The sequence below is a fragment of the Hoplias malabaricus genome, chromosome 6 (assembly GCF_029633855.1).
Source record: "Hoplias malabaricus isolate fHopMal1 chromosome 6, fHopMal1.hap1, whole genome shotgun sequence".
Taxonomy (NCBI): Eukaryota; Metazoa; Chordata; class Actinopteri; order Characiformes; family Erythrinidae; genus Hoplias; species Hoplias malabaricus.
In genome coordinates this window covers 17963841-18106949 of record NC_089805.1, presented here as the reverse complement: position 1 = coordinate 18106949, position 143109 = coordinate 17963841, and the positions used below count along the sequence as shown (strand labels likewise).

Below are 143109 nucleotides of genomic sequence, written 5' to 3'. Positions count from 1 at the left end.
TTTCCTTAGCTCCCTGCCTTTTGTTTCTGGGCTTATGTTATATGGCTAAATCAGAAACTCTTTCTACGTAGTGTTTTCTTTCTTTCTTTCTCACTCACTGTCTATCTCTATGCAGTGTTTTGTTTATCTCTCTATCTTTTTCGGTCTGTATGCCTCACTTTCTCTCGTGTGGTAGTAGCCGTTTCTCCACACGAGGACCACGTGCGAGAAGCAACGCTTGCAAACACATGTCACGGACCAATCAGAGCCCAGCTGGCTGTTAATTGGTCGGGATGGCGTCCAAGGAACGCTCTCCTTTGGGCGCAGCGGCCAATTGAGCGCCGAGCGTGGCGTGCACGCCAACGGAGCACGTGCAGAGACGCACATGCCGACCCTCGCTGGAAACTGAAACGCTGAAGAAAGAGCGAGAGAGAGGAAGAAGGACTGGAAGCGGTGAAAGGAGGAACGAAGGAGTACGAAGAAAAGGCGCAGCTGGGCTTTACACTTACAGCGGTCAACTTTCTGACCTGGACCAGCCACCAAACTGAGAACCGACTACAGAGGTTCATCCGTTTGGTAGTCTACAGTATTTACAGGACTGTGGTATAGTCCATGAAAATGAGACCACAACAAGGTAAGAGAAAGGGGTTTAAATCCACATTGTCGTTTCTTTAAAAAAATCTTTAATTTCCCCTTCATTTTCTTCATAATTTAAAAAACTCTGTTGTTACACACACTCTTAACGTGTAGGAAGGCTGCATAGTTGCATTGAATGTTTCTCGTTAACACACTTAAAGTTAAATGATTTCGCTTTCTCGTGTAAAGCTGCCGTTTTGGGGACACACTTCATTGGATAGCGGCGATAGCCATTTTATTCAAATGATTCATTAAGCGATTGTTTCCTCCTGACATAAACACAATGGACCTTTTGGCCACTGGTCCTCACAAGTCGCATTTACAAGATAACCATCATGGAGCTTAGCTGAGCGCCGCACAGAGCGAGCTGACAGTCCGCGGTCTACACGGTTAATATTCGGCTTTCCTGCTTATTTCTTGTCCCACTTTCAGGATGAAGCACTGTCAGTTTCGGAGGCGCTGGTATTTCTTTCGAAGCATTGAGAAGGTTAAAAACTGAACCCCCCTCGACAAACATAAACGTTAGTCACACCCATAGGACACGGGGTGGGGGCTCAACTCTGACTTGTTTACATTTTAGCCGCCTTTAGAAGTAGGCCTGTGCGCAAGGTTTCCTTAGAACTTTAAACACACGAAAGACAGTATATTTGTGATGTTAAGAAACTGTTAAGAGACACATTACTGTGTTAACCTTTAGTATAAATAACGTCTCAGACGGTTGAGGTGCCCTTTGTCTCGAGAGCCCATAGCGCAGTGTATCCTTTGGGGCTGGGCAGAGGAACAAAAATGCAAAACAATACAGATAATGTTTAACATTACACCTTCATTGGGATCTGGATCTACTACCAACCCACAGGCTGAAATAAAACAACCCAGTCAAATCTTTGGGATCTGCTTAAATCTGGAAACATGGGATAAAAGGGTTGTTCTGATTTTGTGTTACGTTACATGTAGATTGCAGGCATTTCAGACTTGTCCCTCCTCCTCCTAGTGTCTTCAGTTACATTGCTGGGCCCATGTTATGTGAAAGTGAAAATCTGATTTTAAGTAGAGCAAAACAAACAATGAGTGTAGAGAAATCAATGTACTGATTAAATATTTTGAAAATGAGATTGGAGAAGGAAGAGAACAAAACATAAATGGCCACAAACCAGCGTTTCTGCTCCCCCTGCCTCAATGCTGGGAAAAATGAGAAAGAAATGGCAGGGAAATGGCAAAGAAAATTGCAGAGAAATGGCAAAGAGCCCTCTAAATGTTGAACAACATGAAAAGAGATGAGGATATTGCTTTGTTCCTGTTCCTGGGTAATATTGACTTATTTTTGCTTTTTGTGATTATGTAGGAGCCCAGTCTAAATTTGAAAGACTGCTAACTACATGAAAGTGCTACAAAGCTAAACATCTCGATTTACAATCAAGTTTCTGTGGTAATTCATATAATGAATAACAAAAAACTACAGACAAGTTCAACTTAAGCCACATGCAGCTGTTTTTCTCCAACTGTTCCATCTTAAAAGCTGTGGAGCTGAACACAAACAAACCAGAGAGAACTTCCATTTCCCACAATTTTAGACACTGCATTTAATGAATAAATACATATTTTCCTCTTGCAATGAAGATCTATATTTGACTTGTTTTTGTAAACAGCTTTTAGGCCTATAATGACATGGTTTGAATTTCTTGTGTTTATTAGTCTGTATTTTCCATTTGCATGCATGCACATGCTGAAAAAACTGTTTATACCTAGTGCTAAGACTGGACAAGCAAGCAGTGCCAGTAAAAATTGAAATGGCTGATGTATGGTTCTTCATTGCAGAAGTGATCCAGTCATAAAGAGTTTTTCATAACAAAAAAGTATCCTAATAAACAGAACATGACTTTTTACATTATACAGAGGGCATAAAAACAATGCCATTTTAGGCCTAAGAAATGTATACAAAATTTTCCATGGTTCATGATTTTCATGGTTCTTTATTGCAAGGGCTCCAATGTAGACTGAGGTTATTTGGCTAATTGAGAAATCCTACTTTGTGTAATATTCATAGTGGTGTAGTGGTGTTTGGGTACATTTCTGGCAGCCAAATTCAAACATCCTCACAGGCCCATGGACCCATGTATTGTGCAACATTGTTTAAGAGCAACCGATTTGAAGTTTCTTCAGCTCTGGGCTTGTTTTTCCACATTTTTACTTGAAAGTGCTGGTGTAAGCAGATTCCACCCCCTCCACCCCACCTCACCTCAAGTGGGCTCTTAAATAGTTTGCTTTTACTGATTTATCTCAGTGGTGATATGATCTTTGACCTATGGTGTTCACATATACTGGGCTGCTCTTTGTAAATGGTTTGAAACATGACTTTTGTATTTGTCATTGTGTCTGAATGGAATTCTGGGCAGAGGAATAAAAATGTGTTCTGGTTGTTTTTTCCTACCTACTAATCCCAGTCTTTAAAACCTATTGTGCTCTCCCTTTGTTTTCAAAGCTATACACCAACTTCCTCTTGTTTTCTCATGCTGTTCACTATGTACTTCTTTGTCCAGTCTTTCAGAGGTAGGCTATGTAATTATGAACCCTATATCACAGCCTGGCCAATAAACCACATTCATACCCCTGTTATTTCAGATTTCTTTCTGTGTAATCTCAGGCTAGTGTTTGAATCAGTGTACTTGGGTCAACTTCTGACTAATTCCACCCCATCAACTTTTAATCTGCTGATTTTTCCTCAGTGATGAAGTTGCTTGACAGTGCCTCCAATTGGACATCGCAAGACCCCCTCTCTTCCACCACATGCTTCCTGTTCAGTGAAAATGATCAAAAACAGGATGATTTCTCATCTGAAGTCTCTTCAGAGGGAGACGTTGAGGCAGGTTTGGGCAAGCATAGCCCATCGCCTTTAACCACAGAGCTTGCAAAGAGTCCAGAGGCATATTCAGTCTGTGAAGATCAGCAGGCCTCCACAGCAGAGAGAGACCAGACAGGACACAGCCACAGGACCCCACCATATTCCACTCTGACATCCGCATCCACTGCTAGGCCTCAGACAGAAGGAGACTCTGCTTTTACTCGCAAAGTGAGTCATAAAATAATCCTCCCACCTGGACACTGATTAAATTCAGCATTACAATAGTTATAAAATGTAATGGCGGGGGATGGGTATTATTGTACATACCAATGTCATCTATTTCATATTGATTCCTGAAAAACGTGTTCACATAAATTGAGAGATTTAGTTACAGGAACTGGATACATATTTAGACAGTCATTCCCAAAAGTAGATTTTTTTTTTTTAATAAACAAGAATTTCTTATGGATGCTAATATTGACCACCGTGGTTGTTAAAATGTAATTCTGAATACCATTTAATATAATTTGATTATTAGCATAATGTTTGAAAATCGTCATATTGACATAATATTAAAGTGTATTTAATATAGATTTACATTTATATTTAATCAGCCCTTCCTTAGTACTGATACTCTGTGCTTACAATTTTACAAATCTGGCAAAGCTTGTTTGAAATGGCATTCAAAATTTCACCAAATGGTATTTTACAGAATAAATGCTAACTAGGTACAATGGCAAGTTTTCACAATGGATAATTACTGTTTATTTAGTTCTGACTTGTGAGTCAGGACAGACCATGTGAGGGCTGTCCTGAATACCATTTTTAAGGCATGCATTTATCATGTTGTATACCTTTTTTTTTATCTACATTTCAGGGTAATAATTATAGCAAGTAGTAATTATTGCAGCTTAAAAGTTTTATTTTTAATCTGTCAAAATAATGTAAAAACTAAATTGCAATATTGTGTGGACAGTGATATAGAGTAGTCAATTATAATACAGAAATAAAAAGAAAGGGTTAACATATCATTGCTGTCCAATGAAAAACATGAATCTTCACGTCTCTCTCCCCCCCCCTCTCTCTCTCTCCCACCCCCCAGTGTGTAGAGCTACAAGGTTATGTTAGGCCACTGCTGGAGCTGCTAAATGGACTGAAAACAGGGAGGTTTGACAAAGGTATGTGTCTAGGTCTATGAGGGGAATCTGTGGATGGTACTTTGTGATAGCTTAGAAGGGCTCAGTCCATTCGCTAAAATGTGCTATATCTGATTGACAGGTCTGAGCACATTCCAGCAAAGCGTTGCTATGGACAGGCTGCAAAGGATTGTTGGGCTTCTGCAAAAACCGTACATGGGGTATATTGCTTCATTAAATTATTTTTAAAGGGGCTTTAAAATAATGTAAGCATCACACTTTGCTGTATAATATCTAATAAAAAAAAAGCCCATCTCCAAACCTTTCTCTTCCCACACAGAGAGAAGTATCTGCGCACCCTTCTCCAGGTAGAGATGATGTTAAAAGCCTGGTTTCCTCGAGTCATACCTTGTGGAACTAAATCAACCCAGATGTCCCTGAACTGCACCACTAGCCCTCCACTACGCTGGCATCAGAACCAGTTACCTGTGAAGGTAGAGATCCATAAAAATCAAACCAGTGTGAATAGGCTCACTTGGAGTCAGTGATATGTCTGTTGACCTCTCTAAATCTTTAGGAGGCCTAGACTTATGTTATATCTGACAAAACTGGCCCCATAAATTGAAAATCAATACATGATTTGTTGATTTCCCTGTAAAATTCTAATTATATTATCAGATTATCACACTAGGAATTAAATTCGGAATCTTCAGTTCAGTGCCAAGCATTGGGACTGTAAACTACAGTATCTATGTAAGATGCAGAGGGGGAAAAAATAAAATCACTTCCTTAATACATCTGGAGGAATCCATGAAAGCATTTGAAGGATAAATTTAGTGCGTCTTTCTACTTCAATCTTCCTTGTATTTGTTTGTTTAGCAGTTCAAGGTGTAGGTGTAGGTATTGATGTAATTGTATCTGTGCAACATTTTGTGCAACTACCACACTAGCTTACAGCATCTGCTGCGTAGTGACCCTAGTAGGGCATGACCAAAAACTTCCTGGACACTACGTTCAGAGTAATTCTTTGTCATTTAGTAAGACACTACAGCATTACATTATGGTGTAGATTGGAAATTCTTGTGTACATAGTCTGTACACATTTGGCGACGTACTAAAGGTATTCAGGAGTGATCGATACAGGGAGTTGAGGTTTTGAACACCACTACAACATGGCTGACACACTATATACTGTGGTTTTTCTATGGTATGGATTCTGAATGCAGCTTTATTATTATTTTTTTATTACCATCACAGCATGTGGTTTATTGATTGCTTTTGGGAACTAAACTAAACAAAATGCATCTAAAATAGCATGATAGTAGTCACCTACTCAAGCTTTAAAACTATTGCTGTAAATGTCAGTAGATGATTTACGTGGACATACTTGAAATATTGTCTTGGCCCAGAGTTTGCTTTAACTTAACTAGAAGTGGAAGCAGCAAGAAGGCTGTTCTGTTCTTTTACAACAAGAATGTTAGTTTGTTCATTCATTCATTTATGCATCCATTCATTATCTTTTCGTGTTTTGACCTGCTAAACTGTAAAATTATAATTATTAGAAATGTGCTACAGTATTGAGCAAAAGTCTGAGGGTATGATTTCTATTCAATATTGAGTCAGTGCTTGTATGCATTGCTTTAGGGTGATTTGCTTTCAGATTTTAGAGTCCTCTGTTTATAAAATGTCTTTTCTCAGTAACAGTTTCTTGATCAGAAACAAGAGTGGGAGATTTATTTCCTCTGTTCCTCCAAGATGAGAGCTTTACTTTCTGTATATCTGATGATGACAGTTTTATTATCTACCATGTCTCGCAAGGTTGTTAGGGGTGTCGTTTTTTTTCTGTACCATTCAGTATTGTCTTTACGCTCCAGTTTTGGAAGCCGTTTAAAACTTTAAACTGATTATATATTTATTTGGCTATGATAAACATTGAGAATAGTTGACAATTTTTTTTTTGTATACTGCAATCTAGTTTAGCTGAAAAATGCATTCCTGCACTTAGAAGCCAGATGTTGCAAGCCTGCTTAATTTAATTATTAACAAGGTCAATGCCCCTTCCAAGTCCACAAAAATCCTCAAACCACTCCACTAGCCCCCGGCACATATGCAGTAGATAAGCCAAGACATACTTCAGTAGTGTTATGGTCTGGGATCTGTGGCTGCCGGAATATCATGCTCTAAATGCAGTATATATATATATAATATATATACTGCATTTAGAGCATGATGATTTTTTTTTTTATGGCCTTATTTTATTTTAAGATGTACATTAATTAAGTGTGTGTTAAAAGTTAGCACTCAGTGTTAATTTAACAATAGTGAATTTGCTGTGTAATTGGGTATCAAGCAGCACTATGTACCATAGGTTTAATTGTGAATATATCTATTGATTTATATAGCTACTTTGAGCAAGTGTCCAATATTTTAGAGCTGAGGGAGCAACCTTCCTCACTACAATGGACTACATTTGGGAGATAGATTTTTCTCCCTTCTCTAAGTATAGAGATAAAGATTTATTTAGCGGTGAGAGCCACTTAAATTTGCCTGAGGAAAAGCATTGCATGCATGCAGCTGAAACGGAGGGAATTCACATTTTATGTCAATGTGTGGCCCATTTCATTAATACTTTCATACATTCATACAGTTATTCAGTTTTTCCTGCACTTTAGCTTTCCGTGTGTCCATACATCACCCCCCTCCCCAAAACACAATTTCATTGGGTGGGACAGTTTTAACACACTATTTGACTCTGTCTTCAGGAAATGAATGAATTAAATACACAGTGATTATCAAGTCATCCAAGCCTGGGTGTACAAATAATCATAACTGGATTTGCTCTCTCCAGGACTCTGTTCCCGTATGTGATAAGCAGATGTTTACCTAATAGTTGAAGTGGAAATTGGCCGTAGGTGCAAGGTTTATGTAAAAATGTTGTGGCGACATAAAGTGCATGTGTTGAGCATTCTTTGTGGAATATCAATCATCTCTTTAAAAACTAACTTCAAAAAAACTAAATCCAGATTGATCTCTGTGAGACCAGAGAGTTCACAAGAAAACAATTGGTCATGTTTTCGGGGCGGTGGTGGTGGTGGTGGTGGTTAAGCACACTATTGTTGATCATATTGGTGCTGGCTAAACATGGGTGTGTAATGGCTCACATACACACAATTGGGCATTTGCCACACTTCAAATGTGGTAAGACAGCTGAACATGAGTGGGCAGCGCTTTTAGCAAGTTGTTTCCTGTATTTTTCTAGAAACAATTGCTTGCTTTGACAATGCCACTTTCTAAGTTCTGTGTATGAAAACCTATAAAAATTGACTTTCCTATGAGGTCAAAAAAGCTACTCATGTCATTCTTACATAATCTTTTTTGGAATCTGATATTAATTCTAATCCTTGGTATTGGATTCATGGTGACTTTTGGTTGCTGTCATGAAATGTAATAGTATGCACATGTGTATAAGTGATACAGTCATTTTATTTGGCAGACGAGATGTTTTCAAGGAGCACTGGATGCTTATATCTGATTACAAGCTCACAGTGGTTGAACCGATTCTAAAAGCTAACCATAAAATGTTCCTGTAACCAAGACTGTAGTGCATATGTGTGTGTCCTCGTCCGTCCGTGATGATCTTTTCGAACATATTTAAACATATAAACATTTGAGCTTCTTCTGAACAGTAATGAGAGGAGCTTACGTAACTAAACTTTGGCTGAAATGTCCTCAATTAGATGTTTCCAGTAACCATCTACCAGACTCTAACATTGACTGGAGGAGAGTTTTTCCCATTGCTCCATGCAGAATTCTTTCAGCTGTGTGATATTTGAGGGGTTTCTTGAATTCCCAGATCACCCCACAGCATCTCAGTAGGATTAAGATCTGGGCTCTGATTTGGCAATTTCAGAACGCTCAACTTGTTACTTTTGAGCCACTGGAATGTTTTGGGTCATGGTCATGTTGCATGGTCAGCTTCAGTTAGTCTCACATTTTCCTCAAGCCCCCTCAGAATCTACTATGAATTCTTCACCGTGTGGAGAGCTTGCCAGGCCCTGGTGCAGCAATCAGCCCCAAAACCATGACATTTCCACCTCTGTGTTTCACAGCTGATATGGGGTTCTTGTGCTCAAATGTTGTGTTGGTTTGTGCCAGACCTGTCTTCTGTTACTGTGCCCAAATAATTCAGCTTTGGATTTTATCTGGTCTTTGTCTATGTGCTTTCTGGCAAACTTAAGTGTTGCCCTGAACTCTAGCAAGAGTTTCCTACTTGTGCAGTCGTTTCCTGATGGTAGATATATGTACTTTGGCATCAACTGTGGCAAGAGCCACTTGTAGGTCCTGTTATGACATTTTAGGATTGTTGGAGACTTCTTTATGCATCTTGTGGTCTGAACTTGTTAGGACGCCCTGACCTGGTCTTATTGGCAGGTGGTTTAAATGTTTTCCACTTAGAAATCAGCCATTCTACTGTCTGGATGATAATTGCCAATTGTTTTGAGATCTTTTTATATCCATTCCCAGACTCATATACATCTATAAACTTCTTTCTGAAGGCCTCAGAGAGCTCTTTAGATATCGCCATGGTGATACCACTCACTTCAACAATCAAGGGCAAATCAAACTAGTGTCTGAGGTTTAAATAAGACAGCCTCCAATGGTGAATCTGATTCTAAATATAGACATTTTAAACAGTAATAAAGGTATGGGTGTCTTAACTTTATCCTCACAAAAAATGTACAATTCTGTTCATTACATTTTACAACTTGTGTTTATTTAAAAGTAATATCTTCAGTTTTATTTGTTTATATATATATATATATATATATATATATATATATATATATATATATGCTCCATCTCTCAGTTCTTTTCAAATGAAGTTCATAAGTCTATGTTTAAAAATGTTCAAAAACGACAAAGGTTTTTGTGGTGTCCTAACTTTTTCACATGACTGTATATATATTCATTATGGTTTTAAAATGTTTGACCAAATGTCATACATCTGCTGGAACCAGACTTTTTATTTATTTCTCTCCCCCCCCTTTCAGAAACGTAGATTAAGTTGGTCAGACTCTGAGTCTCTAAGCCCAGGCCCCCCAAACTGCAAGCATAGTCGAGATAAAGAACCAGAGCGGAGTCCCAAACTGACATGTTCTGTGCTCACGAATCAAGGAGCCTCCTCTGCCGGACAGCAAAATGTAGATGCATGTTCAAGAAACCAAGGACCAGTGATGTCAGAATCAGAAGGTATTCCCAACTCCTAAACAAGCAGCTACAGCCACAAGGTTTCTTTACATAACACTGAGTCACCTGTAAAAGGGAATGTATTCTCACTTGTAATACCAATTGCCTCCACAGGTGGGAGCTGTTCAGACACACAGGATTGTTCCATCTCATCCACCACCTCGACATCAGAGCTGTGTCAGACTCCTGGGGAAAAAGAGGTGGCAGCTTCCAGCCATACACACGATCAAGTTCAGAATGTACTTGGGGAGGGGCAAAAAAAGAGAGCTGGTAGGAAATCTTATGTGGCAGAAATAGAAAGCACATAGCATTTAATAGAGTTCCTTATTCCTGAATGGTTTGATCCTCTGATATTGAAAACCTGTGAAGTGAAATGACACGACAGCTTCAGGTAATTAAAAAAATCTTATATTATCCAGATATTGGAGAATAAGGTGTTTAATGAAAGTCCAATCAAGTCTGAACAGGCCTGAAAGGCTTCTGTGAGGCAACCTAAGGATTCCACATAAGGAGCAGTAGCTGAACTACAACATCATGAACAACCAAAGTTTGTTTAAGCATTATGGAGCTTCTGGAGCATTCTGCCATTAGATGATTTACCTGCTATAGACTACATCCCTTTGCTGCCATGACAGTCAGTCAACCTACGGAATGACCTTCAGCTACAGCACTGTAAGATCACAAACCACCTTAACCACCTACAGCTGGAATTGTAAACATTGAAAAGGTATGAACAGGACATTTTAATATAAGTAAATGTGGAATTTTATTGTCAGGTTTCAATTGGATAATTACTTGAAGACTCTGGACTCACTGAATGCCTTAGATCCTAAAGAGCCAGTATGTCATTGCTGTGCGTATTCCTTTACCATGACTTGATATTGTGTATTTATTCAGTGGCAAAAAAACAGGAACTCAGTTCACAAGTGGCAGTTGTGAACGGTTTTCATATAATACAACATAAGTAAGACATTTGTGTTTCATTGGCAAATACAACTTACACATATACCACACATTGTAGTGTTATTAGGAGGTTGCACTATTTATTTGCTTACTTAAAAATGTTTTCATATTTCAAATTTGAAATTGTTGGGCTGAAGTAGGTAGTCATTTTGATTACATTTATAGGCATAATTAAAGGTTTTTTTTATATAAATAATGTACAGTATATGGTTTTTATCTGATGTAATTAACTGTTAGAGCACACAGATCATTTAATTTTTTTTTTTTTTTAATTCCAATCAACTTCATGCAGGACCATGCTGGTGGACTGATATATATTTTTTTTTGTCAAATTCTTTCATACTGGACAGAGCATTTGAATTCCAAACAGTTTTACTAACTGGATTGGGGAAGAACCTTTCTCATGATGGATTCTTGTTCGGCCTCTTGAATTTATTATTTTGATCACCATAAGTTCAGATCAGGACTTTGGATCATAAACACCTTTTGGACAAGTCAGAGCCAAGCTTCTCATCAATCAAGTATAGCCTTCCACAGACCCCTCTGGTTCTTGCCATGTTACTTTGTTGTTTTTGTGATGTTTGAGGCAATCTCTAATATAACGTTGCTGTCCTATTAAAAACATGCATCTCCCAAAATAATCATTTTACATGAGATGGGGGGGGGGGAAAGCCTTCTTAACTTCAATAGTACTGAATGTAAAAGGATTATATTCCAAGTAATTTTGGATCATTTGTATTTGTCCGTTCCTTATGAAATTCACATGATGTAAAGGACAGTGGCTGTGTTCAAATGATGTAAAAAATGGACAAATATTGAGATACATGTTTTTAATTGGACAGCAAACATATATATAGGAAGTAAATTTATAAATACTAAAGAATATAAAGCAAAAATGACCACATTAACCAATACTACAGTGGGAGTGTAAAAACCCTTTCTCTGGAAAAATCTCTGGAAAAATGATTAATTAATTTTCTTGAATCTTTTTAACTGAAAAAAGACAAATGTTTTTATTGACAAATTTGATTGTATTTTGTAAAATAAACAAACTTAGAATTTGATGCCTGCAACAAATGTAAGGGGGAGTTGGGACAGGGAAAAATAGAATATTTAAGTCACACCATTTTGCAGGTGAACATGAACGGTACAAAAACCGTTCAAAAAGAATATTTAAAAATGAGATTGCTAAGCATTTGTGTCTTTCACAATATACCCTACATAATATTGTAAATATTCACAAATCCGGTGAAATCTCAGACATGTAGGACAAAGCCAGAAACAAAGAATGAGTAGTGTGACCTTCGAGCCCTCAGACTGCAATGCGTTAGGATTGAGAGTACTTCGGAAAATCGTTGTTACTTAACGTATTTGGTTGCTGCATCGAGAAAAGAAAACTGAAACTCTTACACAAGGAGAATGTCATACACTTTGTGTATGCAGAAACACTGACAATTTCTCTTAGCCCAAACTCATTGCTTATGGTCTGAAAGACTGGAAATGTGTGCTGAGATTAGATGAGTTCATGATGCAGCTTGGTCTCTGGATGTCAAGTTCTCTGCGCCAATGATAAGACACCATTCATGCTGTTATTAGCTAAAGGTAGATTTAGATTCAAGATTTTTAAATCTAAAGGTGCTTTCATGGTGTGCAGGGTGCATTAATGCACATGGCATGAGTGACTTGCATATTTGTGAATGTAACACTTACGTGGAGGCATTTATTGTGATTTTAGGGAGAATTAATCCCTTCAAAGAAATATGTTTTCAGGGGATGTCCATGTTTATTTCAGCCAAACTGTGCCAAGCCTCATTCTACACATGTTACAAGACATGGCTTTGTAGGCTGTGCTTGTTTGTTTGTTTGACTGACCTGCCGGCGGTCTAGATCTGTCTACTCTGGCATATCATGAAAAGTATTATCAGGCAACAGTGAACACAGATAGTTGAGTAGCTGAACTCTTGTATCCAATACAAGAATAAGCAAAAATTCTACTTGCAATATTTGCATACCTAGTGCTCAAAAAGTGTAATATAACGGAAAGATGATGTAACAGTGGTAAACATGCCTCTGTTCCTGTGTGGGTTTTTTATTTTAATTAATAAAAAAAACGTTTTGGCATCAAATATCAAATTTGTTTTTTACAAAATAAAATCAAATGTGTATGTCGCCTTGTAAAGGACTGGTGCCCCCCACCCCAGCGTGTGTTCCCGTCTTGCACCCAGTGAATCCAGGTAGGCTCCGGACCCACAGCGACCCTGAACTTGATAAGCGGTTACAGACAATGAAAGAATGAACAAAATAAAATCATTTTACAAAAAAAAAAAAAAAAAACACACAGTTTGGAGTATGACTTATTTAATTTTTTTTTTCTTTTTTGGTCTGAATTAAGAGAAAGTTAATTTTAATTCAGTTTTTATTTTAGAAATTTCTGTATGGTATTACTCTAAAACAGAGCAGGTCACATCAAATCAGATTAATTTTGCCTGGTTGTTGATTTATAAATGTGGGTGGGGCACCTCTGCATTGTTTACATTCAGGAACTCTGTGTCTTTTAAAGTAGAACTGTATGTTTGAGAAGAAAAATGACAGTTGATATGACTGAAGTTGTCTGTAAATGTTTATTCACTGTTTGAATTACCACACAAATGTTGTAGCACTTTTCAGTAATTCAGTTAGCCATCCCTCGAAGTAATCTGAAATGACAATCTCAGTTCATGCTTTTGAATGTTTGGAGTTCGACAGATGTCTTTTTCTCTATGAGCAGAGTGACAAAGTGTAGCATACCAGACAGACAGTTTACTAATTTACAGACACTGGACTTTGTAAACACAGTAGACTAGCTTCCAACACACACAAAGAGTGGAGAGAGAGCAAATTGTGAGGAAACAACATCTGAATTTTGTAAAAAGTGTTTTTTGGAAGCAGCAGGAACTCTATTTTGGTGGACTGTGCTTTGTGAGGGGGGGGGCCCTTAACCAAGGCCTTGTTAACTCATGGGGAAGGCCTGAATTTAAAATCCTGCATCCTGTGGATGCATAAATGATTTACATAATTTAGCATACACTCTTATGATGCCGTAATAAAAGGTGCTTAGTATGGTTTTTATGTATATCCTTAAAGAAAACGCAACAAGTTTGGAAAAGAAAACGGCATTTGGTTAGGTAGGAAGAGTTGATGCATCCCTCTCTTCATACTCTTCAGTCAATGCTGGGTTAGCATAGCTATTATCCTGGCTCACTTCCCTTTCAGTAACAGCCTTTCAGGAACTACAAGCAACCTGAGATTATCTACAATAGGGCTTTCCAGTCCTGGTCTTGGAAATCCACCAACTCTAACCAACACACCTAATCCAGATAACAAAAGCCTTCAGAAGCATTTGAATATTAGAACTGGGTGTGTTGGATGGGAGATTGCCAGGGTGGTAGATCTCCTGGACTAAGATTGAGCACCCCTGATAAACACAGTTCACGGTTGACTAAACTAATGTGACCTTCGCTAATAATAGCATGCACTTTTCTGTGGCTGATGGGAAAGACCCCCCCCCCCCCCAAATGTTTTGATGTGCAGGAAACACTAAATAAGATACACACTTAGGAAACGTGAAAATGTATTAATTTAGATGTGTGGTGTATATGTTGAAATTTGCTTTCATGTGTGCATTATTTTCTTTGTTTCAATGAAATTAACATAGCACAAATAGTGCTCAGTGTACCAATATTAATCAGAGAATGTGACATTAAAAATTAGGAGCTCCCTCGAGAGTACATCTCAGAATTTGTAATTTGTGTAGAATTAAAAAATTACAAGGAGCTTATGGGATCCATCACAAGATGTGTGTATGTGTTATTCATTAGTATGAGCTGTTGAATTGAGCAGATATTGCACCTTTTATTTTAATTTGAGACTCCTACTCACACAGTACAGCATACTGTCCTGTACAGTTCTTATTACATATTCTTATCGTAACATTTTATATCTTGTTCAAACTTCCCCTGTGAGTTATTTCTTTCAGCGTTTTGTATTTGATGGCTGTTAAAGTTTTACAAAAAAAAAAAAAAAACTTTTCATATGATTAAATGTTTACATGTTTTGGATGCCTTTGTGATCTTTTTCAAATTACATAGTTGTGTTATCGTTATTTGGGTGTAGAATACTTTTCATTTTCGCTTCCATTTCAGGGTCGTGGTGTAATGATAACACAGGTAAAATCAATTAAATGATCTCAGCTGATGCTTTTATTATTTATGTTTAAAATTTCTTAATTAATAATTAAAGAGTAATTAGTCATTGACAATTCCAGGGATTGGGCAGACTTCTCCAAGCTGTCAATGCAGGTGGCCAAACACTAGAATACTGTTCCTACTAAACCTGTGAAGCCATACCCCGCTATGTCATTGGATAGCTCAATACCCTTTGAAAAGAACACTGACTGCTTGAGAGGGAGAGAAGGGGGGGGGGACACACCAGAGAAACATCACTGTCGTTCTCCCTCAATCCATGGCTGAAGTGCCCTTGAGCAAGGCACCCAACACCCAACTGCTCTTGGGAGCTGAGGATGGCCGAACATTGTCCCTGCCCACTGAGTTCAGATGAAAGATACTCATCGTTAAGAATGTTCAAAGAATTCTAGTTTCAAAAATGTTTTAGTCCAAATGCACTTGTTCAAATCTTTATTGATGCACATATGGATTAACAATATATTTTAAAAACTACTAATAACCAGTATGATATTTGCATATTTATATTGATTAGAATCTGTTTAAACAGAATTGCAGTACAAGAAATTATACTGTGATTAAAAACATGTGATAGCCACAATGGGGAAAATTAGCTACATGGAATGCATGTTGTGTGAGTGTGCATGTGTGTAGTTTTTGAGAGGCTGTGATTTGTGGTGTGTGGGTGACTGTAGCATGGGAAAGTGTGTGTATGTGGAAAGAGAGAGAGAGAGAGAAAGAAATAGCTCTCTCAGGAAACTCTCTCTTTGACTAAGAGACAAGAGATGCATTGTTGCCACCAACAAGACTATCATGTGGAACAAGATTGTGCATCAATGATTAGATGGTCAGTATACAAAAGGGCCAGCCAAAATCAACCTGTTCCTACCTCCAAACTCTCAAAATACAATTGTTAAGGTAGGTTTAAGCTATTAAAATCCTATCCTCTAACTCTTAATTTCTGCATTAACCCATCACTTATAATACTCAGTGTTTTGATGACTGAAAATACCCTCTTAACACATCATTTCATACATCTTCAGGCATTTGGACCTTTAAGGCCTCCATGCTACTGGTTGGTATCAACATACCCTATGCTGTGGTCATGTGGCTTTTTGCTAATGGTACATTTGGGATCTGTATCTACTACATGTGTTGAAAGCAAGCAATGAGGTTCTGTTCATCAGTATTGAACAACATATTCGAAATGGATCAGCTCTGTCCTGTTTTTCCAACTACTGCTCATTCTCTATATTCCTCCTGCTCCTTTCTTCACCTCAATTCCACTGCTTTTTCCAGGGTAGGAGTGGAGCAGTAGCAAAAGACTCTGGAGTACATTAGTGTACTGCTGTACAAAGTCTGGCCCCATCAGGTTACCATGGCGAAACAGCAGTGCAAGTGATTGAAGATGCAAAAATAACCAAAATTTAACACAGCTTAAATTTTTTGCTTAAAAATATATATTTACCCTGTATGTCTGTAGCTGTGGCTGACTAAAGTCTAGTGTCCACGTCTAGTGGACGTGTTATACCACTTTTTCCACAAATTGACAGTTCTCTGGGGTCTCTGCCGTTACAGGCTTTGGTCAAATACCACGAGGATCAAATGACACAGCACTAAAGAGCCTTGTTCAGAAAGCACCTGTTGTGAATGACTTTCTGTTTTCTTCAAACAAGGGGTGACCAGAAATGCTGGCTTTTAGTTGTTTTTAATTATTTATCTGTCTTCATTCACAAATTTGCCATATTTAATTAGCAATTCATTTCTCTCTACTCATTGTGTTTTTTTCCCATATAACCTCACGTTTGCACTCTCACAAACTCAATTGGAGAGATTCAGAAGGAGGGCAGGCAGGTAAGATGAGACACAAAATGAGAATAACTGGTTTATTTCATGTTTTCAGATTTGGGAAAACCATAAAAAACATAGTGTTGTTTTTCACAGTTTATGGGTTGGTATGAACTTCACATACCCAAATACTCTAATTTGGAATTTGAATATACATGCATAGGGAGGTTCAAGTTGCAAGTTGAACAATTGTGCACAATATTTTGGTTTTGTTAGTGCAGGTGTTGGTTAAGACTGCTCTAGTTAAACACCATTTTACAGTTACATAAATTAGAGTTCAGTTCACAAATCAAAGTTATACCAGTGTTGAAATATGGTTGATATACAAATATTAAAAACTATTTCCTTACTGTTATACCACTGAGTAAGGAAATAGTGAAAAAGTCAGTTTGACTAAAGTATATGTCTATGCAGCCCCTAAGGTGACATGGCGATGTTACAAATCATAGCCACAAAATAATATATTGAAGTCAGATGATAATATATTGGGGCAAAGTAATATTATATTGTTCCCACGTAATAATGTTGCAACAAGATAATATATCTATATTCAATAATTTTGATGATGATAATATATTAAGACCACAAAATAAAATGTGGCAATATAATAATATATCATGAGTTTCATGGTGAGTGGAACAGTCCTCTGCCACATGTCAAGTAGAAGGAGAAGAACAGCAACTCTCCACTCCAAACCCACCCCAATTTGACCTCTTACTGTATAAGTAAATGTAATTATATAATGTTTACATGCTAGCAGTGTTGCTTGTTATTAGGTTCGAATCTTTCACTATTGTTTAATTTTGTTTGTAATTGTTTTATGTTATATAACTGCTATATTTATACGTTTGTAATACGTTCAACAAGAAATATTCATCTTAGTGAACGTTTTGCAAACAGACTAAACTTGGTAACCCTGTATTCACAAGAGTAATCAAGTAATGCCAACAAATCAAGTGGAAGGGAGAGAGGGCGCTCACACACTGAAGGCTTCTCTCTCTCTCAGAGCTGAAGATGGCGGCTGGGGGACAGTCGGTGAGCCGCGGCTCGGCGGTGGCTCTGGAGTCCAGTCTGGACCGCCGCTTCCAAGGAGTAACCAACACAATGGAGTCTATCCAGGGGTTGTCCTCCTGGTGCCTCGAGAACAAGAAGTATCACAGTATAATCGTACGGTCCTGGATTAAGTGGCTCAGAAAGTGTAAGTAACACCAGCAGTTCTCACTGCTAACGGCCAAAATGGCCAGCCAGCCCGGCGTGTTTAATCAGGATCATTCTGCACACAAACGTACCACATGATTTTTAAACAAGTTTGGAATCATTGGGGACGAGCGCAGTCGGAAATATCTGCGCAAGCACTGTCTGTGTATTTGGTGTAATGTTGGATAACAGTCCTCTAACCTACCGTTGAAGTTAGCTAGCGACCTAGCAGCTAATGGCTATTAGAGGCTAATAGACTTTGCAGCTTGTTTTTGGACTTTTGGAGGCAGACAGCGACGGCTAACTAGCAAATCAAATTCACTGTAGCGCATTTAAAACGAACGCTATCTCAATACAGTGTCTGAGAAAATTAAGTTGGTTTCTTGTTGGAATTTTCCGTTCCACCTTTAATGGTTATCTAGGTCCTTGTTGGTGCAATGCAACTCATGCGCCTTTTAAGGTGGAACAGAATATCCCAATAAGCAGCCAACAGCAACAATTTTGCAGCTGTAGTTAAATATTACAGAGTGTTCCTGTTAAGCCTGTCCAATAGGACAAGCGCTATTGGGGTATTCCTATTGGACAGTCCTTAAATGTCTGGCTAGCTTTGTGTAATGCCCCCAGGTCTTCTATTCTGTGTTTCTACTCTGTGTGAACTCATACGGAGACAGTTAGAAATCTGAGCGGTTTTTGTGGAAAAAATATGATTAGTTGCGTTTACTTTAGTTGTGGCGAACTCTGTTCCTCAAATATTTTGCATAGGATACTAAGCAAGTATTTTGGCTTTAAACTGGAGAGTCCTTATATGTTTCAGTAGAAAGTCTCAAAGGGATTTTGAGCTGCAGATGAATGTCAGAGGTACAGTCCTGGAACCCCCATCCTGGACATACACAAACAAGTCTTTTGATTACCAACTTTGCTGGAAATTATTTTAAACATTGTAATTCGTACAAAAGTGCAAATAAAAATAAAATAATTCATTTATTTACACATTTTCCTCTTTTCCTAATTTCTACTTGGTGTGTAAAAAAATAAACAAAATAAAAATCATGAAAAGGAACCAATAAAAAGGCTCGTGATATGTTTTCCAGTGGACAGTGATGAGATGTGAGTTGTGTTTGAATTAAATATATTTAAATATAAATTAAATAATGCATTTCAGAGGGCTTGTCAGGAAAAAATATTTACACCTGTTTATTCTCTGCCTTTTTTGATGTAGGACATTAACACTGCTTCTAAATCAACAGGCAAACTTGGTGTTAAACATGATTTCCCTTTGTTAATAGCAAGGCTTATGCTTTATGATGCCAGACAAATCAAACTGGTTTGTAACTAACTCCTTTACATTTAACAAATGCTCAATGGCTGTCAGGTTGAATCAGGGGCTCCACAAACTGTGCACTTAAGCCCATACCCATGCTTATGTGACTTAAAAGGGTCTCCATGGTGGGGATGGAGGTTTGTTTATGTTCAGAAGCTCGCCGTCCTTTTAAGGTGGAATGGTATGTTTGAGGGGAAAAAACAATGGTTGTTTGTACATGGTTGAAGGTTAACTTGCCTCCAAGTTTTTATTCACTGTTTGAATTACCACAGAAATTTGTAACTCAGGTTGTTTGTTTTTATAGCACATTGCTGTAATAATTTATGTTTGATTACAACTGCTTATGGTAGTGGGCGGCTCGGTGGTGCAGCAGGTAGTGCTGCAGTCACACAGCTCCAGGGACCTGGAGGTTGTGGGTTCAAGTTCTGCTCCGGGTGACTGTCTGTGAGGTGTTCTCCCTGTGTCTGAGTGGGTTTTCTCCGGGTGCTCTGGTTTCCTCCCACAGTCCAAAAGCACATGTTGGTAGGTGGCGCCCCCTCCAGGGTTTTAAATTGCTTTAAATTGTATCTCGCATGGTTTTATGACTGAGTGAAATCATATGTTTCCAGATATACTGTCTCACACAAGCTGTATGTAATGATAAATGGTGAATGTGTGCAGGGCTGTGTATGAAAGAGCAGGATGACAGATTATAAAAGTAAAATCAACTTTCCAGCTGCAGACAAAGATCTTAGTTAAATCATCATAAACAACCTGTATTTTAAAATATGACCCGTCTTTTTGAATAACATCTCAAATATCAGCTAATATATAAATATAATTGAATTTAGAGCTGGAATGTAAGAGAGAGTTTTTATTCTGCATGAAAACCAAAATAACTCTTACTTTTTATTTTGCAGATGTATTCAAAATATTTAACATAAGTGAATATGCTTTTACTAATTACATGAACTTACATATTATATACAAATTTCATTATAATTTCAGGTGTCTTATTTCAAGCAGCATGTATAACAAAATCAGATTGTGTAATAAGAAATAATTAGACTATACTGATGGTTAGCTTAAGTAAATTTGTTAGGCAAATTGCTAGTATGTAGATGGAGTCTGTGCCCTGTAAACTGATATCTGTGACAGTGATTCAGTTTGGAGGCTTTGATCATATGTAGTAGAGAAAAATATAAACCAAATGCTTCGATGTGTATCGTGACACACCTAACATGGACTGTGGAACCCTTATTGCAATCAGACACTTCTTTAATGCTCAACAACAGAAAGTATTTCATTATTTTGTATTAATGATCGCTTCAGTTGATTGTGAAGTGTTTTTATGTGTACGTCTCTATCTAGATGTTTTCAGGTTGTGTTCTGATAGATTTTTAGATAATTTTTTAGATAGATAATTTGAAGGCTTTAAATGTGCATTATTCCTTACCTTTTTTACTCTGGCTTGTCTGGTCTTTCAACATGAGTTACAGAATTGCAAATATGTCTTAAGAAATGCTGCATACCTTCATGGTTGAAATATGAACAGTCTTTCAAGGTGGTTTAAGTTGACTGTTGTACTGTGAGAGATAGATACTTACTCTGACAGGTCATGCAGGTGCATCACCTTTTCATTCATATATATATATATAAATACATACATTTTTTCAAATTAATGTTATGCAGAAAGATAATTTTGATTGTGCAGCTTTCTTAACTTGGCTTGACACATGGCATTGGCACAGTTAAATTTACTAAACCATTAATCTGGATTTATAAATAATCAACAGTGCTGGTTGGCTATTAGGATATTTGTTACAATGCCACAGTTCATTTTGTCAGCCTCGTACCCCCAGTCAGATTGTATCTGCTTGAGTTGTTAATGTTATGTTGAAGTACTTAGAGAAAAACAGCAAGTGTCCTCCTCTATCATTTACCAATGTATTTTTTCAGTAGTTAGATTTGGGAAAATATATTTTATACATCAGAATGATCATGTTCAGCTCTGCGTTTGAGTGATTAGTATTGTTGAACAAGAGCCTCCTCCTGCTGTAGCTGACATAAGATGCTCTTAAAGGCTAAGCACCACTTAATGAACCTCAATTAATATTTCACATTATCTTAGTTACTGACATATATTGGTATGAATTAAAATGAAAATAGCATGATTAATTTGCTTTAAAGCTGATAATTTTATTAAATTGACGGAAAAACCCGAGTTCGCTACGGAAATTCTTGAACGCAACCGTGACGCCATTGGTGGACAACAACTGCACAATGCTGCGGTAAAGCACCGTTATGACTGACTTGGACTGCAAAATTTCTAGTGCTGGTTCTTCAGATTCCGATGATATTTCTGAGTTTGATGAAGATGATGAATCTGAAGTGAGAGTGGGGGTGAGTGGGTATTTTAACAACGAAATTAAACCATTTAGTAGCATTAAATCCCTCACACCCAGCATCTTCCACTCCAGGACTATCCACAGGTACAGCAGTCTCTATACTCTCTAAAGTAGAATCTACTGCTGTGCAAACTGTGTTGGGCTGTGACTCTCTTGAAAGAGCCTGTAATGTAAGGAAATAGACCACGATATTACTTGGTCCTGAGATTTTTATCAAACCACACAAACAAAATCAGTTCATCCTACGTGTAAACGGATATCTAGCTAGCTAAATAACCAACATTATTCATGGAAATAGCCTAGCAATAAGCTAAACTAAAATTTAGAGGTACCGTTGTTGTTGTAAATGTGATCACCACACATCTGAAGTCGAACTTGAATTCATCCAACACTATAAACCTCCGTAATGGAACTACGAAGCCTAGTATAATCTGAGCCACCGAGTTTAGCAAGTCAAGTTAACGTTAACTAACACCAACTAAAAAAGTCGAAGTGTACTTACCCTGTTTACCTCCATGTATACCGACCTTTTCGTCAATTTGCATTAAATTAAGTGCGACTTCTAGAGTTGTTGTCCATTATCTACGTCACATGCAAGACGCCTATTAGAGTTTCTGAACACCGTTGGGGTGGGGGGGACCGATGGTCTTTTAAACCTTATTCCTTGAATTAGTAAGAAATAACATGTTTTCTGACTATCAATAAACACGTTAGGAACTCAAATTCCACTATATTTATTTGTTTGACACTTTCATATAGCTATTTCACATGCTATGTGTGCAGCATTGATGCCACATACACTAAATGTAGTCAATCAGCATATCTTTATCACTTCACTCATAGAAACTTTCACAGCCTGTTGACTGCAGCTCTCAACACAGGGTCTATCCAGTCTAGTAATTGACTAGTGCATTACATAAACATTTTTTATGCAGGAATCAAGTCAGAATCCTGATCATGATAATTGGAAAATTTCTAAATAAGGATTTTTGATGTTGTCTTGGCTGATAATTGCTCAATCATTTGTTGGTGCAGTGCATAACAAAACTCTCCACCTGTGAACACAACCTATGAATGATGAATGACAAATATGCCTTTTATAGGTGCTTATTTAAATTCGAATTTGCTCTGGTTATGTGTGCCAAACAGCAGATTCACAGTACTATGTGGTTGCTTAAGCGTTAATGAAGCCATAGCGCTCTGTACACGCACAAGTTTAAAACTTTAAATCTAAACCGGTTAGAGCTCTGATGATGCTAGTATTAAGCCTTTAGTAAACATCAAACATTAGTTGATTGGTTGAAGATGTTATGTCAGTATTTACAGTAACTTGGTCTGTCAGTCTTCAAGAGTTATACTTCTCATTTTATATAAAATACACGGAGTATGGTCTACATGTGGAAAGGATTAGATGTATTGGGATAATATACCCATGGTCTACTTTTTAACCTAATGTTTTATTATAATTTGTGCTTTGCTAACTTTTTAGCAAGTTGCCACTATGTCCATATTTACACTAAAGTAGACCTTAAACAAACTGCATTTCCCATGACAGTCCACAGAGAGTATTTGCATCTTCTGTCAAGGGCATTGAGAAGCATTTTGCTCTGCTGTTTTTTCATTTCACCATTGGACTTGTGCTTCTGTAGGCTGCTAGTTGTGTGAGATATAATTTTATATTATGTTTTTCTGAGTTCATTTTTATGCTTTGAATTGGTAATGAGGTGTATTCTAATGTTCTTGTACAAGAGAAGTGCTCTTGAATATACATCTAGACTTCCAAATAGTTTTGTCACGATACCAAAATTATGATTTTTTTTTATACGATACCTGCCTAAATACCGCAATACCGGTACTGAAATATTATCCACAACTTCACAAATTTGACACCATACATTTCATATGTTAAATAAGGTTATGTGATTTATTTCCAAAATTACTCATTTCAAAATAATAGGTAAAGTTGTATGTATTGTTAAAAAAAAAGTGAATAATAAAATGTTTTCATGCACTAGTATTTGGTGGCTTTACTTTTCATTGCTTTGTTTGAATCAAACCTTGAGAGCAGCCTTGCACAAATATCTCTCAATCCTTTTATGGAAATTTAGACCATGCCTCTTAAAAAACTTTAGTTTTTTGGCATACATTTTGTTGGCATAAATTTTCAATGGCATTGAGGTCAGGACTTTCCACAGGCCACTCCAGTACATTCATATTGTGGTCCTTAAGCCATTTTGATTAGAATTGCTAATAGCTCATTCTTGCTTCTCCTTAGATTCACATTAAACTCTGTCTCATGATGAACAGAGCTTGGAGATCAGAGGCTTGCAGACTCTGTGTCAACTAATAGTACAATATATGGATCTCATTACCTCAATTTTTTGCAGGTCTCAATAGTGCCCATTGTGTTTACTGATGTGCTTGTTTACATAAGAATGAATATCACAAGAATTTTAGCCAGTCCCTTAGTTCTGTTCTCTGGTTTTTTCAGATCTCCCTCTTCTGCGACTGTTTGAACTGTTGTGTGAATTGTTGTTGTATTTTATTTTAGTTTTTTTATTTAGGATGTAAATATTTAAAAGAAAATTAATTGCAAATGTCTGAATATTCTAAATGGAAAAAGTTTTTACTAAAATTCCATTGCTTTTTAAAGTGGTGTCATTACATTATTATGATATTATATTATTTTTATCAGTGGCATATCAGCGACTCATTTGCACTATATATTCCTGTAGAGTTAAGCTTCAGAGTAGTATAAATGAATAGTCAATTGTGTAAACCACAAAGGCAACGTCTTGCCAATATTGATTTAACCCTTGGGGCACTTAAAACTGGCATTTTCTTTTAGAAATTTGCATTGCTGTTTCACCAAATGCTTACAGGAAAACGACATTAAAGCTATACCCTGTGCATCTGAGAATTTGTTCAAAACTCCAGTGCTTACTGCTTAAATATTAAACTCATGTCCATGATCATCTCCTCTTTGGAGATTCGTTTTTGCAAGAGACCTGGCAAATTTGCGCTTACAGTGAAATTATTTAATATTATTTAAAGTCTTTAATACTCTGTTTTTACACCAGAGCTCATTTGGAATAAATAAATAGTCATTTTGTGAAGCAGTACTGCACAGCAAAACACCAGTCCAGTCCCATTCCTTCATTTCAAAAATAATTGTTTATTTCTTTCTGGTCAGGGAGCCTGAGGAATCGTCCTTTTGCACATGTTGCTCAGTTTAAGAGCATGATCTGGTCAGATATAGGACACATTATATAGACTCTGTAAACAGCAGAACAAAATAAAAAGGTTTGATCGCAAAATCAAATTTGAGCAACTTCTACTTGCTGTATGAACGTAGCCTTTGTGGACAGATGCTAGGCTTGTGAAATATGGCAGTTTGATCGTCTCATGATTGTGCACTGTCATGATGTCCAGTGACACCGGCTGGGATTATAATTTAGCATGTTCACATAATGTTTTGAGCAAATTAGATTCAGGTTGTGTTCAATTGGACAGGTTCACATTTGCATGTGTATTTATTTATTAAAAAAGTGTGTATATATATATATATATATATATATATGTGTGTATGTGTGTGTGTGTTTGGGCATTTAAATCATTAATCAATTTTTAAAGGTTAAATTGTGTTCAGGGAAGATGTCAGAAACAATTGTAATTTATATTTGTAGGAGCTAGTGTATTTGGATATTCCTGTTATTTTTCACATGTTCTAACCTTAACCACTAAGTAGATTTATGTGCAAAAACTTGAAGAACATTGAAATGCTCAAATGTAGTTTTGCGTTACACTTCTTGCTTTATTTGCTCCCATAGGATTTACTGTGTTTTATGGACATCAGTTTTATGTGTTGTCTCAAACTTATATTTGAACATGGACATTTGATTTTCATTTGAATGATATTGAGAGATGTTTAAAACGGAGGTTTTTATTGGGTGTCTTACATTCTCCCCATGATAGTACATTTTGTGAAAATGTGTGGACAAAAGCAAAGCTAAACAAGATGCCAGAATACTTAACATTACCTCGAGGTGTTATGAAGAGGTTTATATGCTCTTTGGGGTCGATGTAAAATACGGAAAATTTCCTGTGCAAGCCAAGCGTGCAACAAGTAAAAGTGATCGGTGAGAACTGGGGAGCGGAGCCGTGTTTAATCCAAAATACAAAAACAACATGCAGATACACAATGAGTAAACAGTGCCTAACTTTACTGCCGCTGTTGTGGGTTTCAAAGCCAACAGTTCCTTTTAGAGATGGGGTTTTGTGACATCACTGGCTCCATTTCGTGGGGAGCCCTGCCAGTGGAAAAGTGACAAGCTTTAAAGGAACACTGTGTTTGTGTGTGTGGTGATAGAACAGAATAAGGCTCTGTACATTATTTAGAATTGGAGCAATTTAAAAACTTCAAACATCAATATAAATGACATAGCCTCACTCCATATCCCACCCTGTTTTTATCCTGATATATTTTAACATATCAATATACCACCCAGTCCTACCCTGTCCAGAGGTTCCGGCTAACACGTTGTCATGCACAGCAGTTTCTGCCATTAAATTCAACCATTTTTATAGCTCTGGTCACTTAGTTGATTTCCAGTGTTCAAGTATTATTTTTCAGGCATTAACCAAGCATGTAATTAAAATCTCAGATTCAACCACCCTATGGCTCTATGCTCTATATTGCAAATTAGTGGAGAATCACAATTATTTTTAAGCAGTAATTTTAAGGTAAAATATTACATAGTGTTCTTTTAAGTTTATCTCTGGCCTTCCTAATATACTGAACTTGATTAAAGTCTTTGACAAGGTTTCGCTTTCAATTTCACACCCCAAATCTCTTTGTTAATCTCTCTGTTTTCATCAATACTTCTCACTTTTATCATTCTGTAAAACTCTGATGTTCTTTGGGTAATTTTAATTAACACAGTAAATACTGAGGTTACACTTTTATATTTGGATGTCATACAGCTCCATAATGGTATTTCCAAAAATTCCCTCTGACATTTGGACTGTTATTTTCCCCATTATTTCACCATAAGACTTGAAAGTTCCATCCTCAAATACATCTTCTATAGACTTCTATCCCTGCGATAAGCTGGTGTTTTCAATATAATGTTTTTTTTCCAATTTTAACATCTGGATTTTTCCATAAGGAAGCATATGTCTGAGTGTACTGTGACTTTTTTTGTGTATACAATCCAACAGTTCACTGGAATGAGAATTAATATAGTTAGGGGGATCTTTCTCATGTTTGTACTTTGATCTCTAAATGACTCTGCCAGCTCTCATTCAGTTGTAACCCAAGATGGCTTACACCTTTATTAAGCCAATCCGCAGCCAGATTTGGCTGTCCATCATTTAGTGCTGCTGCCAATGGAGTCACGGTCACCTATAGGGGTTTGTTTTGCGGCTACACTGAGAGAAACAGGTCAGTGCTGAAAACAGACATAGCCTAACACATTTTAGCCATGTTTTTAATCTCAATAAATTAGAATATCATCAAAAATTCATTTATTTCAGTGATTCAATTTAAAAAGTGAAACATATATTATATAGATTCATTACAAACGGTGTGATCTGTTTCAAGCTTTTATTTATTTTAATGTTGATGATTATGGCTTACAGCCAATGAAAACCTCAAAGTCATTATCTCAGATTTAGAATAATCAACACTCTATTCCTTGTGTCAAGCCACTCAGGACCCAGAGACAATACCAGAAATGTCTCACCTGGGCCAAGTATAAAAGGACTGGACTGTTGCTCAGTCCAAAGTCTTGTTCTCAGATGACAGTAATTTTTGCATTTCATTTGGAAATCAAGGACCCAGAGTCTGGAAGAAGAGTGGAGAGGCACAATCCAACCTTCTTGAGGTCTAGTGCGAAGATTTAACAATCAGTGATGGTTTGGGAGCCATGTCATCTGCTGGTGTTGCTCCACTGTGTTATATCAAATCCACAGTCAGCACAGCTGTCTACCAGGAAATTATAGAGCGCTTCATGCTTCCCTCTGCTGACGAGCTTTATGGAGATGCAGATTTAATTTTCCAGCAGGACTTGGCACCTGTCCACACTGCCAAAAAAACTAGTACCTGGTTTAATACCCACAGTATCACTGTGCTTGATTGGCCAGCAAACTTGCCTGACCTAAACCCCATAGAGAATCTATAGGGTATTGTCAAGAGGAAGATGAGACACATCAGACCCAACAATGAAGACAAAGCAACCTGGGCTTTCCGAACACCTCAGCTGTGCCACAGGCTGATTGTTTCCATCCCACACCACATTGATGCAGTAATGATGCAAAATAATCCATCCATTATCCACCGCTTATCCGGATGCGGGTCATAGGGGAAGCAGTTGGAGCAAAGAAACCCAGACCTCCCTCTCCCCAGCCACCGCCTCCAGCTCCTCCAGGGGTATACCGAGGCGTTCCCAGGCCAGACAAGACATGTAGTCTCTCCAGTGTGTTCTTGGTCTGCCCTGGGGCCTCCTCCCCATTGGACATGCCCAGAACACCTCAACAGGAAGGCATCCAGGAAGTATCTGAATCAGATGCCTGAACCACCTCAACTGGCTCCTCTCGACGTGGAGGAGCAGTGGCTCCACTCCGAGTCTCTCCCGGATGTTTGAGCTCCTAACCCTGTCTCTAAGAGAGAGTCCAGACACCCTGCGGAGAAAACTCATTTCAGCGGCTTGTACCCGCGATCTCATTCTTTCGGTCACTACCCAGAGCTCGTGACCATAGGTGAGGGTTGGGACGTAGATTGAACGGTAAATCGAGAGCTTTGCTTTTCTGCTCAGCTCTCTCTTCACCACAACAGACCGGTACAGAGCCCGTATTACTGCTGACACTGCACCGATCCGCCTGTCAATCTCATGCTCCATCTTTCCCTCACTCGTGAACAAGACCCTGAGGTGTTTAAACTCCTCCACTTGAGGCAGGATCTCACTTCCAACCTGGAGAGAGCACTCCACCCTTTTCTGACTGAGTACCATGGACTCGGACTTGGAGGTGCTGATCCTCATTCCTACCGCTTCACACTCTGCTGCAAACTGGTCCAGCAAGAGTTGAAGGTCCCGGCTCGATGAAGCCAACAAGACCACATCATCCGCAAAAAGCAGACATGGATTCCTGAGACCACCAAACCGGACACCCTCTGCCACTTGGCTACGCTGAAAAATTCCATCCATAAAAATTATGAACAGAACCGGTGACAACAGGCAGCCCTGACGGTGTCCAACTCCGAGTGGAAACCAGTCGGACTTACTGCCAGCCATACGATGCAAAATAAGCCCTAATCAAATATTGAGTGCATTTACTGAAATAAATTAACTTATTATATTTTCTTCCACGTATACATCAATAAGGAAAAAGTAAACAACTAGATATTATAGAAAAGCAAAAAATAATTCTTGATCTCATGTTTATTTATTTAAGTCTAAGGGTGACAGGCATATCAAACAAAAAAATTTCAATGTCCATTTTGTTTTTACAATTGGATAAACAAGGACACAACTCATTCCACTTTGTTTTCTTGAGTATAACAATCCCATTTCTCCCCCCCCCCTTCACGTTTTGGAGGCGTATGGAATAGGTCAGCATAAATAAATTAACTTTTTGATGATATTCTAATTTGAGATGCAACTGTACATTTCATTTCCAACTCAACACATCTGTGATGACAGTAACGCTGACTAACTTTTACAGTTAGAGTAATTATTTATACATAAAAAATTTATGAGATCAAAAATTGTAAATTATTTATATTAGCTGTTTGTGAAAACACAATGTTACTTGGTTATAAAAAAAATGTAAACAGTAGCTTGGATGCAGGCACTTTCTTAATGCGAGATATTCAGTGCCAAGGAGATACACTGCGCTGAGTGTGCACTGTGTAACAGTACTATCTAGAAAAATCTATGTATTGGATCGGGACTCATTATTGGCAGATACTCAATATTAAAAGACCTGATCAGGATCAGGGGCAAAAAAAAAATTGATCGGGACATCACTACCATTTAGGAGTACATCAGTACATAAAATCCTGCCCATATTGTCCTTGATTTCCTTTATAAAAACCCAATTCATATTTTTTATATGATATATTTAACACCCGTTCCATCCAATCCTCTTAAATTTATCTGCCTCTCCAGCTGTCAAACGTCTCCTATTTGTCCGAAAAATGTTCCTTTTCATTAAACTTCCACATCTATTGAAGTTCCAAGTCACCAGCCTAATACAACTGTTAACCATACTGCTCACTTTAATTTCCATATATTATCATATACATTTTACCCTGCTATCTTATTAGAGAATGATTTTGCCTTGTTTCACTGCTTTCAAAATTGCTCAAACCATGAAATGTCAGAAAAAAAAGTAAAATATCCCGGGAGTGGACGCTTTCCAATGTTTGACTAGCAAAAATAAAATGGCTTGTCAAAAACGGAGTTAAATATGGTCCGTGAGAGTCCACGCTGGCTAAAGGATTTAACCTCCACTTCGACAGCTATTATAAATCAAGTCTGTGCCACCTGTGGTATTCAACCACTCTTACCACATAGGGTGGGACAATAATTCAATATCAATATATATTGCAATATAAAATATTTCAATATCAAATATATGCCTTTTTTTTTTTTTTTTTTGTATAGATTTTCTATATTTCAATGTCTCATTTACAGCATCTGTCACTGACATTACAGGGCACTGCTATCAGTTCATTCCACTCAATTTTAAAGTTAGTTTAAAAGTATTAGTATTAATTGATTTTTGTTTGATGACGTCATGTTGCTTTTAGTTCTCTGCACATTTTCTGTGGCATTTGTATTGTTCATATTGATATCTGAATTATATTGTATTGACCAACATTAAAACATTTATTGTGATATAAATTTTTGCCATATCGTCCAGCTCTAATCACACATGATTTCCTCTGCCTCCGAGCTGCCAAAGTGGTTCATGAGTTCACATTTCCAGCTAAATTTTGGTGTTGCTGGATTCACTATTGCATAATTTAAAAATTAAAATTTTCTGCTGTGTTGATGGATTTTCAGGTTGTCAGTTCCCTGGAAATGTTGGGGAAGAATAATTTGCAACCTTCCCAGTCGAATGGTCCCCTCTTTCTCACAGCTCAAAATACCTTCTCCCTTGTGGTGGATCTCAAAAATCTAATTAGAATCATGGGTGGCTATTTATCCTCTCTCGGTCGCAGAGTGAACGGGCAGTATGTTCTCTCAATGTCCAGCTCACTAATAAGTTCCGTGCCCAGGCCATTTGTGAGAATGCCCTGGATGTATTTGGCCAGGTGTCCTCTGTCTCCTTTGCCTTCTTTTAAACCTACCAGCATATTTTCTAGGTCTTTCACTCGTTTACAGAATATATCAGTCAATTTGCTCTGTTTTTCCCTATTATTTTGAGCTGTACTGCTGTATCCTCCACAGTTGATATCTGTCTTTGGGTTTCTTCAGACCGTTCCTGAATGGCCTTTACTGTGTTTTTCATCTCATTTGTGGTCTCCTTGAATTTGGATACACCTGAAGCAACCCCTTGCAAAATAGAATACATTTTAAAGATCTCTGTCGTTAAGCCTTTGGTTTCTGATGAAGTTTGGCCACTTTGGTGAGAATCATCAGGTGGAGGGCTCTGTCCTAGTAGCCATAAGGGTTCTATCCTGATGAATTTCAATACAAATTTGATAAACAGAGTATGTAGTAATTTGACCAAATAGTTTTATGTGTGGTTGGAATGGTACAGTGTTAAAATCATTGGCTCCCATGTAAGAGACCTGGGTTTGATTCCAGGTCAGGGCAACCAGTCTGTGCTACACCAATAAGAGTCCTTGGGCAAGACTCCTAACACTGTGTTGGCTTACCTGTAATACCAGTAACCTTGTAATTTGCTCTGGATAAAAGCATTTGCCAAAATGCAATAAATGTGAATGTACAGGGGTTAGACAATGAAACTGAAACACCTGTCATTTTAGTGTTTCATGGGTAAATTGGACCGGCCTGGTGGCCAATCTTTATTAATTGCACATTTACTCAATGTAAGTATTGAGTAGTAGAAGCACCAGATTATATTGATTTATTGGTAGCCTGATGGAGCCTACACAAAAAGCTGCCATCTTGTTTCACGGTCTCCTGTCTACTCCCCTATTTCTGTTCTTGTTGTCGGTTTACACAGTTCATCTCCCTCTTTGAGCATTACATAAAGGACAGTCATTTCACTCTAAGTGTGATCTATACTTTTTCTTAAATGTGATGCATATAATCCAACATATAGAGTGCGAAAAGAAAGCACAAATTATTTTTGATTAATTTGCCTGTCTCAAAGTGAGAAAATATGGAAAACAAAACCCTGCAGCATATTTGGCATTTGGTATCAGACAATTTAACTTTGTTTTGCTACAGAGGCCTTATGGACCTTGACAGCATAATGCCATGTGATGTGTGTGGGCGTGAAAGTGAGTGTTGGGGCTTGACCAATAGGCTAACACTGTCAGTGTAAGAAAAGCTGTGTTGATTTAGCTGTAGCTAAGTATTCAATTCCTATAAAATGCTTTGTGAGACAACCTTTGTTTATATAATATACTGTGTATAATGATTAGCAGAGATTTAAATGTTCTTGATTGTGACAAAACTCTTGTAAGTTCTTGAAATGACTGGAATATGTTTAATTTTATTTTGTTTTGCTTTATAATCTCTAACTAAAATTATGGCCAGCAGTGTTTGTCTATGATGGGGGCCTAAGTGCCATGTAAACATCCTGTTGTTTACCTTCTTCAGTTATGGCGGAGATTTGCCAAAATGGAAAATGATATATTTTATTAACTTGTCAATATATTTTTGAAAATAGGAAAAAAAAACCCTGCATACTGAAACAATAAATGGAATGGACACAAATGCTGTGAGACTTCTATCTGAAAACAACTCTGAAATTACTTTTACATAAACTTTCACATAAATTCCATGAGTTGTTATATTCACTAACAATTTTACTGGGACCATGCATTCTGTCTGTTATGGCCTCACATTGTCCAGTACATTGTAAGGTCTTACAAATAAGACAACAATATGGTCCTAGTTTAGCATTACAATTTTAGAATTTCTTGATGTGTATTTAGGAATGTGATATTGGAGCACTGTTTAGAAGTTCATTATAATCCTGTACTTTTTACTTCTTTCATTTAGTGTAATGAGTTGTAAAGTAGCTACACCAAATTTTTAATATTAATGTGATTTCTTTTAAACATTCATGTATGTATCAGAGAATATATGCACAATATGCAAATGACTCAAAATCACAAGGAAAGATTTCACTAGACCTATGTGATTGTACATTTTTGGTTATTCTGCTCAGATAATGAAAAACTGACACGGAAAATTTGTAACATATTTCTCTTACGATATAAACAATAGGCTAATGTCAATTGTCCTATGCCATGAATACTTTCCAAACTAAAAAAAAATGCATGTAACCACATTTAAAAACAAACAGAACCTTTTTATGAATTTTTGTTCCTTGCTAGGTGTATCTTAACAGATACCATGCTAAAGCATTCTGCCTGCCTGTCTAAAGCATCACAAATTCTTTAATGACATTATTTAGTGTAGCACTGTATGGTGGCCTCTGCTTAATATCAGATTTTTCAATAGTTCTCTATCTGCTAAATTAGCATGTAGGTTAAAGCTCCAGACATGCTCCTCTGCTGTCAAGCACACTGGATATTCACACTTTATTCCCCACAATATGTTTCTGCTTATGGTGAGGACAGTGAATGGCCTGATTTAAAAAAATTGCCACAGTGCGGGGGTATGTTTATTCATCATATGCTTACCTAGTGGTTCTCTTGTAATGCATTAATGTGAAATAATCTGAAGACTTATTAAACATTTTTCTTAATTTTATTGAAGATGTGTCTTATGAAATACATATTGCTGAGAACAAGAACATTCTGTAATTTATACAAGTTAGCTAAACGGAATTTCTTTTCCATTTCAGCGGATTCACCTCACAGGCTCAATCTCTTCTACCTAGCTAACGATGTCATTCAGAACTGCAAGAGGAAAAATGCTATCGTCTACCGCACCACCTTCACTGATGTTCTGCCAGAGGCTATTAAACTTATAAAGTGAGATTTTGCCATCATTTGTTAATCAAAAGTAACATTTTCTATTTGCTGATTGTCTAATCCTGGTCTACTACCATGATATGCCTTAAGTTTTCACTAGATTTTATTTTATATTCTGTGAATTTTAATGAGCCATTTAGCTCATTGACATTGTTCTCTGTTTATTTTGTTCTCACTTGCTTTTTGTGTATATAGAAGCATTATTTTTAAAGGCTGAGTGACCTTTTCTGTCTCTCTTCAGTACTGTAAAAGATTCACAGGTGCGCAAGTCTGTGGACAGGATCCTGTCCATCTGGGAAGAGAGGAATGTTTATCAAGAAGAGTTCATTAACCAGCTCAGAAGTGGTCTAGTCCAGAAAGAAAAACCACCAGGTTAGACTTTGACTAAAATGGTTGTTACTGTGTCTATGAAGTGTAATCACTTTGCTAAATTAATGTACAGTTGTCTCATACATGTAAGTTTGAACCCTGTATAGATTCTGCCATGTACATTTATTTTTTGTACTAAACTTTACAGCACTACATTGAATAATACTTATGTTTTTTTTTTTTACTTTTTGTATTCTTTAATTTCAGCTCCAGTCACCCCAAAGGCAGCATTGCGATCCAAAATAGTTGCAGAGTTTGTGGTGAGTGGCAGTATTGTATCTAGAAGTTGTCTATGAGCACTGTAATGTGAAGATATTGAATATTATATCTCATGTTCCATTACCTGAATACTTCCCTCTGAATCTGTCTTTGAGCAGCCATCTGCATTCATTGAGCACCTGACAAAGTACAGGAACTCCATGGATGAGATTGAGCTAAGAGAGAAGCAGCTAGCTGCTATGAGAGTGGATGTGTGCAGCACACAGGCACTAAAGAAACTCAAGGGTAACTACAGTACAGATGCTTCTTTTGTTTTTATTTGCTGATTTCTTCGATGTGAACACTTTTTCATGATACCTTTTTGTTCTTAATGTAATGTGTCTGATGCATTGTTGATAATTGTTTGTGTCAGCATGTCTTTTTGAAGAAATGTTTGTAGTCTTCATTTCTGCCTTCTTTTTTCATAGATAAGGCAGGAGGCAAGCGATTTTCAAAAGATTTTGAAGATGGCAGTGCAAAGCTGCAGGACTTTGTGGGCTTTCTGGAAGGACAGGTCAAAAAAGGACCATCACTCATGGAGACCTTAGAAAACGCAGACATCTTCTACGAAATGCAGTACAAAGAAGTCAAAATTGTTACCAAAGTAAGTTTTAGTGTAGTTTTGTTGTTTCCATGAAAAGGAGAATCAGGTATTATTCGAAGTCTTGTATCAAACAAGAATGCACAAAAATCCTGCTTGCAAAATGTTAATAATTAATATCCTCATTTCCCAAATGTTGAACAGTTTCATTAAAAGGAAAGGTGATGTAGCACAGTGGTGAACATGGTTATGTCCCAGCTTTTTTGGAGTTTTTAGCAAGCATCCAATTCTAAACGTGTGTATATTTACAAAATTCTATAAAGTTCAGTAGAAACATTGGGAATCTTTGTGATTTTGACAGTTAAAATTCAAATAAATGAATAAATCTCAAAATTTAGTTTTTAAGTTTGATATTTTATAAAATATCAAACTTTTCTGAATTGTTTATAGGATAAAATTAAGAGCCATATGTGACCTTTGTCCTGTCTCCATATTAGGATGCTACTGTTAGATGTTAAAATGTCTTATGATAAATCTGTAATAAATAATTTTCTCTAGCTTTGTGTAAGATAATGAAAAATGAAGTACTGCATATTATAGTACACTGATGATAGTCTGTCATTCCTTAGGCCTATCAAACTTTTGCAAACAGAGTATTGCATCTCAAACGTAAGCTGGATGCCATCAAAACATCTTTACCTGACCCCAATGAGTCGCCAATCCCCTCCCCCATTGAAGACGTCCCTTCTCCCATTGAAGATGCTCCGTCTCCCACTGGCTCTGAGTCTCCCTTTCATAGCCTGCCAAAAATCGGTACCCCAGACCCAGAGCTGGACGGTCAGGCCATGGAAGACGACCTGATTGCTTTGGGCGATGCACCTAGTCCGCTCTCATCTGTGGGGGACAAAGATAACCGTGATGTGGAGGACATGGATCTGTCAGATTTTGAGGAAACAGAAGGCCCGGCCATCATAGGTAATTAAATATCAAGTACGGGTTGTGAACATCTTCATTGTTGTCATTTATTGAATTATATCCTGGCAGCTTTTTAAACCGATGAATAGTCGAATGAAATAGAAACAATACAAATAATATGGTATACGTTTTAATTACATTAACAGCCATTAAACTTGTAACATATCATGTAAACATGTAACATGTCATTTAAAGTTACTATATGGGTAGTTTTAGCCCCACATGCTCTGCCCACTAGTTAACGGAATGTCTGATACTTTCAGTGCGTTAATCTGGCCTCACTTTCAAGATTCCGACAATTGCATCCTAAACGGCTTTTAACATTCATGTATACGCCATTCCATGTATCATTTTGTACTAGCTGTGTTACTGGTCCGATGTGAAAGCCTCCACGCTTCACGCAAAAATAGCAGTCTTGTGATTGGTTCTTTTGGATGTCAGTCAAATTAGTCTGGCAATGCGAGACTATTTGAGATTTTAAGAGTGTAATACTTGAATATATAAAATGCTTATTCCTAATCACTACTAAATCTTAGAGCTATACATGAAAATTGACAATGTATGATTGGTGAAGTTTGTCTTTTATCCCATTCCACAGTGGAAGAGCGAGTGGAGAAGGCAGGTTTGGCCAGTGTGTCCAGTGAAACTCATGCACCTGCTGTCACTGAACCATCTCAATCCAGTGGAGGTCAAGCTACACCAGTGAAGCAGGTCACAACACCAGCTGCAACAGTGATCCCTACAACTACTTCACTTCCCATAAATCTGGCTGGTGTGGATCTAGGCAAAATCAGCTCTATCCTTAGCACACTTACAAATGTTATGAAAAACTCTGGTAAGATCATATGTTGTTAAGACATGTAAATGTACCTAGCACAAAATTTGATAAAGAAAAGGGCTTAAACAATGCCACAAGGTTGTTGGCAGCATTTCTGATATTTTATATTGTTTTATTTTACTACCACCTTTTAGGGTTAAGCCCAGCATCCCGCTTATCCACTAGTACTTCAAACACCCCTTCAACGTCAAGTTCATATCTGAAAACCCCTACCACGTCCACTCCAGCAGCTGCTGCTTCTGCAGCGAACCCACTGGCCAGCATACTCTCCAGGGTGGACATCAATCCCAGCACCTTGTTCAGCGCCTTGTCTAAAACCCAGGCACAAGGAATTGGCTTCCAGGGTGAGAAGGAAGAGGTTTAAAATTTCTGATAGATGTGACATAATCAAATGCAATCTAATGTTTCTGTTCTCTATTTAAGCTATTATTGAGATGTGAATGGTCAAAAAACTGAGGAAAAATGAGAGCAAAACTTTCTGCTGTATGTTTTCCAGATGAGTCTAATGCAAAAACTTTGCTTAACTTTTACGCTGTGTAATACTATTATTGGGGGGAAACTGTCAGTAGTACTAAATACAGGGCTTCTGAATTAGAATTTGTTTGTGGTTACAAATTGTCTGAATGATACTTATTTAATCCAGCAATTAAATATAAAAAAATAAATATTCACTGCGCGGCAATATTATATCTCCCAAGTAAAACTTTCATTACGGGGAAACAAATAATTAAAAAGGGCTTGCAACATAATTTCTAATGTTTTCTCACAACCAATTATATTTCTAAAATACAAAAACTGTTCCTAGAAAATGGGTAAATTTTTAAAGTATTCAGTAAAAACAGAAAATATATGTTATTTCTCTTGAAATTAGAACCTGCAATACATTTAAAATTGTGACAAGGACAAGTTCAGAATGAAAAGATTATAGAAAACTTTACTTCGTCATTTTCTAAATGATAAAAGTAAGGTAAAGTAAACATGACAATTTTTTCTTTTTCTTTTTTTAATTTTCCTCTAAATGAGTCTTGCAGGTAAACAATGTTATTTGTTTATATTTACATAATACCCCCAAGATTGTTAGTAAAAATACTGGAAACATTTTATTTGTTCTTTTTAACAGTTAAATACATTTTCATGACAATTAATAATTAATGTTTCTGTTAGTTTTTACAATTGTTTCTGTATTGTGCAGGTGATGGAATCAGTTATGCGCCTTAGTCTAACACTACGTACTGGCAAAAGATTCGTTTTAGATTTTGTAGTTCAATTTGAATTTGAGTACGAGTGAAAACAAAATATGGGTTCGTAGCATAGGTGAATGCATGTAAATGATGAAATGTTTAAAATATTGCTCCTTATGGTTTGTTAATAATGGAGTGACATGGGAATCAGGCAAGGAGGAAGAAGGTTTGTATCCTTAGAACAGCTTCTTTTCAAACACATTGACTCCAACTCTGCCTATACCCTTGTTTCTTTTTCTCCGCGTCCATCTCTCCTTCAGGACTCTCATCCTTACTGAACAGTCAATCTGGAATGAGTGCAGTTGGTGCCGATATGGACCCATCCCCAGACCCCACTCACATAGTTCATGCTCATGCCTCTCCCAAGACCACTTCAGCATCATCTGCTCCTCCACTGACTAGAGGTTCCACCCCTCAACAAGCTGCGCCTCTCCAGTCTCCTCCGTCTCCCAACATTATTCAGAGCAGAGATCTTCAAAAGCTTGCAAAGGAGGAGAAAGTAGAGACTGTTAACTCAAGCTTGGAATCCAAAATTGATAATTTCCTCCAGGTGAATCCAGGACTAAGGGGCTTAAATATGGGTTTCCCATCTGTTCTTCCCTGGCCTAAAGCTGTTGATAGTCCATCAACAAGCACAGAGAACCTAGGGGGAACTCCTGTGAGGGATGAGTCTGGTGCCACTCCAACTCAGGATGAAGTAATGGATAACCCTATAGCGCAACCGTTTTTGGATGATGGTGGATCTATGCCAGCTGCATCAACAGCTGCAACCTTGGCAGCCAGTTCTGCACCCTCAGTGGTAGGCACTTATTCAAATGATTCATGGCGAGACCAAAACAGGCATGGTCCACTATTTGGTCCTGGAACACAAAATGGAGGAGAACCCTATCAGAGAGATTTTATAGCAAAGCAGGGCTTTAGAAGTTCTGTGCCTTCTCTTCCAGAAGCAGAGGCTGGACATAACCAGCATGTAGAATCTTTGTTGCCATCATCTATGACAAGCAGCACTCAAATGACAATTGAAAAACCTGAAAACGTAGAGAGAATTGGTTCAATACCTCGAGGGGCAAAGTCATACTTGATTAGTGGTACTACAGCAGACAAAGCTGGCCTGGCAGATGATGCCTGGTATGGAAAAACACATGTAGATCGAGAGGAGCAACATGGGGCCAGCTCTGAGGCATATGAAAGAGAACCATACCGCTCCAAAGAACCTAGACAAGATCTCAACCTCAATTCTGCAACTAATTTCTTTAACAGGCAACTACCACCAATACCCCAGCTCCCACCAATCCCTCAGCTTCCACCACCTCCTCAAGACTTTCTATCCTCAGTAGGGGGTGGAGTTCGAGATCCAGTTGAGAACCTAGATTCCGTTGAAGAAGTGCAGACTGGAGGTGACGACTCTAATTATGTTGTGGAAAATCCTGCTGGATACAATGAAAATGCTCCCCATCAGATCCAGGCAAATGAGCCATTCCGTGGCCATCCAAATGTGCCTGGACCTAGACTTCGTGCTCCTGCACCTCGTTTTGGCCCTCCAGGCCCTCAGATTGGCCCCATGGACTATAACCATCGTCCCAGAGTCCCTCTACCTAATCAGCGCCACCCTAGTATGCCCCTCCACCGCCCAAGCCCTCCCTCTGCTGTTAGAGGCTACCATGAGGATAAAAGTTCACCTCAAACTACATCCGAAGAGGCCTACGTTGGTCCGTATTCTAACCCCCCTAACCATTCTACACCTTCTTATGATAAGCAGCAGCTCCCTTCACCCCAGTCTCACATGTATTTTGGTGAAAACAGAGATGTACCCCCACGCCACCCGGAACCTAGACTTCGTCCTCCACTTGAACATAGGCCTCCTCCCCCTCATCTCTATCGTGCTCCACGTCCAGGTCACTTCCCACCTCAGAGACCTCTTCGTCATCCTCCTCCACCACATATGCCTTATCCCACTGAACAACCATTTCAGAGAGGCAAGCGACACGTTCCTCCTTTCGCCGGACCTCCCAGACCCGGTCCTGGCTTCTACCCACCTAAGAGACCTTTCTTACCACCACGTTACTGAGCTATTCATGAAATCTTAAAGCATGATTGTCCAGATGCTAAATGACTAGCAGCAACACACATCTCCCTGCTAGCAACAATCCAAGATGGATCTTCAGTTTGGTTCCTGCACTTGGCTTCACAAAATAAGTGCTTATTTATCCTGAAGGACTGGTAGATTTAACAGAAGCTTATGTTCATGTAATGATATTGGGCATCTGGAAGATCTTTATTCTGAATTGAGGTGGGGGATGGGATCCACCAATCTCACAAAGGGACTGTGAAGCGATGAGTAGTGAAGAAGAAATGCAGTTTACTGGAGTAGAGGAATGGCGAGATCGCTGGTGACAAGACGGATCAAGCAAGTGGACGACCCTTGAGACTGCAAGATGAAGAATGAGGTGCTCAACCTTTTATTTGAATGTGTTTGGTTTTTTTTTTGGTATTTTATTTCCAGTTATAAGGCAATAAATAGGAGGATTTTATTCAAATATCTACTTCAAAAAGTGCGTGTTTGTGTGCGCCTGCCTGATATTTGGCTTGTAAATGACATTTAAAGGGGATTCACCTCATTTTTCTACACTTCTACATTAAGTTGTAAACAAAGGAAATTCAGAGATGTTTGATATTGAATGCACAGTTCTAGAGAATAACCGAGTCAGAATTGTTATATTGCTGCACTTTCAAAAAATATATTGACTCTTATAAGAAATGGTTGTGAATTTGGAATCTAAACATGTGTCATAAATGTATCACTTGGTCAAAAAATTGTATTGATTACTTTTCTGTTTCCTAAGTAATACATTAATGGTGAAGAAATACTTGCCAAATAGTACCTGTGATATCCAAATTTTTTTTTAAACACTTAACAGGTTTTAAATTCAATATAAACCCCAATGTATGTGTGTGTATGTATGTATGTATGTGTATGGATGTAAGGATGTGTGTCTGTGTGTGTGTGTGTGTGTGTGTGTATGTGTATATATATATATATATATATATACACACACACACACGTGTGTATGCATGTATGGGGTTTACACATCTCATCTTTCATATCTCCAATTTTATAACCAGTTCTGACTCAACAGGTTTCTCTACAATGCATCATTTCACATCTTTGCAGTCTCAGTGATTTAACTTTGTAGAAATGTGGAATAATAGGTGTAAATTCTCCAAGTGTTGTAGTTCCATAGGTACATTATAGAAAAGGAAATTATATTTTAATAACTAAAAGCCAAACGCAACACAGATTGAGTACGCTATTCTATAATTCGTTCAGATTCTAAGGTCTTCATGCACAGCTGACATATACATAGACTAAATCACTGTCTGCTAAAGTAGATAATTAAACCGTGACTTCAGAATCTGAGGCCAAGCTATACCAGATTCCACCTGCTTGGTGTTCATGTAATCTTTTGAGTTTGGCCCTTACAGACTAAGCATAATCATTCTTCATGGAGAGGCGGGATGTGCAGCTTCAAGGGGTGGGCAAGATGGACGCTAGAAGCAACTTTTCTTTCTTTTTTATTTTATTTTATTTTTTTTTTTGGTCTAAGATGGCTGGAGATGCTGAAGAAAAGAAGCTATTCTGTGACGGGTCCAGAATCAACATAGCGTTCTTTACTAGTTCCTGGAGATTTTTTTACTGTACAGACTTAAATAAAGTGTTGGGGGAAAAAAAAACTCCATGGGCGAGTGTTTCTCAACCATGGTGTCTCTGAGTCTTTTCATCCCATCTTCATCAGATGCTGCTTTCGTTTGTTCTGAATAGTTTTCTGATTTGGATTCTTATTTGTTTAGAATGTTAGATAGATATATACTTTTGGTTTGGAAACCTATGTTAAATATTAGCAATGCACTGCATTATGTTAACTCTAAATTTACCCATAGCTTATCATTTTAGGGTCATGTAATTTGCATTTGAGTTAGAAGAAAATGGTAGAAACCCTAAAAATGTCTATTTAGCAAGTTGTAAGTAGCTACTAATGCATCGTTTTAATGTTTGATCAATTCACATTGTTGCATTTGTTAAATCTCTTTCAATTTTTGTAATGTACACATTTATGTTTAAGTAAACTGAATTGTGCAGTTCTGCCTCCAATGCTCATGTACACAGCCCTTCCGCTTGTTTATTACCATCTAGTAAATGGGAGGAAAAAGACTGAGCTTCCTGTTTGTGAAACAAAATTAGAATATCTGCATAATCCATAAAAGCCAGTGTTAGAGGTGTAAATTTAAGTCCCTTGGTGGTTTTGTAAAAAAAAAAAACCCACACAAACGATGCACACTGTTTTGAGATTATTTAAAATATGGATAATGAAAAACAAGTATAGAACCTAATTCCCTAAATTTATCTGCAAAAGCCATTTTGAAGCAAACATGAATTCTACTTAATATTTCCCAGTTTTAATTATTTGAATGGGAGCTATTAATGTAATTTAAAAACGAGTCCAAAAACAGCTAGTTTTAAGGTTTATAATGTCATTTTAGTTTTTGTGAAATTTAATATTTATTTTTTTATAAAATAAATTTCAGTGATAATGTTGCCATTTAAGAAGAGTATCTACAGTAGTGGTGTAACTCATGTTACACTATAAATCAGAGCAGAAAGCAGGGCACAGGAGACAGTGATGTACTACATTAGCAATCTGCTTTGATAGTTGGAATAATTTTATTATTCTGATATAATTGTTTTGTCCTCTAAATCACAAATGGATTCAAAAATATTTAGCTGGCCGTCAGTCAAAATTAGATTCCTTTCTCCTTTGTAAACGTTTTATAATTATATAATTATAAATTATAAGATAAATACTACTAACTACTAAAAGCAGAACATAGCAAGAACACCGTGGTTCTGTTTATTACATATAGGTGCTGTTTTAAGAAAAACATGTATCTCTAGAAAAGTAACTTTATAGAAGAATGAATAAAACATAACTCTCCGAGGAAGACAACGTAAAAAGATAACATTTGAAGGAATTTTGGAGCGTTTCTACTGGTTCGTTTGTCATTAGAATTTTTACATAATATGAAGGATAATTGCTGTGTTCAGATGATGCATCTCCATTTTTGTCGATATTAGTTTACTGCATTTTTCTTTGGACAGCAATGATATACATCATGTGCCGTGTCTGACAGAAATTGTGTAACATTTCTCTAGGGTTTTTATATATTTTTCCCTTACACAAGAAACTGACCGTTTTATTAATTTTTTTTTGTGTGCAATGTTAGCACCCTTGATTGTGCCCTCTATGCTCAGGCTGATGATGAGAAAAAGGTTAGGGTTAGGGTCTGAAAATAATTTTTTCTTCATATAAGATTAAATTAAAATGAATTAATCAGTTAAACACCTTTAAAACTCTTGTGTTGGCCAAAATGAAATATTTCCAAGAAAAAGAAATCCCCTTAACATTTTAAAACTGGTCTTGATATAACTCTGCACCTTCATTCAGAAACTGCCGATTAGTCGATTAGTCCCTTTCTCTGTCTTTGCATAGCCCTCTGCCAGTGGCCTGCAGCTCAAAGGCCCCACCATGCAAGTAAATAGGAGTGGTCCCTTAGGTTTATGATGTAAGAAACCCTGGCTGGCTGAATTTGCCTATTTATAACTGTTTTTGGAAAACTCATCACCAGTTAAAAAAAACAAACAAACAAACAAACTAAAACACTTGATTGGATAAAAAATGTCTCAGTTAACATACAATATACATATTTCCAGGTGTTAATTAACCATATGTACACTTAATAAAATAGATTTTGTAAGGCTCATGGAATAGAACCTTAATTCATTCACCTATTCACTTTAGGAACTGCACCACAATGTGTGATGTTCAGGGATGCACTTCGTTTTTAGATTTTTCTGGATGTTTTTAAAATCGGAACATTCACAAATCATCTACAGTAAGCCATCTTGTTTTTTAATATAACTTCTATTTGTTGAATTTAACATATAGGAGGAAAAAAATGTTATGTTGCATTCAACAAAGAAAACCTTAAAACCATTTTTTCTTTAAATTGCATTAAGTTGCTAAAACCTTGTAGAGGATGTGTATGTATTCATTTGACCTGGGTGTGCTGGTGCAGTGGGCTAGTCTGGGACCTCAAAAACATTAAAAAAAAGTTATATAAATAAAACTAGTAGCATAATAAATAAAGCTACATATTTTGTTTCCGGTGCAGCTGAAGATTCACTGCTGCTACATGGACATGCTTTAATTTGAGAGTATAATGTGTATAGGCAACAGGACTCAGTGTTCATCTCAGTTTAACATTCTAATGGTCTTGTGTAACCGCAGGCATTAAAAAGTTAAGTGAAGTCACATCCTCAGGTTATTGCCTGACTTGAATGAGAACTGACATTGACACTTGATTTTCTATTAATTTGGCACAGTTTATCTACTTGATGGAATTCTGTAATTCTGAACGCTGTACTTCGGTTGCTTTTTTTCTTGACAGATGAAAGCGGAATGTGACGAAGGCCAATCACTGCTTCAAATTCAAAAAAAGGGACCACAGGCTTTTTCTTACACCACTCAAAATGATAATGACTGCGTCTTATTTTAGAAAGAGAATACACGTTATACCAACAAAATCAGTTATAAAATAGCGAAAATTAATATGATCCAAGAACAAGTTTGGACTGTACCTGGAGTGTAGATATAAACTTTACTGAACATCAAGTTCGGTTAGATATCACCAGTGAGGTCCTGTATCAAATTTCCTGGATATTTTTGATTTTTGGTTTGAACATACCCACTTTAACTCAGAAAGGGCTTGTTTCTGAGCTGATGTGTGTTGAGAGTAAGGAGGAATGCCAAAATAGTACACCAGGACCAGGATTGAGAATCCTGGCTCGAAAATACGTTACAGGATACTTTTCAGCTGGTGTGTTTAAAAAGAGCTGTAGATAGGGCAATATCTAAAAAAATAAATAAATAAATTTCAGTTGTGATTATATGAAAAAGCAAACTACTGTAGCAGCATTTATGTTTTATTGAAATTTTATTTTTAAAAAAAGTGTAACTAATAGACATAATTTGAGTGCCTTATTTGTTATTACCGCAATAATTGAATAGTGTCATAGTGCATTTGACGTCTGACAGAGCTAGGATCTCTCTGGCAGTTTGAAAATTTCCATCATCAGCTTCAATAACCATGTCACTCCAGATTGTAGACACTGGATATATCACCTGCTTTTGGGGTTAAAATTTTTTGGGATGTGGGATTTCACAACTTTTAAAATGGGTGACAATGAGAATTTATATAATATTATGTTATCATTATTCACCTATTTAAACTGTTGCATGATTCTAAAAAGGACGACCTCCTAATTGGAGCTAACTGGATAAAATTTTAAATTATACTCCGTGAAAACCCTGGCTCTGGCTGTTGCAGAGAGAGATTTAAAAATGACAGTGCTTAAGCTAATTTCCCTCTTTTCAGTTGTGCTATCAAAAATACCACTTTTTGAAAATGTAGCTTTAAAGTGGATAATTAATCTGGGAGAAAGAATAAAAATCCAGGTGCTTAAAATTATTGATCTGAACAGGAGATTTTTTTTAAGGTATCTATCTCAAACACATGTCCCTTTTAATAATAATTAGATTAATTTTTGAAACTAACTAATCTCAGTATAGATTATACTATATATTAGTAATTAGTATTTAATTAAATCGTATTATTTATTAATTAAATATTATAATATAGTAATTAAATAACTATATTAGTAAACCTTCAAAAAAGAATTATTAAATTGGCATATATACACTCATTAATTTTGAATGGGGAGATAAACGTGATTGAAAGGCTTTTTTCCTGTGTCTTTGTACACATCAGAAAGGAAGCTAAAATTTCTTGTTTGCCTGAAGTGCACTTAGCTTCTTTTTTAAGGAACTGAAAGTAACATGAAAATGTAGGGTTTGGGTAATGCGAAGTAAACATAGGTTTGAATGTGTTCATTAAACACTTTCACTGTCAAACTTCAAAGATCTATGCCTAGAAAAATAGTCGACTACTTGTCTGTACTCAAACTGATAGGAGTTATAAAACACCTTTTCATTTTTTCCATTTCCCTTCTTAATTTAAAAAAAAAATCTTAATTGCTAACATGTTTTGCCATCACATGTAGCTAATGACTGCATCTTTTTCTTTTCCCTGGCTTTAACCCCCACCCCCCCCCCCCCCCTCAACTGGATACTACTGCCATGTCTAAAAATAAGTGACACAGGCTTTCTTTAAGCACTGTTTCCAAGCCATAGTTTTGGATGTCCTCAGCTCCTGTACATTTGAATTTTTTCAGTGGTTCCAAAGAATAAAAAAAAAAACCTGCAGCCAGATTCAGACAAGTGGCAGTAGAAATGAATTATTTTTAGATTTTCTTTAATACATAAGGAAAAAAGACTTCCTGATGAAAACGTTCTTAGTGATTATTTAAAAAAGAAAGTAAAGATTTTTTTCTTAGGTAAGATTTCGTGAATCCAGCCCCGGAATACACTAATTTGGTCAGTAACACATGCTGGTTAAGCTGAAATGTGTGCATTTAATGAGCTCTGTGTAATATTTTTACCCTAACATTACAGTTTCAAAATAATTGTGGAGTTCTATGGATATGTAATATTGGCAATAGGGCCTCTGTCATTGATATTCTGGGTTCAGCACTGCAGAAAACACACTATGTAATTTTTAGAGGAGGGTAGGAAACCACCCCTCCCTCCTCCATGGTTTCAGGCCAATGCTGTAAATGTGTATTACACAAGGGGGAGCACCAGGAGCAAAAAACAATCTTAGTGTTCCTTTAAAGCAGAGAAATACTTAAAGCTCCTGGGAACCCATTTTGAAATTTTGTCCTTTTTTTCTTTAATTCTAAACTTGGGAGTTATGTAAAATGTTTAGCAAAGATGAAATAAAAAAACACAAAACCAATATGATAACCCCATAGCTTGGTGAATAGCTGGATAGCTAGCTAACACGTTTACTAATGGCTCCTAAGCTTTAACTCACCGGTCTCTTCAACTGAGAGAAGAGGTGTGGCTATGGTAGCTTTGTGATTGGTCAGGGTAATAATGACATTGGCATTACCCACTTCTAGAATTTTACCTTAATTCTAGTGGTTCTACATCAAGAGGAGAGCAGTACTGGTCATTTTTTGAGGAGAGATTTTTTAATTTAAACTTTGAATGTTTCACATAGCACACAAGTTTAGAAAAAAAAATTTGGAGGACTTGCTTCATTGACCATAAAACTGTTAACTCAGTACCTACAAAGTAAATTCATTCTTCTTCTCATACATGACCTTATTTATAAATGCGTGAGTGAAGAGCATTTCAAGTTTAAAGAAATCTTACATAATGTAATGGCCCTATACCAATTAAAGGAATATTTATTATTATTATTATTTACTTTAAAATTCCAGCTTCAAATTACTGTGATGCTTTACTGACATGTAAAAGAGAGAATAAAATCACTGTTTTTGCAACTCTGGGCCATGCACTGAAATTGTACTATGTAGTTTAGGAGATACACAGGCAACCACACACCTCCCTCCCCCCTTTCAATTGACCTCAGCACAGTACTCTAAATATGAATTACACAAGGGTCACGAGCAAAACAACCAAAATCTTACCTAGTGTTCCTTTTAAAGCTTTGTTTTCCCCATTCAGGAACCTTTATGGTTAGCTAGTGACAGTATTTTGTTTTCTGGATCTGGCAAATTTCATGACATAGTTTGAGGAGGCCAAGTTATTTAGTCATTATATTAACAATGTTGTAGACATTTTAAAAAAATCCCTGTTTCTAAATATGAGCTAATGGTTATTTTCATTTAGACAAATTTCCCTAAACTTCTGCTTGCTTGAGACATTAAAAAAAAGTCATTAAAAACTATATGCGAATAAAACTTCTCTAAAACATTAATGTTCTGTCTGAATTAATCTTGTCACTTGGGACTTGTCACTGATGGCCTGTTGTAAATACAGTAGCAAAACATCAGTGAGTAATTGCTTTAGCTAGATCCTTAGTTTAAAGGAACGTATCTCTAGAGAAACTTTGAGTCAGAATCGTGCACAGAAGTGTGATGGTGATAGTGGCCATAGGATCCAAACATCCGTGGAATAACCTTTGAAGACTCAAATAGACAGGTTTATTTAATCAATGAGTGTCAAACCAAATCCACAAATGGCCAGTGTTGGTGCATGTTTTCCTTTCAACCAAGCAGAAGCCCCACACTGCTGAAAGTCCAGATCTATTGATTAGATCCATTGATTGAATACAGGTGGATAGAGGTGTCGCTTCTGCTTTTTTGGAAAGAAAACCTGCATCCACACCAGCCCTCCTTGGATTTGGTTTGACACCCCTGATTTAAATGCTTAAAAGCTTTATTTAGCAGATCAAACTAGTTCTAGTTAACAGGCTAATAGATAAAGGATAGCTGACCTTTGTAGTGTTTAAAAGCCATAGTTTATTAAAACCTTGGTGCTGTGGGATTCTGGGTGGTGCAGAGTTCCAAGTATTGACCCTATTATCAGAGGATTTTGAGTTCAATCAGGGGTGATGCCTCAGCTTTATGAAGCTGGGAATCCTATCGAGCACAACTGATTTCACTCTTTGGCCCCCTCTTTCCACACATCTCTCTACTCTTCATGCGAGTCTCATTAGCCTGCATTCTGCAAAGGGTTTAGTGGTTTAATGGCCTTGAAGTTGCAGCAGTGTACAACGTGATGGGGTGGCCTTGCCTTAGTAGAACCATATTCTGGCCCCTACCCTCATTGGAAGTGTGTGCCATCTAGCGAGATTCGTTGATGGGTTTAATTCTCTAATAATATTTGGGTGCACAAAAAAGAGCAACACATATATAGCACAAGCTATATAGGAGGTGTGGTCCTTTTAAAAGATGATTTGGATGTCTATTTAGCCTGCATGTGAGAGTCAATCTACAAGTAATGATTTATAATGATAATTAAATCATTTAAATCCTATATTTGAAAATAGTGTATTGCAACTGAAAATTAGTTTTTGAAAATATATACCCAATTTGAATTTGATGTATGTATTAGCTGCCAACAAGTCAGAGATATTGGGTTTAAAAAGAGCATCAAGGGGAAGCTAAGAATGTAAATAAGTAAAGACAAGAAGGGTTCACCATTCTATGAAAGTCTACACAGGCAAAAACTGAAAATTCAAGAATCATGTTTGTGATTAAAAAAAGTAAAGAAAATAGTGATTTCATCATCTATAATACGTAATATTTAAAAATGTGAAAATATGCCCAGAACTTTCAATAGGCAAAGGGACTAGGCCCTAAAAACAATATTAGCTGGCTGTGATCTTCAGGCCCTCAAGTGACACTGAATTAAAAGTGGATAGGTTTCTGTAGTGGAAATTGCTGCTTGGGCTTATAAACACCCAAAACCATTGTCTGTGAACATAGTTTGTCCCTAGGTCCCTGGGGCAGCCTTAGCCTTATGGTTAGAGGACAGGGCTTGGTATCGGAAGGTTGCCTGTTCGATCCCCAGGACTGGCAGGAACAACCATGGCTGAAATGCCTTTGAGCAAGGCACTGAACCCCGAAACACTCGCCAGGCACCGGGAAATGGCTGCCCGCCACTCTGGGTGTGTGTTCACATCCCCCCAGTGCACTTGTGTGTGTTCACTGCCACAGATGGGTTAAATGCGGAAGACACCTTTTGTTGTACGTCGTACAATGACAAATAATTGCACGTTATCGTAAATTCAAGCCCCATCCTCTAGGAACGCCTGAGGGACTGTCTGGCTTGTAAACACATCATCTCAGTTCCCAAATGTTTACAGAGTGGTGCTAGAAGTGGTTAACATGCCCCTGTCCCAACTTTTTTTGAAACACGTAGCTAGCATCAAATACATAATGGGATTTTAAAAAATTGTTTCCACATTTAAAATATCTTTTTACCACTTTCAATAAAATATAGGGTTTACACGATTTGAACATGCATTTGCAAAGCATCCTAACTTTTTGTAGATGTTCCTAAGTGATCAGACCGAAAGCTCTTAAGATTTTGATATTTTAGAATGTCTCGTAATTGTACCAGGGTTACCAAATTCTTGCATAAGACTACAATTCTATGTTAAGTTATATTTTTTAAAATGATAAGTACACATCCTGAATCAAAAAGGAAAACAAAAAGTACATTTATTGAAGTCCCCTTGCTTAAATCTTGTCACTAAATTAATTGTTTAGAAATAATTTCCAATAAACATAAAATCCCCTTATGCATTAGACATAATATTACTGTTTTGCTTATATTCAGTATGCACAGATCTATTCATGTGTATTTAGTCACTGCCTCTATCTTCATTTACCCCTCTGCCACTGTCCTGCAGGTCAAAGCCCACACCCCACAAGTTGATGGGTTTATGATATGTGAAACTTTAAGCCTTTTTTTATCTGTAACTAAATATTCAAAGCGGAAATGCTCAGCTATTGCTGCTTATTTTGCTTATGTAACGTCTTGTAAAACACACAAGCACAGGTTAGAAAAAAAAACAAAAAAAAACATTGGTTTCAACTAAGAGGTTTTTAGGGGTTGGTCCTTGGGCAAACGTGGTCATGACTTTCTCATAAAATGTAAATTAAAATGCGCAAATGCAAGTTTTGCAGTATACGTTTTAACACTATTGGAAATTAAGGGAATACCGATAACAACAACAACTATGTTTAAAATAAAATAATGATTTGAAAAAACCCCACAAGTTTCAGGGTCTAATCCTGTGAGTTCTCTGTGAGTTCTGTCTCTTTCTGACGCTTAGCAACGAGAGCCTCTCGTTTAGCTCTCTCCCGCCTCTCGCTTGTTTCCTCTTGCGTCGCTTTTGATTGGTTTAACTCTGCTGACCATAGCGGCCAATCAGCGTCCACAGCGTAGATAGACCACGCCCACACAGCGCCACAGTAACTGGGCGTGAGAGATGAGCAAGCGGCAGAAAAAGCAAAAACACTGGTGGGAATACAAACAAATTTTATTGTTATTCGGTTTTAACCTCTTTAAATATCAAGTAGCTCATAAATGATTGCTTTTTTAAATGGATTTTAATCAACATTTACCTTTTGTGAAAATAAAGGAAAATCTATTACAGAATCAATATTTGTGTTTAACTGAACAACTAATTTTCAGCTATTAAATTTTCTTATGTCTTATATATAAGAACAGTGGACAGTTTAATATTATCATTATTATTTATTACAATAAATTTAAGCAAAAAAAATGTCAGTAACTAGTGAAAGGTTTTACTGCTGTTTTTCCATTACAAAATTCTCATGTAACCATGCAAAGGCCCATCTGTGCATTATAGTCTTAAAGAATAAGTTTAAGGATGTGGGGTGCAATTCATTGTTTCCAGTCGTGATTTTAAGCTGCATTTTTATAGTGATGTTATATATTATATATATATATATATATATATATTTTTTTTTAACTCCAGTTCTCCCATTTACTTTGTGCCTATTCTTTTCTCTCTCACTCACAGTTATGCCATTGAGGACACCTTGCTGAAAAGGAATTCTTCTGCCCAACAACAGTGATTTAGAGGACACCAACTGTCAGGGTGTTTCACCTACTTGGAATTCAAGGTAAGCAGTATACTACTAGGCATAGTGCAATTCTAAGACATAAACCCAAAGTTGTTTTGTACAATCTTTGATACCCAATTTCAAAAATATGTCAGGACTTTCTATGTTGTAAATTGCTTGAGGTCAAAGATAATGTTTTAAAGTGTAATTGATTCCATTGTTTGGAAATGTCGGGTAGTACTGTAGGGAGGGATTTTTAAGGTTCTGTTTGACAATGTATCTTTTTTGACAATGGACATACACCTATGTTAACATGTAAAATGGCTTATTCTATCAAATCAGTTATAAATGTTGTTTAGTAGAAGTTATAACAGCTGATTACTGTTGGAATAATCCTTTTGTAAATGCTAATATGAGTACATGTCATGAGAGTCCTTTATAGGTGTCATGTAGGTTATAAACACTGTATAGGGATGGTCACATTTATTCCCAGTGGAGTGAGTTTCTAAGAACATGAAAACTATTATAGTTTGGACCTTTGGTGCTCCCTACTGGCACAACATGATCTGCTGCTCCACAGAACATTGCAGAGTCTGTTCATGTTTTTAGATTTCTTAACATGATCATGTCACATTTTCTGCATTGTAGATTTAATAAAAACTATGAAGGGACATGTATGGAATTATCTAGTAAACATCATCATCATCTTTTTTCTGCTTAATCCATTTCAGGGTTGAGGTGGCAACAGGGTGAACTTTGTCCCCCGCCGCTTCCACCAACTCAGCCTGGGGGATCTCCAGGAATTCCCAGACCAGTCAGATCCTGTTGCCACTGTGACCTTGAAATGGATTAAATGGAGAAGGAGAAGATGCTGATGGGTGCCTTCAGTGTAGAAAATAATAACAATGAAGAAAAAGCATTGAATGTGTCCAAACTTTTGACTACTACTGTCTGAAAATCTTACTTGGTCATATTAAGTAGTGTAGATAGTGTTTACTATAGCTTGATATTTCAGCAGATTGGCTGGTTGCTATTTGAGTGGGTATGAGATAAGGAAGCATGTGAGGAACTTGTATGTACTATTGTTTATTTAAGTTATACATTGTCTTTTACAGTTTGCTTCTCTGTTGAATGAAAATGTTATGATAAATATTTCTTAAAGGTCTACCTTGTGGTACATAATCAGAACTGTCCCTTTTTCTTTAATGTGAAATGGGTTGGGCACATTTTATTACAGGTTCAACAGCCATAAACATGCCAGTGAAAGTTTGTAATTGACTCTTGAGTAAAATTGTGGGTTTGGTATTGCATTTTTCAAGACTGAGTTACCCTGATTTATTCATTTATTTATCCTAGTAAATGTCAGTGTTTTCGAATGGTGTGAAAATACATATAATCTATGTTTAAAAGCCCCATACCAACCAAAATGTATATGCTTGTAAACCGACTGCCGATTGAGGTTGACTACCACCCTCTTTTCCTAATAAATTACTGAGATATTGTGGTCTGACTGTGGGTGTGTATTTGCCCTGGACTGGCGTCCCCTCCAGGCTGTGTTCCTGCTGCAACCCTGAACAGGATGGGCTGTTGCAGACAATGAATGAATGATATAGTGGTCCTTTTCAGATAAAATATTAAGTCACAAGATATAAATATGGACATAAAAATATATATGGAGTATATATTAGGTTTAACTTTTTATATGGGCTCATGATTATGTATGACTAATTGATGGGCAGAAGTTCATGGGGCACATATGTTGTTAATTTTCTGGTTATCCATGTTTGTTTTTTTACAAACCCCGTTTGCAGAAATGTTGGCACACTTCCTAAAAATGCAATAAAACTAATGTGTTTAATCTCTTGGACAATTATTTAAGTAAGAAATGCACAATGAAAATATTATCAGTGTTTTCACTGACAAACCTAGCTGTAATAACAAAAAAATAGAGCATAAACTCTGAAGAAGACCATCCAGACGGTTACTGGTTTTTGAACTTTTCATTGGTATCTGTGAAGGCATGGGGGTGCATTACTGCCCATGGCATGAGTGATGTGCATGCTTGTGATGGTACTATTAATGCAGAGGCTTTTATTCATATTCTGTCCCTGCTTATTTAGAGTGTGTTGCAGACATTCATTCATACAGTCAATGTTTGTAACCGCTTATCCAGTTTAGGGCCGTGGTGGGTCCGGAGCCTATCCAGAATCATTGGGCACAAGGCAAGAACCCACCCTGTAAGGGGCACCAGTCCTTCACAGGGCAACTCTCACTCACACCTAAGGACACTTTTCAGTCGCCAATCCACCTACCAACACGTTTTTTTTTTTTTTTCCCCTCTTTTTTTTTTTTTTTTTTGGAGCACCCAGAGGAAACCCACGCGGACATGGGGAGAATACGCCAAACTCATCACAGACAGTCACCCGGAGCAGAATTTGAACCCACAACCTCCAGAGTGTCTTTATTTACAAAACTGATTTTACATTCTACTCCTTTGCAATGAAACAAGCTGTTCTTTGTTGCTATATGTCGTCTCTGTAAAAATGTTTCATGCAAACCTGTGTTTGTATTAGCTGCCTTCTAATGATTAGTATGGTTACGTTTTTCATTAAATATAAATTTGATCAAACGGATGTTCCCGTCCTCTTGAAGACACTAGTGTTCTCCTCCAGCGTTTAGCTGCTCATTGCTTGAGTCACCACCAGGCGCCGCTGCTCAGTGAATTGCGTCGGTCCCGTTTAGGGCACAACCGAGATTTGTTTTACTTTGTGTTTTGTGTTCTTATTTGGTCGTGTTGGCCGTGTGTGTGTGTGTGTTTTTTTTTAATTCACGTTTTTATTTATTTTTGCTTTATTGCTGATGGTCTGTGGCTTTAAGTCGGGGTCGAAAGGTGAGACGTTCATTAAGCACTTTGTGTGGAATTTGGGACATGGACAGAGATTGACTGTAGGATTCAGGGGAAGCAGATGGTTGCCAAGTAAATTCCTAGTCTAACACCTCAGACCACCATCATTTGCTTCTCTTTGCTCGTTGTGTGCAGTTAGGTTAGTCTTGCTGCTGTAGTACACAAGGCGTGTGTTGTTTACTTTCTGTTGAAGCACGGCTTTCATCTAGTCTAAAGCGCTAGTTGATATTCGTTAGTTTTTGCTCAGCGCTCAGAGGGATTTAAGGCTATAAAGCCGGGCAAGTTCTTTGACTGTGTCCTGGTAAAGCTGCTGGGATGAGCTCGACACAGAAGCCTCTTCACTGTGGACGGTTTCAGCACCGCGGTCAGAGCCTGGGAGAACAAAAGGCGGATTAGCGCCTCTGATATCAGGCACCGTGTCTATACTACACTCGCACTGCAAAAAACGAACACGGGTGAGGAGAGCTAAGCTGCTCCCAACGGGTTCTCTAGGGGACTAGAACGTCAGGCTTCCCTACAATATAATTTTTAATTGTCTATTATTCACTGTTTTGTACTATTTAAATATTATATTGCTAGATATTATGCATTGCATATCTTACTTTTTACTCCACTACATTATGAAATCTGCCGTTCCTTTTGGTTTATTTGTGAATAAAACTGTAATGTGTCTGAACAAACAGCTCCACACAGGTCTCCACGCAACACACTATGGCACCGTTGCTAGGAGATGAACAGAACAGACACCCACAGAATCTCCATATAAACCTTATAAACATTCATGTTTAAGTATATTTATGTAATTAATATGCAGTGCCCTCTAGGGTCACAAAACTCAACGGTCACAGAATTTCAGGTTGATTATATCTCAGCAGTGCGATTATGCTGTCCCATTTCCAAAACTCCTTCGTATGTGGCCGAGAGATGAGCCCAGAATAGGACCTATTGGCTCGGCTTCTTCGCTCAGGGAAGTCCATTAATTTTACAGAGAAGAAAAAAAAAACATGCATGATGCAGCACTGTTGTGTGATGCTGTACTTAAAGTACATTAAACTCGAAATAAACAATGAATGAATACATGACAATGTTTAAAACTTAAATTCGCATATTAGCGCTCTTAGCCACAATGCTAATCGGCAGACACTTAGGCCTGATAGCAACAAGCTAACAACTGAACCGAATATTTTGTCAATATATATACTGCATATACATCATATACCTCTAATGCTCAGGCTTTTTTTTCTCCTTCACTTGCTCATAAGCATTTTGAATGTCTTTCAACATTAATGTTTCCACATAACTATTTTTAGCTAGCTCTATCTAAACTCAACTGAGTTTTTCTTTACAAAATAATCACACACCGGTTATTCAGGGTAAAAAATGAGAAAGAATAGGGCAACATAATATTCTTATTAGACAGTCTGGACAGTTTAACAGCTTCCTAAACAGAAATTATCCTAAAAAAAGCAGATATTCAACAAGAGCCCCTGAGACAGCACACAGATCGAGGAAGAGCGAAAAACTTTAACGTTACATGCTTTAACATTAGAGACAGGTGCCTAGTTGAACAGGGGTTACATGTGATACGTTTTCGTATCGTTAAAAGTTTATTAAATGTATAAACAATATGCATGAATTAAATTTTTTTTAATACATCAGTTACAGTACGAACTAACAGAGTAGCTGACGCTATAAGCCAAAAAGATATTAAACAATAGCAAATATGTCACCAAAAAATAAGCCAACTCTACCATAAGGGTTGAGCTTAAAGTCTAATCGTCCTTTTTGGCCATTACCTCTCCTGTTCACAGTGACAGAACCTGTCTGCTCTGCTGAGCTGCACAACACAGTCTTTCAGTTTTTTTAGTCAAAGAGCCATTCAAAATTATTCATTCTTTCATTCATTGTCTGTAATCGCTTATCCAGTTCAGGGTCGCGGTGGGTCTAGAGCCTACCCGGAATCATTGGCGCAAGGCCTTCACAGGGCAACACACACTCACACCTACACAAATATTTTTCATTATTCACAAATGAATACATCCCAATCTGTTTCTCACAGTCTGCAATTTGAAAAAATACAGCCACATTCATAAATATATGTTTTTGGTTTTCATAGATATATCACAATTTTATGCGAAAATAAATACTGTTATAAAATAAAAATTGTTTAATCTGCATTTGTGGATCAAGTCACTCACGCGTTTTCTGTGACGTGCATTTGTCCATTTCCTTACGCGGGTTTATGGATTTTGAGACTTTCCTTTCGCATTTCACTGGGTCCAAATTTAAATGCAGCCTGATCCACAAATGTGGCCAGCAGGTGAACATTGTTCCCACCAGTGGCTCAGGACTGACCTGTTGCAGCGAAACAACCCCCTGTAGGCGGGACTGTGACTCCATTGGCTGCCGCATTAAATGATAGACAGCTAACTCTGGCTGCTGATTGGCTAAATAAACATGATGCCCAATGAGAAGTGCCACACGGCTCCAAATACGGAAGGATTTTAACGTATTTTATTTGACAACCCTAGTCTGCAGCGAATTTAGGGACGTTCCACTGGGTTTTAACGTCGTTAAATCTAGGGCACCTTCAAAAGTGTTCTACAGTGATCCCCCACCTAACTGTCTGTGATATGAAGCTGAATTCAGCGGCTTGGGAGACCCAAGGTTTTTTTCGAACTTCCACATTAAATATTGCGCCCCTCACGTCCTAAAACAACAGTGCCACCTAGCGGTAGGTTGCTCGCCTGCTCTCCACATTTGCGGATCAGTCATTTGTATTTGGATGTGGAGAAATGCGAAAGGAAAGCCTCAAAATCCAAAAACCCGCGAGAAGAAATGAACAAAAGCACGTCACGGAAACCACGAGAGTGACTTGATCCACAAACGCAGATTCATTCATTCATTCATTATCTGTAACCGCTTCAGGGTCGCGGTGGGTCCAGAGCCCACCAATCCACCTACCAACGTGTGTTTTTGGACTGTGGGAGGAAACCGGAGCACCCGGAGGAAACCCACGCGGACACGGGGAGAACACACCAACTCCTCACAGACAGTCACCCGGAGCGGAAATCAAACCCTCAACCTCCAGGTCCCTGGAGCTGTGTGACTGCGACACTACCACTATTTTACAAATATATGCAATGTAAATTTAAACAAATGTATTTATTTTCGCATAAAATCCTGATATATCTATGAAAACCAAAAACATATATTAATGAATGTGACTGTATTTGTACAAATTGCAGTCTGTGAGACACAGATTAGGATTTATTCATTTGTGAATAGCGAAACATATTTGTGACTTGTGTTTAATTTGTGGATTAACATTATGTATTTGTAAAGTATTTTGAGACTAATCTCTCTCTCCGTACTGGGGTTCCTAAAATGGATATGACTGCACAACAGCAAAAATTTCCAGATGTCAACATACGGCTAGCGATAATGACACTCGCTGCGTTTTATATGAGTTGAGGAACATGTGGATGATCCCTTGAGCACAGCACCAGCTTTTGCACTCCTCCGAGGGAGGGGGAGGAGGGGGGTACTCGGGGGCTGGACAGAGGGGGAGACACCGGCTTACGACGTCAAAACACCGGAGAACCTTCACAGAGAAGCACACACACAGTCCGTCCACACACAAGGTAGTGAGCAGCTTCACACGGCGGGCTTCTGCTTCAGAAAGAACAGACACAGAAACCGAGCTCTCGCACTTAAAACCGCCTCCGTGTAGAAAAACAGCGCGGAAGACACAACCGAGACACAGCGAAGGACATACAGCAGGCCACCACCATCTTCTCCATCACCTCCACAAAGCTGCCATATCAAGAGAAGCGCAGAGAGAAAGGGACGGAAAAGAAAGCTGCAAGAAAACAAGGCAGCAGCATCTCCACCCCCTCAGGATTAAACCAGAGGAGCGAGAGCGAGCAGATATTTCCACACGGTCTACGAATAACAGGGATCATGTAAGACGCAAAGGCACTTTAATATACGAGGAAAATGCATTTAAAAGCCAGGGTGTAGGGGGTTTTGAAGGCAGAAAACGCTGTGTCTTGTTGCTCTCAGTCACGTACGCTGAGAGGCTTGTGGGACAAAGAGCGTGACATACGGCTGTGTGCATCTATAGCAGATTAAACAAAGAAGCAGCCAGGTCAACCGACAGCACTCTCACATACACAATACACAGCCGCTCAGCTTCCAAATCTCATCTTTAATACAGCTCATTTATCCTTTTCTTTCTTTTTAAGAACATGTATTTTTGTCTCCCAGTGGTTAATTATACACGAATACATATGTAATGTGTATGTGTCTGACAATATGTAGGGCTGAGTGATTATTGTAATACTTCTAATATTATGGCATGCACACAATACACCAGTGGTTGCACGTTTGGAAATAAAACATCTACCAAATTCTCTGGCAACACAGTTCAAAATATATATTCTATTAAATGTGTAATCACATATATATAGAGCTGGAACAATGGTCATATGATAGGTTTTGTGATACACATCTCATTATTTAAACACAGACACAAAGCAATGGTAGTGGTACATAAAAAAAAAAAACAAACATTAAAGCTTTGGGCACCAAGATTTATTCATAGATGTATTGCATTAGAAAAATTATGAAATGGGAGATGATGGTAAGATTATGTTTGTAATTTTCATAAAACATATGCTGCTACTTAGTATTCTTTAAACATAGCCTCATTGTTAAATATTAATAATAATACCACATTGCTTGTAACAATTAATCCAGCATATATTGTTTGCAAATCACGTTGGACAGTTTTCATCAGTCCATTCTTGGGAATTTGTTTTAAATATATCTGTAGCTGTTTTGTCCAAATATTGCCCAAAAGAACTGAATCTACGATGTTTTGTCTGGACAGCACCTGTATTATTGTATTTATGCTGAATGGGTTCTCTTATTATTGTTATGCTTTTGTTAATTATTATTGTAATTTTTTATGACCCCCCCCACCTTGTTTGTGATTGATATTCTCACTCTGAGCACTCAGCTGCCTGCACCCCCTTTCTCATTGTTTTGTTTCTGATGCCTTCCTCTTTAGAGCCAGCTGAAGGGAAGCCCCTCTCTTGGAGACCCTCTCCCCCTCCGCCTCGGGCGCCACGAGTCCGTCCCAATGAAGGAGCCTGACGCCATCAAGCTCTTCATCGGCCAGATCCCCAGGAATCTGGAGGAGAAGGACCTGAAGCCCATTTTTGAGCAGTTCGGCAAGATCTATGAGCTGACGGTGATCAAGGACAAGTACACGGGCATGCACAAAGGTAACTCAGCAAGGACTGCACAACACTATTGAGCGGACAGTCTCAAGGGGAGAGGAGAGACAGGCCGTTAGGAGGGGATGAGTTCTCCACAGAGTAGCTATTTGCGTCATGAAATCGAATAAGTTTATAAATAAAGGCAAGCACGAGCTGGGTTGTTTTCAGCCAACCATTACCAAATCTGAGTATGAAAACTTTTGGGCTGTTATTCAGGTAAAATAATGTGTAGGACATAGCAGGACTTAATTTGAGACAGAGAAAGTTTGAATTTTGAATTTCAATTAAATATTACACACAAAAAACAATACTTTAAAACTTATTTTTAATCCTAATATCTATGAGAATGCTAGTTATTAGTTTAAGATTGTAGTTGATTTTTAAAGACCACAAATTATAGGCAAAATTCGCACATTAAGAGATCCGTTCCATTATTCCCTTCTGTTCTCCTACAACAGGATGTGCGTTCTTGACGTACTGTGCCAGAGAGTCTGCCTTGAAGGCTCAGAATGCATTGCATGAGCAGAAAACGTTGCCAGGGGTGAGTGGCTTCTTCTAATCCACTGAATTTTTATGTCACACCATTACCATCACAAGTTGCTTGTTTAAAGTGTCGGTAGATACTATATAATACACAGTCTAGAGTTGAATTTACAGCAAATAAGACACGCTGTGTGCTGTCAGGAACGGAGGGCTACGGAAAGCTTTGCCAACCTACCAGACTCTAATTAGGGATGTAGGAGGAGCATAATCCTTGAGAAGGCATGCGTGATGGTGGCACTCTCTCTGAAGTTGTTGATTAGCTAACTCACTTGACCATCTGCTCTCTCCACGCAATAATGAGCAACCTGGAAATGCAAAAAACCTTCAAACCATGCCCCCCCCCTCCCTTAAAGTCCTCCCATCCTTATGTTCTGTCTCAGCCCATATTCCCTTATTTTCATACCACCGGCTTCTGAAATATGGCAAAAAAAAGGTTTCCAAGCTTTTCAGATCATCGTGGATGGTCTTGGAGGGTCTCTGGGGTGTGGGGTTATGTCTTTAAGGAGTTCCGTGTTTATCTGCCACATCTGTAGCTTAGGATAGCTTAACACAGACAATTATTTCCATGCCCTTATTTTGGTCAAAGTAAAGTAACAGAATTTTCACTGACTTAAAGTACACTTTAGAATTCATTGTGCAGGGGCTGAAGCAACTCCCTATAGACCTCTGTTTTAAATGGGTTTTAAAGCAATAGATTTTCTGTAGTATTGTGGAGTATTCCGATAATAATACTGCAATCCCTCAGCTAGTGTCTGCTGCCCTCAGCTTTGTGTTCCAGTAGGTTAGGAGCAAGGCAGTGAAGGCAGTGACCAGGAGGACATTTGCCTTTCCCTTCAAATTGGATTTGAGCAAATGTAATCGGCCTGAGGGAGAAACGGAGTGGGAGAATGTCCGCTACACTATTTCGTGAACGATAAAGGAAGCGATTCGGTGCTGATTTGCATACATTGCACTGGCAGATGCCGTTAGCCTGCCTAGACTTACAGAGGGAGTGTAGTGGGGTCAGAGAAGTAGGGGATTACAAATGAACGCATTATGGAAAGCCAACTGTTTATACAGCACAGAGACTTATGCAGGGATGTAGATAGCTCCCTAGTGCTGATGGCTGATTTTCAGTTTTGTTTGGATGGATTTGTTTGATTGAAATGGACTGGTATTCAAATCTAGTTTTTACATTTGTGTTCATATGTTTTTATTGTGGGGTGATAGTCAATAGTATGTTATTTTTATATATATTACAGTTTTAGATGATGGTTTCATTTGCATTTACCTATGTTGCCTTTGTATACCATCAGAAAATATGTATTTGTGGTGGTACTTTTTGCTCTTACCCAGTTGGTACCATGATGGGTACATTTTCAGTAGCTATATTAATTGTAGAATTTTAAGTTGCTTAGATTTAAAAAATGATTTCAACTCATGGATTTGTTAAAATTAATTTTTGTTTTGTTTACACAGATTTATAATGAAATCTTTAGGCCTGTGACAGTAGGTTTTTTTTTTGTTTGTTTGTTTTTTGTTTGTTTTTTTTTTGTGGTCAATATACTGTTTCAAAAATAATCGCAAGACGATTTTATGTCACTGATATAAAGATAATTGTATGATGCAATGACCCCCCTCTAAAGGAGCTCTAGGTAGTATTTTTACCTTAAAAGTTCGGTTTCGAAATCATTGTGATTCCCCACTGACCTGTAATAGGGAGCACAGAGCCTCTGTCATTACTAATCTCAGCACAGCAGAAACTGCACTATGCAGATTTTGGAGGAGGGTACTTGATTTCAGGACAGTACTGAAAAAGTGAATTTCACTCCAACTGTAAGTTGAGGAAATGTCTACATAGTGAATGATAAATCAGTAACATAATTATAATGACAGGCCTTGAAATGTTAAAAATATGCATATATATATATGTATATATATATATATATATATATATATATATATATATATATATATATATATATATATATATATATATATATATATATATAAGAGGTTTCAAGCATGTAGAGCAGAAATTGTTAATGCTCTTCTTATTTTTAAACTGTTTCAAATATTGATCAAACAGAAACCAGATTTCTAGAAAAAAACACTATATATGGCATTTATTTAGAATTTTGTATTTTGTTACCAGAGCACCGTTGTGTAGTCTGCAATCTGCACATGACTTACACTGTGGTTAACCAAGGCTTTTTTGCTATTTTTCACTATTGCTAAATCAATATCTCCTGCACACGCTCCTGTAGAGGCCCTGTAGCTCCATTCAAAATCCTATTATTAGCATGACAGTAGTCTGACCTCTGAGACCTTTCAAAGAGGAGGCTCTCGGGTGCCCCCCCCCCATTCCCCTTGCCCTTTAAATCCTCTTTCTCAATCCCTCCAGCCTTCCATTTGTCCACCCTCATCACCTAAGCTTGCGAGACTGTCTCCAACACCCTTCCAGTCCGGCCTTCCATGCCAGTCCCCTTCCCCCTGCTACAATAAAAAACACATTATTAAGAACAACATCCCCCCCTACACTAAACAGCAGTCTCTCTCTCTTGCATACACACCCCAGCTGTGTGGCATTATTACTGGCTGACAGCACCTGCCTCTTGGAGTAGGCCTCATTCCCAGCCCCCACCCCCCACCTCTGCTCTGCCAGACATATAGAATCCCCATGACAATGTGCCTCCATGAAGGTTTTGGCCAGTGACTCAAACAGGGAGCGCAGGCTGAATGGTTAAAATCAAGAAATGCATGAGTCATCCATTCTTCATTGCTTTTTAATTCTCTCTCTCTCTCTCTCTCTCTCTCTCTCTCTCTCTCTCTCACACACACACTCGAAGATTTTCCAGGTAGTTTCTATTAGTCTGTTGTATATACATTGAAGCACTTTACCAACTGCCCTGGGACCATTTAGTAAAGAGCTCTGGGAATATAGGAAAGGTAGAAGGACAGAATACAGAGTGTGTGAGTGAGGGAGGGGTGGAACAGATGGTATAGTTGGAGTGGCACCTGGCCCTATGTTTAATTTCAGGTGAGAGGCACACAGGTTGTGGACAGAGAGCAGGAAGAAAACAGACAAAGAAAAGAGGAGGAGGGGCAAATCTCTTTCTTCTACTTGATTTTTTACAATTAATTTGACTTCCTAATTTTTATTTCCTCATGTCTTTTCTGCACCTTTTTGTTGACCTTTGTTGGAGATCTAACAACTGTTAGAAAACAACTTGTGCTTTACCCAAATTTTAAAAATCACCGCTCAACCCATTTATGCCTAACCTAAGGGTGAAGGTGAAGCACATTATATAATTTTAAAATAATCTGGACTTAAAAAAAAACTGTCACTGTGATGGTTTAATTTTGTATATTTAATTAAAACCGTTAAAAGTATTTACACTGTTTGTAACTTTAGTGGACAATAATGAACCTCTACTGTACCTGTACTATAATATGAAAAGGTAAAAGTGCAGTTTGATCAACATTAGAGAACGCTTTACTATATTTCAGTTATTGTTGCTAATCTGGGACCTGATTCTGATTTCCTTAATTATCTGATAAACCCTATCCATCTGGTGATACACATAATAATTCTGCAAGATGGTGAGCCACCTCAGGGTAATTGAAAGCCATAGCAGGTTGTCACTGTAAGAGAAGTCGTTCCAGTAGTGTGCTTTGTAGAATATTGAAGCTTTACAATGACGAAAATGTTTTCAAGTCCCCAGAAATGCTGGGTGTCCATGTGTAAACAGGATTATACAGATGAGGTATCACCCAGTAAGCTATCGTTTCGGTACTGTAGCTGGATTTGGGTTGCAGTTCAGCTCTGAAAGCGTAAGGCCCTTTCCCTGGATGGAGACTAAGTTGTAAAAATGTAGTTGATTCAGATGGGAAGTATTAGGCTTGGTATCAAACTGAGGAACGACAAGGTGGTAGAAAAAGCCAGATACATTTGGAGGAGGACACCTCATAGGTTGAGGGATGTTTTCAACAGCAGCGTGGCTAACGCTTATCAGAGCTTCCTCAGCACCATGTAGTTCCTTTCCTGCAATCATCTCCCAATCTGCCTATATTTTGTACGCAAGACAGTGCCAGTTTTCAAATTGGTAAAGCACATCATTAAAGCTGTTAACACTGAAGTAATGAAATGGCCAACTCAGTGTCCTGGTCTGAACCAGGTAGACGATTTCTGGAAGATCAATGGCGACTAACTGTGGGAAGAGTGGAACTATATCAAACCAGGGCAGTGTGGGAAAATGGTGATGTCCTGCAGGCAGAGGTGTGCTGAAGTCATTCAGAGCAGGGGCCTCCTCTATGCTTCCTAAAAATAGTTGAACATTTAACAAATGTTGGATTCATAAGGTACTTTTCTGCGACAGTAGTTACTGTTCTCTCATTTTGAACACAGACCTTATTTCACATTAGCATTTTTTCACTATAGTTAAAGCTTCATTAACATCCTTTCTCTTTATATTAGCGTATCTTTAAAATGGGCTTATAGTGGATTTCAAATGTAGGAAAATGAAATTTGTTCTGAAATTTTGAGCTCTACTTATATATATATTTTACCCCTTGCCTGTTCATTTCTTTTTTTCTCTTCCTTATTTTTCTTTTTTTTTTTTTTTTTTTCCTTTTCTCCTACCCACTCCTCCTGCTCCTCCTCCTCCTCCTTCTCCTTTTCTCTTATCCTCTGCTATCTCTGACTCCCTGGATCCAGTTGCCATCCCAACATGTTTGCTTAGCTTTATTCGTCACACTCTCAGGAACAACAAAAGCGGCATGTGGCATTTCCAACACTCACACACACACACACAATGATATAGTCATATTGTGTTAGACTGATGATATTCTCACCCTAATTTTAACCCTTTTGTTCTGGTGCTGTTGTTTTACTGGTTGCATCTCGGATCACTGCCAATTCAATGCATATAAATTAAGTGAATTCATCATAATTCACTGCAGTTTAATTAAATTTATTACAGTTTTATTCATTTCAAATATGCTCTACTGAAATGAAAAATAATAAAGTAATGCAACATTGTTTGTTTCCATGTTGCCCTCATGCTCGAGAATCTGAAAAAAAAAAAAAAAAATGTTATAAAAACATATGAACAGAGAAAGACTGAATACATGCAAATACAGTGGCATGTATATAGTCTAAGTTGACATTGTTTTCTTGCTTGATTATGTATTACATCTTTAAAGTATGATAACGGCATTCACTCTTCCTCTTATTTTAAACACGAGGATATATTTTGCTACTTTTTCTGCTTTAGATATTTAGCTAAACGTGAGATATTTGTTGCTTCTTTTTATAAAGGATTCCTTGTAATTCTTATTGGATTTTGGGCATTCTGCCAGGAAGTGTAGCTCTGTTTCAGTTTGAGTGTTCGCACTGCTGTCATCTTTTGTTTACCTGAAAATATCTTGCCTCGGCTGGTCTGTTTTGCCAGGCTGCGCTGACTGACTCTGTGCTTGTGATTTCCACTTTTAGAACCGTCAGTGTTGAGGCTCGTTACCACCATGTACTGCTTTGAGACGCGTAGCCTTGCATTTTACTTCACTTTTGCTCTTGTTGCCCAATAGTTGGTGCATGGAATTAGAAATAAATATTCTTTATGGCCTTTACAAGATAAGTTAGGGGGTAATCTACACTGAATTGTTTGGTGATATTTCCCGAAAACTGGGGCAGCAACAAGCTGCAGGTTACTAAGGCCAGCCTTCAAACTCTTTTTGTTGCAAATCCAGAACCTACCCCTTATAATACACCAGTAATCAGAACAATTGATTAATCACAATACAATCTGTAAAATAAAAAAATAAAAAAATAAAAACACAGATCAGCAGCTATCACAAACTCTGTTCCTGAAAAAGTTTTTTTTTTGTAAAATGTGTATACATATTTGTTTCTTTATTTAACTGACAAATGTAGAAAGAAAAGCTTTCCATTGTTATGATTGACAAGCCTGAGTTTATTTTGCTAAAGCTCATGTGTGTTTAAAAGGAGATTAAACCAGTACTTCAGTGTTTGTTTAGGGCTGTGTCAATCCATATTTTGATCCCAGGCCTATTGCTACATAGCTGTAATTGCGTTAAATTAGAAACATGTTACAGCTATTACACATATATTATCGCTGTCTAATTAAAAACATGTATCTACATTTTTGTGTTTACACTTGAACACTGCAGCTGTCCTTCACATCGTATGTCCTTCACATGCTTCAAAATAACTTGGAAAAAAATCTTTTTACGTTCATTTCCATTGAAAGATAAGAAGGTTGTTATTTTTGTGAGATGCATGTTTTAAATTGGACAGTGATTATATGTATACGTTGTGTATATAGCTTTGTTTGTTTTATTTGAACATTCATGGACAGGGACTGCACTTAGTCCATGACTATAACAATAGGGATGAAAATTTAATGCAGATGTAGCACAAACTGGGACTCTGATCCAATGTGTTTACTCCGAAATCTTACCTTGATACCCATTTAGCAAATGGCTAGTGATTCATTTGCATGGTGCACATTTTGAGATGTTACAGTAATGATTAACAAACAGTATATTGTTCGGCCCTATTAGGCAGAATGAATGGATTCTGCTTCCATTCGTAGATCAGAGTCCTATTTGCAAACTCCAGCAGAGCCATGGTTCTCATCAGCGTCTGTCCAACCAGCCTTGACTTAATTAACATTTAACAGCATTAGCATGCGCAGAGTTCAGTCTGCTCATAGACAGCTCTGCTAGGAAAATGGCAGTAAGGTCAGTGTAACAATTGAGTGTGTGTGTGTGTGTGTGTGTCTTTCTGTGTTTGTGTGTCTGTTTGAACATACACAAGCACTGAGATGGGTATATAGTCAAGAATGTATGACATGCTTTACTGGGGGAGGGAAAGGCAGGTGTTTTAATTGAAGGGGGGGTGGTGTGTGTGTGTGTGTGTGTGTGTGTGTGTGTGTGTGTGTGTGTGTGTTTGAGATAAGGGCAGGAACAGTAGTAGAGTGTTTAATCCTTTAGATTGATATTAAACATCATTAGTAGTGCTGCCTGGGGAAATAAATATGTAAACTTTTTTTGGGGGGTGGGGGGGAGGGGTCCATGTGCAATGAAGCTGTGTGTGTGTGTGTGTGTGTCAGCGTGTGAAATCATGTTACTGTTTGTCCTCGAGTGTGTTCAAAAAGAACCCACTTTAAATGTGTGGCTAAACAATTAATTATATATTGTCCTTTAGAATAATCAAAATGCTCTATTTAAACCCCTCTTTCTTATTCCCAAAATAAATATTATCTTGGGAAGAAATTCCTAACTGTCTGTGTATGTGAATGGGAAAATATTACAAAACTGTTTAGATCATTTCGATTGGTCCAGTCATCATGAAATTTTCGCTTGATGTAAGGGAATTAACAATTGTTCCAAATGGCAAAAAAAGGGATGGAATGGTAGCAATATATTACAAAATGATTATATATTTTTATGCACATTATAGCACTTCAGCATTATATAAGCGTATGCGTGTATATATAATACACAAGAAAATGTATGTGTTACACTACGAAAGCTGTAAGATTAAGTGTATGTTAGTGTCAGTATCTGTACTCACACTGAGACAAGATGAATCCATTCTTAGAATAAATGAGAGGTTGAAGGGTTAGAGAGCGAGGAATGAGGGAGTGAGGTGAAAGCAGGGATAATTAAAGAGAAATTGGAGGGATACATGAAAGAGGGAGAGGGGGAAGGGGGAAATGAGTGAATGAATGAATGAAAATTTGGCATAATGAACTATGGGTGGTGGGGGGAGGGATACTCTGTGTGTGTGCCTGTTTGTGTGTGTGTGTGTGTGAAAGAGAGAGAGTGAGTGTGTGTGATGGGGGGGGGGGGGTAGCTTTGGATGAGGGAGAACATCTATCAGCTTAAACTCAGACATCTGTTAGGGTGTGTGAGGGTGTGTGTGTGTGTGCGTGTGCGTAAGAGAGTGTGCACAGCCGTGCGTGTTCTTTGATGATTAAAGTCCGTAAACGTAGAACTAAATCAGATATAGACATGCGTGTAGGCTGACAGATTTATTTGCACCTTTAACAAATTTTAAAGGGAATTTTAAGGTTTCAACATATTCTGTAAAAATAATTCATAATTTTTAACTTAACTGTATTATGCCTTGTAAATTAATAAGTGTAAAAAAACAATAAGCTTATTTCAATCTAGTCTCAAAACAGTTCATAGAAACAGATCATTACAATCATTCATTCTATTTTATTTATGAATAAATAAAGCTGCATGTTGTAGTTCTACAATTTTATTTATATATATATATATATATATATATGGTCTGTTAGTGTGTGTTTCGCTGGTACAAGTGGATGAGACACAGTGCTGCTAACCCAGTGCTGCTGGAGTGTGTTAAACATTGTGCCACACAAAACTTGTTGGTCCCACTTGTACATGTAAAGTTACAGATAGCAGCTCATATTTGTTAATAATCCTGTAGTCCTTCATCAGTGGTCACAGGTAGTTACCCACAGGATTCTGGTGGCTGGTTATTTTTGGTTGATAAACCTTAGGGGGAGTTTGGATTTATGTTGCAACTTGTCTTCATTGATTACCGCACTGAAAATGCTGTTATTAAAGCTTAAATGTTAAACTTGCCAAAGCAATTAGCATTTGGGACCAAACTAGCATTAATAATTCTCTTTGCTAGGTGTAAAGCTGGAAACGTACTGTCTCCGGTTATCACGTGATTAGGTTATTAATCACATGCTTCTGTAGGAGTGGCCTTCTGTGACTTTAGATTGATAGGTGAGATGTACTCTATTTATTTTCTTGAACATATCACTTATGCCAAGATCCTGCCCAGTGCTCGTTTGTCAGAGATGGTGCACTTCAACCAATATGTCCGTGATCTATAATACATAATATCCAGGGAATGATGAAAAGGCTGTGGACCTGAAGCCTGACTTTCTCCTTTAAATGTATATGAAGCTGTTCTAAAATAGGTTTTAGCCTATATGCTATAAGTGTAAATAGCGACACATAAGATTTTAGTCACCGGTTTTAACAAATGTAAATCAGATAAACTACATAGTGTCAATGATTCACTTTACTTGTTAAATTTTAAACAAGCTTTAAAAAAACATAGGCAAAAAATAGACAACAGGCTATTAGCTCTGCTGTTGTTGCCACTTAAAAATCACTATATTGTTCTTCTTCTTCTTCAGTATCCCTCAAATAATACACCCTGAACTGTTTAACAAGGTATCAGCAGTGAGAGGTGTGCTATGTACTTTTGGAGTGTTTCAGATTTGTCCTCTTTCTGTTGTTTCTGCTCTTTTCATATGAAAAATGGCAGTCCTGTATTGTCAAAATAGATAAATGCTATAAGTAGTTTGTTGTTATTATTAAAGCTTATTTCCTATGTCTAATCTGATACTGAAAATATTTATTCCCTCATGTTTTGCAGAAAATCATGGTGTTAAAATTTTTTGTTACAGATGAAAACAGGAACTTTTGTTTCCAGCACACATATACATCATAGTCAGTGTTAGAACTAATGCCTTAGGTGGTAAAAGGAAATATGAGGGTTTTTCAAAATTCATAAAATGAGTGTGGGTCAATCCCATGATGTAGATGAGGAAATACTAGCATAATACATTTTACATACATTTTTTACACTATACATGTTAACAGTATGTGCTTAATAAATATGTACATAAAAATTATTTCAAATGTTTTTATTTATTTTGGGGGAGATTTGAATGTCTCTCATTGTGTAGTTTTTGAGGGATGTTAAAACTAACCCTGTTGTGTTAAGGCTGTACTTTAGCTTGGCTATTTTCACATGATTTTCTAATCTGAAATGTTATTGAACACCTTAAATATTGTTGCTGGTCTGTGGTGGTATTAAGTGGGTACAGCTCATCAGGTATTTGAATTGCTTCAAAATCACAGCGTTTAATTTCATGGTGTTCAACAAGGGGTAAGTGACATTAATGCTCTTGAGTTAGGAGATCTCTGCCATGTCCTCTTTTTTGTTTTCTCTTTAAGAGCTAATGATTATCTGTGATTGACACATTTTGGGAAAGCCTAATTGATTTTGGCTTATTGATTGGCAGTAAAGTGCCATTTGGGATTTTGTAGTTTGTGAAGGGAGTGCAAGGTGTTCCAGAAAGTGCAGTTCACTTCAAGGCTTTGTCACAAACTGCACAATATATCACACAGGCCTTAAGATTTGAGTGTAGTCTGTTTGGTTTGTGTCTGGCATTTCCTGTTATTGCTTCTCTGTATTTACTAAATATTTTTTTTAAAGAAATTTCTGCTCTGGTCTTCAGTTTTTCTCATTCAGTTTTCTATGAACATATGTTATCAGCAACTTAGTCTGCATCATTTTATATTGATTTATCAACACATTTGTATTTGTATAGCCCAAACGAAGTGCTGGATTTTACTGATACTGATACTGATACATATTTTCCAAAGGTATCACATTATGAGATGCTATTTCAGTTGGTGTTAAAAGCAACATTCATCGTTTTTATCAAAACCACATTTTTTCTTTTAATAAAATTCAGATGTTCCCTCTCCATTTGCTTGCTCTCCAGTCTGTTTGTGCTGAAAACCGATAATGTGCTTAGAAAGACCTAGTGTCAGTAAATGAGTAAAGAAGCAATGTGGTTCAGGTTTACTCTCTCTCTTCTCATGGCACAAAATGGCTGAGAGAGCCCTCCAAACATAGAAAATCATAAGAAGAAATGAGGATATTGCTTTATTCCAGCTCCATAAGTGGGTACCATTGACTTATTTTGCTGTTTCAGATTACTTAAAGTAGAACTGACTCCAGATTTGGGACAATGTTAACTGCATGAAAGTAAACACAGACCAAAAGGGCTACAAAACTAAACAACTTGAATTACAAATGAGTTTCCATGGCTATTATTCACTAACAGTCTATAATATCTTAGAGACAAGTTTAACATACAAGCAGTCCCTTTTCTCCTCTAAAATACTGTTCCACCTTAAAAGACGTAGAGCTTCTGAACATAAACAAATCAGAGAGAACTGTGGTTCCCTACAGTTGTAGACGTTCCCTTTAAAGTTAATGAGCTTGACTTGTCCTAGGACCAGTAATAACTTTTAAAACAATTTCATCCAAACCTTCTTTTCTGCCTGTATTTAAACTGCTTCAACCCTGGTCCCATAGTTGGAAAATGATGCCAGCACAGTCTGAGTCCAAGGGAGCATAACTGGCCTTGTTTTCTTGGTGGGAAGGCTGGCCCTTTCTCTCCCCACATTCCTCAGAAAGATGCTATCCAGTGCATTCATCTGTCAGTTTTTGTAACAGAATTAGAGTCAGTGTTGAACTGTCAACACACAGCTGTTTGAAAAGCTGTGATGGGGATTTAAATTCTAGAAGGGGCTTTTAACATACTTTATGCTCCCATCATGTAATGGTAGTATACCTAGCTTACTGGTTGAACTAAGATTAAATTAAATAATGGAGAACAAATGGACAACAGCACAGACAATATTGATCAGTCAGTACTATGCTTGTGTTTGTGCGTGACTAAAAGACAAAACTGTGTATTTCCTTTATTTGCTTCTCTTTTAAGGTTGAGTTGTTTAATGGATTCAAGTCAATTAAATAAACAAAAGAACTGTGTGTAGCCAGTCTCTCAAGGTGTTTTTCTTTTCTTTTCTTTTACTATGTTATTATTTTTTGTCTTTGTGAAGAAGGCAGCAATAAAATGAGTAATGTACGCAGAGAGAACAAGTATTGGAGAGAGAGAGAGAGAGAGAGAGACATTGGGGGTGGGGTGGCAGGTTGATTATGGTCGCGGGTCCTGTTGCCAGGAGACGGCTGGGACGAGAGATGCTGGGTTGCTAGGGAACGGGAGCGATGCAATGCGTGGCAATTGAGTGGAGGGAGAAGAGTGAGAGTGGGAATTAGTCTTTGTGTAGAGACACACACACACACTTCACACATGGACACTAACAGGTTTATATATGTGAAAATATATATGGCTATGCACTGGCCATGGGAACAGTTATTATATATAATCACATCACTGAAATAGTGTGTTGGAAATTCTCCAGTGTGTATTCTAAATCCTTGTTCTTTCCAGCAAGTGCTGTACACTAGAAAAGAGAAACGACATTATTATGTTTTAAAATCTGACTCTCACTGCGTTAGCAGAAGGGACACACACCAGTACATGTCCAGATGTTTCTATTAGTCACAATATATATAATTTGAAATTGGCTTTATGAAGTCTTAAACCAACAATCAGTTTAAACTAGCATGAATAAAATAAAATACAATACTGACTGACTGTTAGCACAATGAGCTATGAATAATTATGATAATATGACATTTACCTATAGATGCATTCATATACCGTTTTCAGGTTCAGCGCATTCACATGCTGGCCTCAGTGGTTACCTCATAAAATTGCAGAATGTATTTAGGAGCATCCCTAGTTTTCACTGTTGAATTTCTTCATATGTGTTACATGTGGCTGTTGTTATTGTGGCTGTGGCTGTAGTTATTGTAGAGGTGTGCTTTCATTTAAAGGGTTCTTTTTCTGTATTCATTTCTAATGGAAATATTTGATGTCTGTAAACACTATTATAGTCTCAGTCCAAAGAGTGCATGTACAGTGACAAATTTGCCAAGACATTTGCTTTATTAAAATACTGTGTTGTGAAAAACAATGCTTTTTTATCCATTTTTTAATGGATGTAAAAAAAATGAATTAGGACTGGTTTTGGAACATAGAAGTTTGGAGAATGTTATAAGTGGATTTAGGGTGGACATACATAAGAAAATAGATGCAGTTGCCCCTGGCTTGCTCATAGGAGGCTTGGACCCGGATCTCTGTAAAGCTGCTTTGTGACGACTTTTTGTTGTGAAAAGCGCTATATAAATAAAATTTGATTGATTGATTGATTGATGCAGTCTCTTGACACCCCGTTAATTTCATTTCAGTGGTGTGTCATTTCCTGTGTGGGTTAAGGCTTGGGGAGAAATATCCAATTGTCATTGCTTCCTTACTAATACAGTGATAGCAATTTAAAAAGATTTTCTATAAATGAATGTCCAGGACAGGGTTTATACCCAAGAAGACCCAGATCATCTGGCATTAAGTTTGAATGTTGAATGCTGTGGTTTAGGTTGTCATTTTGTTGTGGTTTATGTCATATATAAGCTAGATATTCTCATTTAGGACATAGTAATGTGTAAAATAGGATATCATTAAAACTCCAGTTCTTGTGATTTAGAAATGGCACTCTTTAAAACAAAGATTCTGATAAATAAAAATGTATCAATTTTTTAACCGTGCTGTATATAGTCCTACGTGACCTACATCTATTAGAGATGAGAGCATAAAGTGTGTCACAATTTATTATTTGCAATAATATCATGCCATCATTTTTAAAACAAATAAAAAAAACCCTCAATATTGCAATATCATACCGCGACCCTGAAATGGAGAAGCGGAAAAGAAAATGTATGTATGTATGTATCGCAATATCATGATATTCTAACATGTTTACCAAACAATGTCCTGCAATTAGCCGTAATATGGCATACATTCTTTACATTAGTCGTTTAGGCACAGTGAAGTACAGCGGAAAGTGGCTCTGAATGATTGAAATTACATTTGTAGTAAAATAAAACTTTTTAATAATTAAAATCATTTAATACATTTAATATATATTACATATATTTAATCTAATTTATATTAATATTACTTTTTTTGTTGCAATAGTGTGTTCTTGAAATAATTAAAAGTATTATTTATTTTTTCATCATATCGCCAAGGATATCATTGTCATGAAAATATCGTAAATTATCATGATATTATTTTAGGGGCATATCGCCCACCCCTACTATGGAGGTCAAAGGTGTGTGCGTGTGCATGTGTATGTCCTATGTAGATAAAGCAGTGTGGGGGTAGGAGTGGGTCGGGATGTGATTTGATTGAATAATCTATGGATTTAATATCCCATAATCCCAGTGAAATCCCCGCTGCCGCAGGACACACGAGGGATTAAGAGTGTGTTTGTGAGTGTGTGTCTTTATGATTTGTGTTGGTGAATATGGCAGAGTGTGTACGAGTGGCAGCCGGAAGAGGTCTGTTAATGTTCCACACCCACACAGTCTCCACCTCCAGTTTTGTGTGAGAGTGTTTGCTTGATTATTGGAGCCAACAGGTTTTTACACAGAGAGATACTCTCTCTCTCTCTCTCTCTCTCTCTCTCTCTCTTTCTTCTTTCCCTCTCTGCTTTGCTCTTTCCTATTTTCTCTTTCCTTCCTCCTTCCCTTTTTCTGTCTTTGTTCCTCACTCATTTTCTTCCCCTCCACCAAAAATCTTTTCATCCTCTACACAAACACCCATCCAATTTTCTCTCTTCTACTCGTCTTTCACCTTTTCTCCCGTTTCTTTTCTCTATCTATCTATCTATCTATCTATCTATCTATCTATCTATCTATCTATCTATCTATTTATCTATCTATCTATCTATCTATATGTCCGTCTGTCTATCTCTCCCTCTCTGTCCCTCCCTCAGTTGTCCCAGGCAACCTTGTTTACCTGCTGGAGAGCTCGGCTCTGTGTTGTCATGGCGACGGCAGCCTGGTTGCCGTGCCGACCTGAAGTGGCAGTGCCATGACGCTCTTTCTCTCCCTTTCCTTGCTTTCGTACTCATCCCTTTGTACCCTCTTTTACTCCTCTGTCTCTCCCCCCCTTTTTTTTCCTTTTCCCTCTCAACCCCTCCATCCCTCCCTCCTCCTCTCTTCATCATTTCGGAAGCTCATTGCTGGCACAAAAGAGCCAAAGCAACTCTCCCAAATTAGCCATGAATTTCATATGAAAGCTCACGCTAAATCAAAAGGACTTAAATTGGCTTTAAATAGAGACGTTTGCTGCAGATATACAACGGGAGAGATGGTTTTATTTTATTGTGTTTTATCTGCAGCGACCCGCAGATCCATAAGCTCATGTTTTATCTGCGTGAGAAAAGCTCATTTCACATTATATCAAGAATAAAAAAAAGAAGAAATAGCAGTGGCTTTATAGTAGCAACAATGAAACGTTACAAAGGCTCAGGCTGATGGCTCGGCTCTAGGAGAAGCCTTTTGTAAGCCACGGTGCTCAGCTTGAAATGAAAAGTAATTTCTATCCACGTGACCGGCCATTTAACCAGCGGACTGGAGCCAGAATGATGCGGCAGTATTGCAACCAAAGAGACAAGCAGAAAAACAGCGCTTAATATGCCTGGACTTGCTGCAAGAATAGGCTTCTCTTTCCACTCAGAAGAGAGTACTACTGTCAGAGCCGAGGTTAAAGTTGCTCCAGCCGTAGCTGCAGCTGCTGACATTAAAGGCCGCGGACCCCCATCAGAAGTGACCCTGAGGCAAACCCACCAGGGTGTGGTGAAATGTTACAGTGCCGCAAATGACTGAAGTAATCAATGCGACATCCTTCATTAGTCACAGTGATAAACAGCCCTCTGGGTATTTGACCCAAGTGTGTGTGTGTGTGTGTGTGTGTGTGTGTGTTATTTAAGGGGTAATTGTATAGGGGTTCTGCTCATGTGCAGAAAAAAATATATATTTTTGAGATCCATTCATTCTGTGAATGAATGATCAAAGTTAATAGTTCACAAATCACCTCCCTTATTAATATATTATTTTTCAAACTAAGCATTTGTTACCTTAGACAACCTCTTCTCTTATGTTGACCATTTCTAGTGTTTCTAGTCTCTACTTCCTTCTATGTTTCTCATTTCCTCTCTTCCACTGTTTCTGATCTTGTCTTTTTGTCCTATCTCTACTTCTCATCTGTTGTCATTTTCAATATCGTCTTTCTCTTTTTTTTTCAAAGCCAAAACGAGCAAAAGAGGCCTTATTATGTGAACATTTCACTTTTCAGTCCATGTGCACTATATATCAACACTGTTCCTTTTTTTTTCTATGTCTATTCAGAAGCCAAAAATGAAAATGTAGGAATGTAATGAGAAAGTCAGATTTGTAAGCATGCCTTACAGCTATAAGGTTATCTGCCCTCTCACTGCTCCTCATTCTTTTCCATCGCTGTACCTCTCCACCTCTCATGGCTCTTTTACGCCACTCTTTGCGAGCTCTGAATCTCTCACCATTTTAATCTGGCGAAGGGCTGTAAGCCAGATTAGCAGGCGAGCGTGCTTAATCCCATCACTCCTCTAATCTCGCGTGCATTTTCCCAGTGTCATCTGAACAAAAGTGAGGTAGAGAGAGAGAGATTAGCTCAGAGTGAGGGAGTGAGAGAATCCAAAAATGATCCATGAGGTCTGTGAGAAAGCAGAAGTTGGGGCCTACAAACAGACAGACAGATGAAGATGCCAGGAGTGATTGAGAAGTTAGGGGTTGCACTTTGGAACAAGAACACAGAGACAGATGGACGTATCAAAAGATGAGAGCATCATCCCATATATATATATATATATATATATATATATATATCTTACAAGGGTTTATTCTTGTACTGCAGAACAAACACATGAATATTCACAAACACACACACACACCCAGTGGGGGATTATGACATTTGAACTGTGAGTATGTGTTTGTGTGTGTTCCAGATGAACCGGCCCATTCAGGTGAAGCCAGCAGACAGCGAAGGCCGCGGAGGTAAGATACAGAGAAAAAAATAAACTACGTCATCTATATCACGTTAAGCTTTGTGACAGGTGCTCTCAAACAGAGATTATGAACATTCTGCGATTTATAAAGATTCAAATAAGAATCTTAGATTTCCACTTACCAAATTCCACAAAGCTGAACGTCCAGAGCAGTCAAATGAGCGAAATAATTTAATGCATATTTTCCAGGCAATTCATACTTAAATAATCCATTTTCACTGTAGAAATGCTGTGTTTTTTGGACATATTATCCTACTTTTCATATAGCTTTGACCTGCTGTATAAGAAGTGCACCTTAATTCATTTTAAGAAAGATCTGAATGCTCCATAAATAAAATCTGTAAATAAATTTTGAAAAATTGATAGTTAATAGTTAATATTAAATTTACATTGTGTGACATTTTTTTAAATAAGAATATATTAATTGGTTATTAAAGAAGTTTTAACTTTTGAATGAGAATGCATAGGTCATTGCTGTAATAGTTTCACTTATTCTAACAGTCAATTTGTAACACACATTTCATTTTGAAAACATTTTACACACAAGCACACACACACACACACACACACACACACACACACACTACCTCTTCTATTAAATTACGATGGATGCTGCACTCTAGTGGACAAAACCGAAAAGGCAGCTTTAAAAAATTATAAAAAAAGCAACATTGTGTGTTATATATCGATGCACAACAATACATTTATTAAATTCATTTTTCTAGATTTAATCTAAAAAACATTCTCTCAACCTCCAGACAGAAAGCTGTTTGTGGGAATGCTGGGAAAGCAGCAGTCGGACGCTGATGTGCGGAAGATGTTTGAGCCTTTCGGAAGCATAGAGGAGTGCACTGTGCTTCGAGGGCCAGATGGAGTCAGCAAAGGTCAGCAAGCATGCAGTTCATACAAAATAACCCACATTCCACACTGACTTATGCTATTGTTCTGGTGAGATTACAATCATAATGATATTTTAATATGAATGGATCACACAACGGATATTGCACAGCAGTGCTAGCAGAGTTGCCTGTCACTACTGTTCCGAGAACAGCCCACCAACCAAAAATATCCATCCCAGATTTTTCACTCCTCTGAGGGATCCTTTAGATTGTGTCGTGGAGTTGAATACGGTGCGTCACTCAACACCTGAGCTTAGACACGTCCTTGAATGACTCATCTGATTTATGCCGTAAATTGCATTACTAAATGCTTCCTCTGGCAGCACTATTCTAGATAAAAACCCGCAAAAAAAAAGAAAAACAACTTCTACCACAGGATATGACGGAGCATTTACCCACATGTTTATTACACAGGATTAAATAAAACCTGTTGTAATATTTAATGCTTGGTTTACAATAGGTATAAGGCTTTTTCCTAAAAACGGAAGTTGTCACTCCGGAAAAATGCCTGAAAAGGTACAGTAAAGGTGCAGTAAAATTAATGAAGTGTTCATATCCTTCACAGTTGCAAAGGCATCACCTTAATCCATAGTTCTCAAACCTTATTCTCTAAGAGTCCACATTAGTGCTAGGAATTGGGATTGAGTGAAAACGTGGCCCGTGTGGAGAGATTCTCACGACCATTGTGAGAACCTTGGTTCTCTTCTGGAGAAAAACAAATGTGTCATAGAATATTAATTGGAAATATCAGCCAAATCTAAACAGCATGTCTGTACTGATAATGTTTTATAGCAATTATCTACCAAAACTCTTTCTGCATGCCTAATTCATGCTGAATTCAAATTAGTCTCATGCTATTAGCTTGCTGCTGGCTATTAGCTCACATAAATAAGCTCTATGCATGGGCAGTGGTTAATGGTTTTGATTGATAAGTGTGCAGAGGGTAATTAGACGTGCTGTGCTCAGTGCGAGTGTGTGACAGGGACGGATGATGCGCTCACTGTGGTAAATCATTAAAAGACTCCTCTTGTGGTATGCGGCTGTATGTAGGTCATAGGGAAGGTGTGGCTTCAGTTTGATGACACTTTGAGCAAATTATTTGAATGTGGATGTTGTTGAATGGATGGATTGTGTTTGAATGTGCAGGCATTGTGGTTTGATGGAGTTCTGTGATTTCTTAACTCAACAGAGACATGAAAAAGAAATGCTGTATTTTTTGTATTATGCATTAGTGTGGGAGAGAGTTCTGAAGAGTTGAAGACCTTACATTGACAGATTGGTTTTTTCTTTGGCTGAGTGAACATATTAGATCTAAGATTTTTCATATTACACACGTATACAGGCGACTTATTTTTATGAATGTGAACTGTCAATATAACCAAATCCAACCAAGTTTGGACAACAAATAGTACGTAATATTTCTAGCTTAAAATGACAGCTTTAAAATCGTTGTGATGCTTCACTGACCTGTAATAGGGGGTATAGAGCCTCTGTCACTGCTACTCGGGGCTCAGCACTGCAGAAACTGCGCTAAACATAGGACAAGGGTAGGAAAAATTTATGACACAAGGGGGAGCCCCAGGAGCAAAAAACCCAATTCTTACATGGTGTTTCTTTAATGAGGCTGGTAATGTAAACGCCACTCAAATCTGTTTCAAAAAGATCTAATGTGACGACAAAAAGATGTGTTACATTAAGTAGCAAAATTACATTTGGGGCACTTAAGCCTGGTAATGTGAACATAGCCTTCCACCGGCATTGGTCCTAGATTGGATAAGTATCTGATTAGTGAGCATGCAACATGAATGTGAATGGTCATGTTTGGTGAAATGTTGGATTTCATTAGTCTACATACGCTTAGTACTGTGGTCATCTGCCAGCACTGGTAGCGTCACATAGGCTGTGTCACAAATGTCTCCTTTCTTTCTACATATTGCACTCCAAGGGGGAATGAAATGACGGGTTCTGCACTGAAATAATTCACTCAGTGTTAGAAAAGGAGCCATGCAGGTGATAGTTGAATATGAATGTATTTGTTAAACATATTGTGCAGTACCAGGGTTTGGGACCCATTTGGAACAGAGCTGAATAGATATATCAACATATACATTTAAGGCATTTATCAGGAGCAGCTGACCATAGTGCTTTGTATCAATGTGCGCATCCATCACCTTTCAGTGACTGGATTGTTAGCATTACAAACAGATACAGGTCACTTACAGTTAACGTAAACAATCCAGATCTGATCAAAAAATCTGAAATGATTAATGAGAATGTAATTATAATGTGAACATAGCCCAAGCTGTTTCTCTAATACTACATGTGCAAGACACAAGCTGAAGGAAAACAGCATTTATTTGTGACAACGTTGAGACTATAATTTAGAAAATAAAACCTTAACCTTAAGTATGACTTGTATTGTTTAGTTCACACAGCTGTAAACTGACTAGAGGGCATCAAGGCTCTGACTAATACAGACAATTTAGCATTTAAGCAGCAGTGACCTTTTTATATTTATTAGAATACTCACCAAGTATTTAATCCCCCTGAGATACATACAGAAATGCTTTCCATCTCACTGATCTAATCATAAATCAAACAGTGGTTGATATCACTGTTAATTTTATGCATCTGCATTAAATTAAATGGGGATTAAAGGAGAATTTCATAATGAGCAAAAAAGTTGCTCATTATTCAGTCATTGATATGTTACGAATACGATTTTTCTGATTTGAAATGGTTCATTGTAAAGAAAATGACCAACTCAAATTTCTTTTCTATGAGCATGACCTTTGTTGGTTGGTTGGACCCGGTTGCAGTAGAGAGAATGAGACACTGTCAGACTGCAATAAGTTGTTGTATGTTGTGACTTGTGTGTTGCAGGTTGTGCGTTTGTGAAATATCAGAGCAACGCAGAGGCTCAAGCAGCAATCAGTGCGCTACACGGCAGTCGCACACTACCGGTCAGTCTTTGTTTCTCTCTCTCTCTCTCTCTCTCTTACATACACACACACACACACACATTAATTCACATTTTTTTCTTTACTTTTTTCTACACAGATTGATCTGAATTATGAACACATACTTTGTATCTCCACTCCCTGTCCATTTTATCAGCTCCACTGACCATACGGGAGCACTTTGTAGTTCTACAATTATAGGCTGTAGTCCTGCTTCACTGCATACTATATTATCCCCCTTTCACCCTGCTCTTCAATGGTCAAGGCCCACACAGGACCACCACAGAGCAGCTATGATTTGGATTCTCAGTGCTGCAGTGACGCTGATGTCATAGTGGTGTGTAAGTATGTGTTGTGCTGGTGCAAGTGGATCAGACACAGCAGTGCTGCTAGAGATTTAAAATATCTCAGTGTCACTGTGGGACTGAGAATAGTCCTTTGTCCACTGATAAAGAACTAGTGGATGGTCAACACAAACTGTGCAGCAACAGTTGAGCTACTGTCTCTTACTTTACATCTACGAGGTGGACCTATGAAGTAGGTGTGTCTAACAGTGGACAATGAGTGGACACGACACCACACACAGTAACACCACCAGCATATCAGTAGCACTGCAGTGCTGAGAATGATCCACTACCCAAATCATACCTGCTCTGTGGTGGTCCTGTGGGGGCCCTGATCATTGAAAAACGGTGAAATGGGGATAGGAAAGTGTGCAGAGAAACAGGTGGACTACAGTGTGTAATTGTAGAACTACAAAGTGCTCCTGTATGGTCAGTGGAGCTGATAAAATGGACAATGAATTTAAATACAAGGTAGGTGTGTCACACTTCAGTGATAGTTCAGTGTATATAGCGACTTAACACAACTTAAGTCCTTCCAGGCATTTTTACTCAGAGCAGTAAAACAGAAAAGCAAAAAGAGTGTAGAAGGAAATGAAACAATAAAACAAGATGCTGTGTTTTCACAGAAAACACAGAAGTAAAATTAGCTTGCAGCAAAACTGCAGCAGGAACATTGGTTTATTTCAACGCCTCACTAAACAAATAGGTTTAAATACTGATTCAAACAGTTCTGTATAATTCAGGATGCCTCCCACAGTCACACCTACAAACATACTGTAACAGAGTGGAACAGTCACAATAACACCCTGCCCAGCACACATTTATAGAATGGATGTTTTGTGTTTGCTTCACCCCCGTCATATTTCCTCTCAGCCTTCAGTAGCACAATGCTTTGATGCTGAAGACTTTTCTTTCTCTCTCCCTTCTTTGCTCAGGGGGCTTCCTCTAGCCTGGTGGTGAAGTTTGCAGACACAGAGAAGGAGAGAGGGATCAGGCGCATGCAGCAAGTCGCCTCGCAGCTGGGCGTCATTAGCCCCATGAGCCTTCATCTTGGGGCCTATAATGCTTACACACAGGCAGTGAGTACTAACCTCTAAGATAAAGAATGTTAAAAGGAATCCCAGCTGATAAGACTTGTAAGCCTTAATATGATGGAATGACCCTAAATTATTAAGACACATTGTTAAAAACACAAAAAATTGTTTATTTAGTTGAAAAGATAAAGTCATTATTCAACAATATTCGCAGCCGTTATTTCAGACGCGCAATGGCTTTTGGGTGGATGACGTCAATTGGTTGCACAGTGCTAAACATGAAAGCAGTGAACAATATCTTGAAGAAAATCATGCCACATTGTGTTGCTGTTGTATGTCATTTCCAGTTGAAGGGCGCAGGAAAGACTGATAACAGTCTTTAATCTTTTTTTATCTTTGGGAACACTGTATAGAAAAAGTGAGTACTGAACACAGCTCCAAAAGCCCTGTGGCCCTGCTCTTCACTTCTGCACTTCATTCCGGGGGCATTTTATTCATTCAGTATATATATATATATATATATATTCAGTATATCTCCACTGTGAGAGAGACTGAACTGATTCTGCTGGTGTTAAGTGTAGACTAAAACTAAATTTACCAGGAGTGAATTGGCGAGAACACAAATGCCAAAGATAAGACGCCCTAAATTCCCAGAATATTGAGTGAAGACCATGCAAAGCATCGTGAACATATACCGATTCTCTCCCAGTGTTTAGCCTTATTAATGGTCCCTGAAAGTGAAAGTGTAGCTTGAGTGGTCATTGAAAAATCTGACTGAACAACTCCTGACAGACGGAAACCGGAGCAAACCCACACAGACACAGGGAGAACACTCCAAACTCCTCACAGACAGTCACCTGGAGCTGTGTGACTGCCACACTACCTGCTGCACCTCCATGATGCCCTCATCATTATTTTGACTCCTCATATTGTGGGTTGTTGTCAGTGTTTTCCTAAATGCTGCATTCTGGTTGAAACTGAAAAGGCTGAACAGTAGTCCTGTATGTTCCAGAGTGAAGGTCCACTACCACTGCAACCATTTGACGTCAGTATTCAGAGTGCGCCTCAACAACAACCTAGACATAGTGGGATTTTTACAAAAAAAAAAACAAAATAAATAAACGTACATACAGTCACTGAGATATTTACTACAGTAGTGAGAAATCAAATCTAATAGTTAGCATCTACCTTTTGAGTATTAATTCACATGTTTACAGTCAAGGCAGTAAAAGCATACTTGAAGATTCATATTAAGAATTTGGAGATGTAGTCTATGTTAATCCCGTACATACTAATGGAGTGCTTTAATTAGGGATGTAGCTATATGGGCTGAAATTCTGTGTTGTTGTCAATACATGTAGATATATACCGATACCGATTTCTATATCCACGTTAATAAAATACAGAAAAATGACATAACTAGGATAAACATTATAGGCAAAAGTAACATAACATAGCTTTCAAACAACTGTATGCACATTATAAAATGTAAGGTGTCTTTCTTGTTTTACCCATGTTTGATTAGCTAACTGGTCCTTACAGAGACTGGTCACATCCCTGAACACTTTTTTATATACTAAAATAAGTTAATTAAGATAACAGGTCTACTCAGACTAATACAAATAATAGTAATAAATAAATGGATATGATTAAACACAAAGGACTACAGCAGTGTAGATATTCAGCAGCACATTAATAAAGAAATGAGTGCTTCAGCACTCCCTTTGTGCTTCCTAACACTGTCAGAGGTAGAAGGATCTGAGCCAAACAATTTTTTCTACACTTTCATGCTTTTTTTTAAGAACATGAGCATCACCCAGCTTTCTTCCAGCATAAAATAAATGTGTCAGAAATTATCTATCTGTTTTAAATAGGGGCAAAATCAAAGCATCAGAATGATGCAGATAATCTTTAAAAAAGCAATTGTCTGCCTAGAAAATTCAGATCTCATCCTGCATCTCTAACTGTAATAACTAGTCAAAAAAAGAGACTTGGAACTAGGCCTTATATTTGTGGACTATAAATATCAAAGTGAATTCCTCTGCTGTAATGATATCTAACTAGTTTAGAAGGCCTACAGTAATGTGTTTCTCACTAAGGTGGTTTGAATTACTGTCAGTTCATTTTTATACTGGAGGTAAATCTAAAGTATGAAGCCTTCAGTACAGCTCCCAAGGTTCTGTATCTACTCAGATGGACAAACAGAATCCTGGTTGGGTAATTTCCACAGACGTTTGATTATTACTACATGGACTGTTGGATACCTAGTAATTAGTTAGCAGTTAAATCCCTTACATCCAGATGAGCTATTTAGATTTGAGATTAGTGCTTTAACCTTAAATGACTATATGCCCATGTAGCTAAGTGCACTTAATAATACTATAATATTATACAATACTATAATTTAGTAGAACTAGAAAAAAAAGTGTCTTTCGTACGATAACTTTGCTTCTCTTCTGGCCTTCCTCCTTTAGCTTGTCCAGCAGCAGGCTTTGGTGGCTCAGTCTGCATACCTGTCTCCTGTGGCAACAGTTGCGGCAGTGCAAATGCAGCAGCTGGCTGCTCTCAACCCCAGCAGCATCATAGCCACACCAATCGCGTCAATCACCCCTTCCTCAGGTGCCCCATGCCGCATATAACAACTTAGAATGCATGAGACTCATTTTGGTTTTAAAAGAAACCTCCAGTCATATCAATTCTACAGACCATGTTTGTTCTCATAAATTCTGGATATGTTTTTCTCCTTCAAGGTAGTGACTACATTGATTTGTTAACCTGTCCTGCATGTGAAGCTTTCCCTCAGTACTTATATTTGAAATTGCTCTGCTAAAGGTACAAGCACTCCTCCAGCCATTGCAGCCACACCTGTGCCTACTCTGCCTCCACCAATTGCAGTCAATAGTTACCCACCTGTGCCTGCCCCACCCAGTGGGCAATCAGCCTCTGAAACCCTCTACACCAATGGAGTCCACCCTTATCAAGGTAAAGGTTTACCCATTCTCCAAGCAAAAATATAATGCATATTTTATTTTTATTGGGATTGTATTTGTTTTCTGTGTCTAACAGCTCAGAGTCCTGCTTTGGACCCTCTTCAGCAGGCATACACTGGCATGCAGCACTACACTGGTGAGACATACAGAGATGCATTCGTTTTGTTTATTCCAATATTATTTGGTGTAAAAATAAGTTTTAAAGTGTTTTTTTGTGTGTAACGTACAATTGTAGTAACAAATTCACCTGCTCATCTGTCTTATGGTAACTGTTGTGCAGTATTAAAAATGACAATTTTATTCAACAAAAACAAACCTAAAAATTAAGTCATTTGAAAATGGCAAGTAAGAATGTATTCACCAAGGAATTTGTTAAGTTCCACCAAGGAAAAAGCATGTGCATCAATTTTGTTTGTTCTTGGGAACAATATTGTATCTAAATATATGTGTGCGTTTTGTTTTTTGTGATTAAAAATGATTTTGTTGGTGGTCATGAATGGAGCATATTAATACTTAATTTTTTTAATTATTAAATTAAATGACAACTGTATTTTTTAATACTGCGCAACAGTTACCATAAAACTACCTTTCATAATTTATTATATATATTATTAATTATAATAATGATTTTACCTTGTGCTTTAAGTTTCTTATTCAGGATATTTTTTTTATTAATTAATGAACTTATAGGACTTTTGAAAGTCTACATATTTGACCATACATGTATCTGACTTTTCCTGCCATGACTCCTCCTGCAGCAACTTATCCTGCTGCTTACGGATTAGTCGGTCAGCCATTCCCACATCAGCCCACTCTGGTTGCCCAGCAACCCCAGCAGCCACAGCAGCTGCAGCAGCGAGAAGGTAATGGTCATTTCCTGCTCTCTGCGTCTACCAGCAAAAACATCCTGTTTTCATCACTCACTCTCCTTGTTTGGAGAGAGGAGCTATTCCCTCAGTTGTTGTATTAAATACAGTTCAGTCAAGACAGCAGGAAAAAAAAACAGATCATAACAAACCTCGTTTGGTTTTTCCATCTCTCTTTCTTCCAGGTCCAGAGGGCTGTAATATCTTTATCTATCACCTGCCTCAGGAGTTCACAGACTCTGAGATGCTGCAGATGTTTCTCCCTTTCGGCAATGTGATCTCAGCTAAAGTTTTTGTCGACCGTGCAACCAATCAAAGCAAATGTTTTGGTGAGTTATAAGATGTTTTAAAGGACTAAATATTCAGAAGCTTAGAAGAGTCGTTTCCCTCCCCCAACCCTTGAAATCCTTATATCTGGAAATGAAAAATAGTCGATATATTACGGAAAACATATTTTTATATCTGTAATATGAATCATAACTTAGCACTGAAGAGTGGGAGAGTAATACTTTTGTAGGTAGTTTGATCAGAGGAGGATAGGTCCCCCCTTGTGAGCCTTGTTTCCTCCCAAGGTTTCTACCTCAGCTCAGAGGGAGTTTTTCCTTGCTACTGTCGCCCCTGGCTTGCCCACCTTTCGGTTTAGGTTTCATGGTAAAACTTTGTCTTTACTAGAACTCTGTGAATCTAATTTGCGACAACATCAGTTGTACAAGGCACTATACAAACAGATCTTATTTATTTTTTATTTGATTTGATTTGAAAGCTACCCTCAACAACGTGAATTTAATGAAAATGATTCTTACTGACCGCGACCCTGAAATGGAGAAGCGGAAAAGAAAATGATGATGATGATGATGATAATTCTTACTGTATATACCTTATAGTTGAGTACCATACATCTATACCTAATAAAATGAGGTTTTGATATGACCATGGCTGATTGGTAGAACTTTCTATTTTCATTGGAGAGGATTCCTTTTCTTTGCTTCATGTTTTTGGGTTTTGTTCCCACACTTTTTCAGGTTTTGTTAGCTTTGACAACCCAGCCAGTGCTCAGACTGCCATCCAGGCCATGAATGGCTTTCAGATTGGCATGAAAAGACTAAAAGTGCAGCTGAAGCGGCCTAAAGATGCCAACCGTCCATACTGAGATGGCCAGGTGAGAATGAAATGGGAGGAAAGAGGGGCAAAGTAATATTAAATAATGACAGTGTAATAAATGGTTGTACAGTATATGTTTAAGGTAAATTAGGCCCTTACTTTCAGTAATGCACGGCATATTCTGTAATATAAACAAAAAGATAAGCTCTCCCAGCACGACTACTGTAATTTAAATAACTGTGTAATTCTTAGCTAAATAATTGTTAATTGCACTTTAAATTCATTAATGCTTTACATAAAGTGAAAGAGAAGTTAGACAATAATCAACTGATTAATTTTTACTTTTCATTTATTGTTTTTGTGCTGTGTCATTGTTCATTCTCCTGAAAACAAATGAAACAAACAAACAAACAAAACCTCATCCACACCCAAGGCTGCCCCGTCCAATCATAACTCGTGTGGAGACCACGTCGCTATGGCTATGGTGGCCTAGCAACCAATAAAGCTCCCCCCTTCCTCTCACAGCGTTTGTTGTAAGTTGATTGGCCTGTGTTGGTTGCTGTGGCGATATTCCTGCCTGTGATGGTTGCCATTAGCAAGTTTTGTTTTCTGGCCCTTTGTCTATTATCCTCCATGCTGAGAGTGCATGGCGGGTTACCGTGGTGACCATGGACTGTGTTTGGTGCGTTGTGACTTTCTCTTTTGTTTTGTAAATACTGATCAATAACTGACACTACTATTTTTTTTTAGACTTTTAACATTATTGTAAGTGCAAATAGCTAATGTAGCCAATCACACAAAAGTAACTCAAAGTGAATTAAGCACTTGATTAGCTATTATAACGCTCTAGTGTTTGGGTGGATTTTGTTTTTGATCAGTTTCCTCTGTGTGTTGTTTGGTCATGACTATTTCTTACAACTATTCCCATGCGTAGTCTGGTGGTGTTTTAGTTACTGTGACCGTGGGGGATACAGTGTGGTTGTATTTAATTATGAGAAAGTTTGTGCTAGTGGGTATGCTGTTTTGTGCAATGACTGAGAGAATGAATGAACCTATGTGAGTGTGAGTGTGTGTGTGTGCACGTATTAGTGGGCAGTGTTGCCAGAAACACTTTTATATACAGATATTTAATATATTCCATTTGTAAAACTAATATTTATACACTTATATCTATGACAATCCAGCATTGCTAGAACTTACTATCACTAGAAGATATGACCAGGCAGGCAGATTTGTCTGACACAGCTGATAGAGTAGTGAAACCAAAGCACATCAAAGCAGGCTGGTGCCTATGATTAGTTAAGAAGCTAAACCAAAGAAACTAGCAATTCCTGTTCATTGGGGATGGAAAAAACGCTACAGATATATCAATATCCCTCACCAATTAATAATACCACAGCCTGCAACTGACTAAACAGCATGAGAGGAGGGATTGCTGAAATAACTCAACAAGCTTAGTCTTATATTATTGTGTGATGCATTATCTACTTATTTTTGGCACACTGGCCAAAAGTGGTAAAGCAAATATCTTAAGGTAATGATTAACAATAAACAAACAATGTTCCTCATACCCCAGATGTAGTAAATCATGAAAAGCTAGTGCTAGAAGCCTCAAATCTTTATTCCTGACCAAACCTCCTCTCAACTCACCTGAATCTTCACTGAGGGTCTGGATTAGAACTTAGTATAACTTGCTCTAAATTACACGGTGGGCCCTTTATATGGATACACTTTAATAACATGGGAATGGTTGGTGATATTAACATCCTGTTTGTGGCACATTAGTATAAGGGAGGGGGGAAACTTTTCAAGATGGTGGTGACCATAGCGGCCATTTTGAAGTCAGCCAATTTGGATCCAACTTTTGTTTTTTCAATGGGAAGGGGGTCATGTGACACATCAAACTTATTGGGAATTTCACAAGAAAAACAATGGTGTGGTTTTAACATAACTTTATTCTTCATGAGTTATTTACAAGTTTCTGACCACTTATAAAATGTGTTCAAAGTGCTGTCCATTGTGTTGGATTGTCAATGCAACCCTCTTCTCCCACTCTTCACACACTGATAGCAACACCGCAGGAGAAATGCAAGCACAGGCTTCCAGTATCCATAGTTTCAGATGCTGCACATCTCGTATCTTCACAGGATAGACAATTGCCTTCAGATGACCCCAAAGATAAAAGTCTAAGGGAGTCAGATTGGGAGACCTTGGGGGCCATTCAACTAGCCCACGACAACCAATCTACTTTCCAGGAAACTGTTCATCTAGGAATGCTCAGACCTGACGCCCATAATGTGATGGTGCACCATCTTGCTGGAACAACTCAGGCAACGTGCCAGCTTCAGTGCATAAAGAGGAAAACACATTACGTAGCAATTTCACATATCCAGTGGCCTTGAGGTTTCCATTGATGAAGAATGGCCCCACTATCTTTGTACCCTATATACCACCCCGTAACATCAATTTTTTTGTTCCAATAGTCTTGGAATTTTTGAACAAATTGAATGGTTTTGTTTGTTAACTTCACCATTCACATAAAAGTCTGCCTCATCACTGAACAAAATCTTCTGTGTAAACTGAGGGTCCTGTTCCAATTTTTGTTTTGCCCATTCTGCAAATTTAGTGTGCCGATCTGGGTCATCTTTGTTGAGATGATGCAGCAGCTGGAGTTTGTAAGGGTGCCATTTGTGAGTAGTCAATATCCACCGAAGGGATGTTTGACCGATGCAACTCTCCAGTGACATGCAGCGAGTGCTACGCTGTGGGCTCTTGCTGAATTAAGCTAGGGCAGCCACTGATGTTTCTTCATTAGTGACATTAGTTTTCATGCTTCCACATTTTGGCAAATCCAACACTGAACCAGTTTCACGAAACTTGGCAAGCAGTTTGCTAACTGTAGTGTGGGAGATGGATGGTCTCGTAGGGTCTTGCATTGAAATCTGCTGCAATGACCCGGTTACTGCATTCACCAGACATCAACACAATTTCTATCCACTCCTTACGTGTTAAACTATGCGACATGTCAATGGCCGTATACAAAGAGAATAAATAACTCATGAAATAATAAAGTTACGTTAAAACCAAGCAAAACATTATTTTTCTTGTGAAATTCCCAATAAGTTCCAATTGAAAAAACAAAAGTTGCATCCAAAATGGCCATCTTCAAAATGGCCGCCATTGTCACCACCCATCTTGAAAGGTCCCCCCCTCCCATATACTAATGTGACACAAACAAGAAGTTAATATCACCAACCATTCCCATTTTATTAAGGTGTATCAATATAAATGGCCCACCCTGTACACTGAACGATCACTGGATTAGAAACAGCTACCTTGTATCTACACTCACTGTCCATTTTATCAGCTCCACTGATCATACAGGAGCACTTTGTAGTTTTACAATTACAGACTGTTTCTCTACATACTTTCTAATTTCCATTTCACCCTGATCTTCAATGGTCAGGACCCAAGAGGATCATCACAGAGCAGGTATGATATGCATGGTGGATCATTTTCAGTGCTGCAATGACACTGACGTGGTCGCAGTGTGTTAGTGTGTGTTGTGCTGGTACAAGTGGATCAGACAAAGCAATGCTGCTGGAGTTTTTAAAGTGCCACAGCTGGACAGAGTACACCAACCAAAAATGGGTTGATCAATGAGGTAGGTGTGTCTAACAGTGTGGACAGTTAGTAGACACTATGTATAAAATCTCAAGTAACCCCGCTGTGTCTGATCCACACGTACCAGCGCAACACACACTAACACCTGAGCACCACGTCAGTGTCACTGCAGCGCTGAGAGTGATCCACCATGCATATCATACCTGCTCTGTGGTGATCCTCTTGTGTCCTCATACCTGCAATCATGCTCTGTGGGGGTCCTGACCATTGAAGAGGAGGGCATACCGTGGATAAGAAAGTATGTAGAGAAACAGGAGGACTATAGTCTGTAATTGTAGAACTATGAGTATGTGCTCCTCCTATGGTTAGTGCAGCTGATGAAATGGACAGTGAGATCCAGCTCCTAATCCAGTGATCGTACAGTGTAACTGTGTTTTAATTACAATACGTCTTGATTCTTGGAGGTGACATAATTCAGCATAAATCAGTTGTCAGAATAAATGGTTCAAGTTTATTTTATTATTGTTTGTTTATTTGATTATGTTTCTATTAATAACTCATACACAGAAAATGTTTGTGTAACTCTTGATTTAGTGTTGTTAGCTTTGTAGCTCCAGGTCTATATTAACAAAGCAAATTGTGGACACCAAATATGTTTTGGTTCATTGACTATATCTGAGGTAAAAGGAAAGCTGTGTACATTAGATGATTTCCTGAACCTTATTATTAACAACAATGTAAACGTACATACTGGAATAGAACTGGTATATTGCCCACTACCTCATGCACCTGTGTGTGTGTGTGTGCGCGCGTGTGCGTGCGTGTGTGTGTGCGTGTGTGTGTGCGTGCGCGTGTCTGTGTGTTAGAGAGCGAGAAAGAGAGAATGATGAGAAAATATTCATCCACTTTCTCTCAAATCTCTCACGTGAGGTTTGAGGTGACAGTTTGTGATTGTTATGGTGACATAAGTGACGCATTGTGCTGACCAAAGAACAGCATTCCTCTGTAGGAATTCTGGGTTTTTTAGTGAGGACAATAAACTAAACACTTACAACAATTTTTTCTTTTTCTTTTTTAATGAATTTCATAATTGTTGATTTTTTTATACACAATTCTTCAATTCACAATATGTTTAGTCAACACAGTAATAATTGTTTCAGCAGCTATCACAATCATAATGAGTTGTTACAAACAGCCCAGAATTCCTATGGTGCATGTTGGAAATTTGTTTGCCTGCTAGAAATATTTCCCACTTGAAACAGCCACTAACACTTGAACACACATTATTGACCATACACTCATTCACTGGCTTAATACTTAAATTGCATGGACGTATGGTAAGATCACTGCTAAAATGATCCCACCAAGCACACCACATGTATTATCTGCCCCTTTGTCTGGATCATTTCCAGTTACCTAAACAATTTTTCTCTCTCTCTCTCTCTCTCTCTCTCTCTCTCTCCTTTTTGTCTCTCTTTCCTTCTCCCCCTCTCTCTTTCTCAGGAAAAAAATAAAAGAGGGCTGAAGACATTTGGTGTGATTAAAAAAAATCCACAGCTGCAAATTATGGGACCAACTGCTTGTTTGAAATAACCAGATAAACAAAGAAAATCAAAACTAATATATACATTTAACAGATTTAACTAACCTGCTGCACAAGGCTTGGGTTAAAAAAATATACATTTACAACCTCATCAATATACAGTATAAGAGCGAGAACTATTTGTAGGCACATTCTGTACAGCTAGTCACTGGCTAAAACACTACAGATGCAATGTCACAGACTTGCACATTTATTTCGTGCATACTATTTGAAAGTGTGTGTGCGGGAATTTCAAGGCTCCATTTGGTCTTGAAATCTACACAGCAATGCTCTGCACATAAAATGGGACCAACACAACTATATCATGTCCGCAGAAAAATGGGGATAAACTGGCTCTGCTCACGTCTACTGAGCGCCTGTTCTGTGTATATAGAAATTTATTTGGGCCATAAAAAGGCATATCAACAGGGGAGGGAGGGAAATCGGATGGGTTTTTAAGTTATTTAAGCTCACCACTGCGAAGCATCAAAGGTACGTTAGCTAGAGAAAGACCATCCTTTGGGTGTTGAGGTGGAAGTTGCCTGCAGGCACTGATCTGAGTAGGAACAGCACATAAGAAAAGAAGTGAAAAATCTAAGAGTTCAGGAAGATCAGAGGAGCTAACACACATGGCAGGGGGACATGGGTGGGAGGTGGGGTAAGAAAATGATTATTGTCCATCACAGTGAGGCTGTAGTTAGATTTTACATTTTCAGATATGTTTAGGATGATTTTTGGAGGGAAACTCATGAGGGAAAATAGAGAGGAAAGCATTTTTAAAAATGTATTTCATTGTATATATCATGGTTTGAAAATGGAGGTTAAGATTCCAATCCTTATTATTATTATTATTATTATTATTATTATTATTATTATTATAGAATTCTCCTTGGTTGGAAAAAGTACATTTTTTAATTCTTTTGTTTTTAAACAATTGATTAATTTATTTCTTGATGAAGGCTGTTTTTTAAATTATTTATGAAGATAGAGATTCATTGGCATATGTGCCTATGGATCAAAGTATTTTTAGAACTTTTATTTACAGAATTACAATGAATGAACAATCATTATTCTCTATTTAATTTATTCAGCCCTTGTTTCACAACCTGTCAATTATGAGAAAAATAAAATAAAATTTTAAATAAATTGCAATGTCTTTCATTGTGACCATTTTCATTTTCCATTTTTTCCCCATGTGACAGCTTTTCTACAGAAAGTGTAATATTTTAAATGATTGAATATATATATATATATATAGTCATTAACAGTAGTGTTTTTAAAGTGATCCTAATAACATGTTTTTTATATGTTTATATGTTATTTCGGTATTATTTGTACCCTAATACAAGCATAAGTGCATTTTTTGTGTGTAACATAATTGTAATTCAAATTTCAGACATGCTCCTGCTCTTTTTAATTTTATGGTAACTGTATTAAACGCGTGTTTTTTATATATCCATCCATCCATTATCTGTAACCGCTTATCCAATTTAGGGTCGCGGGGGCTCCAGAGCCTACCTGGAATATGAATGAATAATACTCTATGTTGATGATCATTAGCACTGAAATCACCATCTTTACATCATCTTAACCAAAACTCACACGTGCTTTTGTTTTGTTTTGGGATAATATTCAATGATTAATACATTTTTCTCGCTGGCCCTTTCTTAAAAAAAAGTTTGTAGGTTATTTTTTGTTGAATAAAATGACATCGTTTTTAATACTAAGTCAGTTACCAAAAAATGGCAAAATAGTGGGAGAATTGTTTAGTTTTGAATTACATTATATACGTTACACACTTTATATATTATTAGATGTACAATAACTTAATTTAGGCATCTTGAGTACTTGGGATCATTACAGCTATAATTTGTCAAATCATGACATTATGGACCTCTTCTTGTGTTTTGAAGCATATTCATACAGGTGTGGAGCCCAATCATACATCCCCTATCCTAATCCCCCTTCCCCTGGTTTCCTGTGGTTGAGGTCATTATGTGATTGGATGAAATGTACATATTCCAGCTGTCAATCAAAAACTTGGCAGGGGCCTTCAAAAAGATTAGATGGTTAATGCACGCCTGAGTTTTTGCACACATTTATATATTTGTAATTAAACACAAAAAAATTTGTAACTTTTTAACAAATAGCCTTCATAGTTAACTGTAATGAGAATTATTGATGGTGAGGTAGTGTCACAGTCACGCAGCTCCAGGGATCTGGGTTTGGGGGTTTGAGTCCCACTTCTGGTGACTGCCTGTAAAGAGTTGTGTGTTCTCCCCGTTTCCACGTGGGCTTTCTCCTGGTGCTCCAGTTTCTTCCCAAAAACACACATTGGTATTTGGATTGGTGACTCAAAAGTGTCACCTGTGAAGGACTAGTGCCCCCTCCAAAGTGTGTTCCTGCCTGGATAAGCGCTTACAGATAATGAATGAGAATTATTGAAAACACAATCCCAGAACCATAAAGGGAACCTGCAACTTCAAATTAAATCTGTAGAATGATAGACAAAATAGTTGTGTAAATTTAGAATTTATAACAAATTAAACTTTACAAATTTTCATTGATTATCTGTGAAAATGAACACAATTTAGATTATAGGATTAAATTGTTCTTTATCTTTATTAAACATTTATTATTTCAATGTTGGGTATAGCTTAGTCATTAATGGTTGTTAACATTTTTCATCTTATTTTTTCATTAACATTCAGGACTACAGTAACACTTCAATTACTGAATCAATCATTGACATTTTTTATACACAAGGAAAATGGGAAAGGACTATTCACAATTCCTGAAGCACTTTTTTTTTTTACCAAGATTTATTGTAAAACTGAATAAAAGTAAATGCACTCATTAAATACCATGTTTCTTCAACTTTATATATCTATTCAGTAATATACAAAAACTACATCTCTAATGAAGCTTTCTTTTCACTAGTAGTGAACAGTTTCAAAATGAATATTTAGTTCTAAAGGAGTGTGGTGTGAGATTAATATGTTTTAATTTTTCTTCTAAAAGACTTTTTGGGACTTAGAATTTAGATGGGTCACTTTCAGAGACATCTCCAATTTCCCCAACTCAGATTGGAATCTGAGATGGCACTCAGAGGGTCATAAAACAACACTACAAGCCACTCCAGGTCTTGTTTATGACCCAAGTGGACTTTAAAATTTTCAAGAAAAGGAAATTTGCTTTTAAAGATTGTTAAAACTAAAGAATCAAACTACTTAATTCCCACAGACTAATAGATTCGATCTCTGTTTCACAAGTTTCAAAGTTATAAGATTTAATTCCAATTAGACAATCAAAATTGAAATTCTAATCATGTGTTTAAAATTACTTTTTGGATAAACTTTAGGAACCACCATTTAGGAACCACCAAGATTTTCACATACTGTGCATGTTTTACTTGGTTTAGAATTATGTAAGACATGGTTTTGTCTGATTGATATTACTTTGTGTTAAGATATAATCTTTTATACTAAATAAGCATTATTCAGAAATCTTGGATACTCATTCAACAGGAATCTTCCTTATATCTTTGCCTTGTCAAGTGTAAACTATGTGTGATATCACTACTCCAGGGGTTCTCATGGCCTGGGTTTAAAAACCAGTGGAGCGAAACCTTGCGCACTCTACAGCTTTTTAACATTACAGCCAGTCGGGTGTAGAGTCCAGACAGAACAAACCCAGAACGGAGAAAGGAAATGTAGAGAGAGAAGGAAAGAGAAGGGGTGGAATAAAGGAGAAATTGAGATTCACCCAAGGGGGCATCTGCTTCCAGTCAGGAAGCACAGCTAAGAGAGTCCATAAATTCCAACAGAAGTTTCATCTTTATTTCTATAAGCAATACTAGAAAGCTATAGTTTAAATCCAGCAAAGCTTGATGCCACACCCAGAGCATGAAAGAGACACCTAAGCCCTAAAGTGTAGAACAAGCTGCATCAGGCCCCAGTCTGTGGCCCAAGACAGACAAACATGTCCGTGGCTCTCCCAAAGAAGCAGATCAGCGACGAAGGAGAAACCCTACATGCACCCTCAGAATGATCACATTTTGAGATGGCATCTCTGGGCAAAGGCCAAAAAGACATGGATGTGGCTTGCACAATGAAGCAGATCAGTGATGAAGGAGAATCCCCACAGGCAACCTCAAAACACCACCTGCTCCGACTGAGTGGCCGCCATGTCTAAGACATGTTTGGTTTCTCTAACCAAAAGCCCAATGGAAGAAGTGTCTGCAAGAAGCTCCACAAAAGCCTGGCGTGTTTGAAGTCTTCTGCTGGCTTTGTCTCCACGCCGTTCAAAAAACACGTAAGGTCAAAAGACATGCAAGGTCACTTGTTAAACTCTTTCATAGCTCAGGAGATTGGTGCTGAATGCTTTGCTGAGATAAACTATAGCCTTTTTAAAATTTATGGTAATTATCATAGAGAAATTCCCTCATATTAATCTCTCTCCTCCCTCATGTATTGCTGTAGTCCATTTCATTATAAGAATGTACAATCAATATTCATTATTTGATATTACCTTTAATTAACCAGTTGTGTGATAAAACCTGTCCTTGGTTATAGGTTTGTGTGCGCACCTTTCTATTATTGCTATATATTATTGCTTTCTGGTCAGATTCGATTTTGGAGTCAAGAACACAGGTCAATAAGCATGATAATTAATTCTAGCTAATTCCAGTATATTTATATTTAATGTCATCCAACATGACAGCCTACTTGTCCAAGCCAAAACTGGACAGGTAAACACACTACATATTATTTAATGGCTCCCAACTGTGGGGCTTAACATAATTAATTAAACAATTAATTAAATAATAATTAATTATCACTGGGCACAGTGGCACAGCAGGTAATGTTGCAGTCACACAGCTCCAAGGACTCAAGTCTCGCTCTGTGGTTACAATGAATGAATAATTATCACTGAATCCACTACAGGAGGGTTATTGCGTGATTAGCTCATGAAACTACAACTCTAGCTGAATTATTACTTCCTCTTAGAGAGCACTGCAAGAGAAAGAAACATCGAGCCAGGTCAGTAGATGACTGATGACAAACTGAAAAAATAAAGATGCTTACCTGGGGGAAATGGAGAGTGAGTTCCTTGGTTCAGAAATACAGAGTACACCTGGAACTACGGATACTGGAAGGATTTCCCCTGCGGTGTTGCTATCAGTGTGTGAAGAGTGGGAGAACAGGGTTGCATTGACAATCCAACACAATGGGCAGCACTTTGAACACATTTTATAAGTGGTCAGAAACTTGTAAATAACTCATGAAAGAATAAAGTTACGTTAAAACCAAGCACCATTGTTTTTCTTGTGAAATTCCCAATAAGTTTGATGTGTCACATGACCCTCCTCCCATTGAAAAAACAAAAGTTGGATCCAAAATGGCTGACTTCAAAATGGCCACCATGGTCACCACCTATCTTGAAAAGTACACCGGTGTCTCCAGCATCCTGTCAGTAATACAAACCACCGATATTAGAAAAACTTCTGGACCGATTACATGAATAAAGACCACGCTGAAATATTTCAGGTGTAAGCAAGCACTGTTGAAATCTGTATATTCCTCTCTCATTAAATTGCTTCCTACACGTAAGGCTTGAGAACCTGCTCCAAGTGAAGTTGTTTAAGTGTCTCTATATCTTGTTTTACAGCTAATAGGAAGAGGAATTGCGAGATAGATTGTAGGTTAGGAGCAGCGTTTGCAGTGATGTGGTCACTATAACAAGCCATTGTGTTCAAGAGGGGGCTGAGCCATAAAACAGCCCAAAATCACCTATGGTCATGAGGTCTGAGCAACTACTGAAAGGTCGAGACTGCCGAAATGGGTTTTCTCCGATGGGCTGCAAGGACAATCTCAAGGACCATGTGAAAAGCTGAGTGTTCCGGAGAAGTTCTGAGCAGAACCACTGTGGAATGGCACTGAAAAGTTTGATAGTTAATCTGGGATCTGATAAAGACAACCCCTTGATGCTCCCGCTGGAATATGCCATGCAGGGGTAATGGGGGGGGGGGGGGGGGGGGGGCTAGGGTTGACCCAGGACATGCTAGAGAGATTATCCCACTCGACTGGCCTGGCAGTGCCTGGGGATTCCCCTGGAGGAACTGGCGAAAGTTGCAGAGGAAAGAAATATCTGGGATTCCTTGCTCACCCTGTTATCACCACAGTCCTGAAATGGATTTAGTGGAAAAGACAAAAATAATGAATTCATCAACAGCAATCTATCAGTAGATCAGCAAATCAACTAACCCATCAGGAAGCAAACAATATCTCAACGCTCAAGTAATCCTGCACAAAACAAATAACAGCAATCATCTAACATCTGAAGAATCAATAGCAATGCATCAAAAACCATCACCTGGTCCCTTTCAAGGTCGCAGTGGCAACAGAGCGAGTAAAGAATCCTAGACATTTTTAACCACATGCCAGCCAAGACAGGTAATCCCTTTAGTGCGTCCTAGGTCAAACACCTCCCCGCATGCCACGGCTGGTACACCTACTGTGGGAGGCATCTAGGGAGCGTCTTTGTCAGACGCCTGACAAACATCAACTAGCTCCTAGCAAAGGAGCAGTGATTCTATTCAGAATTCTGATTTGGAGGTGCTGATCTACATACCAACCTACTACAACAGTGACGACACCTCCTTAGCCACCCCCAAACAGACAAAAGTCACCCTGTCCTTGACTATGCCTCACCACCTTGTAAAAAGAATATCAAGAACAGGAGTGAAAATGTACAACCCTGACACAATCCCATGCCTATGCTTAATAATTATTTCAGTTCTGTATGTCATTCAAGTTTATTTCCATTTTCTCAAACATGTTTCTTATCCTACAGAAACACCTTCATTTCTTATTTGTGTCCAATTTACAAGTTGCTATTTTAAACAAAGTAGCCGGTAAATGTGAGGCTGTGTGGGTATCACAGCCTAACTGCACACAAGTCAACTTCAGTTCATTATTTAGGTTAGATTTAGAAGGATCAGCTCTTTTTCGGCATTTTTGTTTTTTAGTAACTACTAAAGATCGAGTGTATAGCATTGCATATGGTGATCCGGGGGGAGAGCGTGCAAGGGAGAGCAAGCGCAAGAAAGCAAGCACAAAAGAAAGCAAGAGGGGTGGAGGGGGGCCTGGGGAGGGAGGGAGAGAGTGCAAGAGAGTGTGAGCAACTCTTGAGAGCGAGATCAAGCACAACAGAACAAGTGTAAGAACAAGAGAAAGAGATTTACTTTAGACATGTATGCAATTGTAAAAAATGTTTAATATGTTATTGCACAAAAAAAGGAATTACTACAGCTGACATTTTAAGTATCAAATGCTTAAAATGTTGATACTTGGGGGCCCCGTATACTCAGCCAATTAAAAAAAATAAATTCATTACAAAAATAAGAACGTAAACTGAGCTCTCAATTTTTCAGAAATAATTTTTAAAAATGATAAGATAAAAACATTACCTGTGGAGCTGGAGGTGGTTGTTGCGAGCACAGTAAAAGGCATGGATAAGTCTATAAATACAGAAAAAAAAACATGCTTTTGTCATCTTACGAAAACTATTGTATAACTGTTGCATTCAACTTAAAAATGTACTTAAGTTAAAAATGGCAATTAATTAATCAACTCATGTAGTAAATTAAAATTGTCCATTTTTATAATCTACCGTGTTTCCCCGAAAGTAAGACAGTGTCTTACATTCTTTTTACCCCTGGAAGTCCCACTATGTCTTACTTTCGGGGTATGTCTTATATCGGTAAAAAATGTCGATTTTTGTTTTAACCATAAAATTAACATTTATTAACAACCTGAACAGTATGGTTTTCACCATAAAACAGTTTTATAAAAGCAAGTGCCAAGAATGTCTTGTTACAACCGTATCATGACGGTATTTCCATGTATAACATGTAAAACAATGAAAAACGGTAAGAACGAACAGTTTGAATATGTTATACTGGAAGATAAAACAGATTTATTCCATGACAACCATGGCCATGCCAATCAGAGAGGCCACCAGCGGCTGCACATGAGGGCACTGAGGCTGCGTGTTGGACCACGGACAACATTACTGCTGCTCCCGCGGCCTCCACATCCCTCCGCTCATTCCGCTCCAGATCCGTCCGCATCCCGCAGTTAATGCAGCAAAATGTACCGGTACTATGGCTTATATTTTTCCAACGTACAGTTTACTATGTCTTACTTTCGGGGTACGTCTTACATTAGCCGACCCCCCTAAAACCCACACTGCGTCTTACTATCGGGGGTGTCTTACTATCGGGGAAACACGGTATGTATTATTTATGTTAGAATAAGCATTTCACAAACTTTGGTTTGCTGGAGGATTCAATGCTTACCACACCGCTGTGGTAAACTGGGAGCTGAACCACAAAGCAAAGCACTCAATTTACTGGTCCATTTATGTTCCTATGGTCATGAGCTTCAGATAAAGACAGGAAGAACATGACTGCGAACACAAGAGTACTTGTTGCTGCGCATACTCTCCGTGATTGCATAGAGAGCATGGAACTGAACCACTGCTCCTTCGGATTGAGAGGAGCTGGTTGAGGTGGCTCAGGCATCTGAAAGATTTTTCCTGGGACGCCTCTAGCTGGAAGTGTACCAACATCCACCAAAAGGGAAGAGGCCTCAGGGTAGAATCAGGACACACTGGCTCAGGAGATATCATCCTAGCTTGTCCCAGGTCCACCTCCTCCCAGTTAGCTGCACTTAGATACAACCCAAGCAGGAGTCGTACACAGGACATCCTTCTCGGATGCCCGAACCACCTCAAGAGGCCGTGTACATAACCTCCTCTACAACATGAGCAAAGTTGTCTCAAAGGTGGGAGCTGAAATCATTCTGGACAGTCCTGCTAACCTATCCCTGCAGACCCGCACTGTGGGCCTACCAGGTCTGTCTGGCAGTTTTCCCTGTTATCTGATTCACCCACACAAGAGATGATGTGATCTGAACTTTGTGTTGGTTATGGCATTCTACCCTGGGCAGCATTACACAAAAAGCCTGGTGACCCCAGTGTTTGCTGAAATCGAAAAATAATTTTAGTCAAATTGTTCAGTGTCATTCCTGTGAAACTACAACTCAAATTACACTGAAAAGTTATATGTATAATGATTCAAGTATCCCACTCATTTTTTTTACTCACTACTACAAAATGTGGATTATTACCTAGGTTCACAAAAAATCCAGACTTCTATCAATCAATACATGTGGAGAAAAAGAACCATTTAACACCTTCCCCAACAGCACAATCATCCATTAAAGTGGTCTCATGTACTAACAAAACATGCACTGTTTAATGACTAATTCCTACTGTAAGTGTCATGTACCTTCCAGTCTGCAGTTTAAAGGTCAAGCCCATTCCAGACAAGTATTCTTGTAGAAGGTTATCAAAGCTCTGTCTCATTCCGGGTGTCTCATTTGGGGTGTTCTTCATATCCATGTGCAGATTCAAAGGTGCCTGTGTAGCTATGAAGTATGAAGTTCTGTTTCTCAAATCTAAGAAATGGCCTCGGTAGGGTCTGGGATTGACTGCCACTCTAGGGACTGGAAAATAAGGAGACACATAAACTGAAACACCATATAATGACCAGTATGACATACACAAGGCTTACAAACTTAAGAGTACTTTTAATCTGTAATACAATTAAGCGTCTTCATCAGACAGTCCTTCAGCCTAAACAAGTCTGTAATTGCACCAACTGCTTTGAATCATTTGGTGACTTCTTGTAAAGACTTCTTGTAGAAGATAGAAAGTTATTTCTATCTTCTACACTTATTTTCTTATTTTTTTTTTTTATATAGAGTCAGGGGTGTGCGATATGGTGATAACAGATCGTGAAGGTTCAGAATACACCATCACTTGGATATCGTTGGATCATGTTAATGCATGTTGCCAGTTAATCTCCACTATGGCCGTGTAGCTTGGCCTCTCAGCTTTAATGACAAATCATTCAAGTCTGTAGACCAATCAGGGGCAATGCTCAAATAAGAAGCCAGGGAAGCAACCATGCTGCGGAGCTTAACACACGCGCACCGCGAGAGACAACGCAGAGAGTTTTATATGGCAACAACAATCAAAACAATAAATAGGTTTTCAAAGCTTAGATCCCTTTCACTGTCTGCCCTTTCCCTACTAAGACCATTTAAACATAGGAGGAGAGTGAGGGAGGCGGCCTCACTCTACAGCCAATAGGGGGGAAGCTCCCTCCTCCCAACACATCTTGAAGTCACAGTACATTTCAATAACATTACTATAAAATAAAATTGCCTCTAGTTTATTCACTGCTTCAAGATTTGGGTATGCATTTTCAGGTGGGGAAAAAAAAAATATATATAAGAGGTTAAAAACCAGCATGAAAAAAATTGTGTTAAAATCAACATGGAGGGGAAAAATAAATTTACCATATAACACACCCCTACAGAGTCCCATTATACAGTGTTGTTTAGCCTTCCCTTTGAAATAAAGGGCTGGATATGCCTTGGTGAAATACATGCAAATTATTTTACAATATATTGTACAATACTAATAAAAATAATAATTTTATAAAATAAAAATAAAAATTAAAAAATTAAAAAAAAAAGTAGACAAAATAAATAAACAAAAAGAGTAAACAACATTACAAACAGGTTAAAATAAGACAACGCAACTGAGTCCATCAGAAGGAAAAAGCATTCTTGCACAGGTGGGTTTTGAGTGTAGACTTGAATTGTGAAAATGAGTTTATATTCCTTAGGTCCAGTGGTAAAGAACTCCAACGCTAGGGAGCAGAGCGGCAGAAAGCTCTACTCCTGGTAATGAGACGAGTGGAGGGGACAGATGAATGTGAATGAGATGATCTGAGGGTGCGAGAGGGGGTAGCAACATGGAGAAATTGGAGAGATATGTGGATGGCCTTGAATGTGAGCAGAAGGATTTTGTAATCAATGTGGACCTTGACCGGGTGCCAGGGGATCAGTTGAAGAAGTGATGTGGTGAATGGAGGGTGTTCTGGTGATGATACGGGCAGCAGAATTCTGGACCAGTTGAAGATTTGTGAGTAAGAGTTGGTAAGTTGAGTAAGTGAGGGAGTTACAATAATCAAGGTGGGAGGTAACGAGGCTGTGAACAAGGATAGCAGTGGTATGGGGAGTAAGGGAGGCATGAAGAAGGTTGATGTCACACAGGTGGAAATAGGCAGATTGGGTTTTGTTATTGATATGAGATTGAAATGAAAGAGTACTGACAAGGATGACACACATACTCTTTACCTGTGAGGAGGGGGAAACTGAGCAATATCAATGTCAAAAGAAAAACTGCAGGTTTTGGATAATGTTGATTTTGTGCCAATGAGAAGAACCTCAGTTTTGTCACTGTTCCGTTTAAGTAGACATGGAGAGAACCAAGATTTTATTTCTACTAGTCTGTAAGGGAGGAGGGTGGAAGGTTTGAGGTGGGTTTACAGGCAAGTTTGAGCTGGGTGTCATCTGTGTAACAGTGGAAATTAATGTTATATTTAAAAATATGGCCAAGGGGAAGGAAATAAATAATAAAGAGGACACCTGAGGTAAGCTGGGAAGTGAAAGTTTAATGCTGAATGAACTGAGTCCATCAGGAGACGTTTGATTTGAACCAGTTTATAGGAGTCTGAATAAAACCAATGGAGAACAGTCTATTAAGGAAGGTGGTGTGACAAAACATGTCAAATGCTGCACTCAGGTCAAGAAGGATGAGAATGGAGAGTAAACCAGAATCAACTGCCATAAGTAATTTCCAATTTAAAGCCATTGGTAATTTTTTGAGAGCGGTTTCTGTATTATGGAGGGGCGTAAATTAGATTGGAACTGTTCATACAGGTTGTTATGAGATAAGTGTGGAGTTGAGTTGCTATTATTTTCTTGAGAATTTTGGAAATGAAAAGTAAATTAGAAATTTGACATAGGTTACTGAAGTCGGTGAAATCAGCACTGGATTTTTTTCAGCACCAGGTTTTTTTTTTCTCCAAGGGCAGGGGGGATGATTTCAGAGATAATACTGGAGGTGGGTTGTGGCCTGAGATGCCGGTGAATCATCTGAATTTTATCACCAAAAAAATGACATGAGGGAGTTACAAAAAGGAGACCAAATTATACCAGTGTACTAACTAGATTTGGTTTCAGCAATACAGTCCTTAAACTAATACAGTTTTCAGGTGAAGCCGCTCAAGATAGAATGAATTTATTTTCCACAATGTGGAAATTCATCTTCGATCACTCATGGCATAACAACACAAATAACATAACATCCACACCCACACAAAAAGTATAGGAGGGAGGAGGGGAAAGAAAAAAAAATCTCAAGAATTCACCATCTCCACAGCATTTGGTAAAAACTATTTCCTATAAATATTTCTAGTAGCTATGAGGGCGTAAGTACTGGAGGAGAGAGAATCCAAATTTATATCCTTAATATTACGGAAAGAAGTGGAGCAGGGGTGTTTAGTAATAGAGAGAGGGAGACTGACAATAAATGAGAGGAGAAAATGATCAGTTATAGGGAGTTCATCTGCTGTATGGTCAAAAGGGAAACACCAGAACATCAGATTAGGTCCAGGACATGACCCTAAGAATGAATGGGAATATCAATGTACTGCTGAAATCCAAAACCCTCAAGGCAAGATGTAAAGTCTGTGGTAAGAGTGTTATTGATATTGTCCATATGAATGTTAAAATCTCCCAGCACTATAATGTTTGGTGAGAGGGTGGACAGGTGTGTCAGCAGAGCAGCAAAATCATTTAGAAAGTTATTACATTTTGGGGGACGATAAACAGTTGTGATGATGGTGGGAATAGATTGAGGCAGTTGACACATGATCGATACAAAGGAGGAGAAGGCCGGAAGACACCGGCAAGACTTTCTACTTCTTGCGGTGAATTATCACGAGTCCTCCTCCCCGTCTGGTGCCACAGGGTTGGCAGCTGTAAACAAACCCTGGAGGTGATGAATCATTAAGTTGTGAAAAATCATTGGGTTGTTGGCAAGTCTCAGTTAAACAGAGGAAGTCAAATTTACGGTCAGTGAGGAGATCCTGGATGAGATGTACCTTGCTTGTAAGTGAGAGGATGTTGAGTAGACAGAAACTGACAGTGGAGTTTTGACATTGGCAGGAGAGTTAGCTGACCAGGCTACACAGGGTAGCACACAACTACCATATACTATACAACTATTTTATCTAATCCTTGTCATTTCTGTCTGAACTGTAGGTCTAGGGGCCTGCTGGCATGACCTTTGATCTCCTGGTTGCCTGTAAAGAATAAATAATTGTTACGTTTGTAGATAAAAAGTGCCACAACACAGCACTTCAAATTACAAACCTAGACACTGAACCTGCTGTTATCCTCACTGGAGCTTTGTTGAGCAATGATTGTGGTCCCTTGTCTTTCACACAATGAAAGCAGAGGGCATGATGCAGAGCACTAAACAAGTCAAGCCATGAATTAATATTTATGAATGAATTTAATTCCAAGAATCACATTAATTGCAACCCATCTCCATTCTGTAAAAGGATCATTGCATTGCAAACTGGAACCTGTTAACACATCAGGTTATTAGTGTGTGTGTGTGTGTGTGTGTGTGTGTGTGTGTGCAAACAGTCATACAGTGAATTCAGAAGTACATTTCTATAACCTGAGAGCAGGATCTTACTGTAAAGTATAATTCAAATTGAGGATTGTCCTTTTGGAATGGTCCTTGGTTCTTCAACTGGACAGGCTTGATTTTGGCCCAATTTAAAACGTTAAAAAATAAATTCTGATTTATGAAATAGCCTCTGATGATCTTGTAAGAAGCTGTTAGTATGGCATATTTATTCTGAGGGAATGTTAAAGGCTGGCGATAAGGTAAATAATTTAGCTAGTAGCCAAATGCACTATTTCTCCATATTCTATCATGTCCAGTACTATGTTCACAAGAACATTATATAAAAATTCCACAGTAAAATTTCTTCATATTAAGGATATTAATCATCTGTTGTATTGTGTATTCAGTGAGCCTTTCAGATTTTTGAGACTCTTTGAAAATTTAGAGATAATGTCCAATGAATTTAGCCAAATGCTTAATTTCCCCACACATTCTGTCATGTCCAATGCTATGTTCACATAGCCATTACAAAAAAATCTACTGTAAAATTTCTTCATGTTCAGGACATTAATAGTCTGTTATATTGTGTCTTTAGTGAGGCTTTTTAGATATTTGAGACTCTTTGAAAATATTCATTTTGGAGATAATATTCACGGAATTAAGCTAAACGTGTAGTTTTTCCATGTTATGGAAGGAGTGTTCGTACTTAGCCATCTAGTGGCGACAGAATGCAACTCTTGCATCATTTAAGGTGGAACAGAATCCGAATAAGAAACTGACGACTACGTAACCAACTTCAGCGTCGTATTATACGTCACGAGACAAGCTGGCGCATAAAGCACATTTAAAAATTACTATTTAGTCCAATGATTTTTACACAGCAATTCACACACTGAACTGCACTAAATCCAGTGAAACAGAAATAATTGAACTCTTTCTGTAATGATATCACTGTGTTTGTCCGCTGAAAATAACCTCTCACGTCAGGTATTTTAGTTCACGAGACGTACTCCAATTAACAAAATGTTATCAAAGAGTGTGGTACACGTTAAAATGTTCACTGTTTTTTCTCACAAATTTAATAATTTAGTAATTTATTTGAATGAATACTTGGCCGACGTTCTACAATGTAGGAAAAGCAAGTGAAACGCACACGTTAGCCTCAGTGTGCACGACTTGGTGAACGAAGCCTCTACATGACATATGCGGTTGTTCGTTTTCTCCTAAATTGCGTCATATTTTTCGCCGAAGCCAGGCGAACGCCTTCTCCGCAGAAAGTATGCTGAGGCTTAAACTCTGCTCCCACTCATTTTCAGTGGGACCATTGGTTCCGTCAGACTAGGTCGCGCGGTGCATCAAGGGTCCGGCCCGTTGGCATCGGTGGACGCGGTGTATGGAGAGGATGGTGCCAAATTGGAAAGCAATCACTGCAATAGGACAATGTGAAATTCAATTCACACACGTCATTGCTTTTCCAAACTAACATGAAGAATACGTGCCAAAATTAAAAGCAAACCCTCTATTACATTGTTTTCACGTTGCTCGATCTCTTTACTGAAAAACAATACACAAGGATTTGCTTTTTAAATATTACATGCTGAATTAGTGTCAGAATTGAATAAAATTACCTATAAAGCAGTGGCGGATGCTGGTCTTTCAAGGAGGGGAAGCTCAATTTCGGCCTACATCATAAAATGTGTCGGTTTATTTATACGTAAATTCTACCCTCCGTTCCTTTTCAAGAAAATGATCTGTGACCCTGTCGTACCAACAAGGCGTCTGTTCCAGGGACTTGACTAGTGTACTCTCAATGGCCAGCAGAGCTAAGCTGCTTAAACGGCCTTGGCCCATGTGAAGTGTGTCCGCCTGTGAGTGTTTTGTGACGGTGGAGGGGCTCAGCATCACCCGCTGGACAGAAACTGCGATAGAAGTCAGAAACTGCGATAGAAGTCAGAAAGAGTGATAGAAGTCAGTCTCCAATAAAAGCAGCTACAAAAAACAACAACCCAGAAATAGAAGCTCGATTTGTCGCTAGTCATTTTTAACAAAGAAAATGCCGCTAAGAGGTTTAAGAAGTCTCCGGTTCAACTCAGAACAGAATGAAAATGTAATGCTCTCACGGATCTTTACACCAAAGGATCGCTGATTTGCTCATTTCGCTGTCAATCAAAAAGGGATTCAGCCTCAGACAGATCATCCAATCATCATGCAGAAGCTGAGCGTCCGGGCCAGCCGAGGCCAGCCCACTGCCCCATAGACCCACAGAGACGCTGAGCGTCCGATGGGCGGGACAAAGCCCAGCATTTATCCAATGATAAATGCTCAGCGTCCACACTGTTTAAAGCACCACTAAGGGAATGATTGAGAGGAAAGCCGTGTTTTTACCAGTGATAAGAGGCTGATTCTGAACAAAAGTTGAGTGCGTTGTAGTGCATATTTATTCAATGACATGTACACAAAACAGTATATATTTGATCACTTCTTTTTTTGACATTTTAGGGGAAGCTGAGCTTCCCTTCCAGTCTTAGAGCAATCGCCTCTGCTAGAAAGGTAATCATTACAGAGTTGTATTGCTTTACCTCGTGAGATACTTCAAAAATAACTGCCAAGTGCCAGCTGGCCACTAATGGTGTATTCTTTAAAGTGAAGCTGCAGGCCAGTTCAAATCTTACAACGGGCTGCATTTGGCCCGGGCTGGAATTTGGACACCCCTGGTGTACAAGGTACAGTTTCCAACCAGAAAATGTTATAGTTGTTTAATAAATTTAATATAGTATATATATTTGGAGGGATAATGATCCCAGAGGGCAATTGTATGTTTCAATAACATTATCCAATGTAATGTGGCAAACTACCTACCAGAGACACAGTGGTGGAGGTAACATTAAGCATTGCTTACTCCAACCCAGCTCTTTCTGGAGTTTTTCATCAGCCACCGAACCAAGGAGCCTTTGAACCTCATTAAAAAAAACATGGCGTGATTTTATATGCTCTTGTTGTGAGTCATATAAAACAAATTTAGTCACTACTGGAGATTTTACAAAAGACTAGTGTGTGCTGGGTGTATACATTTCATTGTGAACTCTGCAAGGGTTCCACTTGATTCACTTGGAACAATGTGTGAGCAAGGACTAAATAAATACCCTCTTCCAGGTCAAATATTTGCCTAATGGAAAAGCAAAAGAGCCAGATAGAGACGAGTAGGGTTCATGCATATGGAATCAGATTGTGCCCAAAAGTATTGCACAAAAAAAAATTAATCTCAAACATAAAACTCAAAATTTTCAACTCTGACGTTTGTGCTCCATGACTTTTGCGCATGAGCACTGAGTTCTGCGCGTGCTCTCTCAGCTTTGTGCGCGAGTGCTTCGATTTCTTTCCATGCGGGAGCTCTCTCAGTTTTGTGCGCCTGATCCCTGAGTTTTGCATTTTTGGCACAAACCTCTCGTGTGGGCGGGTTTTCTCAGGGGTGCCTTCCCATTGGCTGATGAATTTTTGAGTGACAACTCAGTTCACTAACGTGTTAAATCAAAATAGCCGTTGTGGAATGGGTCCAATACGTTAGTGCATGGGATTCTGAGCAGGAGCTCAAGCAGTTATATAAAAATAATTTACTAATAAATGCTAATTTATTCTGTTTTATCCTGGGTAAACACAGACATCACTGCATTTACCTCAGATCAGTTCAAGACAAACAGGTTTGTTTTCACAGTAAATTTATTTATTTAGACGAAACTACCTCAATATCTACATTGATATTGTCGGACTTTGCAGGTATTTCAGCTTTTTAAAACAGTAAATCACAGAGAGTATTCGTGTTTATGTAAAATCCCCACTGTGTCTCTCCACTGCTGAGCTGCAACGTGGAGTACGCATGTGCACTCCAAAATACCTTGGACACCGAGTTGTGACTTAAAAATTCATTAGCCAACTCCTAAGTATACCCGCCCACGCGAGAGGTTTGTGCCAAAACTGCTCACAAAACTCAGAGAGCTCGGGCAGAGCTCAAAGCACTTGCGCACAAAACTGAGAGAGCAGGCGCAGAACTCAGAGCTCACGCGCAAAAGTCATGGAGCACAAATGTCAGAGCTGGATATTTTGTTTGCAAGTTATAAGTTTTATGTTTGAGATCATTATTTTTTGTGAGATACTTTTTGGCACAAATTTGATTCCATACATGCAGACTCTTTTGGAACAACAAATGAGCAGGTACTAAAAACGTGCCCCCTTACATGCAACAAAGCCTAATGGAAATTCAAAAGAGTAGAGTATAATCAATGCAGACTGTTATGGAACCACGAACATGCAGGTACTAAGAAAAAAATGTAGTGGAAAAGCACCATAAGTCTCAGTAGAGACATCTTGCCCTTAAGCGCTATGTTGTCCACGCCTCCTTCGACGTATTCGCCAGAAGAAGGAGACCCCGCCCTGTACTGTCCAGCTCCTCCCCCTCCTTTCTTTCATCTGTGTGAGTGGAGATCCGTGGCGTACCCGCTGACTTCTACCTGACAAACATCTGTCCGCAGCTTTTTTTTTTTTAGATAAATGCGTGAATTTAGAAAAAAAAAAACACAACGTCTTTCAGCACTCGTGAAACACCGCTAACGGTCAGTGGTGTGTTTCGTTTGTAGAAGCAGACAGGAATGCCGTTATTTATTTGCTGAATGAAGCCGAGGAGACGGAGTGAATCGTGGAGGAGGAGGCTGAGCCCCAGCGGTTAAGGTCTCAACGCATTAACTCCCTTTTGAACCCGGTTTACACTCCCGCACTTTGGGTAGAAATGAAGAGCACGGCCTGGGGAGGTGTTGGAGTCGCCGGTGGTGACTGTTGAGTTGTGTTTAGTCGTGGTTTTTAGAGCAGTACGCTTGTGTTTTATCTGCTCTCCTCCAGTATATTTCCCCCTCTCTGTGTGAATCACGAGTTCTCCCTCTTCTTCCTCTACCTGAACAAACACCCAGCGGAAGCAAAGTGAGTACCGTTACACCAGCATACAACACGAACCGCTGCCTCTCCTTTCCCTAGTTCTAAAATAAATGTACATGCTTTTGTGGCAGAACATGTCTTGTTTACTCCCACTTTGCGGGTTACTGCTCAGTTACTACTGAAAGGAGAGCAGTAACCAGTCGGTGGTGTGTTAAGGAGTGAGGCCTGTGTTAAAGGAACAGCGACTGATTCACAGTTGCAATGAGACTCGATAAAGCTGTTGTTTTCATTGGCCACAGAACTCAGAATTGTCTCTTTAATTCTTCCAGACACGGGGTAAAGAAACAACAAGGCTCTGAAGCGTCATTTTCATTGACATAGACTAGACAACAGAAATGATCTTTTAAAGGGGAATTACTCCTGTTTTCAAAAAATCTCTTAATAAACTTTAGAAGTGAAACAAGTCATTCAGTGCGTTTTGGTGGAAACTGTTTCAGTCTAGAGAGATTTCCCTCACTAACGATTTCTATGCAGAATTATTTACAGCTATGGTGATAGGAACCAGGAGGCACTGTGTCTACAACAAAAACATGGCCACTTACATTAACCCCATACCACCAGTGAACCCACATGCCTCCTGATTTGTTATATGCAGAGTTGATTCTGGGAAGTGGGAAATGTGGTGTGTCTGAGTAATGCATATATTCAGTTATAACATAGTATAAAGATGTTTTAGTTTTAAAACTAATCTCAGAGCCGTAAAGAACCACAATTAACATATTTACAATGAAGTTGAGTTTGCGTTTTCTCTGAGGAAGATTTTAAATAGTTCTTGAATAATAGTTAATGTCAGTATCACTGTTTGAAAAAGTGTGTTTTTCAAAGAGCAAAAGCTGCAGTTTTAATTTTAGCTTATATTTTCTTAAACAATGTGTAAAAATTAAATGGAGATATTTATCTTACCTTTAACAGAGTTGGAATAACACTGAGCAAACACTGCTTTGTACATGACAACTACAACAAAATGTCTCTCAGTGTTCAAAATTAAAGACAAGTCTTATTGTGAACATTTTATTTAAAAAAAAAAAAAAAGCCTGTCCCTTAATATGCTATTTAACTTGCAATAGCATTATTGGATTAAATGTTGAACTACATATTTTCTCTAATTCCTGCAGCCTTATCTATAACCAGTATGTAATTCTGACTTAGTTTTACTATGATAGAAAACGTCTCTTTAGTAGTGTTAAAAATGTGATCAAAAAATTGTAGGTGTTAAAAAAACAAAAAATATAAGCTTTAACTTTTTACTCAAATCCAGAGTTGGTGATATATTGTGATATATTCGTCCTTGCACAGGCCCCTGCTATCTCAACATGCATTTGTTATTGGCTTTGTTAATATTTAATTATTTAAAAGTTATTGATTTTGATGACAACACAAAGTGCTGCATGATCTATTGTTTACTCTAGTTACTGTACTGAGATCAGGAACTACTGATAAAAGAAATCTTTACATTTCTTCTGGGCAACACTTCCTCTCACAGTTCAAAAACACATTCTGGTAACTGTGCAAGTATCCACCTGTGTGAGTGTGTGAAGCCCTGGTGCCCTGTCCAGAAAGCTGTTTTGGCTTTGTGCCCAATGATTCCATATAGGCTCTGGACCCACAGTGACCCAGAAATGGGTTAAGTTATTAGAAGGTGAATGCATTACTGAATTGTGAACATTGAACTTTTAGCATCGCTTCATATACAACACCAACATGCAACTGCAGTCACTGCAGATTAACAGCACAGATAAGAGAATAAATGTTGTGGCAGAAGATATGTGGCCAGTTTGTATCAGTGATAGTGAAGCTAGCACTATCTGATGCAGAAATAAATGCATGCAGGGTAATGCATACACACCCAAGTTTAGAAAGTTCACATACTGGAAATAAAGGAAATGGTGCCACGTTTCTTTGTTGTATCGGCCATAACTTTATCTGTTCATTGTGGCCCTTTCCTTTATTAGGACAGAATCAGTTGGTTTAGGCAGGACTTAGCAGGATGGTTTTGCTTCATCTGACCCACTCTTGTGAAATTATACTGATCACTATGAACCTTGAAGGTACTTGCATATAATTCTCTATTTCTTTAATTCTCTTGTTAAAAGGATCCAGAAGTTTCAGTTTTGACTACTGATATAAGTGCAGCTAAAACCAAATTCATGGTGGTATAGACCTTTTGGTTGTCACCTGTTCTTTTTGTTGTTACCTCATTTTGAGAGGCCTGGACATGTTTCGTATCCAAAATAGTGTTGTAGTCAAGACTATTAGAGCCGAGTACAAGTCAGGACAGTGTTAACAAATTTTACAGAATATAAGATCAAAAAGAAGTAGCCTAAATGAGTAAAACATTTACTAAGTTGTAGTAAATTCTCCTTTATTATATGTTATATATATATATATATATATATATATATATATATATATATATATATATATATATATATATATATATATATATTAAATATTAGCATTATTATATATTAAACAATTAATATACAATCTTACAATATTATTCAGCCTACGGAAATTGCACCTCACCATGTGCTTTCTTTTGCAGCTGGCTGGAAATATTGATCCTCAGTTTCCATTATATTGAGATGTGGACGAAATGACATTGAGCTGAATGTTTTCTTTATTTTTTTTTTTTAAATGATTCCACATTTTGCAGACATTGTAGCCTAATGTAAAAACATGGCACATCTACTGGACAGAAACACAGACTATTGCTCACTTTATATTTTTCAGAATAAAGTGTTCATTCATTGCACACAGAACCAGAAAGGCACTGACCTATTAGACCTTCATATTAGCCAAACCAAGGACAGGTTTATTTAAACATGTAGAGGCAGAAAGAGCTGTTTTACTCAGTTTGAATGTACTGTTGATATTTGATTACAATGGATAAAGTTTTGCTTACAGAGACTACTGAGAGATGTATTGCACTTGGCTGGGTGGACTTCACTATAATTTATAGTGTCTAAAGCTACCAAATAAATCAAAGTTTACATCAAGGCAGCATTGATGATATTTGGGAAATACTGTTCTCTCTGGTTTGTTTACATTCAGAAGTACAGCACGTATTAAGGTAGAATTGTTTGTTTGGGGGGGGACTCTTATTTGCACGTGGCTGTAGATTAAATGGGCTGTAAGTTTTTATTCACCGTTTGATTTGCCACAGAAACTGATTTGTAACTCTAGGTGGCGCAACAGGTAGTGTCAATGTCACAGCTCCAGGGTCCTGGGGTTGTGCTTTTGAGCCCCGCTCGGGGTGACTGTCTTTAAGGAGTTTAGTGTGTTCTCCCTGTGTCTGCGTGGGTTTCCTCTGCATGCTCTGGTCTCCTCCCATAGACCAACAATACACTTTGTAGGTGGGTTAGCTAATCAAAAATGTCCATAGGTATGAGTGAGTGTGTGTCGTCCTGTGAAAGACAGGTGCCCCCCACTGCCTTGCACCCAGTAATTCTGGGAATTGGATAAGTGGTTACAGTCAATTAATAAATGATTTGCTGTCTGATTTTCTACTGGGTTTTTATTGGTTGTCAATTTCTGTAACATATTAGATAATTAATTATGTATGTATGAATGATTTGTAACTCTAGATGTTTAGTTTTGTAGCTCTTTTGGTCTGTGATTATTTACTTGCAGTTAACGCTCTCCAGAATTCACCTTAAGTAATCTCATTCGAAATTCAATATTACTCACCTGTGGAGCAGGAATAGAGCAATACCCTCTTCTCAGTTCATGCTTTTTAAAGTTTGGAGGTTTCTTCATTGAGTAAAATATTCCAGATACCATTTCTCTGCTATCTTTTCTTTCATATCAGACTGAGACCCTATGGTATACCTATTGACAGACACTGGGGCATAACACATTAGAATGGTTTCCATCTCGCAGTCACACTGGAGAACAGCAAATGGTGAGGAAACTATGCTGTGAATATCTTCTTTAATATAAGCATACTTATTATCAACTGCATGCATTTATTATCACACATTTTCCTCAAGCATATTTAATTGGTTAATTATTTCAAAAGAATAAATTATGACTTAAATGTCTGTTTACAGGTGGTACATTGTCAGCAGACACAAAAACAACTCTTAGATTTCTTAGAACTGGAGGTTCCAGGTTTCTTTCACTTTTAACTAAATTTTAGCTTCATAGAACCAGTGAAATTTGCCAGATTAATTACCTCTGTGGCAAGAAGTTCACTGCACATTAGATTTTTAGCAAGCTGACTTCTTGTCAAAATAGCGTGCAAAAACCTAACCCTAAAAGGAAAACACCCTTTACAGAGTCATGACACAAGCCCTCACATTGTTCTTGTGGTCTCTACGGCACAAACGGAACACAAGCCTACTCAGGATTGTCTGTTTTCTTGCATGTCTCAGAGAGTAAGTGGAATATATTAATGGCTGCTAAAATTGATTATATAAACATGGCATAATTCTGTCTGTATCTATTTGTGTTATTTTAGAACCAGTGACGCGGAAAACCTTGAGCAATTCTCATTAGATCTACATTTATGTTATGGAGATATTCCCTGGTAAGGGGTTAGGAGTGACTATGTATGGACTATGAGAGGAGTAGAAAAACAGTGTAGATACTAGGTATCTTTATTGGGCCATTATGAGCACGGAATGCTGAATTGGTCTCTAAATCCAATAGTATAAAACATTTAAGCAGCTGAAATAGCACACTCACACTGTAAGATTGTGCTTCAGCTGTGTAGTTTAGTTTTTGAACGGTTTGAAGTGCTTCAATTGAACATGGTTAACATGGTTCAAAATATAGTAATTATATAGCAAATATGTTTAATCTATTTTAGCCTGTACTCAAAATTTGTGTCTGTGTTGAATATGTGGTGTTGCAGTAAGGTTGTATTGTGCCATCTCTTCCTGTGAAATTCGTGATGCAACAAACTACCACATGACTAAGTGTGAGGAAATCTATGTAAAAGGAAAATATATGTTTAAAGGTTTGTTTCACCTAACTTAGAATGAAACCTTTGAAATACCTGTTCATATTATCTCATTTACTTAATATTCACTGTAGTGCAAAGGTGGTTTATAAAATAAACCACCAATAACACCATTAGGTGTTTAAAATAAATAGTATTTTGTATCTCATCCATGGTTGTACCACACTGATTTTAATATAAACACAGAAAAATAGTTATCTATTATCAGTAGTACATAGAATGTGTAAGGACAAAAACAAGCCCCACTTCAGCTTTGGTTTTGGTTACCTAAATCCTCAGCCGACGGAGTTTGCAAAAACAAACGCAGACTTCGCCAACAAGGCTTCCATTAGAGCAGGCAAAGTCCACTTGCAGGCTCTTAAACTTTACCCATCAGCCATCAACCATGCCAGTGTTGATGTGTCAAGTATGTTTCTCACTGGCGTTCAGTTGAGACTGTCGCATTTACATAGTTTTAGAGATTAACAGAAGGAAAAAATACTTTACCATTAATGTGTGGTAAAGACCATAAAGTGAAGGCAAAACACATTTTTTTAAGAAAAGCTTTGATTAATTGTATAATGAGCTTATTGCTCTTGTTTTGTCAGCTATTTTTAGGAAAGGGATTAAGATTAGAAGTGTAAAGCACTACACACAAATACAGAAGAAACAGGACCTCCTGAGTGGATTACCCTGCTGTGTGTTTGTGAAATATTCAGAATATGAATGTAGGTGCAGAGTTTAACAAGGTCAACACTTTCAGTGGAGGTGGCCCACCAGGGCCGGGATTGTGAACCCCTGGACTCTTGAGCAGCAACAAACCATAGCATGTACTAACTGTCAGACCCGTTCAAACATCAGAATGAGAAAAAAGAAAATCTGTCTACCTTTTAATGAAAAGCAGCCACAGGACTACTTTCATTTAACTTAATTGTGAGGCTTACAATTTGTAGACTGCATTCCAGTTGTGTACCACACATTGATACTATGTAGTACATACTATGTACCAAAGTGTGAGTTTGGCAGGCTAGTACCAAAAAGTTAACATACTACACTCCTTCTTACTAACAGAATATGATGAAGTGTTACTATGTCGGCACACGGAATACTAAGCTGCAACACTGCCATTGTTTTCAAAGGCTGAAACTCAAATATCTCCCTCTACACTGCATAGTGCACAGTGTAGGTCATAAAATAATGATTTCTACAATAAAACAGTGCCTTGTATGTTATATATATATAAGTTATATAGTATGTCCATATAAGACTTTTCCAGACATAAGAAGTATTCCTTTTCCTGTTGGATTTAGGGGCAATGGTGTCCAACATTACCATACTCAAAATCCTTACTGACTCGTTCTAAGTACGCACTGTGGATTTTTGAGCATTCTCAACTTTTACACTTGTAACTTTTTATTGCACTCTACATATTCAAACATGAGTTAGAAATAGTATTAAGGGCACAATTGGGATGCAGCTGTAGTTCACCTAAGCTCCTCCAGCTCCCCTCGTAATTCGAGTGCTGTTTATTACTATTTTCCACCTGAGACTTTACTTCCTGTCTTAATTCTTTTCAATAGACTCCAGTTTTGTGCATTCAAGATTTTCCTAACTCTGTCTCTACCTTTTCTTATCTTGGTCCTGCCCATTTTTAAACTCTTCTCAGATAACTTCTATTGTATGTGTCAGTATTGTCCACAGAGTGACAATAAGAATCTCTCTCTCTTTCTGTTCCGGCCAGCTCCAGGCAGCACTAATGACTACAGGTGACAGTACTGGCATTCAGGGGGTGCCAGCCAATGACTGTGGCCGTGATGTCATGCTGACTTCTCAGAATGGCTCCATTGATGGAGTCGGCCTTTAGTGGAGCCGGTGGCCGATTGGCTCAATATGTGCCTCTCAGAGTGCAAGGACAGGAGGAATTCATCTAGTAGCCTTCTGCTTGTCTTATATTCAGGGGTAAAAATGTACCTCATCTGTGTTTTTTTTACTTAAGTTTTTTTAACTTCTATTTCTGTGTCTGCTTTATGAAATATTTATGATTGGGATTATTATTACAAGCATATATTTACAGAGCTCAGATATTTAAGAATGCTGCTGTAAATAATTTTGCTAAAAAGCAGAATTTATTTGCATGCAGATTAGTTTCAAATTAGTACCAAATAGCTGTGTTATTTTATATATTGGCATTAAAAATTAAATTGGGCCAGACTAAAACAGAAATAAGGTATATACAAGCTAATGCTTTTTGGTTCACTCTTCAAAATATATTTAATGGTAGAAAACTTTACTCAAGGCCAGAGTGTTGATTAGGTGCCTTGTGTAGAGCTATAAACTTTGTCTCTCAGTACCTTACCAAAGCAGAGAAAAGGTTTTCACTAATTCTTTAACATATACACAGATAATTTATAACAGTAACTCCACATCCTTTTTTTCACACACAATGTCCATTCTCTCAGCTCCACTTTGGTTAATAGTCCATTTATAGGTTCACTTTGTAGTTGACACTCATTCCCACTAGTCCTTAAAACAAATATATGTCTGGCAGCTCAGGTCTGCAAGAGAAGATTTCTGCGTAATATTAGGAATCATAAGAAACAAATTTCCATATCTGCAGGTAAAGTGTCTTTATGTTTATAAAAATCAGCTGCAGGAAATTGGTCACATCTTTCTGTGATATTAGCAGAAATCAGATCATTGCTGGACTCAGAATTTTCCCATTATTTTATAACCAAAAAGCATGTTTATCAGATTACTCACAAAATATGTAAATGCACTCAGTGATGTGGTGGTGGTGTGTTAGCGTGTGTTTCTCTGGTTTGAGTGGATCAGACACACCAGAGTTGCTGGAGTTTTTAAACACTCTGTCTACTCACAGTCCACTTGTATATGTAAAGTCAGAGAGGGTAGCTCCTCTGTTGCTTCACATTTTGTGTGGGTCATCAGTGGTCACAGAACGCTGACTCTATTTTTGGTTGGTGGCTTATTCTCAGTCCAGCATGGACAGAGGGCTTTACTCTACAACTCTAACAGCACTGCTGTGTCTGATGCACTCAGATCAGCACAACACATTCTAACAGATCGCCAACACATCAGTGTCCCTTCAGTGTTAGGAAAGATCCACTACTCGCGTCATACTTGCTCTGTGGGGGTCTTGACCATTTGATGAACAGGGAGCTAACAGTGTATGCAGAGCAAAAGATAAACTCCATTCTGCAATCGTAAAGCTACAAAATGAACATGTATGGTCAGTGGAGCTGAGATAATGGAAAGTGAGTATACAAACAAAGAGATGGTACTATTGTTATTGCAGATTGGTGTATACATTTTGTAATAAAAAAAAGTTAAGCACCAACTGTAATGCACAGTGCCGACATCCAGCCTGGGGCTTGGCTGAACAATGAGGTGCCCAAACAGGAGTATCCTTATTTGAATATATCCCAAGCCAAAAAAAAAAAGTGTAGTCTGCTGCTGTTTACTCGGGCATCTAAGCCCTAGAAGCTTTTATTAAGCTGCTGCTTTTTGTTTGTTGGGAGTTAATGATGTTGCTAATCATTTTAAATTGAGACAAGCAGGTCAAACTAGATTATTCCCAGGTCATGGTGCTATTAAGTATTTTTTTTCCTTCTCTTTTTTACACTGTAATAATGTTAAGTCACGAATTAGCAGATAACAAAACTGGTTTCAGGAGATCATTCACGTTAGATCTTCAGCGCTTTATGGAACTGGTATAATGGACCTTAAAGGCTGCCTTCAGATTATTTTGCTCTTGTCTCTCGTTTCCTTACAGAACCAGGTTTTACTTTATAACACTTGGCTTCTAGAAAACCAGTACATTTTGTGTTTCCTTTGAATTTTTGAAACCTTGGGTTTGTCGTGATTTGGGGTTTATCCAGGTAAACTGTATTTATGAGGGCCTTTTCAAATGTCTTGAGCTTAAGCATTTCTCACTAGTCAGCTAAAGAAATATTTTACCTCCTGTTAATATCAGGCAATGTGGATTAAAATGTCTGATTATATGTTAAATGAGGACAACTATGACTTTTTCCTGTCCCCATTGTTTATCCAAAACAAGTGCAAATTTTTATTTCAAACATAAAATAACTGATTTACTAATTTTAAATGTGTTGACAATATGTAGTTAGATTATTAGAATAAAATTTGAAATAAAAGGACAACAAAAACACAGTTCATTTAGATGTTACCAATATGATTTTAGTTCAGGGTACAGGTTTCAAAATATTGTCAGCATTGTGATGAATAGCAAACTGCAAAAAGCTCTGACACTAAGACAATGCTTTAAAGCTTTATAAACACCAGAAAAGATGTGTTTTATTAAGCTATGATACTCCAGTAAGTACTCTCCTGCTCCTTCTTTGCTATTAGTAGCATGTCAATTTTAAATTAGCATAGTGGCAACTTGTGAAAATGTGAGCTAGCTTTTCTTATAATATATTGCTGGAGCACAGTGAAAGTCGAACTGAGGTTGATTGGGGAAATAAAAACAAACATGAGGTGAAGATGCAGAATACAATTATTAAAAACTCAATTTTTTTTATATAAAAGTATAGTAATTATATAGTAATGTAAACTCAAAAGTTACGCTTTCAGTTGCAATTTTCAAAAAAAGCAGATTAAAATGAAATTTTGAGTTTATATAACAATTTTTTTTATTATTTGCTGTGGTGCAACAGGTAGTGTTGCTGTCATGCATCTAGAGGGTCCTTGGGTTGTGTGGTCATTAAGAACAACTTCTTATTTACAGTGGCAGCCTGGCAAAAGGCAAAGCCTTTAAGATACATAACAAACCTATACACAACAAAAACAACAGAAAGGGTCTTTGCAGAGTTTGGTATGTTTTCCCTGTAACTTTGTGGGTTTCCTCCACATGCTACAGTTTCCTTCCACAGTCCAAAAACACATGTTGGTAGGTGGATTAGCTACTCAAAAAAAGGGTCTGTAGGTGTGTTTGAGTGTGTTTTACCCTGCGAAGGACTGGCGCACCCTCATTGTGCCCAGTGATTCCGGGTAGGCTCCGGACCCTAAATTGGATAAATGCTTACAGACAATGAATGAATAAATGAATGAGTTGCTGTCTGATTTCGACTGGGTTGTTATTGGTTGTCAACTGCTGTAGCATTTTATAGTGATGTAGAAATGCTAATCAGGTCTTCTGTCCAACTCTGCAGCACTATGTTGTCCAGACTGAGTGAATGGTTCTGGAATGAGAGGCTATGGTTTCCCGTGGGTTTGGGCTGGGCTGACATTCAGGATCGTGATGGTCGCACCTACGCCAAAGGATCTGACCTCTGGGTGACCTTGCCCATTGCTCTTGCATTCCTCATAGTACGGCAGATCTTTGAAAGGTTTGTGGAGACCAATATACATTTTGTCATATTTGTCAGCATTAACATTTTAGCGAAACAAGTTCTGATGGTTAGGAAAAGAAAAAAAGTAAATTAATATATATATATATATATATATATATATATGTTTCTATATTCAGCTAATATTTGGTATAAAATTCATTTAGCATTTAACATAAAGCATTTTGTATAGCACAAGTAACATTTCATGAGGATTCAAGTAATGGGTTGCCCCTTCTGTTGGTGTTTTCAAAAATGAATAAAAATGCAAATGGTATATTATGCCAAATGTCAGCTTGCTGTCAGGTTATTATGATTCTATGCTTTGAATTTGGGCTGTAATGTTTAAAATATTTTGGGGATTTTTGAAGACATTTAAAGAATTACAAATATACTAAGGAGAATATTACAATTATTGGTCTGGTAGTTTCACAAAATTAACAATTGAAATGCTTTTGTAGGACACTGGCACTTTGGCTGGCCTCATTGATGGGGGTGAAAGAGAAAGTACGAGTGCGGGCAGCACCTAACCCAACACTGGAATCTTACTTCTGCTCTACAAGTAAACATCCTGCACAGGTATGGAACATTTCTACATTAACCTCACTCAACTGCACAATTATGTTGTACAGTAGGGGTTCTTTTTCACAGTGCAACCCCATATTTGAGGTAAGCATATTTTATGACCCTCCAGAGAAGATGGATGAATATGAAGATAAATATAAGAAAGAACTGTTGAAATCAGCCGTTTTAGCACTGCACAATTAAAGACTGATTTGAATTTATGTGTACATGGGTAAAAACAGCACTACGCTAATTTTATTGGAGCCCCAGTACAGAAAAAACACCCTCAAAATGAGTTTTTGTCATAGTGTTGTTTCATATTGCTGTTTTTGCTCAATGCATTTGAAAATGGCTGTGTCTGTTGCTCTACTGTCCAAAATAATATATTTTTTACATTATTACTAACCATCATTAATTTATTACAAATTGGTCATGCATCCAACTCTGGACCAAGGTCCACCATTTGGTACTAAAGCCAAAATGCCATAAAGGATAAAGCCAAAAGGTTTATGCTTCTGATCACTAGGCCTGGAATGTTGCTGGTTTATGAATTTTAGTGTTACAACATCAGTTAAAAAGGACTTACTTATTAGCTAAGTATTGATGCATTAAAGCATCATATTTAGTTAAGTAAATACTTTGTTTTGAATTTTAACAAGCAGGCAAACCCTCATTAGACTTTCACAAAATTATATGATACCTGAAAATATGTACCGTATTTTCCGCACTATAAGGCGCACCGGATTATAAGGCGCACCTTCATTGAATGACCTATTTTAAAACTTTGTCCATATATAAGGCGCACCGGATTATAAGGCGCATACAATAGACGCTACAGTAGAGGCCGGGGGTTACGTTATGCATCAATTAGATGGAGCTGCGCTAAAGGGAATGTCAACAAAACAGTCAGATAGGTCAGTTCAACTTTATTAATAGATTACAACCCAGCGTAGTTTAAGGTAAAACATGTAGTGCAATGTTAATTTACCCCACATAGTGGGGGGAGGGGAACTTCTCCTCGATTCAATAATAATAATAATCACAATATAGTAACACTCAGTGCAAAGCGATAACAATATATCAATAACTCAACGTTGCTCAAACGTTAAAATCACACAACACACAAAATAAACACGTAAAGCTCACTTTACTAAGTTATTCCTCTATTCCCGTGTTCTTCTGCGTGACTGATCGCCTTGAGTTTAAACTCTGCGTCATATGCGTGTCTCTTAATAGGAGCCATTTTGGGGTCTTTACATAAAAAACAAATGGAAATGAAATATATATACCGGTATATATCCAGCATGCACCGCGCGCGGAAGAAAATGAAGTAGGCGGCTGCTTACCGTAGTTGCGAGACCTGGTGTGGCTCAATATTGTTCCATATATAAGGCGCACCGGATTATAAGGCGCACTGTCGACTTTTGAGATAATTTGAGTTTTTTAGGTGCGCCTTATAGTGCGGAAAATACGGTACTCTGATATATAGCAAAGTCTAACCTATACTGTGTATATTTCACATAGCATTATTAAGGTCAGATATTGTATTCCATATTGTTAGACTGAGTACTGTTACTTTATCTTGCAACCATAAACTGAAGTCTTTCCTTCGTGTGTGTTGTGTGTGTGTGCGTGTATGTGTGCTCGCTGCAGAGTATAGTTGAGAATTTAAGTAAACAAACAGGCTATTCAGAGCAGCAGGTTCAACGATGGTTCCGGAGGCGGCGGAACCAGGAGAGACCCAACCAGCTCAAGAAGTTTAGAGAGGCCAGGTACACACACAAGCTCACATGCTTACTCACTTACTCACTCTAAAATAAGATGATGTCCAGACGTAGGACAGCCTCATGTTTTGAATTAGACATTTCTCTTGTAGCTCTATTTCTAAGTGCACTTGGCGCTGGAATTAAGCTTACTCATAACACAGATACATCACTAAAAACATGCACGAATATTCGCACAAACCTTACATGACTTTACACTACAGGCCAATGCCAGTATAATTCAAGATATTATTGAGCATCCCTAGTAACATATGTTACTGAAAGCAGTTGCCCCATATGTGAACTTAATGCTTATTTGCTATACTGAGCTGTAGTATCTAAAATCCCAAATTATATATTTAGCACAAGATAATGTCAAATTTTATATTCTTAATAAGCTTAAAACCTGCTTTTGGTCTTTTCTAAATTATTGTTCTGATATTGGACCAATTAATTAATGATGGAATTCATTTATAATTATAGCTATAGGGAATTACCTTTTATTACGGATGAGGTTTAAAACAGCAAAATAAAGAACTGACAGATACCAAGAATGGCATGAAAAAGTGTAATTAAGTGAGTAATGTATTTAATATATAATAATATAAAATGTAATTATTATTTCAATAATTTGATTATTGATTATATTCACATGTAACACCTGTCTCTGATATTTCAGTCTTTGTTTTTATAAACCATTCAGTGCAAATTAGACTCTATGAAGGCTAATGTTGTTAGCCAAAAAATGACATATGAAAATATGATGTCTTTCATGATGTATGGAACTCATAAAAAACACAAGGATTTTCCTCAGAGCTTGAAAATTAGTATTTGGGGGGGGGGGGGAATAATTCCTAAGACATTGCATTTCATTTTACAATGTTAAATTTTGGAACACTCATTAACACCGAACTGGAATTTTGCATGGAATATTTGCAAATCCGTAACCCACCTGTAACCAATGGCAAAAGCCTTTTCTAGGCCATGATGCATTCAATTAAAGTAAGTCTTGTAGAATTTTTCAATGTGACTTGCTACATTGTGGTTCTTGGGCAGACTTACCTGAGCTGAATGTGCATTCTTTTACAGTTGGAGATTTACATTTTACCTTCTTGCTTTCCTTGCTGGCCTGGCCGCACTCATTGACGTGAGTACTTTTAATACATATTGTGCAACATTGTAGTATATTAATGTTTGGATATGAAACTATGAATCTCTGTGTTTGCAGAAACCCTGGCTGTACGAAATGGAGGAGATGTGGAAGGGCTTCCCAACACTTGTATGTTTACACCAATGTGGTTTTGTCTTGAACTGCACTAAGCTTGTATAAACATATATATGATCACAGTAAATACAAAAATAAAAACATATATAAAACAAATAAGAAATGTAGGTGTGAGTGAGTTTGAAGAAAATGTTTTGTTCAGATTCTCCTTGATTTCATGAATTTGTTAAATCAACAGCACACATTATTTAAAATCATTATTTATTAACTTGTAAAACTAGGTATTGGATGATAACCTCAAATAATACGGACTGCCACGAGGAGAGTTTAAAAAGTTAAACCAACACATTCGTACACAGAGTATCACACTTACTGGAATTATGTTATTTGGTTTTATTCTAATGTTGGGCATCATTTGTTGTTTGTTTTTAGCAAATAAATACTTACTGCTCAGATAAATAACTTTTTAAATATCTGGTGCCTAAAATTTTTGAACAGTACTGTATATAAATAATAATAATGTGTATGTGTGTGTGAATGTAAATATCTGTTCTGTAAAGCCTGTGTTGTGTATTTTAATTCCAGTCATGTTTTAATAACACGCTATACAGCTACTAGGTGAGCTAGGTTTCTTTTCAATTCATACCATTGTAGCTTTAGTGCCAGCATTAAATAGAAATTTAGCATTTCCTAGAGTTGTGCCATAAAAATGTCCTATACATTTTTAATTATTATATTTTAATATGATATTAATAATAAAATAAAAATGTTACATATATTCAAATATTTGACAAACAAACAAGGGGGATATTTGAAATTATCTGAAAGCACTTTAACAGAGGAACCTGCTTTCTGCAAACAGATCTATTGGGACCTACAGATCCTGGGCCCATCAGAAAGTGTGCTTTTATACCTTATTCTATGAGCAGAGGGTTATGATTGTGCAAATATATGGCCCTCATGGGTCCCTGAAAACTAACCTTAGAGAACTGATTTACATAAACTTGGCACTCCAAAAAATATAATCCTTTATTCCAGGAAATTGGCTAGACCTGTGTCTAAAACTGTATTCCTTAATCTTGGACCTAGAGCAGCTCTGCAGTGAATGGTGATAGCCTGCTCAAACACACGCTTATTGCTCTTGTTAAGCTCTTGAGAGACGTGATAATTAGCTGAGTGTTTTTGAGCAGAAGGGACACTGACACGTGCTGAGTAGGATTATTCTTGGAATGGGATTGAGAAACTGCGTCTAGAGCTTGGCTGAATAGATTGAAAGACTTTATTTGATCTCGATAGGCTTTTGGCACCTAATATGCTTTTAAAGGGGTTAATCTCTCTCTCTCTCTCTCTCTCTCTCTCTCTCTCTCTCTCTCTCTCTCTCTCTCTCTCTCTCTCAGACTCTACTAACATCTCAGTATTGGTACTATATGATTGAACTGGGTTTCTACATTTCCCTTCTGTTCAGCGTGGCATCTGATGTGAAGAGAAAAGTAAGTACCTCACACAGCTTTTTTAATTATCTTCAGAAGGTGTGATTCCGGTTCTTCATCTTTTCATTGTTTAAGGTATTATTTGGAGTGCACAAACTAGATTTTTAAAATAAAGTGAAAGTACAGTATAAGTAAAGGTTTTAGACTTAGATTTTAGGCCCTCTAGTGGTCTATTGTTCTAACAGTTTAATCATGATCTAGGGTGCAGAGATGTTTGAGGATTTGCATTTAAATGGCTTATTTATTTATTGATTGATTGATTAAGATGTAAACAGGCCAGAAATGTTCCAGGATGCCCCATGCCCCCAATTACATACACTATATTGCCAAAAGTATTCATTCACCCAGCCATAATATTGAATTCGGGTGATCCAATCACTTCCACTGCCACAGGTGTATAAAACCAAGCCCTGTTTCTACAATCATTTGTGAAAGAATGGGTCACACTCAGGGACTCAGTGATTTCCAATACCTTGACTGTGTAAATAAAGCAGTCATAATTGCAATAGGCATCGATCATAAGCAGTAATCAAGATTCATAGTGAAATGGGAACAGCACAGCATAAGTAAAAGTAAAGAAATCTTTGTTTTATGTTACTGATAAATTTTATCTTCTAATATTTTCTTTTGTGCTTTTTTTTTTTTGTTGTTTTTTGTTTTTAAGGACTTTAAGGAGCAGATTGTTCACCATGTGGCCACCATCCTGTTGATTGGCTTCTCCTGGTGTATGAACTACATTCGAGCTGGAACACTGATCATGCTGGTGCATGACGCCTCCGACTATCTGCTCGAGGCATGCAAACAAAATAATCATGCATTCACACAGACATATTCTCATAAGTATGCCACTGTCTTTGTTATTGTAAAACCATCTCTTAACACCACATGCTTTCGACCCTGGTGAGTTTCCATGTAAGTGCGGATAAAAAGCAATTTTATAGCATCTTGAAATGTAACAGGTTGATGATATATACACTGCTCAAAAATAACACATCATAGATCTCAATGAATTACATTTTCCAGTTGAAAATCTTTATTCATTACATAGTGTAATGCATTGAGAACAAAATAACATAAAAATGATCAATGTAAATGAGAATTCTTATCCCATGGAGGTCTGGATTAGGATGCATCGTAAGGAACCCAGGGCTCACTGCACCAGCATATGGTCTCACAATAGGTCTGAGGATGTCATCCTAGTACCTAATGGCAGTCAGGGTACCTCTGGCTAGCACACTGAGGGCTGTGCAGCCCCCCAAAGAAATGCCTCCCCACACCATTACTGACCCACAGCCAAACTGGTCATGTTGGAGGATGTTGCAAGCAGCAGAACTTTCTCTGTGGCTTCTCCAGACTCATGTACTGTCACATGTACTTGGTGGGAACCTGCTCTAATCCGTGAACAGTACAGGGAACCAATGGCGACTCTGTCAATGTTGGTGGTTGGTGTTCTCTGGCAAATGCCATTCGCCCTGCATGGTGTTGAGCTGTTAGCACATGCCCCACTTGTGGATGTCGGGCCCTCATACCACCCCATTGAGTCTGTTTCTGACAATTTGTGCAGAAACATCGTTATTAGTGGCCTGCTGGAGGTCATTTTGCAGGGCTCTGGCACTGCTCCTCTCCTTGAACAAAGAAGGAGGTAGTGGTCCTGTTGCTGGGTTGTTGCCCTCCTACGGCCCCCTCCACGTCTCCTGGTGTATTGGCCTGTCTCCTGGTATCTCCTCCATGCTCTGGACACTGTACTGACAGACACAGCAAATCACTTGCCACAACTCACATTGATGTTCCATCCTGGATGAGCTGCACTACCTGAGCAACTTCTGCGGGTTGTAGACCCCACCTCATGCTATCTCTAGGACTAGCACTGACAAAATGTAAAAGTGACCAAAACATCAGCCAGAAAGGAAGAGAACATATAAATAGTCTGTGGTCACCACCTGTAGAACAAGGTTGTCTTGCTAAATGCCTCTCATTTCTACCTGTTTTCTGTTCCATTTGCACAACAGCAGGTGAAAATGATCCACAATCAGTGTTGCTTCCTAACTGGACAGGTTGATTTCACATAAGTGTGATTGACTTGGAGTTGCATTGTGTGGTTTTAGTGTTCCCTTTATTTTTTTGAGCAGTGTATAATGGAACCACATGTATGAAAACATTCCTAAAGCTCAAATTGTGCTGTTCATGTTGCCTTTTGTGTTAGTTATGTTAAAGTGAAGCTAAATCAAAGCAGACACTATTTTCTGTAATCCTTAGTGAACATATTACAACTTTGCACAGTAATTACTTTGCCAAGTGTAATGTGTTTCATATTATTACCGTTTAATTTGAATATACAAAATAGAAAGAAAATGTTACTAACGTAATTAAACATTTTGAAAAGTCAAACTGCTGCTAGGTTAGTATTGACCGCTAGTATATTTACTGCAATGAAATTACTTTAACTACACTTGACATACAAACCGGATTCCAAAAAAGTTGGGACACTAAACAAATTGTGAATAAAAACTGAATGCAATGATGTGGAGATGGCAAATGTCAATATTTTATTCGTAATAGAACATAGATGACAGATCAAAAGTTTAATCTGAGTAAATGTAACATTTTAAAGGAAAAATATGTTGATTCAAAATTTCACAAAGTCAACAAATCCCAAAAAAGTTGGGACAAGTAGCAGTAAGTGGCTGGAAAAAGGAAATTGAGCATATAGCGAACAGCTGGAAGACCAATTAACACTAATTAGGTCAGTTGATAACATGATTGGGTATAAAAAGAGCTTCTCAGAGTGTCAGTGTCTCTCTGAAGCCAAGATGGTAAGAGGATCACCAATTCCACCATTGTTGCGCAGAAAGATAGTGCAGCAATACCAGAATGGTGTTACCCAGCGTAAAATAGCAAAGATTTTTAAGTTATCATCAACCGTGCATAATATCATCAAAAGATTCAGAGAATCTAGGAGAAGGATCCGGGTACTGAAATGGCCAGCCTGCAGTCCAGATCTTTCACCTATAGAGAACATTTGGCGCATGATAAAGAGGAAGGTGCGACAAAGAAGGCCCAAGACGATTGAACAGTTAGAGGCCTGTATTAGACATGAATGGGAGAGCATTCCTATTTCTAAACTTGAGAAACTGGGCTCCTCTGTCTCCAGACGTTGAGTGTTGTAAGAAGAAGAGGGGATGCCACACAGTGGTAAAAAATGGCTTTGTCCCAACTTTTTTGGGATTTGTTGACGCCATGAAATTTGGAAACAACATATTTTTCCCTTAAAATGATACATTCTCTCAGTTTAAACTTTTGGTCTGTGATTTGTGTTCTATTCTGAATAAAATATTAGATGTTGGCACCTCCACATCATTGCATTCAGTTTTTATTCACAATTTGTTTAGTGTCCCAACTTTTTTGGAATCCGGTTTGTAATTCTACACACCCCTATTAAAATGGCAGGTATTTATAATGCAAAAAATAAAAACAAGGTAATTTCAGTACATTTTCCACATTTAATGTGATTTAAAATCAGTGTAATTCAAATGGAAAAACAACCTGGAATCTTTTAGGGGTAAGACAAAAAAAAGTCTTAAAATAACATGGTTATTATGCACACTCTTAGACTAATACTTTGTTGAAGCACCTTTTGATTTTATGCCAGCATTCAGTTATTTGAGTATGAGTCTTGTCAGCTTGACATGGCAGTCGTTGTCCACACTTTCTTGCAAAAGTGCTTCAAATTTGTCAAATCTGTCAGGTCATCAGATTATCAATTGGATTGAGGTCTGGGCTCTGGCTGGGCCATTATAAAACTATGATTTTCTTCTGGGGAAGCCATTCTTTTGTTGATGTGGAGGTATGCTACCAAACCATAACATAACTTCATCAGACCATAACATCTCCCCAAATGCTTTTGGCAGAGTTGATGTAGGTCTTTGCAAAATGTAGTCTGGCTTGGATTATTTTTCTTTGAAAAGGGCTTCTGTTTTGCCACCCACCCCACAGTACTGACATATGAAGAATACAGGAGATTGTTGTCACTTGTAGTACACAACCAGTACTTGCCAGAAATTTTAGCTGCACCTTTAAAGTTGTGACAGGCCTCTAGGAGCACACTCAGATCAGTGCTGTTCTTATGCTTTTGTAAATTTTGTAGGGATGTCCGGTCCAGCACTTCATGATAAACTAATGGCTAATGTTATTTCAACAATGACATGCTTTTTTCAGACCATGGCTTTTGCTGTGAGATGCAACTAATTAAATATCAGCAAAATCCTACTAACGCAGCTGGAATAAATATGGGTTTAAATACTTTAATTGATGACAGGTGTCTACTACTAATTTACATGAGTTTAAGTGATAGGTTAATTCTTAAATGTTTGCCTCTTAGCGCTGGGATCTTGGGTTCAAGTCCCATCTGGGTGGAGTTTCCATGTTCTCCCTGTGTCTGTGTGGGTTTCCTTCGGGGTCTCCGGTTTCCTCCCACAGTCCAAAAACATGGAGGTTAGGTGAATTGGCCTCTCTCCTGGTGTGAGTGAATGAGTGTGTATGTGAATGAATGTCTGTATGTGTGAGTGAATGTGTGTGTGCCCAGATATGTATTGGCGCTCTATCCTGGGTTAAACCCTAGTGCCCGATGCAGTCCTCCAGGTGGACGGTCGTTCCTGGTTGAGAGTACGCTGTGCACGTTTGGCTGCTCGTTTGGCTTCTCGCCAGTGTGTGTGGATTGAATGTTGTGTTGATTGTAAAGCATCCTTGGGTTTCTAGAAAGGCGCTGTATAAGTGTAATTTTAAATTAAAAAAAATTTAAATATCCCGAATTATTAGAGGTTGTGCACACTTATACAACCATGTAATTTAAGTTTCATATTTTTATTTTCCTTTCTAGATGATTTCAGATTAAAAAAAAAATGCCATTTTAGCTGGGGCATGTAGACATTATATATCCACTGTATCTACAGAAATAAGTACCCAACTTTTATGTAATATGTTACAATAAAATATTAAAAATTACCCGAATATTTTGGGGAAAAATATGATTTTAGTGAATATATTAAGAAAATCATTTGAACAGTAAATGGATATAAACTTAAATACCCCTCATGATTTTTAATATTGCTATTTCCTTAAAGTACAAAATGAAGCTATTACAGACACTATCTAGTGCTGACATCTGGTGGAACACTGAAGCGATAACACTAGAATATCTCACTATTTTTATTTCTCTCTCTCTCTCACACACACACACACAGTCAGCAAAAATGTTTAACTACGCTGGCTGGAGAAAGACATGTAACTACATCTTCATCATTTTTGCTGCTGTGTTCTTCATTACAAGACTTGTCATCTTCCCTTTCTGGTGAGAAGTCCAATTCCATTGAATTTCAACTACTTAATAAAAGCCTTTTTAAAATTCTTTTAATAATAGTTTTGAACAATCAGATTTCATGGAAAGAATATTTATTTAGTGTTATAGTACTTGTTTAATAATTAATGTATTCAAAATTTCTCTTTCTCTCTCTCTCAGGATCATGCACTGTACTTGGGTATATCCAGTGACCGTTTATCCTCCATTCTTTGGTTATTATTTCTTTAATGGGCTGCTATTTGTGCTCCAATGTCTGCACATCTTCTGGTTTGTGCTCATTCTGCGCATGGCCATCAAGTTCCTCCCTGGCAATGTAAGTCAGTCTCTCTCTCACTCATTTTTGTTTTACATGCTTGTTAAGTAGCTTATTTGTTCACATGTGAATATAGACGAGTTCACAATTACATCCCTATACATTCTGAGAGCCAGAATTATGTTAAAAAGGAATAAGAGGCAAACCCAGAAACAAGTAGCATGCTCCCAGGTAGGGGGTGAGAACCTACCCCAAAACGAGTTCAAATATCTAGGGTTCTTGTTCACATGTGATGGGAAATGGTATAGTTTGGCTGTAGGTTAGGTGCAGCGTCTGCAGTAATGCGGTCAGAGAGAGCTGAGTCATAAAGCAAAGCTCTCAATTTATCGGTCAGTCTACGTCCCCACTCTCACCTATGGTCATGAGCTCTGGGTAATGACCGAAAGAATGAGATCGTGGATACAAGTGGCCGAAATGAGCTTTCTCAGATGGGTTGCTGGGCATACTCCAAGCTCGGAGTAGAGTCACTGCTCCTTTGTGTTGAAAGGAGTCAGTTGAGGTGGTTCAGGCATCTGATGAAGATGTATCCTGGACGCCTCCCACTGGAGGTATACCAGACACGTCCAACTGGAAGGCGGCCCCGGGGTAGACCCAGGACACACTGGAGAGATTATATCTCCCGGCTGGCCTGGGAATGCCTGGGGATCCCCCAGGAGGAACTGGTGGAAGTTGCAGGGGACAGAGATGCCTGGGCTTCTTTGCTTGCTCTGTTGCCAACATGAAGATTTTTAAGTTATCATCAACCGTGCATAATATCATCAAAAGATTCAGAGAATCTGGAACAATTGCTGTGCGGAAGGGTCAAGGCCGTAAACCTCTACTGGATGCTCGTGATCTCCGGGCCCTTAAACGTCACTGCACCTCAAACAGGAATGCCACTGTCAAGGAAATAACAGAATGGGCTCAGGAATACTTCCAGAAAGCATTGTCAGTGAACACAATCCACCGTGCCATCCACCGTTGCCAGCTGAAACTCTACAGTGCAAAGAGGAAGCCATTTCTAAGCAAGCTCCACAAGCTCAGATGTTTGCACTGGTCCAGGTTTTTTTTTAAATGGATTGTGGCAAAATGGAAGACTGTTCTGTGGTCAGATGAGTCACGATTTGAAGTTCTTTATTGAACACTGGGACGCCATGTCATCCGGACCAGAGAGGACAAGAATAACCCAAGTTGTTATCAACGCTCCGTTCAGAAGCCTGCATTACTGATGGTATGGGGTTGCATGAGTGCTTGTGGTATGGGATCCCCCAGGAGGGGGGTAGACCCAGGACACACTGGAGGGATTATATCTCCAGGCTGGCCTGGGAATGCCTGGGGATCCCCCAGGAGGAACTGGTGGAAGTTGCAGGGGACAGAGATGCCTGGGCTTCTTTGCTTGCTCTGTTGCCAACGCGACCCTGAAATGAACAAGCGGAAAAGATTATGAGGAAAAAGAGGCTCCCTGTAGCGTTATGAAGTTGTATCCTGGACGGTTAGCTATGTTGGAAAGTGGGCTAATGTGTTTAGAAGTCAATCATGACCATAGCCCTGATTTCTGATTTGTCTTAATCCGATTTAAATACATTAAAATGAAGGGATACTAACATTACACCAACACTCGACCCATATCCTGCTTTGAAAAGAAATAACTGGGGCATGGGCATGCTCATTAATTTAAGGCAGATATTTGCCTTAGTTTTTTTCACTGTACATATTTTCTTTATTTCTGATTTTATAGTATTTAATGTTAATTTTTCTGTAAACAATATCTTTCTGTCCTTTAGCATATTGTGGAGGATGAGAGGAGTGACAGAGAAGAGACAGATGATTCAGAGGAGGAGGATGAACCAGTGCAGAAGGAGAGATCAACCAAAATAAAAAATGGACCCCTGCAAAATGGTCACTCTTCGTCTAACAACAACCACCGAAAAATGGAATGATGGAGAAGAGAAGGAAGGGTGGACAGTATAAAATATGATGTGGTTATCCCTAGCTGCCTATAGCGCATACACATGTGCGTGCGTACGCACGCACGCACGCACACACACACACACACACACACACACACACACACACACACTCCACATATTCCCCACATGGGGGATAGCAGTAAACAGATGAAGGGGAGGTCAGTGAAGATAATACAGTTGAAGAACTGACTAACACACACACACACACACACACACACACACTCACTCACACAAAATATACCAAGACTTAGAAGGTGATCTGTCACATACTTAAACACTAATCCTAATACTCCCAGAAAACAAACCTGAAACAAATAACCATACATTTCCTTTTTTGGACTATGCACTAAAATGCACTAAATTCTAAAAGCCCTAGTTAAGTGTATGCCTAGTGCCTAAAATTTCAGATTTTCAAAATATGTGCATAATTCCATAGTTGAGAAGTAAACAAACTCAGAGTAATTTGATGTGAATTTGCTCTTTGTAGACAAACTTGCTGATTTCTTTCTAGTGGTGGTGATCTAGAGAAAGCATGAAACAGGGATGAATATGTGTACTATAATACAATATAATGTAATTTAAAATCATGTACTAAATAACCAAATAGACAAGTGAACATTTTGAGATTTAAAAATAATGGAGGACACTAAGATAATTCTTAAATATATTCTTTGAGTATTATATTGCATTGCAGATCTGCCAACAAGGAATTAAAATATATATTTTTATACTTATCTCAGAAACATTCTCTGGGATTATGAATTGTATTTGTAATCACTTAATATAATAACTTTTTGTGAGGTAGCTTCTTTGCTTTGGACCTCTGGTTCCCATCACCAGCCATCATGCTACAAATTTCTCTACAGCAAGGAATTTCACATCAGAACACTCTGGATAGTTTTGTTTACATCTTAAGTATTTTATTATGCAGAGATACTGGAAAATGTGGAATTCCTCTTTAAAGGAGTACCCCAGCATTTTAAGGTAGTGTCTATAATATATAGTGTATGATCTGAAACTGCAGATTGTCTTCTGTTATATTCTATTTATTTTGATCTAAATCAGCTTTTTTATGTCTTACTTTTCACACCAGGTCTCAGTGCAACTTTTTCTACTCTTCCTTGTACTTTCATGTTGAATCCATTAAGGGTTGAATATCCCTGCTAACTTTAAATGATCATCTGAAAACAACTATTGCTACTATAGAATTACTTGAAGTGTCGCAAATGCACTGTTAAATTCTTGGCTAAATTTCCATGTCATTCCAATACAGTATCCCCCTTATCACCAAGTGGCCTTTAGCGGAGTCTCCCAGCACATTCTTAGTGCATGCATGCATATACACATAAGCGTACAAGCTCTTTCTCTCTCTCTCACACACACACACACTGCCAGCAACCCTCATAACTGAACTTTCCTTATCTCACTTTGCACTATTTTTATATATATATATATATATATATATATATATATATATATATATATATATATATATATATATATATATATATATATATAATACAGCCTACTGTTATTATATATTAACACTGCCCTAAACATTACCTTCTAGAAGTTGGTTCTAGAGAACAACAGCAATCCACAGGTTAGAGTTTTCCCTGATAAATCACGTATGACTCCTCTATTTACCCATTCAAGCTCTGTATAAATATGTGCTTGTGTACACTGAAAAACTTTGACTGTTGTGACCTTCAAGGGTTCATCTACAGGAACTTTAATGAGGGAACATACTGTACTTTTTTTTTTTTTTATTGCATTTATTTCATACATTTCCTCTCCAGGCATTTTATTTTGATTTTCGTTAAAAAAAAAAACAAAAAAAAACAATAACAATAATAATAATGTTTTCCTCCTGGAAAGAGAATGTAGTGTGTCTTTAAATTTTTGTTGTGCCTTTAAACGTATGTTTACGTAATCTGTTTTTTTTTTATTGAACAAAAACATACAGGATCCTTTTTTTTGACAATGTAGCAACTGTTGCTAGGTTGGACAAGCTTTTTACCAAAAATAAAATTCAACTTGATACAGTGTAGTCACTGCATAATATTGAGTTACACAATTAGTCCAGTCTCCAATTTTTTTTATTATTTGACATCATTTAAAAACACCACATTTACTCTGTGTCAAAAATGTAATGAAAGGGCCAATTGAAATCACTCAAAATGACTTTTAAAAATATTTATATTAGCTTGTATTGAAGAGTCAGAGATTTTTTTAAAAACACCAGTGTAAAGCTTGTCAAATATTGGAACTGTAGCTCTCGGGGAAGAAACATTTTGTTGGCAGAGCATAAACAGGTTCATTACGTGATGATTCTGACGTATTGAATGAGGGAAAACCATAACCTGTGCATGGCTGAAACCCTCCAGGCCTGCAGGGTTTGGCTAAGTTGAACCTTTAGTGCTGCCATGACATCCCACCATGGGAGCAACCAGTAGCTAAATCGCCAAATGTTTAAGCGTCCTGTCTCTTTGTGTGACAACTATTTTGGTTGTCATTTTCTATTGCCTAATGTGTAACCCAGCCTTAGACGCTGTTCTTGCTTAAATCGATGTGTCTGAGACTTGGTTAAACAAAATAGTTTAATAACCAATGGGAGAAATTTTTCATGACAGAGTTTTCATTTTTATTATTATTTTTTTTATTTAATCATTTGTCTTGATTCTCTAATAATAAAAGAGGACATTAGAAATGTATTATTTAGTTTAATTATTTTTGTGTTTTTTCTTAAATGTTTTTTTTTTTTTTTTTGTAGTTTTTCATTTAAAATTTTTTAAGGCCTAAACTAATTCTGTTGCCAGTCATTTAAATTATGCAAATAGTGTAAAAACAACATATATTCTTCAGCTGGAATTGCTGGTATATAACTCTTGGAAGTGGACTGATATACTACCCACTATCTATCAGTTGTGTGGAGCTCTTGGCAAAAGGGTGAAAAATGACCTCCTGGTGGAGTTAGCACAGGGGCAAATGCATGTTTATTACAAGTTGAACAGAAATCCACCGTTCCACCTTGTCCTTGAACAAAACATTCAGTTTATTGAAATCAAAGGCTTTTTGCACCTCAGTAATAGACAAACTTTAAACTGATGTTTCATCTCCCATGTATAAAGATAGATTCAGTATTTATTGACCCATTTACAATCAGATGCACTTTATAAGAGTTAAAGTTAATGCTCTCTAGAACAGACTTGTTGATATGTAACACCTGCAAGGCAGCAGTGCTTTAACTGACTGAAATAGAGGGTAAAATCCTTGTTTACGGGTAAAATCCTGTCTGAATAGAATTCCGTATTTTCTGCCATATACTTTTTATACTGCTAATAGTTCTGGCCCTCTCTAAGCTATTATTCTGCTTCACAACCCCACTAGATGCTTCATTATGTCCAAAGTATTAGACTGAAAGATGGGAACACTACCTGAGACCAGGAATATGATTAAATGTTTAGGTCATATGTTTTACATGTTTGGTTCCTTTTTTTCCCCCTCTCTCTTCGTCCTTCTTTATTGTTATATCAGAGCTAATGTAAGTTCCAGTCCTTCTGTTTATTTTCAGCATCTTGTTTTTATACATTTGTTTATACATTTCCTCCTTGTAAGAGTCTTACTTTTTTTCTATATTTGTGCTATTCATGTTTATGTTGGTGATTCATTCCTTGCTCTTCATGCATCTCCTCCTTAGCTAGGTATAGTTAATATGGTAAAACATAAAAACTTGTGATACTTGAAGATGTTTATAAAGTCTGTAATATTTTGTTTTTCTGAGGTTTGGTAAAGTTCAAACCTGCGGTGTATTATTAATGCAATGTTTATAAAAGCAACTAAAGACTGTTATTGCAATTAATAATTATCATCATTAGGGTTCAAATCAGTTACAGTATCCCACCAACAGGCCAATGGTTAGACAGCTATGTCATGCAGAAGCATATGTTTGGCCAGTGTGCAAACATAAATGTTACTCACTATATGCTCAGAACAGTTAATCATGATGGAATTCATTGTGATAATGATATACTGTCATATAACCCACCCCTACTACAATCCATGCTGAATCTTTTTAGAGCTAGCATTATACAGGGTGTTTTACCAAGCCTCCATGAGCCTCACCATGTTTATCATATTTTCCAACCTTTATCTGTTTGTCTCACATTCCTTATTCTAAAATCTTCATTCTTTCCAGGCTCAATGCCAAGACCAATACAACCAAACCACTCTCACTAGTATTGCCTTCAGCGGTCCCAAACACACACACACATTCACATAAAATCATGAGTGTCTCAACTGCCAGTGTTTTTATGTTGTCTTTTGTATTGCCTTTATGCAATGTAAGATAAAATGCTCATGTGGATAACGAAGTTTATGGTCCTGTGTTTTTTTTTATTTTATTTTATTTTATTTTAGTTTTATTTATTTATTTTTTTCTCTTTGTTTGTGTTTTGGAGAAGAGTTCCATGCAGCAAGTAGACTTCTACTGTCTCCAAGGTTTTGACTCTGTCCACATTAAAGTACAGAATTTGATTTCACTTATTCACTTATCCAGTTATAATCATTAAATACATCTCTAAAATACATTTAGTGACAAAACATAATGTATAAAATTAAATTCAACTGAATAAATTAACATTGACATCACATAATCATCTATGCTCAATTTTACTCTTTTAAAGGGGGACGTGGAGTATCATCTCATTAATGCCCTAGATTTTAAAAGAAATGTAGAATAGCGGGTGCTTGGAAAAACACTGAATATATAATGTAATTTTAAATGTGGGTAAAGTCTTGTTCAATTCACCCTGTGACTGTTTCTATTTATCACTTCTCATTTACATTACATTTTCAGCACTGAACAAAAACATTATTATTATTATTATACATTATTGTGTATATATATATTTTCCATGCAGATAATTGAATGGTTTTAGGTACGAGTGTGTTGCCCTGTGTTGCCTTCTGCCCATTGATTCCAGGTAGGCTCTGGACTTTGGAAAAGCGAGTTACAATGAATGAATAAATTACAGCTTCAAAATCATTGTGATGCTCCACTGCCTTTGTTGTTGCTAATCAGAACAGCACTGCAGACATTTTACTGTGTAACCTTTATAGTAGTTTTAGAAACCACTCTCTCACTCTCCCCTCCTCCCAGCCCAGGAGGATAAATGAGGATAAATACCAAGTCCTTTCAAGTTCTTTTATAAAATTTAAATGTCTCCTAATTCAAAAGACTCCAAATCCAACTCCATTACTCCAAAGTGCTACAAAACTAAACAACTGTTACAAATGAGTTTCTGTGGTATTTCTAATAGTGAATAAAAACTTACAAGCAAGTGCAACTTCAGCAACATAGAAACAAGTCATTTTCTTTCCTCAGACATACCATTCCACCTAAAAACACTTAAAAATAAATAAATAAAAAGGATTTCCTCACAATTTAAGATGCCCTCCTTAAGTGGCTGCTAACTCCAACCAGGAAAGACAGCCAACACCTGTAATGTCACTCTACACTGAACAATCACTGGATTAGGAACACCTACATTGTATCTACACTCATTGTCCATTTTATGAGCTTTTATTGACCATAGAGCAGCATTTTGTAGTTTTACAATTACAAATTGTAATCTGTTTCATCCTGCTCTTCAATGGTCAAGGCTCCTACATAAAGGTATGATTTGGGTGGTTGATCATCTTAGCTGTAGTTACACTGACATGGCTTTGGTGAGTTAGAGTGTGTTGATGGTATGAGTGAATCAGTCACAGCAGTACTGCTTGAGTTTTTAAACAGTGTGTCCACAGGTGGACTATAAATTGTAATTGTAAAACTGCAAAGTGCTTATCTATGGCCTGTGGAGCTGATAATATTGACAGCAAATGTAGATACAAGGTAGGTGTTCCTAATTCAGTGATCGTTCAGTGTATATCTAATCACATACACCACAAATGAGCCACTGTCATCTAGATTCACAGACATCCATCTAGTCAAAGTCTGAGAAATAAATCTTGCCTTTGTTATAAAAATAAATTATATTTTCCTTCAATTCTCAAATGTTTATATATTTCAGTGTAAAGCCTGGTTTCTTGCTGTGGCATAGTACGGTAACTTATAGCTTTGTCTCAAGTTCCATGTGAACTTCTTAACATGATTCAGTTACAACGTGTGTCTGACTGGTGGCATTCATTGTGGAAAAAAGTCTTCACTAATGATATATAAACGCCCAGCTGTCACACCTCCGGGGTTATTTGATCCACCAGAAAAAAAAAATGGAGATTGCATTTCTAACTGCATTTCTCTTCCCATTGCTCTGAAAGAAATGCTGGTCTGGGTTCTACAGGTTACATAATTTTTAAAAATAAATATCAGCAATTTTTAAGATACAAATTGAATTACTCAAATGACTTTCTATCTACAAAGTGGACCAATAATATAGGTGTTTCTAACAGAGTTGAGTGGACACAGTGTTCAAAAACTCAACAGGCACTGCTGTGTCTGATCCAATCGTAACAGCACAACACACACCACTATCACATCAGTTGTGAGTATGATCCACCCCCCATATCATACCTGCACTGTTATGGTCTTGTGGGCATTCTGACAAAATGAAGGACAGCGTGGAATGGGGTAACAAAATATGCATAGGGACAGGAGGAATACAGTCTGTAATTGTATAACTACAAAGTGCTCCTGTATGGTCAGTGGAGCTGATAAATGACAAATGGACAATGAGTGTAGATACAAGGTAGGTGTTTTTAATCCTAATGTTTATAAATGTAATTTCACTATATTGCCATATAACATATTCTCTCACCCATCCAAATGATTGAATTCTACCGAATTTGTGCAACTTCGAAATATGTTGTTTGAATTTTTTGAGCTTGAATTTTTTTATCTGAATTTATTAACCTTGAATAACAGTGAAAATGTGTTGAAAATTCACGAGTTTTATTCAAGAGCAATTCAGATACATAATTTCAGTGCAAAAAAAATCAGATGCATAATTTCAGTACAAAAAAAATTCTGTGCTACAAATTCAAAGGTGGTAATATTTCAAGTCTGATGAGACAGATTTGCTTCCATAGTCAGACCTGACTGAGGCGGGAGCAAGAATGTAAACACAGGAAGGTCTGGACTAGTCAGTTTCTGATCCATTTGTCTGATTAGCGGCTAAACTTTAACCAGTTCTCTGTTTACCTGCCTACTGCGTCCAATATGCAAAGCACACCCTGCCTACGAATGCCTTTTAGCACCAACCTGCAGCGTACATTTTATTGATGGGTTGGATTGAGGTCGGATCATGTTCTCACCAGAAATTAACCACACTGAAGTTCAAATTAATCGGACTAAAAATGCTGGTGTGAAAACTCCCTAAATCACATGATGCTAGCAAGCTGGATAGCTAAAGGCCAGCACAAGCTTTGAGACATGTACCAGCCACACTGCTGTTAATGTAGTGTCATTGAAAAGCTCAGCACACTTGGAGCAGAACACAAAATGCCTAGTGCTGGGGGTCGTATACCTTTTGTTATTTGGTTTTCAGTTTATAATCCTGAAACAGAAAAAACAGAGAACTACTAATTTCTCCTTTTTGAAGTATACAATGAAAGGTACACTGACCTCTGAGCAACTCAGAAAGCATAATGAATGCAGCTTGAGTTTTCCAGAAGTTCTCGGATCTTACATGAGCCAAATCACTAGTGAAAATGGTTCTGAAGGCAGCACTGCGTTTGAGGCAGAAGGAACGTAACTGGTTACCAGCCAACAGGTGGGGATGAACCTGACTGGTTAAAATAGATGTGTCTGAAGCAGATTCTAAAGAAGTATTTTCCTGTTCATTTGAGTTATGACTGTAGCTCCTTCAGAGGCAGCAGTTATAACTCAATTGTTACACCAGGTCCGGGTTTTATTGTATAACATTCTGCAGCTTCTTCTGAGGTAGCAGTCATAACTCAAACAGGAAAGCACTTCTTCAAAATCTTCCTCAGAGGCAGCAGAGCAATAAGCAGCTTCCCAAGAGGCTTTCCTCAGCTTCCCAAGAGTTATATTATCCTCCATTTATGCAAAAATAAATAAGTAAATAAAAATACTGAAAGTTTTCAACACTAGCATAAAGTGTACAGTATATTGCACCTTTTTGTAACTCTAACCCAGAACAACTTTAAGTAGTGATTTGCACACAAGCTCATGGATCTTTCGTTATATCAACCACAACCGGGTACAAAAATAGGTAAAGGCTCATTTTGTGGTTTTCTATGGAAGGATTAGAATCACAAAACCAACCAATGAAAGGTACATGGACATGCTTAGCACATGATGATTCTCAAAGGCTAGAACGTGCATCAATATGAAAACTCTCTATAATATTAAAGATGATCTTTTTAAAACCAAATCTGTTATGTTAGCTAATAGGCCCCTTAGCTAGCTAGCATCATGTTAAAACTGAAAGAAGGGAAGGCCAATTACACTTTGATAACGGAAACAAACTTTTTGCATTGAATTTGTCTTCTGGAGGGAACAGGGTGATGAGTTAATTCATTTTTGAGATTGAATTATTAAAGAATCCATTAATTCTTTATTTTTCAGCCTACATAATTTCTCACCATGCTGTATAGGTACCCTGCGGCCAAGAAGAGCAAAGTCTCACTGTTTAGAACTATTTACAGCTGAGAGTCATGAGCCTTTTGGGTAATGAAGCTTGAAGGGCATTACCTTCTTACTGCTGTTTTCATATCTCAGATAATTAACTGTCTGTGGTATAGTTCCTAGTTCCTAACCATGGCATGGGAGTGTGTGTGTGAAATCAGACACTGGTTCAACAATGAAGTACAACACATACTCTAGGTGTAATAGACTCTGTATGCTAATGTGGCCGTGTCGCTTTTCCCCTTCTACCTGCCAAACATGGAAAGGTCATGGAAGGTTACTCTAATCCTGTTGAGTTAAGGTTTCTGTTTCTCTACTGGCAGAGAGATGATCGAGGGAGTGGACTTGGCTCTTCTCTCTCTCTCTCTCTCTCT

General features: G+C 37.8%; 4 protein-coding genes across 9 annotated transcripts; all 4 read left to right on the top strand.

Moving 5' to 3' along the window:
- Positions 1-371: 371 nt before the first annotated feature.
- On the top strand, positions 372-14828 carry ciarta (circadian associated repressor of transcription a). 2 transcript variants are annotated; one of them, XM_066675728.1, is made up of 8 exons: positions 372-613; positions 3339-3682; positions 4557-4632; positions 4733-4811; positions 4931-5084; positions 9642-9840; positions 9952-10107; positions 10257-14828. In XM_066675728.1, the coding sequence occupies exons 1-8, from the start codon at positions 592-594 to the stop codon at positions 10268-10270; spliced, it is 1044 nt and encodes a 347-aa protein (XP_066531825.1). In that variant the 5' UTR covers positions 372-591; the 3' UTR covers positions 10271-14828. The 2 variants fall into 2 exon arrangements, with proteins under 2 accessions (XP_066531825.1, XP_066531823.1); XM_066675726.1 differs by having other exon boundaries at positions 9952-14828.
- A 3017-nt stretch (positions 14829-17845) lies between these two features.
- On the top strand, positions 17846-42436 carry rprd2a (regulation of nuclear pre-mRNA domain containing 2a). Its single transcript, XM_066674455.1, has 10 exons — positions 17846-18066; positions 33789-33918; positions 34160-34290; positions 34495-34547; positions 34665-34791; positions 34974-35149; positions 35716-36061; positions 36660-36896; positions 37034-37243; positions 38401-42436. Exons 1-10 carry the CDS (start codon positions 17883-17885, stop codon positions 40206-40208), a joined length of 3402 nt encoding a protein of 1133 aa, XP_066530552.1. The 5' UTR covers positions 17846-17882; the 3' UTR covers positions 40209-42436.
- Positions 42437-51112: 8676 nt separating this feature from the next.
- celf3a (cugbp, Elav-like family member 3a) lies at positions 51113-93489 on the top strand. 4 transcript variants are annotated; one of them, XM_066674457.1, is made up of 15 exons: positions 51113-51156; positions 51683-51785; positions 59705-59921; positions 60374-60456; positions 77049-77097; positions 77867-77992; positions 80891-80970; positions 82247-82390; positions 84820-84964; positions 85178-85327; positions 85412-85471; positions 86094-86198; positions 86387-86530; positions 87224-87360; positions 92430-93489. In XM_066674457.1, the coding sequence occupies exons 3-14, from the start codon at positions 59777-59779 to the stop codon at positions 87349-87351; spliced, it is 1359 nt and encodes a 452-aa protein (XP_066530554.1). In that variant the 5' UTR covers positions 51113-51156; positions 51683-51785; positions 59705-59776; the 3' UTR covers positions 87352-87360; positions 92430-93489. The 4 variants fall into 4 exon arrangements, 3 of the variants coding, with proteins under 3 accessions (XP_066530554.1, XP_066530555.1, XP_066530553.1); XM_066674458.1 differs by lacking the exons at positions 51113-51156; positions 51683-51785 and adding an exon at positions 58234-58595; XR_010803653.1 differs by lacking the exons at positions 51113-51156; positions 51683-51785 and adding an exon at positions 87736-87835 and having other exon boundaries at positions 59718-59921.
- A 17120-nt stretch (positions 93490-110609) lies between these two features.
- Positions 110610-135513, top strand: cers2a (ceramide synthase 2a). Of its 2 annotated transcripts, none has more exons than XM_066675217.1 (11): positions 110610-111099; positions 121249-121425; positions 121887-122004; positions 123643-123761; positions 124842-124899; positions 124981-125031; positions 126375-126467; positions 127132-127260; positions 131708-131814; positions 131983-132136; positions 133900-135513. In XM_066675217.1, exons 2-11 carry the CDS (start codon positions 121253-121255, stop codon positions 134053-134055), a joined length of 1158 nt encoding a protein of 385 aa, XP_066531314.1. In that variant the 5' UTR covers positions 110610-111099; positions 121249-121252; the 3' UTR covers positions 134056-135513. The 2 variants fall into 2 exon arrangements, with proteins under 2 accessions (XP_066531314.1, XP_066531315.1); XM_066675218.1 differs by lacking the exon at positions 110610-111099 and adding an exon at positions 115460-115493.
- The last annotated feature ends 7596 nt before the right edge of the window (positions 135514-143109 follow it).

What these genes read in the sequence shown, in the direction of transcription:
- ciarta (XM_066675726.1), top strand. Translation starts at nt 592, where the DNA reads ATGAAAATGAGACCACAACAAG. An exon ending in AACAGGGAGGTTTGACAAAG is followed by an intron (nt 4,633 to 4,732) that starts GTATGTGTCTAG and finishes TCTGATTGACAG; the next exon opens with GTCTGAGCACATTCCAGCAA. An exon ending in AGAACCAGTTACCTGTGAAG is followed by an intron (nt 5,085 to 9,641) that starts GTAGAGATCCAT and finishes CCCCCCTTTCAG; the next exon opens with AAACGTAGATTAAGTTGGTC.
- rprd2a (XM_066674455.1), top strand. Translation starts at nt 17,883, where the DNA reads ATGGCGGCTGGGGGACAGTCGGTGAGCCGCGGCTCGGCGGTGGCTCTG. An exon ending in GGCACTAAAGAAACTCAAGG is followed by an intron (nt 34,792 to 34,973) that starts GTAACTACAGTA and finishes CTTTTTTCATAG; the next exon opens with ATAAGGCAGGAGGCAAGCGA. An exon ending in AAGTCAAAATTGTTACCAAA is followed by an intron (nt 35,150 to 35,715) that starts GTAAGTTTTAGT and finishes GTCATTCCTTAG; the next exon opens with GCCTATCAAACTTTTGCAAA.
- celf3a (XM_066674457.1), top strand. Translation starts at nt 59,777, where the DNA reads ATGAAGGAGCCTGACGCCATCAAGCTCTTCATCGGCCAGATCCCCAGG. An exon ending in GCAGCTGCAGCAGCGAGAAG is followed by an intron (nt 86,199 to 86,386) that starts GTAATGGTCATT and finishes TCTTTCTTCCAG; the next exon opens with GTCCAGAGGGCTGTAATATC. An exon ending in CAATCAAAGCAAATGTTTTG is followed by an intron (nt 86,531 to 87,223) that starts GTGAGTTATAAG and finishes ACACTTTTTCAG; the next exon opens with GTTTTGTTAGCTTTGACAAC.
- cers2a (XM_066675217.1), top strand. Translation starts at nt 121,253, where the DNA reads ATGTTGTCCAGACTGAGTGAATGGTTCTGGAATGAGAGGCTATGGTTT. An exon ending in AAGAAGTTTAGAGAGGCCAG is followed by an intron (nt 123,762 to 124,841) that starts GTACACACACAA and finishes ATTCTTTTACAG; the next exon opens with TTGGAGATTTACATTTTACC. An exon ending in CCTCCGACTATCTGCTCGAG is followed by an intron (nt 127,261 to 131,707) that starts GCATGCAAACAA and finishes ACACACACACAG; the next exon opens with TCAGCAAAAATGTTTAACTA.